The 115,053-nt window shown below is 40.6% G+C and overlaps 1 protein-coding gene across 1 annotated transcript; it reads right to left on the reverse strand.

Annotated features, from left to right (window-relative positions):
* Positions 1–6,515: 6,515 nt before the first annotated feature.
* Positions 6,516–111,442, reverse strand: SNX9 (sorting nexin 9). Its single transcript, XM_087425092.1, has 18 exons — positions 111,309–111,442; positions 70,912–70,998; positions 67,864–67,938; positions 66,498–66,623; positions 45,977–46,136; positions 44,165–44,315; positions 40,237–40,321; positions 38,063–38,188; positions 37,825–37,942; positions 27,823–27,953; positions 23,752–23,855; positions 22,386–22,489; positions 18,911–18,988; positions 15,862–15,938; positions 14,183–14,272; positions 11,957–12,071; positions 10,015–10,106; positions 6,516–8,215 (listed from the first exon to the last, which is right to left on the reverse strand). Exons 1-18 carry the CDS (start codon positions 111,318–111,320, stop codon positions 8,168–8,170), a joined length of 1,779 nt encoding a protein of 592 aa, XP_087281218.1. The 5' UTR covers positions 111,321–111,442; the 3' UTR covers positions 6,516–8,167.
* Positions 111,443–115,053: the final 3,611 nt, after the last annotated feature.

The raw sequence follows: 115,053 nt of genomic DNA on the forward strand, positions 1-115,053 counted from the left end.
ACCACTTCGAGATCAAGAAGGTTTGTAGGAAAAAGAGGGTGTCCCGGCATTCCCCTGGATCACATCTGTTCTCAAGCTCACCTTTATCTCCTGCCAGGTGAGATGTGCCAGGAGCAGCCGGTGTAACCTGGTGGCCAGGTCCTGCGTTTGAATTGGCAGGGCTGACGGGCGATGAAAGCAGAGGGTTTTGAGACACACCGTGCCCTACCCTTCAACACACTGGGATTGTGTCCCATATGGGTTACTTGGGGGGCAGTCCCAAGGGTGGCTGTCCCAGAAAGGTGCTGCCCCCCGGCTGAAGCCGGGAGGTCATGGGCCTGAGCCCCCACCTTACTCTTCTGTAAGTGACTCAAGGGCTTTGGGACATGTCTGTTCTCATCCTGGTATTTTATGGATGAGGAGAGGAGACTGAGGTCCAGAGAGCTCCCAAGACTTGTTCAAGGGGACAGATGTTGGCGTCAGACTTGCAGCCAGAGCCCAGGGCTCCAACTCACAATTCAGATCTCTCTACATTACCTGGAAGGAAGGTCTTCAAACTTTTGATGATTCCTCGTCGCAGGGGTGAACTGAACAGCGCGGATAGAGATTTGCATGTGTAGACGGAATCGGTGCCCGGTTCACAGTTGGTACTAATGTATGTCCCATGAACAGATGATTTGGCAAACTAAACCGTTCTAATAGGGTAAGTTTTTTAAAAATTATAATACAAGCTCATTTTGTTAAAAAAAACTCAGAAAAATGTTATTTTATAATAAATACCACTCATAATCATACCCCCAAAGAACCACTGGGGAAACTCAATCTTAGCCCATGTCCTGCGTCCTGGTCCAAGCGCTGCATTTTCAGCCTTACAGCCTCTCCTGCCGCCCTCTATTCCAGCTACTACCCTGGGCTCTTCTGTTAGATTCTATTGACGATAGCTTTTCATCCTCGTCCACATGCATTTATTGAGCACCTTCTGTATGTACCCAAAACACTTATTGATCCCCAGGCAAATAGCAGTTGTCTGTTTGCTTTAAAGCAGGGTTTCCCAGTTTGGGTACCATTGACCTTCTAGGTGGAGACTTTTTTTATTGTGGGGGCTATTCTGTGCATTGGGGGCTGTTCAGCAGCTTCTCCAGTTTCTACCCACCAGATGACAGTAACGCCCTCAGCAGGTGTCTCCAGACATCGCCATGTCTCCTCGAGGGCAAGATTACCTCTGGCTGAGAACCACTGCTCTAGGGACAACTTGTGGGGCTCTGGGTTCCCCGGGGGCCCAGGCATTTGCCGCAGGTGGCCACTGTGTCCACGCTCACCACCAGACGTCATGACACCATTTTATACCCAGAGGAGAAGAGCCTGACTCTGGCTTGCTGGTAAAGCAATATTATTTTCAGTGAAGTCAGTGGCTTTTCTCCAGAATTAGTGACTTACCACCAGCTCACCCCCTGGGCCTCCCCACCCTGCTCCCCACCCCCTCTGCAGGGCAGCTCCCAGAGGTGAGCCAGATGGGAAGCCCATATCCTTTAAAAAAAAAATAGTGCTTCAAAACTTAGAAGCAGCTGGTCTTGCGTAGCCCAGGTACCCAGATTCAAGTGATACACATCCTGTCTCTCTCTCTCTCCACTGAGTTCTGCCAACCCTAGACTGATTGATTGATTGGACTTTATAATTTTTTTTTCCCTAAGATATGAACATGTATTCCCACCTAAAGACCTTTGACTGTTGACTCAGAAGTTAAACAGTCTTCTCCACAGAAGGTTAACGGCCTTCAGACAACCTCACTCATTATCCTTTGAATTGTCAACAGCATTCAAATAGTCTCCTTGTACAGCACGGTGACTATACTTAACAATACTGTATTATACATTTGAAAGTTGCTAAGAGAGTAGATCTTAAAAGTTCTCACCACACACACACACACAAAATTATAACTATGTGAGGCGATGGATGTGTTCACTAACCTTATCATGGTAGTCATTTTGCATTATATACATATATAAAGTCATTATGTTGTACACTTTAAACTTATACAATGTTATATGTCAATTCTCTCTCAATAAAGTTGGGGGAAAAAGTCTCCTTTCTGCTTTGCTAAAACTTGATCTCTTGGTTCTTTTATATTGTTTGCTCATGGGGTGTGAAAGATTATTCCTCACCCTTTAACCAACTATGCGAGTACATATATTTTTAATGGCTTTATTAGTTTTCTTTTTATTTTGTTTTTAAAAATGTTTTCTTACAAAAGTAACTGCTGAGTCTGGGATGTGATTTTGCCCTATTGACAAGCAAATACGTTAGTCTGTTGCTGTTTCATGGATGCTGGCAGGAGACACGAGACTCCTGAGTCAGAGACAAAGGACTTCATTATCCACAGCACTGTAGGAAGCATGAGCTTCAGCCTCTGGGCATTGGTTTCCCTCTGCCTTGCAAGTCCCTCGGGGGTGACTCGAGGGCCCTGCAGGATGCCTGCACATGCAGTGGGTTGTGTTATAGGAAAGGAACCTGGAGCTTGGGAAACCCACATTTTATAGCAAGCAGTAAGCAAGCCTGCTCTTCTTCCAGAAGACATCATCTCATCCATCAATGATGCTTGCTGCCAACAGTCCTGAGAAAAGCAGTCAGAGCTCCAACTTCTTGGCACAGCCGGCAAAGCCAGGTAGAGTGCAAGACCTGTGGAAAATGTCCCCGCAAAAAGGAACTCAAATTCTCCTTACTTTCCTGGAGAAAAGGATTTTAAATCAAACAGGTTGAAAAAATTAAGACACACATAGGAAAAAAGTACCTTCCTCACTCGGTAGCATTGCCATCAGTACCACTCAGCAATCACTCAAATAGCCATAGTTACTTGAGAGCTTTCGCTACTTCAAATAATAGACATGAATAGCTTGGATTCCCAGCCTTTGTTTGGAGTGTTGGGAAAGCCAGTCTCACAGGCACAGTCTTTAGACTCCCGCACAGCCCCCTAAGAGTGGTCTCAAGCCTGGAACAGTTCCTTACACTGAAATCAAGAGCCCTCAGGCCTGTGCGGGGCATAGCTCTTTATCCGGGAATATCTTACCCTGTTCCAGGCTTGATGGGTACTTCTTTGTTCTGCTTAAGTGTGTCTGCCATAGGGCACCTGGAAATCCTACTGCTCTATCCATTCCTGGAGGGGAGGGGTCCAGGTCCTTTGTCTGCCACATGAGAGGGGCACGTGCAAACCATCTCCCTACATTGGCTGGGGGACCAGACCTGCTGGCCATGGGGGACAGATGCTCATTATTGAAACTGATCTTGTTCTGTCTCTTCTCCATGTGAGTAAAGCGCTGTTCCATCCAGTGCCTGTGAGTCGTGTCTTTCTTGGTGACCCCGACACCTGCACACCCCACAGGGGGTCGACATCCTGGGGCTGCTGCTTCTGGTGGGAGGCAACTGGTGTCACTTGTTGACAACTAGACTGACCTTTTCTTCCACCATGACTTTACCTCTCCTCTCCAAATACTTCTCTAATTTTTACATTGTCAAGATTTGTAAAAATTACAAATTATTCTAAAATTATAGCTCTTCTGTGATATCTAAAGGTTGATACAAATAATTAAAAATCAAAACATCAACGTATCACATAAGAACCATGTATGTGTTTGAACCTATAAAGAATGAAATATACACTGAAAACAATTTGCCACTTGGACAATCTTCCAAGTATCAACATCCAATGGATAATTTTTCACTTTCTTTCAAATTCCCTTTACTTTTCCTGGCTCACAGAGGCCATTGTTTTGAGTATTCCATGTCATCTCCTTTCTTAGATTCCTTTTTCATTTTCCTGGCCCCTTCTTCAGATCAATTTAATCAGAATATATGGGAGGTGGACACTGGGTGTGATGGTTAATTTTAGGTGTTAACTGGATTAGGCCAAAGGATGCCCAGATACTTGGTGGGGGGCCCAGAACAAAAGAACACTCTACAACAGGTCTAGGCTGCCGTGCCAGCTGCTCTGCCACCTGGACCACAGGATCCAGCAGCTCCACTGGTGCTTGAAGCATCAACGGCAGAAAGGGATGCTGTGTGGAGCCTCTGGCAGGCCACTATAGGTGAATCACAGCACAGACCTTGAGGATTTTGGAGAAAAGCCCTGCCATCCTCTTCAGATAACTACTCTCTTTTTGAGAAACAGCTCGTGGCCTGCTATTCAGTAGAGACTGGGCAGTTAACCCTGGGCCACCAAGTTACCATGAGACCTGAGCTGCCCATCATGAACTGGGTGTTATCTGACCCATCAAGCCAGAAAGCTGGGCGCGCACAGCAGCACTCCATCATCAAATGGAAGTGGGAGATACCTCTGGCCCGAGCAGGCCTGAAGGCACAAGTCAGTCACATGAAGCAGCAGCCCAAATGCCCCTGGTCCTCCCCTCCTGCTCCACTATCTTCTCCTCCCAGCCTGTATCTGTGACCTCATGGGCCATAGATCATCCACGATCAGCTGACAGAGGAAGAGCTGACCACCCGAGAGTGGACAGCTGCAGCACCACAGCCCCTCCCTGGGACATCCCTGAAGGACATGGTGAAGAGAAACCCTCCCAGGGGGCAGAACTTCGAGCAGCGCACCTGGTTGTTCACTTTGCTTGGAAAGAGAAATGCCCTGACGTGTGATTATATACCAATTCTTAGGCTGTGGCCAACGGTTTGGCTGGATGGTCACTACTTGGAAAAAACATGACTGGAAAACTGGTGACAAAGAAATTTAGGGAAGAGGTATGTGGACAGACCTCTCTGAATGGGCAAAACCTGTGAAAAGGTTTGTGTCCCATGTGAGTGCTCACCAAAGGGTGACCTCGGCAGAAGAGGATTTTAATAACCAAGTGGGTAGGATGACCTGCTCTGTGGATGCCAGCCAGCCCCTCTCCTCAGCCACCTCTGTCGTTGCCCAATGGGCTCATGAACAAAGTGACCATGGTGGCAGGGATGGAGGTTATGCATGGGCTCAGCACCATGGACTCCACTCAACATGGCTGACCTGGCTGCAGCCTCCACTGAGTGCCCAATCTGCCAGCAGCAGAGACCAGCACTGACCCCCCATATGGCACCGTTCCCCAGGGTGACCAGCCAGCTACCTGGTGGCAGGTCGATTACACTGGACCACTTCCAACAGGGAAGGGGCCGTGTTTTGTTCTTATCAGTATAGACAGGCTGGATAAGAATTTGCCTTCTCTGCATGCAACGCTTCTGCTGGAACTGCTGCCGGGGCCTTACAGAACGCCTTATCCAGTCATGGTATTCCACGCAGCACTGCGTCTGAAGGAGGAACTCACTCCACGGCAAAAGAAGTGCAGCAATGGGCCCATGTTCACTGAATTCACCGGTCTGACCATGTTCCCCACCATCCTGAAGAAGCTGGTTGACAGAATGGTGAAACGGCTTTTTGAAGACTCAATTACAGGGCTGCCTAGGTGGCAATACCTTGCAGGGCTGGGGCAGGGTTTTCTAGGAAGCTGTATATGCTCTGAATCAGTGTCCAATATGGTGCTATTCTCCCATAGCCAAGATTCATGGGTCCAGGAATCAGGGACCTACGTATACTGGTCCTTGATATTACCTATTACCTCTAACAAATTTGCTTCTCGTTCCCATGACCTTATGTTCTGCTGGTCTAGAGGTCTTACTTCCATAGGAAGGAATGCTTCCACCAGGAGACACAATGATTCCACTGAACCGGAAGTTAAGACTGTCACCGGGCCACCTTGGGCTCCTCATGCCTCTGAATCAACAGGCGAAGAAGGAAGTTACTGGCTGCCTGGGGTGACTGATCCTGATTACAAGGGGAAATTAGACTGCTACCCCACAATGGAGGTAAGGAAGAACACGTCTGGATTACAGGAGATCCCTTAGGGCGTCTCTTGGTATTACCATGTCCTGTGATTATGGTCAATGGAAAACTACAACCCAATCCAGGCAGGACTATGAATGGCTGAGACCCTTCAGGAATGAAGGTTAGGGTCACCCCACCAGGTAAAGAAAGAATCAGGACCAGATGAGATGCTTGCTGAAGGCAAAGGAAATATGGGATGGGTAGGGGAAGAAGGTAGTTACAAATACCAGGTACGATGACACAACTAGTTACAGAAATGAGGATTGCCACGACCATTTCCTCCTTATTTTGAGTACCTGCTTGTGTGTGTAAAGCAAATCTTTCTTTCCTCTCTTATTCTCTTATCACGTAACGTAAGATTTTTACACCATAGAACATAAGTAACAGGGCACCAACAAGAGTAAACATCACCCAAGGAAAACACACACACACACACCTGCAGGTTGTTTCTCTCGACAGCCCTAATACACTGGGCATCAGCGTGTTTGTTTCTTACAGCTCTCCAGGTGATGACGATATGCTTCCAGGATTGATAACTCTGACTTAAGAAATTAGAATTAATTCATGTCAGGAGAAATAAATTTTGGGGAAAAATTCATTACCTGGACTGTTCAGCAGCTGGGAACAAGAAGCAATTATCCAAAAAAGAAAAAAAAAAAAATCACACAAAAACACCAAAAAGTGTTTTGAAAAAGTGCTTTGAGAATTTACTGTACATTTTTTTAACAATTTATTTATACGTTGCCTTCTACATGCTCTTACATTTGTGTAAAACATTTATACATATTCTTTACAATTTGTACATATATTAAATGGCTGTATCATAAACACTGTTCTATGAGATTTTACAAAAGAAAAATCAAGTAGGGAAAACTACTTATAAAACATTAACAAAAACCCGTGATATTAAAGAACAAGAAGTTCTCATATTCATCTTCACTTGATTTCCTCTTCTACTTAATTTTTGGTTTCACTTTATTTATGCTGGCCCAAACTTTCCATTTTCTATAAGATAATTATTAGGTCAGAAAACTGAAAGCAGTTGGAGAACGTCGTAAGGCAGCTGTGGAGGATGGACATCTCGTCTGCAGGAGGGAGGCAGTGCGTGTCTGCGAGTGTTCAGAGTCAAGCTGACGGTTTGCAAAGATTCTCTTTTGCTTTACACCATTAACTGAAGTACTAGTGATCAGAAAAATTCTGCCTGAAGTTTAGGATACAGTCCAGAAGAACGTCACTCTGAACTTCTTCTTGAACACAAATGCTCTGGGATTACTGTGCTTTATTCAAGCTGCCGCCCTAACAGCCCCTAAACTTTTCCATTTTACTCAACTGTGTTCTTCGTCTTTTCAGATTATACCGAGCGGCCCGCTAGTCTACAGTCCACATCAAGGGGCACATCATGCTCTTGCAGGCACTTCTCATTACGTCTGACTGCACGGCTGAGGACTGCAAACAGGGTCGAAAGCTCTGGAGCAGCGTTTGTCCCCCAGAGCACTCCTCCCTGAGCACAGGAGTCAGCACACCGGTTCCACCCCCGGGAGCAGCCAGAGCATTTCCAACACATCCCCAACGCTTTCAAGGGATTCTTTCTAGCGTAAAGCATGCCTTAACCATGCTCAGGAAGGAGGCTCCAGGAGAGAAAGCGCTCCTCAGGGAAGACAACACTTCAAGAACATTCCTAAGGAAAGTGAGGGCAGGTGAATCTGATCGTCGGCTTTTGCCAAGCTGTGTCCCCTAAGGGACAGTGAAGCCCACTGAGGTGCACACGAGGGTGCCGGCAGCCCCAGGAGCCCCTCTCTGCTTCCTCTCTTCTGAAAACGTAAGCACTTGAGTCATAAATATGTCAGTGAAAGGCTTGTGGATTTTCCTAAATAGACAGGAATCCCAAAAGACTGAAAAGTTATAAAAATATACAAACATATATATTTTTTACTCTGGCATATTTCATATTTTTAAGAAAGCAATTAGTAATTATCTGACATTGGGTAAGAATTGGAAGATCATGGGTGACTTATAAATTATAATTTTATGTAAAATATCAGTGGGGGAAACCTCTCATTTTCCATTCAAAATTCTGATAACTTAAGTACTTGCCAAAAATAGAGACAATTTCCACTGGTTAATGACGGGTGTGGCAATGAACAAAAGAAGCCCGTCCCTAGAGAACGGATGCATTTAGGCTGGTTAATAAAGGCAGTTGTTGCAACTCTACTTCTTTTTGGTTTTCTTTCTTTCCTTTTTTTTTGTTTTGGATGACAGGGGGAAAAAAATCGAATTGTATTGCCCCAAGTCAGAAAGAAGCACTTCGGAGTTTTCTTCATGTTCCGTTCTGTCCTACATGACCGGGAAGCGGCCGAGGGCCTGCCTCAGCTTCTCTGCAATCTGGTGAAGAAACACAACAATTTTGAGATATTACTCCCATTATGACTTCATAGTATTCTATTATTTCCACCTCTTATGTGTCAAACATTACAAAAATTTCAAATACTTTCACTGGTCTATGCTTCTCGTCTCTTCCGGCAACAACCCAGCTTCCCCTCTGCTGGAGAGGCCTCCTTACACCCCGGGTGGTGTTGCCATTGGCGGTGCCCAGCCTGCAGGAAGCCCCAGCTCCTTCCTAGGCCCAGCCCCTGCCCCTCCACACAGCAGCATTTCCAGACAATTCGCCTTCCCTCCAGTGAGGCTGGAGGGTCGGGTCTCCGTGCTTGCCTAGATTTCCCTGCCATGGTGGACACCTCTGAACTCCTAACACCCAGTTGACTAGCACGGAAACCTGATCACACCCACGGCTACTACACAGCGGGCACACAGTATGCACCCTCTGCATAAGGCTAATGCTGTCCTGCAGTTAGGATTACGGGCCTCTGCTGCCCCCACGGAGACCACACGCTCCTGGAAGACACAGTTGTCTTAGTCATCCCTGAAGCCTGAGCACTGGACTAAGTTCTTAATATACAGGCACTCAATAAGTGTTTGCTCCATGAATAAATATGCAGACTTTAATAATTTAAAGATTACCGTCTGACGAAACTATGTTAGCTCTAACAAAGATAGTCATTAAATACCTGGTTTTCTATTTTGAATTATAATGTAATTGATAATTAAACCTCACTCGGCCTTGAGAATTATTTAACAAATCAATATTATCAGAATTTCAAGAGGTGCCCTTCAATTATTTTCTCACACAGAACAATGTAATCTGCTATTCTAATACACAATGAAAGGCAGCCCTACCGGCACCAGTTAATAATAAAAAAGTGTGCAGTTAGAGAGCACAGGAACCACACACTGGGAGGAAGAAGGCTGCTGAAGGGAATTCTTTCTGTGAGCTCGTCTCTGAAACCAACTGTCTCCAACCCACAATTCACAATATGCATTAAGCACTTCAGTCAGAGCTCCCGTTCAAGAATCTGCTACTGGAGACAGACGTTTTCGGCAGTGTCTAGCCCAAAGGTGACACACGCATGGATGTGAATTGGGGGCTTGCCTACCATTATTCCTGAACACACGTGAGATGATACCACGGAAACAGTGGAACACTTGCGTAAGACACACACAGCAGCCAATACATGGTCAATTATAAAGTCACAGGACCTGTCTTCAGATGCCTGTGTTTCCATTGACATGCTAGATCTGTTTTCTGTACACTCTGGTAAACAACAAAATTACTGTGCAGAGGCATACAAACTTATGTTTTCATTATTGTTTTCTGAATGAAAATATTTAAGGTTTTGCGCTCTCTCTTTTGTTTTCTTTCTGAAATTCCTCTGGGACACTGTGAAACCTCACTGGCGAACAAAGAGGGCCTGTGGTGTCTGTGCGGTGCCAGGCTCCGGCCCCAGCAGAGAGCCTGCTCTCATCCACAGCATCCCTGTGCACACACAGGCTGGGAGGGAGGGCAGGGACCACACAATGAGGGCTTCTTGGGCCTCACAACCAGCACCCAATACCCTTTCTTCTTCAAAAGAAAACCTTTTCTAACCCAGTGTTAACTCAAAAAGGAAAAGGCAGATATAATTAAAAGTGATTTAAAAAAAAACCCTGTTCAATATTTAGCCTCCTTTGGTTTATTACTTAGAATTAAAAAAATACAAACAGATGAACTTTATGCGGTCAGAGTAAGGGACCAGGAAGCCCCTCTGCCATGCGCGCACGAGGGCCCGGGAGGAAGGCCGACTCACCGTCTCATAGAACTGCACTTGCTGATCCAGGTACAGGCGGATGACGCTGTTGTAGTCGTAGATCCGGTTACTGTGGAAGTGATTCATCTCAGCTACAACCAAAACCAAGACATCCGTCAGTCCCCCAAGACGCCCAAGGACACCACCTGGTATCTCTGCTTGGTTAGGCTCCACCACCAACTGGACTTAATCTGGTTGGCAGCAGGCACTGCCAGTTCTCGGCAAATCACTTCATAAAGAGGCTAGAAAAACAACTCGAACAGCTGATGGCAAACACCACTTTCCAGGAGATGGATGATTTTTGTTGATCTGCAAATTAAATACTATGAAATCCAGTACGGATAATCACCCAGATGGGGACTATTGTTTTAACAGAATTGATTGAGTAGGAAACTGACGTGGTGTATTCTCTACACGTGATAGCAGTTCAGAACGTCAAGTCTGTTTACGTAAAGGTGGACCTGGCAGGGCTGCCTGGTGCTCCACGTCCCCTCTCGCACAGCGACCACCTAGGCATGTTTCTCGAGGTGCCTCTGAAAGGCTGAGCAGATGAGGACACGCAGTGGAAGACCCTCTTCAGCCATGGAGCTTTGCAGCCCGAGCACCAGGCCTCAGACCTCAACCTCTTATCAGGCAATAGGATCGAAGCCCATTTTTCAACTGTGCTGAACATATCAATTCAGCAAATGAATCCCTTATTGAAATCTGTCTCTCAGTACCACACCTACCCCATCACCAACTCCAGCGAGGCCTCCCTTATCAGAGCTCCTCATCACCTCTCCACCTGCCTTCTCCCTCATATCCCAGGCCTAGAGAGCCAAATGCTGGCATAAATTCCCACAGAAAGCCTACTGTTCTGAGTTTCATATTAAGTTACCTGAAGTTGTACAAAATTTCTCATTTACCTCAAACGTAAGTTCAAAACCAAATTCCCCATTTCAAACCCTTAAAACTCAAATCTTCAATCAAGTTTCCCCCTTTTCTGTCCCTAGTTGCCTTAGTTCTGGAAATCTTGCACACATTCTTCTCTTTCTCCCCTAATTCCCTAGTCCTCAAGGTTGCTCCTTGGAAAAGCCTGCAAATATGCTTCCTTCTCTTCCCCCTGCACCTCATCTTCTTCAGGTCCTCAAACTCCCAGACTGCAGAAACGCTGGTCTTCCGCTTGGGCTGTCTGACTAACATCTGCCCCATCCATGTAACTATCAAACCCTTCTCCCTTGAGCACTGCTTTTTCTTAATGGCTTCTTAATGCCCCCATCAAGTCTAGACTCTTCTGCCTGGCTTTAAAGGCCCTCCACAATCACCAAAATTTATTCCCCAATAACCTGCAAGTGTGCTTTATTCCCGAAGGCCAGTGACAGAACTGGACCATTATTTTGTGTACTTCTGGTCATATTTTAACACCCCTCCCCTTGCTCCTTTGCCCCTGCACATTCTATCCATCCACCAAAGCAGGAAAAATCCATTCACTGCTCCTATCTACCGGAAAACACTCAAAGATATAAAAATTAATTGATATCTTTTTACTAACAGTCAAACTATGCCAAAAATGCTACGTCCAAACTCCCTTTACACCCTGTGGTCCTGGGGCATGGAGGTTACACACTGCTGAAGGCTGGACTCTGGAATCTAACAGAGCATTACGAAAGGCACTGATATTAGGGGCTAGAAAAGGCATCTCCAATGTCTCTAAGAAATAAAAATGTACAAGTTTAATCAAGCTGTCATTCACAATTATGTCAGGTAAATGTGTGAGAGTAAATAAACATGCAGATTTTCATTAATGCTAGGATCCTGCAAACAAGAGGCTTATGAGGATATTTTAAATCAGCTTTTATTTATTTAACTGCTATTCACAGTTGGCTTTCTCTCCAGTGAGGAAAATAGCAACTTTGCTGGGGGGAAAATTCTCCACCAGCTACACACAAACCTCTGGTCTTACCTTGCAACGCGTAGGACATGGTGCCGACGCGTTTCACCATGTTCTGCTTGTCCTGTGGGGTGATCTTGCTAGTGGCAACCAGTTTATCACTTTCTTTCACTTTTTCTATAGCTCCCTGTGAAATACAAAATGCAATGGTATTAAGAAAACAAAGCTAAAAGGATTAGTCATTCGTTTAAAATATAACAGTGCTACCATGTTCTATTACTGACTCGCTTGTTACTTTTATAACCTGAACAGGAAAATGTCCCCACAAAATAAGAACACAGGAAAGCACCTAAATGTAACTTCCTGTAAGTCACTTGGAAGCAAAAAGGCTGCTATTGAAAAATATCACTCGGCTAAGATTTACAGTTTTACGCGACAACAAAATAGGAAACCAAAGAGCACGCTATTTCTGTATATTTACAAGCCATTCCAGCGTGAGAGTAGGACATAAGAGGAAAGCAGGCGTTGGCAGGTTTGGCAAGTCATCTGAGTAGGGACAGTCTACCGTATGCACAGGGGTCCCCTCTGTCTCTTCTGTTACAGAGTGTTCTATAAGCCGGCGCTTACACGTGCTGATCGCCAGGCTGGAGCTTTATTATGACGTCTGTAAGAAGCAGCAAATCAACTTTAAAGTAATACCTGGATGGAAGTAGTTGTAAAAGCTGCCACCGTCTCCCTCTCCAGGATCATCACATCGCTCATGACTCAGCCGTGTGGAAAGAAAAACTCTCTACTCCTGCGGAAATTAGGCTCCACGCCTAGAACTCTAACTCTGCTGGCATAATTTCCCACAACAAGCTAACTGTTCTGAGGGTTCTTTTAACTGAGATTTTTATTTTCCCCCCAGTTTAACTGAGAGACAACTGACATACAACATTATATTAGTTTAAGGTGTACAACATAATGATTTGACAGGTATATATATTGTGAAATGATTACCACAATAAGTTTTGTTAACATCTATCACCTCACACAGTTACAAACTTTTTTTTCCTCGTGATGAGAATTTTTTGAGACCTGCTGTCCTAACAATTCCACTTCTGGTAATATATCCAAAGGAAACAAAATCACTATCTCAAAGAGCTTGCTACACCCCCATGGGCACTGCCGCATTATTTACAATAGCCAAGATATGGAAACAACCTAAGTGTCCATTGACAGATGAGTGGATAAAGAAAATGTTCTGAGTTTTCTGTTATCTGAAGCTGCACAGACTTTCTTATTTACCTATGCCACCTCTTCACGATACTTCAATTACAAGCCAAATGCTAAAACAGCCACATGTCAGGATTGTTAGGCTCACAGATCAGTCCTTTATCGAGATTTTCCTAACAAATCCGAATACATCACAACATCCTAGAGTACTACAGTTGATAAAATACCCATGAATCTGAGGTTAATATACAGATTTTGAAACAGGGAGAGAAAAATTAACCAGAATCGAAATGTGAGGACACCCTAAACCAATTTTTCATTTAGTTTAAAAATATATATATACTTTTTTTTTTTGGTGATGAAGATTGGCAACCGATGTTAGCTCAGGGCCAATCTTCTTCTTTTTGCCCAAGGAAGACTGTCGCTGAGCTAACATCTGTGCCCATCTTCCTCTATTTTGTACGTGGGATGCTGCCACAGCCTGGCTTGATGAGCAGTGTGTACATCTATGCCTGGGATCTGAACCCGCAAACCCAGGGCCACTGGGCCGGCCCCCTAAAAGTATCTTTCTGATGGGAATTAGATAGTTTCCTTTTTATTAATATAAGCATATAAAATCAATATTGCCCATTTTAATTTTAATTAGGAAACCCTTCGCTAGGCTCAGGAACAGAAAATCTTATTTTGCCTTGACAGGGAAGGATCTTTGAGGACTTGCCCACGCAGCCTACAGGGGTCTCACTGATAAGGGAAAGTATTATTCCTGTTATTGTCTGGAATTTCAAACCCCATCATAATTTTGTTTGATACCTGATCTAATTACATGCATAAAGAAACACTGTTCGTCTTTTTAGTTCCCTCAAAACAATCTTTTTATAGAATAACAGAAATTTAAAAACCACCCATGTAGCTAAACGTGTCATGGGACCTCACTATTGAAACACATCAGCAGTTCCAGCTGACTTCAGAGGGCCTCCCCTCCTGACTCAGGAGTGGGCTGAACGGCGAGGCCGAGCCGGTGGCCAAGCACGTGGGCCCTGACTGACCAGCGTCGTCCTCCGTAAACTTCCACGATCCAGTTACCTTGTGAGCGCCAATGATATCGGGGAAGCAGCCAAGGAAACCCTTGTATTCATGATTACACTCCATCAGGAAATGGAGATCTTTCTTTGGCTATAACAAGACATAAGTTGGTTGTTATTGGCAGAGGAATTCAGACAATCAAGGAAAAGAAAACTGTTAGATCTGAGGACTATGTTAGCCAAACCCACCTCCAAGGGACTACGTTAAGTTATTGAATGTTAAGCATTCAGCCTCGTTTTCCTGTAAGAAAACAGTCCCCAACACTACTATACTCTTGATCACAGGTTGTAAAGAAAATAAAACATCAAATAATTTTTAGGTTGGTTGGTAAAATTAGCTATTTTGAGGTGGCCCAAAATATAACACTGTAAGGAAAAAAGCCTAGTTAATGTAGTGTGTTTACATATAAGCAAATAAGATGTTATAGTTTAATGTCTAAATTTTAGTAGAGAATATAAAAACATTATTAAATCTGGTAATCATTTTAAGTGGTAACTTTAAATTTTTCCATTTTTCCGAGTTATAATTTTTTTTTTTTGGTGAGGAAGATTCGCCCTGAGCTAACATCCATTGCCAATCCTCCTCTTTTTGCTGAGGAAGACTGGCCCTGGGCTAACAGCTGTGCCCACCCTCCCCCACTTTACATGTGGAACGTCTGCCACAGCATGGCTTGATGAGTGGTGCGCAGGTCCGAGCCCAGGGTTGGAACCCGCGAACCCTGGGCCGCCAAAGCGGAGCGCACGAACTTAACCACTACGCCACGGAGCTGGCTTCACTGAGTTATAATTTTTAATAGCTATGTCATGCACAGTTCTAAAAATTGATCTTTTTTTTTTTTTTTATAATTTTATTTATTTATTTTTCCCCCGAAGCCCCAGTAGATAGTTGTATGTCATAGTTGCACATCCTTCTAGTTGCTGTATCTGGGACGCGGTGTCAGCACGGCTGGAGAACCGGTGCGTCAGTGCACACCTGGGATCTGAACCTGGGCCGCCAGCAGTGGAGTGCGCACACTTAACCGCTAAGCCACGGGGCCGGCCCCAAAATTGATCTTTTTTACACGTATCAGGCGGGTGGTTAATGTCCACATGAATGTGCACGCATGTGTGCACATATTTCAAGAAGTCATCTGAAACAATTTTTTTTTCAATTTAGGAATTTGAAACAACTTAGATGGGAACTTATTGTTATTTGTAAAAAGAATTGAAATCGGGCTACTGAAGACTCCAGTAAAAGCCACGTGGCTGTGACAAAGACCTGCTCCACGCCAGGGACCTGAGCGGGGGCTTCCTCCTTATTAGCTGTTGCATCCTGAGATCCTTACGAGGTAGGTGCTACCGTCAAAATTTACCAGATGAGGAAACCAAGGCCCAGAGAGGCTACATAAGAGTCCAGCTGGGGACCTGAGCAATGCCCTTTCCTGTATGTTCTAAGCCCCTGATGGCTAAGAGTGGATCTGAGCCATCAACACTGGAAGGTACTCATTTAGATTTCTTGATGACAAATTTATCCATCACCTTAGCTTAACCTAAGAGACACTGTGACCAAATACACTTTACATAGGGAGAGACAAGAGGACGATATCCGTTTGGAAAGTCTGTCTTAAAACAGGTTTTAAATTGAATATGTGGATTGGCTGGCACAAAGTCTTCAGTGGAATTGCGTGTTCATGTTAATACCTGCTCTGCCACGAGACTGGCAATTTCTTCGTAAGTCTTTCCTGCTTCTGTTATCGCATCATTGAGATCTGTTTCACCTGAAAACCATCACACTTCTGTCAGTGGTTATGTTTTCTTTCCATTTATTCAAAAAATTTATTACAGAAAGTTTAAAACTTGTAAAAAGTAGAGACCAGTACAAAGAGCCCCCATCTACCCACCACCTGGTTTCCCTGTTAACAGCTCAGGGTCAATCTCCTTTCACCTGTACTGTCCACTTCCTACCGCCCCCTTTCACCGGTCACATGACATTTCACCCATAGACTTTACCTAAAAGATAAGAAGTCTTTTAAAAATGAGGACAATACACCAATATCACACCTCAGAAGACAACTGTTCCTAGTATAAATTATCCAGTCAGGAAGCTGGCATCTCGAATCAAGTTGGCTCATTGAATCAGGACGCCAAGAAGGTCCACCTGGCATGAGCCGACGGGTTTTTTAAATCTACAGGCTCCTTCTCCCCTTCTCCCCTTTTTTTCCTGGCAAATTTCTCTTTGGGGGTTGAAGAAGCAGCTCATTTGCCTTGGTACACACCCCCCGGCCCCCGCCCCGTCTGCGTTCTGCTGACTGCATCTCTGTGGTGATGATTTAACACAGTCCTGTCTCCTGTACTTTTTTTTACACTACTCATTAGATCTAGAGGCTTGATCAGATTCAGAGGACATGATGTCCACTTATTTCTATTCTGTGTGATGTTAGAAGCCACAAAGGATCACTGTCAAGATCTTCCATTTTAGTATGGGTTTGCAAAATGCTGCTATTCTACTTCTATCACCCCTCCTCTATTAGCTGAAATACTTCTCTAAAGACAAACTTCCCTTTATCAACTTTTTGGTTACCTTGAGGTATAGTTTGAATAGGAAAAGCAGGTTAAATACTTGATTCCTTCTCTTCACAGTCTTCAGAATGAGTTGATTCCCTACCATCCTCTAAAGGTGACTGAGATTAACATTGTTTAAGCATCACTGCAAGTCTGGATTGAAACACTGACATGCTTCACTCCACAGCAATGATTATTTTCACTAACGTTCAAATCTTCTCCTCACTGGCCAGTGGAAGGCTCTTCAAATTGGCAGCAGAGTTCTTCTGCTAAGCAGGAGCCCTGGTTCATTTTGGGGTGACATGGTGTTTAGAAATCACCAGGTAGGTGATATTAGGGGTGCCTTTTGCTACTGGATTGGATCATTGTTTCTACGCATCGACCAGGATAACAAGTGAATTGTTCTTTAAAAATTCTATGATCTAGCTCTGAATGATTTCTAAGTTTTATAAGTGACTTCAAGTGACAAGAGACTCCAAATCTGGGCACATCTGTTATAACCTAGCAATGAACTCTGAAATTACTGGAAGGATCATTGTTAGGCTTAAAAATCTAAACTTGGAGAAGTTCCATTTCTAGTTAGGATGTGGATGACTGCAAAAGACTGCTGCTCTCATCATAATAAGAAAATACCAAATAAACCAAAAAGTCATACTTTTCCTTAAAGTCACTGAAGCACTGCAGGAATGAAGAAATCCAACGGAATTAATCCAGAAAGAGGGGAGCCCTGCACCCTAGGCAAGCCACTGAGTCTGGGGGCACGGGTGGCTGGGAAAGGGAGCCTTCCATAGGCAGAGGAACTCTGCTGGGACAAGGAGGCACCCACCGAGCTTGTACCAGAAGCACGTGGGCTGGTGTGAGGGAACAGACCTGGAAGGGCCCCAGATGCAGAGCTAGTTCTCCCACAGGGACTTTGCGGACTAAGAGGTGATGGTGGGAAGTGAGGGTGGGGGTGAAGAACAGAGAGGGACCTCAGGGAGGTTTAAGGAAGGCGTGGATTCAGGTGAGCTCTGACATGTAAGGATGCCATGGGGACCAACCAGATGTTTTTCCAGACTCTCCAGAACAAATGCTCTCATCCTGTCAAGATACCACAGAACCACAAAGACGAATGGGCTCTTAGAGACCCACCCAGCTCCTAGCAATGGGTATGGCTCTAGTCTGGGCTCCTCCATCAAGCGCCTGTGGTACCCTGGCCAAGATGCTTATCCTTCCAGGCTTAGGGTCCTCATCTTGAAAATGAGGGAGCCAAACCAATCTTCAAAGTTCCTGTCCAGTCTAAAAGTTCTGATTACAAGACACGTTTCAGACAGGCCAATGAGAAATAGTCATATATGGGGGCCCCAAATCTTAAATTTTGGTGAGACTAATTTCTTGTTCCTGAAAATACTCAGACACTGACATCCAAAGACCTGTCTTCCCTGGGTATCAGGATAAACATTTTAGTGAAATAAGTGTTTGAGTATTTTCAAATACTTTAAAAATTTAAAATTTAAAATTAAAATTAAATTTGAATTAAATTAAATTAAATTAAAAAAAAAATAAACCAATTCTATTGTTTCGGTAAGTGATGAGACACACTCCAATTTAGTAGGTACCACTCACCTGACAAATACTTTTACTTCCTACCTGCTCCATAAGCTTAGCAAACATAAACCAAAATATAAAGGAAAAACAGCTCAAGTGTTTTCACAAGTGTCGTCAATGTAAACGGACAATGAACTCGAAATACCACAGGTAAGACACAGAATATGAGATAAGCTGAAAATAATGAGTTGCGGAGAGACATAAGGCAACATGGATTTGTTACTCAGTCAAAAATTTTTCCTCCCAATGACCTTGACGGGTTCTGGCCTTTATAACAGGAAGACCTGACTTCAGTTTGGCAGAGAGATGAAAGCAAGGGCAGACTGTTACGTATCAGAGCCAGACGTCTTATTAAAACACAAGGGCTATATCTGAGCACAAAGAAACTAGCAAAAAAATATAAATTACAGCAACCCTCCACTTTTCTCAAAAGTAATAAGGGGAGGTTGCGAAAGTCCCGAGTAGAGTAGCCTGGCCACTGTGAGCACCAGTGACAAGGGGTCTTAACTGCAGGGTTACTGTTTGTCTGCAAGAGCCTGAAGAGGGCGGTCGGTCTGGATAAGACACTGAAGGCCCAAAGAATAAACAAACACAGACGTACCTTGATAACCACTAGAACTAAACACTGTTGCTAAACTCTGCAAGGCCTTTCCTATCTTCTGATATTCCTTGGGTAATGCTGAAAGAGAAAAAGGAACAAATTGTTAACGAGGTCTCCAAGCAAACAGAAATGGGTTTCAACTATTTTCTAAAAGTGATTACTTTTATAATAGAAGAAATTTAAAGTGATTTAAAATAGTCTATGTTCTTTAATAAGATGATTGTTTCTTTCAATAACATTTTTTCAATTTTTCATTAATTGATTGTTCAATGAATGGTGGATGCTATTATTATTCACCACCACCACCACTGCCCACATTCTCATTCACTGAATGAAATCAAAGAGAAGTGGAAGCTCATTTAGAAGGTGATTTCTAGTTGACGGAGTACTTTCATATACACCACCTGACTTGATCTTCACAAGAACTCCCTCAACAGATGCAGATATACCATCGCCATTTTGTGGGTTAGGAACACAAGGCTCAGATAGGTAAACTGACTTGCCCAGCGTCACATGGCTATCAATGGTGGATTTGGCACTTGACATTCAAACTACATTGCTTTCCCCACTGTTACGTATGTATGAATGATTACTTACAAAACAAAACAAAATAAAACTGGAAGCAACAAAATGTGGAGAAAAATAGACAATAGGCTTCATATGACCAGGGAGCAGGAATTTTAGTTTTCTTGTCTGTATCATAAGATTAATGAAATGATCTCTAAGGTTCCCACTGGTGCTAAAATTGTAGGAGTCTAGGATCACTGTGGAGAACTTCCTAGAGAAGAGTCTCTGTATCTTAGCCTATTTTCTTTGCATCCGTATATAGTCCTCTTGAACATATCTGTTGCCTTTCAAAAGAAACCATTATTTGCATTTGAAGACTTAGCGCAGTATTAAAGAAGAAAAATAATTCAAATGTTTCTTTAAAAAAATCTAGTCCAGAGAAATGTGAAGTACGGTCTGTAAGCTGCAGTCATTAGGAAACTGTTTTCAAACCATATTAGCTTAGATAATTTTAATAAACTGTTTACCCTTTCGTAACTCAATTTTTGCCTCTATACCAGGATTAAAGATGCTCGCCGTGTGCTTCACCACACCCAGTATGTGCTAGACTTCTCACCTTACAGATTAGGAATTTTAAAAAACTTTTTTTCTGAGAGAAAAGAGGAAAGAAGATAAGTTTGAATCAGGGCCGGCCCCGTGGCTTAGCGGTTAAGTGCGCGTGCTCCGCTACTGGCGGCCCGGGGTTGGGATCCCGGGCGCGCACCGACGCACTGCTTCTCTGGCCATGCTGAGGCCGCGTCCCACATACAGCAACTAGAAGGATGTGCAGCTATGACACACAACTATCTACTGGGGCTTTGGGGGAAAAATAAATAAATAAAAATTAAAAAAAAAAAAAACCAGTTTGAATCAAATTCTAAACAAAGCACTTCAAACTCCCCCTCCTCCCAAAAAGAGTAGCCGTAAGCTGATAGTCTGTATCTCACAGATTTGGTCTTATGGGTTATACAGGACATACGGTGGATTAGATGTCAGGCATAAGGATTTAATTCTTCAAAAGAAATCATAATCCCAGGTTTCTGTGATATCCCTAAAAGATCTGATTGTTAGATTTACACTCATTTAAAATATTTCTAAAAAAAAGGAAAACAGCTTTCAATGAACATACAGATTTAAATGAGTTGTTAGTCTTGCCTCCTAAGAGTTTACAGTTAAAATTATTTTAAAATTAAATTACTATTTTAGTGATGTCACCCTGCGTTCCGTTCGTGAGTTATTCCCTGCGACCAAAGCCTTGAAATGGATTTTGTTTTTTAATGCTGCATTTGTATATACTATTTTTTCAGGCTTAGTTCTGCATTTAGGACACAGCATCATATTTCTTTGCCATGAGAAAAGAGTAACTGTGATTATTCCTGGTGTCGGGCCCTCAAGCGTGAGAGATTGGTACACTACAAGTGACTTTGCTGATATATTATGTGATGGTAGAGGGCCATTCAGCGTAAGACATGGCCTTTTTTCTGCAAAGGGCCAGACAGCAAATATTTCAGGCTTTGTGGGGCCACAGGTTTCTGCTGAAAGCACTCAACTTTACCACTGTAACAGGAAAGTAGCCACAGACAGTACGTAAATAAATGAGCATGGCTGTGTTCCAATAACACTTTATTTACAAAAATAGGCGGCAAGCCAGATCTGGCCAGCAGGCCATGGTTTGCCAACTCCTGATATAAGGCTTCGATTTTGGGTCTGGATTTAATAGATCTTAATATTGCTATTAACTTGGCTTTGCTATTTTAATAATTCATCTACAACTCACTCCATGATTCAGTTTCTTGTTCATTAAAATTATTTTTTGACTTCAAAATTCTAGTTCTTTTCCCTTATTTAGAAGAAAAATACCACCTTTTAAAAAATCTTTACAAAAACAGATAATTAAGCTCCTTCATATGCTGAGTACCACAGTACTGATATATTTTAAAGGTGGGTATGTATTACTTTTACAATTCAAACTAGAAAGCATTTTTATTTTTAAGAAATAACTGACCACAACCAGTATTCCTCTAGGGTATATGAGTTGAAGGCCAGAAAATTCTTCGTGAGCGACTAGCAGTGCCTCTTTTTCCAGAGACTAATGCGGATGATCCACAGCTAGAGCTCAGTCTTCTCTCTGGGACTCAGAAGGCTGTGCTGGCAGCAAGGGCAGGATGGCTGCATGCACAGGGGAGGAACCTCCTGGACTCTAAGGCAGTCGACGGTATCTGTGTGAATCTACCGCAGCAGTGGTCGGCCTCTCTACAGCCTTCTGAGCCTCAGGGGTAAGGGGGCAGCACGCTGTGGCGTGGTCCCCACAGCTGGACCCTGGACTACGTCTCTCCCCTGGGCTACCTGACAACAGAGCTGCACGGTTCCGGGAGCACAGGAAAACATGGTCCAGCAGAATGACAGTCTACAAATGAAGGGGAGGAGGGGACACGAAGTTCTCGAGGACATGGAAACAGCGGGGAAAGCTGGGGCTGCCACTGCCTCTTTCCCCTCAGCCCTACTCCTAGTCTGACCCTCTTATATATTTTCTACTACCAATTGTACTGGGTTTTCCCCAAAATTAGGGCTTTAGTCAAACATACAACATTTTCCCAAATGGATGAAGATTAAAAAGTAAAATTCTAAGATTAAAAATAACCACAAGCACTCTCTAAATATGCAGAAAAGATGAATTTTCCATAGGTTACAAACCCCAAATAACTGGAAATATTTAGGTGAATACGGTGTTTTTTATGAGAGTTCTTGAGCTGGCTTTGTGGAAGCGTTTTCTAGGGTTGAGAAGTGAGGTTCATCACAGAGCTACGGGAGTGACAAGACTCCGGTTCACTACGTGCATTTCTGTCTGAGGGGTGCGGTGCCCCAGTGAGCAAAGGTCATGCAGCTGAGCCTGCACTGCCCCCTCCAAACACCAGAGGACGGCACTTACGTCCTGTGCACCGCTTCCAGTGCTCCTGGCCCACGGTCAGCAGCTCCTTCACACCATCATCCATGGCTTTGGTAAATTTACCCACAGCATCACACTTCTGTTCTCTGTGGGGCAAAAACACAAGAAGACATGTCCTTGACTTTGCTAGCAAACGTCCCAACAGGGGGAGGTGTAAGAGGAGAAAAAATCACTGTGGAGGGGAGACTCACACCAAACATAACCATAGGTGCTTGCTTTCTTGCATTATAACAATGGCCTTTCAACTAATTAGTCATAAAAACAGGCTTGATTCAGGTTTTTAAAGAACTACTTAAAAATCTGCCATTTATATTTTAACTCTGCTTCCTTTCTACCTCAATTCCTTGTGACTTTTAACTAAAATTATTCTACAGTAAATAAAATAATCATTTCTTGAACATCTTATTTAGTGAAATTCGATCACTGAAGGTACCAGTGACTCTATAAAACCACAGTGTGAGCTGCTAATGGTAGCTGTTCGTTCATTCCAGCAAGTACTTTAATGAGTCAGAGAAAATAACCCAGATGCACAAGCATCTAAGTGATACTGAACGTACCAGTTCTTTAAGGACGTAAAAAAGTATTTATGAACCTGAAAAAGTCATCACAATATACTCCTAAATGAAAAAAGCAGATTATAAGACAAAATGCATAGTGTGAGGTCATTTTTATTTAAAAAATTTTTCCTTTTGATACATATATACAGAGGAGGGTTTGGAAGACCATAGACCTAGGCCAACATATTAACACTGATTTTCTCTCTGGGTAGCTGGAAGATTGCAGGGTTTTTTCTTGTCTGTATTTTTGGTAACATGTAGGCAATGATTTTATAAGAAAAAAGCTTCTAAAAAAAAAAAAAACACCCAAGATTTCTTGCTGGTCCTTACATAGAAAAGGAACTACTCCACATTTTCAGCCAAGCCTACATTACAAAAAAGATTACACAATTAAAAACAACAGATTAAAAAAACACAGAAAAGCAGGCGAGACTGCTTCTTTCAAGGCAATGTTCAAAGAAATTTCTGCTTTGTTGAGTATTATGTGGGTGTTAGCTGGCTCTGGGCCACTTTGTTTCGGCATACTTTATTGGAAATAACTACTAACCACTGTGCCAACTATGAAATCACTGACTTCAAGGTAAAAAGGAAGCAGACTTCAATCTGATGTTATGGTTAGAAAGACAGTGCTTTCATGTACAAATGATGCCTTCCTTTCATCTGACTACAAACCCCACTCATTTCATACGCTCCAATCCGACAATCTGAATTCCAGTTGTAGTTGGCCAAAACCTGTACGCAAAGGAGGTGGACACAGTTTGAGAGAAGGAAAGTTTGCCAAAATCTCTTACATTTCTAGTAAGTCCAAGTCAGGTGCCTCTGGTTCCATGGTGGAAAATATCATAACTCCCACCAGCTCATCCTTCTCAGCCTTCCTCTTCCCAGTTTTCCATTCCTGTAAATAGGAACATTATGATATTACAGCGAAGAGCAGAGTCAAACTGGTCTTTCAAAATTCCCCAATAGAATCGGCTCACTGATCATCTTTATTTTTCTCACTTTCAGGAAGCAGCTCCCACGCCATCTCCCTCTGTACCATGGGCCAAATGCCATACATCTCAAACACGATCTCGTACATGAACAGGTCACTGCACAACGGTCCTATGAGCCCAAGTCCTTCAGAGCGAGGTCATTCAGCCACTTTTCTTTTCCCAATGCGTACCAATAGAAACACAGTGAATGTAAACACACCCTATGAAGGTTGACAAAGTGCCTCAAATTTTTAGGTTAACTGCTCTCTAAAAGAAGGTTAAAGCTTTTCTAAAATACAAGATAGGAACCAACATTAGAGCTATTTTTAAAAAACATACTATTGCAAGATACATACGTATACAGAAAAGTGACCAAAGCAAAAACACACAGTGCAATAATGAATTCTCACTAAGTGAATTCCTGTGTAACTACCACCAAGGCCAAGGAAGAGCCAAGAGCTAGCATTCCAGAAGCTCCTCATGCCCCTTCCCAATCGCTACCCCTTCCCTCCCCAACAAAGGTGACCATTGTCCTCTCTTCTATGGTTATCACTTCCTTACCTCTCTTTAGAGTTTGACCGCCTAAGCATGAGTCCCTAAACGACAGGTCTGCTAGTTTTCTGAACTAGCAAAGAACCCTATGCTATGCATTCTTTTGTGTCTGGCTTCTTTTGCTCAACCTGTGCTTAAGAGCTACACCCACATTGTTGTTTTAGCTGTAGTTCACTCATTCCATTGCTGTATAATATTCCACTGTATGACGATTCCCCAATTTACTTATCCATTCTACTACTGGCAGCCACTCCTGGCCCCTGCCAAGTTATGAATAAAGTTGCTCTGTACACGTCTCCTGGTGTAAATGTGTACATATTTCTGTTAGGTATATACCTAGGATGGAAAAGTGTACAGCTTTAGTAGGTAATGCCCAACTGTTTTCCAAACTGGTCTTACCAATTTTCACACCCACCAGCAGTGTGTGAGAGTTCCAGCAGCAACTCATCTCAAGCAGACACTTGATATGGTCAGTCTTTCTAATTTTAGCCATGTTGGTGAGTGTGTAGTGGTATTCACTGTGGTTTTAAGTTGCATTTGCTTGATTACTAATGAGATTAAGTACATTTCTATACATTTGTTGATGATTCAGATACTTTCTTTTGTGAAGTACCAAATCTATTTTTGTACTGGGTTGATTATTTTTCTTATGTATTTGTATGGGTTTTCACATATTCTAAAACCCAGCCCTTTGTTGGTTATATATGTTCACATTTTTAGCTTGTTTTTCACTTTTAATGGCTTCTTTTGATAAACAGAAGTTCTTAATTTTAATGTGGTTCAATTTATCTATCTCTTCCTGTATGGCTAGTTATTTTTGTGTCTTATTTCAGAAATCCTTCCCTACTGTAGGGGTGTGAAGATATTCTCCTATGTTACATTCTAAAAGCTTTATTGTGTTGCCTTTCACATTTACACTTTCAAACCATCTGGAATTGATTTTTTTTTTTTAATTTTATACAATAGAAACTTTCAAACATATACAAAAGTAGAGAGAAAAGTATAATGAACCCCTACAGACTCAGCTTCAACAATTATCAACATTTTGCCAATCTTGTTTTATCTACTCTCCTCCATCCTTTTATTTTTTCTTGCTTATTTTAATAGACATCTCAGACATAATATCCTTTCACCTATAATATCTCATTATATCTCTTTAACATAGAAGGCCATGTTTTAAAAACATAACCACAATACCAATATCAACAGATTATTGTGAGGTAGTGACCAAATTTCCTTTTTCCCCAATGGTGCCATCCAATTGACCCAACATCATTTATTGAGAAGACTGTTCTTCCCCGACTGTACTCAGCACCATCTTTGTCATAAACCAAGTGTCCACTGTATTCTGCTCTACTGGTCTGTTTGTCTATCCTTATTGCCTAGACTATGCTTTTAAAATTACTTTAGCTTTATAAAGAATCTTGATATCCAATTAAGTCTTCCTGCCACTTCCTTCTTTTTCAAGAACATCTTGGCTATTCTTAGCACTTTGATTTTCTACATATGACATTTTTTCTGTGCTTCAATCCATGAAGCAGTATTGGAAAATTTATTTAGGTCTTTTATTTCTCTCAACAACGTTTCATAGTTTTTTACGTAGATATTTTAGTACATTTTCTTATCCTTATTCCTGGGTATTTGATATTTTTGATGCTATTGTAAATGACAGTTTTTTTAGACTTTCCTTTTTGTTTATTGCTCATATATAAATATGCAAAGTCTTGTATCCAGCTATCTTACTAACCACTTATTTCTAAGCATTTTTCTGTAGATTCTCTGGGATATTCTACGTCTATCCATCTATATGAGCTCTACTGACCACAGAATCACAGTTTTTAGTGATTATCTAGTTTTACACTGTCATTTAGCAGAAGAGGAAATTGTGGCCAAGAGATTAAATGCTGTGGCTGAGATCACGGAGGTAGTTAGAAGCAGAACCAAGACTAGAACTCAAGTGCCCTGACTCCAAGTTCTTTCTTTTTTCTGTTATATCAAAACCACCAAAAAAGCCAATGTCTAGACTTACTATTAAACCCTTGTTCAAGCCCCAGTTAGGCAGTAAACCTTGATTGAGTTCCATTAATTTTTTACTACAAAGTAACAACACTGATTTAACAGAACTCGAAGAACCTTGTTTCACTACTGTATGGCTACACGACACACTGTGACTGAATATCACATCTCACCAGAAAAACTAGAGTTTTCTAGAGCAGCCTGCAAGGCTAGATCCATGACACACAAATTCACCAGGAAGTGCTGAAACACCTCAGTGTTTTCTAATTCCCGGCCCAGTTACGCACCACACATTCAAACGAGCCCATCAATCCCAGAAATAGACAGTAATTCAAAATAAGGCCCAAATACTGCAACTATGTTACGTGCATGCATACACCCGTAAACATACACAGAGCCCTAATAGTTACGGTTGTTACTGTAAATGTGTTCACTCTACGAAGGGAAAAGTACTACAAAGAAGTTTAGCAAGTAAATTTCTGCAAGTTCCAACAAGGTATAGAATACTCTATTATCTGATCAAACATGAAAAGGATGTCATGACTTTTTTCTAGGATCATAATATATTTCATATCTGCTGGTGGTACCTGAGCTAACTAATGCTTTTATTCTTTAGACTGTTTCCTAAGATACGTAATACTTGTTGAGAGAAATTATGGAGAAAATATCTTTAGAGAATAAAAAGATAAAATAAAAAGTACAGTAAAAGCTTATTGAGAGAGAAAACTATTTCCAAAGCAGATAATAATCAGATGTCACACAGCCAATTTTTTCTTGATTTTCAAAAGAACAGATGACTATTGGCAGAACGACTACCCACGGGGGCAGACAGAGATCAGCATTTACTCTGGACTCACAACCACAGTTCTAGAACAACAATTTGGCTTTGGGAAGGACGATTCAATTCCGAATCCACTTTTCCTTTCAAAACTCTATTATACTTTAAGGTTAAAACGTGATCATAAGAAATCATTCGCTCAATTTCCCTCACTTCATGCTGATACCCTGCATGGTTTGGGGTTTATCCTATTTTTAAAAGCATCTATGAAAACATTCCTCACCCTATCGTATCCTTCAACCACTCCCCACTCTGGGCCAATCCATTCCTCCCAGTTTATGGGAAACATTCTAGCAAGCAGTTCTTTCACAAATCATGACTAATTTCCTACGGTTGGGATTTAGATTTCAGTCTCTTCATTATCTTTGGAGGAAATGAGAAATAATCAACTAATCAACATAATTTTAACTCCTTTCAGACATAAAATTGGTGTGAATGTGACAATTCTCAATATCCTCTAACATTAACATAATAAAAAGTCTTACCTTTTCATCTCGGAAATTTAGAAATTGCTGGAAAACCTCACTTTCTGAGATGACTGGATGACGACACATTCTGGTCATCCACGCCTGCAGTCTCTCCATGCGCATTTTGATAAATTCTTCTTCAAAGCGACCTGCAAGAGACAGGCCCAGAGTGACGTAGAACTTAATCTAAAATGAATTACTGTTACTACAACTGAAAAGCCGTTTAGATAGCTGCTGCTGGGTACCTGTAGGAAGTTATTTAGTAAAAGGTAAACCATGGTAATTTTTCACTAACCTAAAAACAACCAACACAGGGAATGCTCAAAGACCCACAGGAAAGATACAATAGACTCTTTAGTTTATCAGAATGAAATTCTAATTTAACAAATTAACAAACCTTTTAATTGTGACAGGAATAATCACAGCCTCAAAGTGCTATTTTCTTCAAGTATCTCTAAGGTACTCAACAAACTTAAAAGCAAGTTTATCTCAATATGAAACACTCTCTTCCTCATAAACTAACATTATGCCAGTTCCTGTGTGGCCATATGAAGCACTATGGGCAAGAAAGGGGTGACAGAGTGGAATTTAGTAAGTAATTCTCACAAAGTACATGAAATTTCTATACGTATAAAAATGTGTCCAAACGCAATATCATCTCAGATATACAAATTTAAAATCAGTATCTAGGAAAAGTAACTTAGGGCTATAGTTTTTTCCTCTCTTTTGTTTTTTAAATTACTTGAACTGAAAATAGAAAAAGCAATTTTTCCATGAATGCAATAATGAAAGCAGCTATCCCAGAACTTATGACTACTCTAAAACAGAGCTTAATGGGTGATATTCTGTTTTAAAAGTAGAAAATCAGCTTAGCATACCAAACATCAAAAGAGTACTGAGAATTTTTATAAGCCTACCAAACAAAGTCACTATCAGTTAAAAAAGCCTTCTGGAGATGGAAGTCGAGTAAGGCAATCACCTAATTCTATTCCTGAAAAGCAACTATAAAGCTGAGCAAACCCACCAAACCAGTGCTCTGGAAATCAACCAAAGGCAAACAGCCATCTGAGAAGTGTTTATGTTTGCAAAACTGCTGAACTTCAGGCAAGAACAGGGGAAAACCGTGGTGTTCTGGCCTGGGGCTGCTCCCGTTTCTCCCTGTGCCCCTGCATCTCCCCACCCTCTGCTTGTAGACATGGAGGTTTTGCCAGGGCGAAGCAGGCTGTGAACATCGGCAGCTGCAGCTTCCCTGGTGAGGTAGGAGGCTCTCTTGATCTGGAGCGGTAGGAGATGCCCATGCTCAGTGGTGGTGGCTGTGACAATCCAGAGGCTGGGGAACAGGGAGGGCTAACAGCTCCACTAGCCAAGCTTGCATGGTTGAGCCAAGCATAATCCAGGCTGAGGCTGAGAGCAGAAACAGTGGAGACTACATGGGTCCCAGCCAGCTACACACTGCTGGCCAAGTCGGAGGCTGCACGCACACATAAAGGAGACACAAAAGGGCGCACGAGAAAGTAAAACCCGGGGCTAACTTGAAAATGACCTGAGCTTTGAATGCACTCCCCTCTCCGCATACAGATCCACCAGCAGAGGACAGAAGACTTCCTGGCTTGAGGCAGGCTTACCACCAACCTACAGAGACACAGGGGTGAACCCTGGGAAGCCAAACTTAAAAAGAAAAACAAAAAATAATTGCGCTGCAGGGGAGGTAGATTTCAGAGATTTAGCCCAGGCAAGTTACTTACCAAACAAAAACATAAAGCAGAAACAACAACGACCTTCACAGAGGAAAAATCATAATCCAGAGTTGCTAAAGTATATTCTCTAAAATATCCAGTTTTCAATAAAAAATTAAGAGATATTAAAAAAAAACATCAAGATATGGCCCATACTGAGAGAAAAAAAGCAGTCAATAGACACTGTCTCTAAGTGTCCCCAGATGTTGAATTTAGCAGACAAAAACAAAACAGCAGACCAAGCAGCTTCTATAGATATGTTCAAAGAACTAAAGGAAGCCATGTTTAAAAACTTAAAGAAAAATATGATAAGGAATCAACAAACAGAGATTCTTAGGAAGGAGACATTATAAAAAAAGAATCAGATGGAAATTTTGGATTTGAAAATACAATAAGTGAAAATAAAAATTCACTGTAGGGGCTCAACTGCAGATTCAAGATGACAGAAGAAAGAATGAGTTAATCTGAAGATAAACCAACAGACATTATCTAATCTAAAGAACAGAGAGAAAAAAAACTTAAGTAAAATGAACAGAACTTCAGAATACATCAAGCACACCAACATACTTGCAATGGGAAACCCCAAAGGAGAAAAGAGAAAGAAAGAGAAAAAATATTTAAAGAAATAATGAGGAAAAATTTCCCAAATTTGATGGAAGACTTAATCTATACTTCCAAGAAACTCAATAAATCCCAAGGAGGATAAATATAAAGATATCCACACCAAGATACAGCAGAATCAAACTGCTGAAAGACAAAAATAAAAAGAAAATCTTGAAAGCACCAAGTGAAAAACAACTCATAATTTATGGAGGGGTGTGAATGTATGTATTTGTGTGATCAACAGAATAGACTGACTTGTTATCTGACACAATGGAGGTCAGAAGGCAATGGAAAGAAATTCATCATGCTGAAAGAAAAACTATCAGCCATGAATTCTATAACCAGTAAACCTATCCTTCAAAGACAGGGGCACAATAAAGACATTCCCAGATAAACAAAGAATGGGAGAATTCACTGATAGCAAACGTGCATTACAAGAAATATTAAAGACAGTCCTTTGGGCTAAAAGGATATTACCTCAGGCTAAAAGGAAATTACCCGAATCCACAGGGAGAAATGAAGAGCATCAGGAATATGTGGGTTAATATAAAAGACACTAGAGATATATTTTTTCTCATTTCTTCTCTAAACTTCTTTAAAAGACATAAGAGTGTAGAAAGCAATAATTATCACACTATATTGCTGGATTTGTAACATATATAGATGTAATATATATGATAATAATAGCATAAAAAGAGAGAAGGCAATGGAGTTACATTGAAGAAAAGTTTCTATAATTTTACTGGAATTAAGTTAAGATTAATCTAAAGTGCACTGTGATGTTATAAAAAGATGCATATTATACCTACTAAGGCAACTACTAAGAAAATAACTTTTAAAATTTAACTTTAAAAACAAGAGTTAAAATGGCACATTAGAAAATATTTAACACAAAAGAAAGGCAGTAAAGGAGGAACAGAGGAACAAATAAGACACACAGAAAACAAACAGCAAAATGGCAAATGTAAATCTAACTGGGGCAATAATTATATTAAATAAGAATGGTCTAAAAACTTTAATCAAAATGCAGAGATTGTCAGACTTGATAAAAAAGCAAGATCCAACTATACTGCCAACAAGAGAGATACCTTAGGTTCAAAGACACTAACAGATTAAAAGTAAAAGGATGGGAAAAGACATACCATGCAAATAGTAACTATAAGAGACCTGGAGTGACTATATTAATATCAGACAAAACAGACTTTAACACAGGAAATCTTACTAGAGACAAGGGGGAACATTTCACAATGACAACAGGGTCACTACATCAAGAAGATACAACAATTACAAACTGAATCTATACTTAAGAAGAGACCCTCAAAATACACGAATCAAAAAGTGACAGAACTGAAAGGAGAAATAGTCCAACAAAAATAGTGAAAGATTTCAATGCCTTATTCTCAATAACTGATAGATCTAGAAAGAAAACTGGCAAGGATATAGAAACCTGAACAACACTATCAACCAATTCAGCTTAACTGACAAGATATATAGAGTGCTCCACCCAACTGCTGCAGAATTCATATTTTTTTGAAGCATACATGGACCACTCTCCAAGACAAGCCATATGATAGGCCATAAAAAAGTCTCAATAAATTTAAAAGGATTATAATTATACAGAATATGCTTGTTCTCTGAGCACACCAGAATAAAATTGGAGATCAAACAACAAAAAAATGTGAGAAATGCCCAAATATTTGGAAATTAAACATATTTCCATGGGTGAAAGAACTTACAAGGGAAATCAGAAAATATTTTTAACTGAATGAACACGAAAATGCAACATATTAAAATTTATGAGACAGAGCTAAATCAGTACTTAAGAGGAAATTTCGTAGCATTTAATGCTTGTAACAGAAAAAGAGAAAGGTTTCAAAACAATAATCTAAGTTTCCATGTTAAGAAACTAGAAAAAGAGCAAATTAAATCCAAAGCAAACAGATGGAGAGAAATAATAAAAGAGCAGAAAATAATGAAATAGAAAAGAGAAAAACAAGAGAGAAAATCAAGAAAATAGAGAGGAGACACTAATTATCAAAATCAGGAATGAAGGAGCCAGAATACCACTACAGACCTTAAAAGTATAAAGGAATACTATGAACAATTCTGAACCCACACCCAACAACTTATATGAAATAGATCAACTCCTAGAAAGACCCAAACTCCCAAAGCTCACGGCAGAGGAGAGAGCCTGAGTAGTCGTATATCTATTTAGGAAATTCACACTTAAAGCTTTCCCACAAAGAACACTCGAGGTCCAGATGATTTCAGTGGTGAATTCTATCAAACATTTATGCAAGAAATAATATCAATTCTACATAATCTCTTACAGAATACAGAAAAGGAGGCAATACTTCCAAACTTATTTTATGAAGCCAACATTGCCCTGATGCCAAAAGCAAAGACATTACAAGAAAACTATAGACCAATAACTCTTGTGAACATAGACATAAAAATCATCAACCAAATATCAGCAAACTGAACCCAGTAATACAAAAAAAAGAATAATACATCATGACCAAGGGAGGTTTATCTCAGGAATGCAAGGCTGGTTCAGCATATGAAGAAAAACCATGTGATTACTTCAACAGATGCACAAAATACATCTGACAAAATTCAGCATCCATTCAAGTAGAAAACTTTCAGCAAACCAGGAATAGAAGGGAAGTCCCTTAACTTGATAAAAGGGCATCTACAAAAAACCATACAGCTAACATCCTATCTAACATCCTATTTAATGGTGAAAGACAATGTTCCCTTCCTAAGATTGGGAGCAAGGCAAAGATGTCTGCTCTCACCATTTCTATTCAACATCATACTGGAAGTCTTAGCCAGTTCAATAAGGAAAAAACAGAAACAGAAGGCACATAGACTGGAAAGAATGAAATAAAACCATCTCTATTCCAAGATGACATAATTGTCTACCTAAAAAAATCCCAAAGAATTCACAAGAAGTGAGTTTAGCAAAGTTGCAGATACAAAGTCAATACACAAAAATCAACTGTATCTCTAGATGCAACAAACAATGGAAAACAGAAGTTAAACAACAAATAGTACCATTTACAACAGAACTCCTCCGATGAAATTCTTACACGTAAATCTAACAAAATATGTACAGAATCTGTATGCTGAAAACTACAAAATACTAATTAAAATCAAATATGACATATTCATGCTCTTGGATTTCAATTCTCCCAAATTGATCTATAGAATCAATGCAATTCCAATCAAAATCCCAGCATGATTATTTATAGATATCTACAAATTGACTCAAATTTACATGGAAAGGTAAAAGAAAAAGAATAGCCAAAAACGATTTTGAAAAAGAACCAAGTTCACACTACCTGATTTAAAGACTTACTATAAAGCTACACCAATCAAGACAGCATGGTACTAGTAAAAGGGTGGACACACAAATCAAGAGAACAGAATCTGAGTCCAGAAATAAACCCACACAAACATGTCAATTGATTTTTGACAAACATGCAAAGGAAATTCAACAGAGAAAGGATATTCTCTTTCCAACAGATAGTGCTAGAACCATTGGATACCCAGATGCATAACATAACCTCTACCTTACCATACCTCACATCTTATACAAACATTACTCAAAATGCATCACAGACCTAAAAGTAAAACCTAAAACTACAAAATTTGTAGAAGAAAATATCAAGGTGAACTTGGGTTAACTTGGGTTAAGTTAAGAGGTCTTAGTCACCATACCTACAGCACAATCCAGAAAAGAAAGAATTGATACAATGGACTTCATTAAAATTAAAAGCTTTTGTTATGCAAAAGACACTGTTAACAGAAAGACAAGCCACACCTGGGACAAATTATTTGCAAATCACATTATTTGACAGAGGACTAGTTTCCAGAAAATATAAAGAATTCTCAAAATTCAACAATAAGAAAACAATCTAATAAAAAATAGGCAAAAGATGTAAACAGACACTTCACCAAAGAAAATATATGGATGTGAAATAAATACATGAAAAGTGCTCAACACCATTAGTCATTAGGGAAATGCAAATTAAAACCATGATGAGATACCACCACATACCTATTAGACGTGTTAAAATAAAGAAAAACTGACATTACCAAAAGTGCAAGTAGGATGCAAGTAGGATGTAGAGCCCCTGATACGCTCACCCATTGCTGGTGCGGATCTCAAAATGGTACGGACACTTTGGGTAACAGTTTGGCAATTTTTTAAACATTAAACATATACCTACCATATGACCCAGTCATTCCACTTCTGGGTATTTACCAAAGAGAAATGAAAACTTATGCTCATACAAAAACTTGTATGTAAACGTCTATAGCAGATTTATAATTGCCAAAACCTGGAAACCCAAATGTCCTTCAGTGAGTGAATAAACAAATTGTGATATAGCCATACATTGAAATACTTCTCAGCAATAAAAAGAAACTACTGATATACACAACAAGATGGATGACCTCCAAACACATTATGCTAAGTAAAAGAAGCCAGACTCAAAAGACTACACACCATATGCTTCCATTTATAATGATACTCTAGAAAAGGCAAAATTATAGAGACAAAGAACAGACTAGCGTTGCCATGAGTTAGGACGAGGGGGAGGGGCTAGAGAATTTTGGGAGGTGATGGAACTTTCTGTATCCTGAATATTGTGGTGGTTACAAGACTGCAATGGTAGCTGTCAAAACTCTTAGAAGGAGTGAATTTACTGTATGTAAGTTTAAAAATAAATTTTAAAAAACGCAGCCTGGACTTTCCTTTAGAAATTATGAGTACAAATAAGCACAAGTCTTTTAACAAGAAGAGTCTTATCGACCCACATATCAAAACCTCATAACCTAAAAATGTGGCACTTGAACAGCAAGATGGTCTGGACACCTGCTGTATATTAAAGCACTTCAAATTTTGCGTTTACTAGGAGTAAAGTACTACATAAACTTAAGCTATGCAGAAAAAAAGTCACACCCCTTGGAAAGAAGATGACCCACCTCCTGGACAGAAAAGACCCAGTGAGTCAGCGTGGACCTGGGTTATACTGAATTCCCCATTACAAGCAAGTGAATGAGACCAAGAGTTCACAACCTACTCATTGGTCGAAATTAATTAATTAGTGATTCTTATCCCTCCTGAAAATTTTTCTGACATCACTGGTTTATTTCCAAACTATGACTTCAGATGTTATTTTGTGCTTGGTGAGATTTTCATACCAGGTTCCAGAGAATGAGAAAAAAGGGAGAAGGAGGGATTTCCACTTCCTCATTTTCAACGAGCCTGATTTAGGTTTTCACTTTTTTGAAAGTATGTGAATGTACCAGTTTGGCGCCGGAATAAAACCAGATTCATTCAGCGTTATTTCACAAAGAGCAAAATCTATGAACAAATGAAAAACGTTAGCTCTAAGTGTTCATGGAGTGATTATCAAGTCCACAGAAACGTCATGACGTCATCCACTTGGCATTCCGTTTTCTTTTCTCCGGGATTTCAGTGAGAGGGGAGTTTGTATAAGCACGTCTTGTGGGGACCACGGGCAGGAGGCAAACGAGGAGGGGAAATAAAGCGGCTTCTGTGCTTTCTCGTTTCCTCGGCACACATCCCAGCCAGTGAATCAAAGCCCAACTCTCTTCCGACTGAGGGCTGCTGCTCTCTCGCTTTTCTATCACATCCCCCAGCTTCAGGTCTGAACTTTTTTTTTTAAAGAACAAACCTCAGTACGGGAGGAGACCGTGACTCTATGATGCTTTAAAACGGTGCTGAGTTATCTGACTCAGACAATGCGTTAAAACCTAAAAGATATGAGAAATCCCCACAACCCTAAAACAGCTCATTAATCCATTTATTTGAACACTAGGGAGTGCATATTGGGCTAATCAAGTTGATACAGAAGAGTATAAAATTCAGGAAACAGATTGAAATGTGAAAATATGGAGAAGGGCAGAACTGAAGTTTTCATGGAAAGAAAGCTAAAATTTTTAAAAAGAAAGCTGTGATTTAAAGCAACTTCATGACAGAGGGGAAGGATAGTGAGTATCTGGGCCGGGCATGGGGCTGGGGGTACGGTGACACCTCTGAGGGGAAGGAAGCGGCAGTCGACACCGCCCTGGTGTGGCTTCCACTTACCTGCCCAGCTCCTCGACTGCTCGGGAGGCCCCCATACGAGGCCAGGATGGGTTCATCTACCTGGCCATGCAGCCCCACTCCCCATTCAGCTATGACCATTTGAAATTTTTGAAAAGTTTTCAAAAAAATCAAAATCAAAACAACTTCTCTAAAAACAAAAGCTTCCATCTCAAAAAATTTTAAGGAAACATAAACATAAAACAAAGTAAAGTACAAAGTGAAGTTTTAAGGAGAGTAACTTCCCTCTCCTAAGGTTACTAATTGTAGCTGAAGATGAGTTGGTCCACATCTCATACTGTAAACGGAGCAAGCTTCAGAATCACATTCACATTCCCCTCTCAGCTGCACTGAGCAAAGCCTGGTTAACGTCTCTGAATAGAGAAGGCACACGTGAACTGTCCAGGCCCATGTGACACCTCGCACGCAGGGACAAACTCAACACTGAAAATGTCTTGCATTAGCTCTGCCATCTGGCTGCTTAAAATTCTCAGTCCCTCCCTCAACTAGTGATCTCACCTCGTGCTGAGTGAGGATTCGACCCTCTCCGGCCTCCCTTGACCTCTGAGGAAAGAACCCTTCCTTCCCGGATCCCACGTTTCTTCTCACGGGGGTCAGCCTGTTGATGCCTCTTGCACTTCTCTTAGAGGCCTTTCTAAGAAAGCTCTGAACTTTTAAGACCCACTCTCATCTTTGATCTCTTCCTGTCTATACTCACAAGCTCCATTTATCTGAAATTTTCTAGCTACAAATACTAAAACCCTTTCTAATCTTTAGTAAAGTTCAGCTTCTTTACACACTTATTCCAAGACAAACAGACTGAGTCTTGAGCACTAATATTCCAGGTTCTACACTAGGCCGGAGACAAAAGAAATCAATGACAGTTCTCAAAACTGACACAGAATCGGATTCTACCTGCACATTTACAAGGCACTCTGGTCTCACTGTGGATTAGTTACCAGAAGATGATTTGGGGCAGCCAGGTGGGGGACACATGCCACTTCAAACAAGAAAAGGGAGAGGGTAATGATCAATGATAAATAACAACACTGGAATATCAATAGTCACCCAAATAAGTGAGTAGAAAACTTGGCAGCTGCCTATATTAACCCCCAGAAGCCCTGCGGCTTCTACATCTGATGTTTACACACTTCTAATGAAAATGACACAGCTGGACTGCATACCATGTTTACATCTTTTGGGTCATTTCTGTCTCCATTTTAGCTATTTGGATCATTTCTGTTCTCTCAGGTGTCATTTTTTACATTTAAAATATTCACACATTTCTTCTATAGGAAAGAATGTAGCAATAAAGACACAATGATTTCGCTAGAATTCAAGATATGTATACAAGAACTCTGATAGAAAATTTTATGCAACATTCTTAGGTGTTTAGGTAATGTCCAAATACATGTACGATCGATATTGCTGTATTTAGCCACTGTTTCCAAACTCATGCGTCTTGCTCCTCCAGAGGATGGAAAACGCCATTACTGATTACATTAGGATACTCTGGTGGACCTTCTTCCTTGTCATCCTGAGTTCATTGTCACACACACTCACCTGTGACTTGTTTATCTGGAAGAGAAGGGATTGGAATGGCTGACCCAAACTTGACCAGGAGACGCTCATATAGCCAGTCAAAGTGCTTATACCTGTGGTTTACAGATCGATTAGTGTTCTACAAAATAAGGGAAAGACAAGAACAAGTTACCAATGCCAACTATAGAAAATGAAGAAAAAATCAAATTGTAACTAATGATGCAAGCATGATTTTGTTTTTGATAACTCGGATACTTACAGTAGGTGTTAACTGATATTCAATGTAGCTCTTCAGACCATACATTTTGGAGCCCTTCCTGGGATCTGCTACCACACAGTCAAACGTAGAGGTAGGATAAACCCACATTGGGCCATAATCTCCAACCTACAGAACGTTCCAGGAAGAGTTAATTTTGTTACATGGAAAAATAGTAATACAATTGATGTAAGTCATCAAATGATTCTTTTTAGGACTAGAAGTCCTTTGGAGGGTCATTCTTGCTCCTCTTTGAGAAGTTACATAAATGCTCTCCGTTCCTGTTGAGGTTTTACTTAAAGAACACACTTGCTGGGATGAACCCTTCTGCTCCCCATGTGGGCATCTCAGGCCATGGAGAAGAGATGCCTATTTCCCTCCCCTGTGGGGAGTGCTAAATGAAACACAATTTCTCTCTCTCTAGTCCAGTTGTCTTAGTTCTATGTGATGAAGGGCTAGTTTTAAAATATTGCCAATCTATCCTGGACTGATAGTTTGTGAAATAAAAAATTACATGCTTGGATGTCTCAAAGTCAAATTGCCATCACACTTTCTCAACAATTACTCTCATTTTCTGTGTCCCCAGTCCTAATTCTTTTTAAAGGTGACAGGAGGAAAAAGCGGGTGGGTTCAGAGGTTATTAGTTCAGGATGGTGCCGGGGGCCCAGAGAATTTAATAAGGGACGAAAGAGATCTCTGACAACAAGCCACTATGACTCCCCAAGAGGGAGCCCAGATCCAGAAAACTCTCTGAAAGCTGCAGAGCGGGAATGTTTAAGAGGAGCCTCTGGGGAACTTCCCGCAGTGACTGGGACCACAAGAGGCACCTCTGATCAACGAGGACCCAGTATCCACGGGGTCACATTCTATTAGTGGGTAGGGTTACTGTCTCTGCTTTCTCTTGGTTTTCTGAAGACTAGATTGCTTTCTCAGCTTCCTTTTCCACGGAAGAAGCCCACGCAGGCAGGCCTGCCTATAGGGTACACGGGCCCAGTTCTACGTAAAGCTTGTGGGACAACTCAAACACTGGGGGGTCCTTTAGCTCTGTTCCAACGCTATCAAGCTTGTGACAAAGTCCCCTTTGAGAATCCGAAGGGCCGGGCTATGGGCTCTTAATTCTGTGGAGTTTTAAATTTAATGAAAAGAACAACGATACATGTCTAGTATTTACGAAGAAGTCTGAAGAAAAAGAAAAAAATTAAAACAATCTTCAATCTAACCACTCAGAAGATAATCACCCCAAATTTGCTTTGAAGGAAGAAGGATAAGAGGGGCTCTTGGTCATAGCCCTTCTCTCTGGAAGTTTCTAGGATTCCAAGCTTTTCAAAGATATAGGCATAAGTAATAAAAAAAAAATCCAGTATTATTCTTGCAATTTTATCAAGTTTCCCAGGACCCAGAGATTATCGAATAAGACCAGATGTTTCCTCCTCCTTGTTTGAATCCATGGCGATTACACTCAAGGCTTCCCTCCCATCTTAGAGCTAGAGGGCTAATTCAGTAGGGTCAGAAGATAGCCACAGTTCTCTTTTCCAGAATTTCATCTGGGAATATAGAGCTAGATAATGCTTAGACAGAAAAATCTATCAGCAATCAACATCTTGGTGAAACCAAAGAGCCTGTGTCATGTTATGTGACGATCAAGTTATTCTAAGACAGATAATGTTAATGGTGTCATTAACCCTCAGCTTTTATTTGCTATCTTCTTATCATGAGCTGACAGCTGGTTTTCTGGAAGAAAGACTATTACCAACCAGTGGAAAAGGCACCTTATTCTGACAACACGCATGTACTTTGCCAATGTAGAAACCTAAATATTTGAATTGGGTTTATCAGCTAAATATATAGGGCTGGTAGAAAAATGGCATGTAAAAAATATTTCAAGACACTTTAGAGAAGGAAAATCATTAAAAGAATATATACTATGGGTGCTGTGGGTTCAACACTCATAGTCTGAAAGGTAAAAATAAAGAATATCTACACAATATAATGACAGGCATTAATTTATGCTAATTACCTTTAGTACTCTTAACATGCTAACACATACTGTCAGTTATTTGGAGCATTAAATGTGTTCAAAAATGCTTTCCAAATGACTAATAGCCCTCTTGGCTTTAAGCTATTATAAAGGAGCTTAATTAGACACAAAGCAAACAGACAAAAATGAACAAACTTACAATGATAGGAATTTTCTCTTTGGGTTTTGCTAGTTGCTTGGCCAACAAATACTGTTCCATTCCAGGTTTTGCAAATCCAGGGAATCTAATCATGAAGATAAATGTTTGTGAGTCTTATGTCTTTCCTTATAAGAATTCTACAGCTCTCGTCTACATTTACTCAATACTACAGTTTTAACCTTGTTCTGTCTTTCAGATGTACTAGAACTAGGAAACTGTGGTAAATGAAACCTAACGTAATCAGATTGTTCAATGGCCAATTAGTCATTTAATTAAGCTTTATCTGGTAAGAGACCAGTGTGACTCCAGAAGGCATGATATTTATGGGTACTCTATTTGCTTAACTGGATCTGAAACACTCTTTCACCCCATGAAGAGTGAAGGGCAGACGAGACAAATGTCCCTCCGGTCACAGGAGGGGAAAGTACCCAGCATACCAATGTGAGCTGACCACATGGGGCAATGGCCACACACCGGCATTTTTATACCCAAGTTAAAGCTGCCCTTTAACATACTCCCTCCAGGAGGCCACAATTAAACCAAGGAAGCTGACACTGTTCATTAGTACTTGTGCCATTTTCTTTTGGAATTGCCTTCAGAACCAGTTTCTGAGACACAAAAGAAAACCAGTCTCCTTAGTAAAAAGACCCAAATTATAATAAACCTGGCTACTTCCAGTAATTAAATCTGTATCTAAAGCAAAGTTCTAAATTTGGAGAAAAGCTAGAATAAATGCATAGCCATCCAAAGTGCCACTTTTAAAGAAGAAAAAATTAATTTTGGTTTTAGAATTTTTTTTTAATAATCAGGAAAAAAAACTTCAGAAAGTAAAATACCTAATATAGCAAAAGAAATCTTATTTCTACAAAAAACCAGCTACATCACTTCCAATTTCATTCATATCCCAAGTTCAAGGCCAACGTGATGCTCTCAGGGGCCAGGATCTTTTCCGTCATTCTCGACTGACTTTCCTCCATTCCCTTTTTCCCAGGCATTCTTAAAACACAGCTCATACAGGAGAGAACAAAGAGGAGTCTAGGAGCTGGACAGCCTTGCGTTTGAATTCCAACTCCAACACTTATTGACTATGTGACCTGTAGAGCTTCAGTCTCCTTGTGTAATGAATGGGACCAATATGATCTACCTTTTAAAGTGATAAGTGAATTAAATGAAAAGATTATGTGAAGAGCCTAGTATGTACTCATAAATTAAAATTATTTCTAATTATGCCATTATCTCTTTGAAAGTCTTCCCTATGGCTCAGGTAAAGCTTTCTCAGTGCTTTTTCAACATTCAGAGTATACTTTTGCTGTACAATTTATCACACTTAATCACCATTATCCATTTACACATTACAGCAGACTAGAAGTACCTTAGAGAAAGTATTTATATTTCCAGGACCTAGAGGAGTTATGGGAATATATTAAATGCTTAATGAATTAATGGGCTAACCTGGGATACTTTTATTAAAGAACCTACACTTTCAGTAGAAAGTGCTGATGGAAAAATTTGGGAATTACACACAGTGACAACTCCTTGACTAGACGGTAAGCTTCTGAGTGCAGAAATGATATTTCACAAGTCTTTTGGCAATCTTAGGGACCACAGCAAAACTCTAGGGCCAGCTATGCACTCATTTAATACCCACTGACTGGCAATGCAATTTACTAATTGAGTATTACCAAGATGGATTCTTAACAATGCTCAGGTACACTTAAATTTCTAATCTCCTTTTCTAGTATAAGGTTTATGTTCCATGACTGGAATACAGTGGTCATATAAAATGGATTAACTGCTGAAAAGTATTAATACTTAAAAAAAAATTTTTACAACCGTTATTAATGCGTCATTTATACATTAGTCCAGTTAAATAAAAATACATAGGATTTTAAAAGGCTCCCAGCAGCACAGAGAGAGGAACTCCTCAGAGGTACAAATTAAGACTCCTCTGATATGGTTTCATCCTGGACTGAAACCTCAGAGCAGAAAGAATTCTTAATTAAAGCCAACCTCTTCATTTTAGAGATGAGGAAATTGAGGTTCAAAGAGGTCATCTAACTTCTCCAAGGTCATACAGCAACTGAGAGGCAAGGGCAGAGAGGGGGAGCACGGGAAGGCAGAATCAGAGGCCTGGGCACCAGCCAGAACCTCACTTCCTAGCTATGAAAACTCAGCCGGTCATTTGTCTCAGCGGCTCTGCTTCCTCATTTTCAAAACGGATCTGAGAGAGATGTTATAGTAAAATGGGTTTTAAATATACTTTGCATTTAGGTTTAAAGAAGAACTGAGAGTAATGTATAGACACACTGAGAACTTCAAATCACTATAGACATACTGAGAACTTCAAATCACTACAGACATACTGAGAACTTCAAATTTGACTCTAAGAAACAGGATAGAGTCAATAATGAATAATTAATTTCATTATGCATGCAATTGAGCATGAAAATACATAATGGAAGAAACTGGATGGACAGAGGTAGGAAAAGTGGGTAGCTAAAAGATAACTCATTTACTCACCTGATGCTATTTAAACATACTAAGGAGAACTTGCAGGACTCATTAAACTTATATATATGTAGATATAGACCTAGACCTTGATATCTAGATATCTATCAAACATTATGTTTATTATTTTTTTTCAGACCCTAGGTTAACATTCCTTGTTATCTGCTTTGAATCATAGACTTGGAACACTGAGAAAAAGTATTAAACATAACTGCTGTCAGAAGAGTATTTGAAGATTCTTATGGAAGTCATAAATTGTATCTCCCTCAAGCTACACTGGTGTAAACTACAGACTGATCCAGAACTCTCTATAAGGAATCCTACAGAGCTCTGTCCACATCCAGCCTTTCTTTCACGCTTTCCTTGTAAGCAGCGTATCTACAAGTACTGTTGAAACTTTTTTTTTTTTTTTTTTAAATCTAAGAGAAATCTAAGTGAAACAGTCTTAAACACATTAGCACAGTAGTTGAGAGCATGCGCTCAGAAGACTGAGGGGCTGGACTGGAATCCCGACCAGATCACTTACCACCTGTGTGAGCTTGGGGAGTTACTTAACCTCCTGGGCTCAGCTTTTCCCATAGTAAAACAGAGATTATATGTACCACAAAGGGATGTGAGGGTCACATGAGAAGGCATAGAACTGCCTTGCACAATGCATGGCATATGGTAAATGATCAACACGGACGTCGATAACAAAATGGACTAACACATCAAGGCTTCTCAAGTGGAGCCTGGAGGCCATTAAGGAAGTGGGGCTTATGCACGCACACCACATCCACCACCAGACGTTAACGGAACATTTGAACTTTACCTGACACCAGAGGTTACGTCTGTAGCACTTCCTCATTCCAAGAATGGCCAGTGTGCCTAGATACAACCCAAGGACCCACTGTGGGCTGGTGAGTCCACTCGCCCCACGCCAGAACCCACCACGAGCCGTGCGATGTTAACTCTGTGGGCCTGTGTCCTTTGTCTTTATAAACCTCTGCCTCCTTTGTCTTCCTCGAGGCACATGTGAGTTTCTACTCACGTCTGTGTCTGCTGAATTGCAATTCTCGAGACCCCAAATAAACTTTTGCCTCTTTTGCAGTTTATGCCTCTTATTCGTTGACATTAATAAATAGTAAAACACGTTAGAAAGTTATTATTATTATTATTATTTTTAGCTTTCCTGCGACATCAGCAATAAAACCTTACTATATCATGGATTTGATAAGGTAAAAACAGTACTTGGAAGATCATTAAATAGAACAGATATTTCACGTTAAGATGACAAAAAATTTTTTTAATAAGCTTGCAAGCTAAGATGCAAAAAAAAATGACCAAATCACACCCAAAACTTTGAAAAGAGAAAAAGCCTCTTCGGATCTTGTATCTGCCCCCACAGTGACTGCACGTTTCCCGACTCCTTGACACCCACTTGTTAAGCGGCAGCTTCATGGAAGAGGAGCCCGCACGGCTGCTGCCTCGCTGAGCACCCCCTGCTTCAGCCGACTCCGAGTCCTTGAAGTAGGGAGACGAGGACTTGGGGTCGTCCCAGTCTTCGTCCCAGTCATCATCGTCACCAGTTGCTAGAAGTGCCACAGAAGATGGCCAGTGAAAAAAAACAAAATGAAAATGGAATGACTTAATTTTCTGACAATAACTACCAACTGGGCTAATCAACTAGAAAAAGGGGAAATGGGTGTGGTATCGGAATATAATGTAGACGTGAAGGGTACAGGCTCTGTAGATGGATGGTTTTAAGGCTTGAACTGTAGATTCTGCCTTTTAGTGCAAAAGACAAGTTAGAAACAACTTAACGAGGGCTGTCAGCCCAAGTAACTTCAGATAAATGCAGCCTATAAAAATGCTACACAAGGGAGGCTCCTGGAGGCCTATACACTGATAAATCTAGCTTTATAAACTTGCAAATAAGCAGATCAAATACCCTTTACATGGAGAAGACTGGGGAGGACAAACGGGATGAGAGAGCTCTGAAAAGGAATTGTTTAACACTAACAATAATAAAGGTGGGACAAGGGCAGTGAGGGAAAGATGGAAAGGACAGGATGAGGGTGGTGGAGAGGGGAAAGAGAAAAAAGAGAAAGACAAGGAGTAATTAACCAGCACCCACAGCCTGATATTCTAACAATAATCTCTGTGCCAGATACGGTGCTGCCAGCTGCCCCCACCTCCTTCCTCTTCCCACTGTTCCGTACCCCCATCTCCCGCCTCTGGTGGCCTGAGGTGTGCTTTCACTATCAGGCAGGAAATAGTCCTGGGACCTCCGCCCTAAGAGTGCCACCATGAGAAGCGGAGAGACAAATGCCAAAACAAAAAAGAAAATAGAAAGTATTAGAAGGATCTGGGCCAAGTTTCCCAGGGCCTCCCCAAGTTACTATGGAGACAGACGTCAGCAGTCTGGTCTCAACGCTTCTACCCAGGCCATGCCTCCTGGTCCTGCGACAGTCCAGCTCCTGCCTAGAGCGGGAGCTTGGAACCAGGACCTGTGCCCTTATGGTTCCCGTGCGCAAGTCCCTTGTCATTTAGCACATTTAATTCTTGGCACAATGTGCTCACATAGGGAACGTAAAAAAAAAACAATGGGCAGATCTCTATCTTTTTATTTAATTTCAAAACAGACAGAAATACCCTTTCTAATTCCTGAATTGTTTCCCCTTCTATAAACTCCTCTTCTGCCTCAGTATTTCCATTAATAGCCTGGGAGTCAAACAGGTAGTTACAGAAAAGATAAAGCAGCTAAGTCAGAGGTCATCAACTTCAGGTGATGAACCATGTTTGATCTGTATACACATATTTTTGGCCCAGGATTTAAAAACAAATGTGTGTTAGTTGCTAAGATTTTAAAATGGGAAGATGACACAAAAATTGAGATTTCCAGGTTCTCTCTGGAACTGTGGAGGTCCAGGAACACTAGCTCAGTTTTCCCACAAAGTCTCAATCCACTGGCCAGAGCAGGGCTGCCCTCTTCCGTCTTCTGCAGCCCCAGTGGGCCGCTCTGTTCTTTTGCTTCATGAACCCGGCCCCTGCAAGCATTTGCATTTGTCACCCCTTGATAAATAACTGAGATTGGACTAAAGACTACAATTAACAACTACCTACATTTGGATCCAGAAAAATAAGTTTGCTACTAGTGAACAAGAGCACCTTTGATTAAAATCTATCTGTAGCTCAGAGGCCCTCCTCAATTTAGGGTGGGCTCCATCTCCAGCAGAGCCCTTTTCCTCACCTGGTCCCTGGTAGGCCTGCGGATGACCAAAGGCAGTGTCCCAGTTATTGGAAGTGTTTTTCTGGGCTGCAGCCCCCTCTGGCTTGGCTCCCCAGCCATCCGTGCTGTTCCAGTTTCCAGATTTGGAAGCATTCCAGGCTGACCAGGGGTCACTGCCAACCTGTTGTTAGGGGTGAAAAAAGAGAAAGAATATGTGTGACTTCTAGAAAGCATCACTCAATTCAGGAGGAAGTGCATAATAATTGAATACAATGGGGGTGCTGAAAAAATTGACAGAAATTTACAACACTTTTAAATGTAAATAATAAATTTTTTTAAACATGGAGGAAAGCACCGAAAGCAGCATCAACCTGATCCTACTGACGTTAACACTGCGACACACTCACTTAGGAACTTTCCAGCCAGTAACAAAACTATCAGACACGGCTGCCCCATTCACCTTTCTTCCCTCCCCCGAGTAACCACTTTTCTGAACCTGTATTCAGTCCTGTGTATGTTTTTATATTTCCACTGCATATGTATGCGTTCATAAATAATTGTTTTATATTTTTAACATGGACCCAAACAACATTATACTGTCTCTCTTTGCAAGCTGTCTTTTATTCATTTCACATTATGTTTTTGAGATTATACATGATGATAATGAGGATCTGTTTTATTCAACTTGAATTGCTTTACAGCAATCAGATGTATTTTTGACTTGGTTTTAATTTTTATTTGAAAAAGTAACACGTTTGCAGTTAAAAAGAAAAAAAATTCAAACAGAATAAAAGGATATGCAATTAAAAAAATATGCCTACCACCTTCAGATGCCAGTCACACTTTCAAAGACAACTGCTACTAACCAATTCCTTGTATCCACTTACTCAAACATCCCAGGCAGAGAGGTCCTTTTGGTTTTCAAACATACAAGAGAGCCCAAATTACACTCTCCGCTCTGTACTTCTGTTTTTTCCCCCTTACTAGCCTGAAGCATTCCCCCAGGTACATCAGCCCATGTGGATGCCACCGTTCTCTGACATGGCTCCACAGAATTCCCCTGTACTCACTTCTCATAACTGAGCCAGATATGCGGGCGCTCATCTGTCTCATTTTCAGTATTCTGCTGTCAACAATGCTGCAGCGCACATCCTTGTACACTACTGACATGCCAAGGGTTCTGTCTCCCATAAACGGGGGCTACCACACTCCAACACTATCTTAAAATATTTTTCTCCCATTATTCCAGTAATTTTATAGTTCAATTATTAATATTATAAATAAAATTTTGGGTCAGGTATTACATGGCGCCCAATTCCAGGAGTGCTGCAGTAATAGTACCTGTAGCCACCTCTCACCCCTGCCCCACCCACTGAGGGCACTCACAGTTTTTCATTTTCCTGATTTTTTAAATCTTCGATTTGTCTCGAATTTACGAGACAAATTCAGTATAAGAAATAATATAGGAATCCAGCTTAACTTTTTCCTGTGGCCAGTCTGTTGCCCTAACACCATTTAATGAATAATCCACCTTTCCTCCTCTGATCTGAAATGTCACTTTTATCACGTCCTGGACGTGGCCTATTTCTGGGCTCTCTGTTGTAGCCTAGTAATCTATTTATACGAGTACCGAGCTCCCCTGGAGCCCACTACACAGAAGATCATCGGTACTTTAGTGTAACATCTTCTATCTATTTATTTCTATACATGAACTTTAGCATCAGCTTAATATTTTAAAACCACCCACACTGTCTAATACACCTCTCTAACGTTTTAGAATGCTATGGTCTTTTTTTACTCTTCACTGACAGATGGGGTGGATAACTGCCCACCACACACCAGAAACATCAAAAAAAGAGTCTACATTCTACAAGTGGAAGTAGGATTTCATTCTAACATCTCTTATACCGTCAAGAAAAAAAAATGAAGTTATAGTGATTTTGCTCTATGTCAAATATTAACAGCAGAAAGACATTTCACCCACATGACTGAATTTCTCCAACAGACAGCTGACCAGGTGAGACTCTCCAGCCTCTAGTGGATACTGGAAATGAAGTCGGTCATGCCGAGGGCCTGACAATCACACTCCATTTAAGAGAATCCCTTCTTCCAGTCTTCTTTAAGGGAGGGAGTTTTATTCAGCAATATATACTCTGCGCCCTCCAAACTATGAGGTTTTATTTTTAGAATAAAACTCTGAAAAGTACAAAAATTCTGGACAGTAAGATGATGATAAGTACAGACACCAACTTGTCTAGTGTGATTTCCAGGACTGCTGACTGAGCAGGACCTGCTGTGAAGGGCTGGGCCCTGCCACCCGCCTGGCCCCGAGGAAGGCGTCAAGGATGGCAGGCTGAGGGCGCAGGATGAGCACAGGTGCCTGGTCAGGCTGTCCGCTTGGAATTCTGGCTCCAGCTCTTTCTGGCTGGGTCACCTCAGGTGGGAATTCCAACCCAGGCAGCCTGACTCAATTCAGACAGACTGACAGAAGCTCAATGAAGTCAACTGAAAAGGAACTAGAACGATAGGAAGAGAAAAAGTTCAGCATCGCCATGACAACAAGACTTTAAGTGTTAGCAGACTGGCAAAGAAAGATTTTCATCAATATTGAGGAAAAAATCCAATGTGAACTATTCATAGCGAGTATCCTAAAAAATTAAAACCTATTAGGAAAGAAACACAGAACACAAAAGTTCTCTTTAAAACTTCTTTGTTTATAAATTGCTTGTAGTAATTGCTATTTATTTGGTTATGTTATGATCTTAGCTCTCTACTTAGGTTATGAAATCCTTGTAGGCAAATCTAATAATTCTTTGCTTCTTTCTCTCTCTCTTTTTTTTCTGGAACATTCCCTCTACCGTGTTACAGCCTGATTCCTACTGAGAAATCTTTCAAAACCTGACCAACTGGAAATCCTCTCTCCAGCTTCTATCACTGACTTTTTTCTTTTTTCTTTTTTTGTGAGGAAGATCAGCCCTGAGCTAACAACATCCATATCATCCTCCTCTTTTTGCTGAGGAAGACTGGCCCTGAGCTAACATCTATTGCCAATCCTCCTCCTTTTTTTCCCTTTTTCTCCCCAAAGCCCCAGTAGATAGTTGTATGTCATAGCTGCACATCCTTCTAGTTGCTGTATGTGGGACGCCGCCTCATCATGGCCGGAGAAGTGAAGTGTCAGTGTGCGCCCGGGATCCGAACCCCGGGCCGCCAGTAGTGGAGCGCACGCACTTAACCGCTAAGCCATGGGGCCGGCCTCTATCACTGACTTTTTACTCTCTCTCTCAGATGACCTTTGACTGACCTCCAACATCAGTAACTAATAACCAGCTCACACAGTCTGTCGTGTTCTACCTCTCTCTGAACCCAGCCTTCCCATACTCTAGCCTCTGACTTCTTTGCTTTCAACCCCCAATAACCCTTTTGTCCCTCAACTGCAGACATGTGGTCACACAATAATCCATTCTGCTTCTCTGCTAAGGTTTCAAACTCTGAGGTGCCTCTTCGATACTTTTCTTCCAGTTTTCCCTCCTCTCTCTTTTCTACTGAGCAATGTCTTCATTCTCTTCTTTTCCCTCCCTTTATGGTACCAAACCCCTCCCAACTCTATCAACCACATGTAATTAAAAATCCTTCATTAGATCTCCCGCCCAGGGAATAAATTCCAAGCTCCTTAGTCCATCAGTCAAGATCCTAACTTTTCCTTCCATGACATCCCCATTCTCATTACTTGCCTCTAACCCTCACTCTATGCTTCAACCTTCAGTTTCCCAGGCTTTCCCACGTCCTTGCCTTTGCTCACACTATGCTCTCTACCAGCACGCAAAGCTTTCCTCCTCATCTTCCTAAATTCTGTCAAAGCCCCACCCCACTAAGGGCTCTGGCCTCAGGGCCTGCGTGCTGCCGTTCAGTCACGTCCTCCTACATTCTCCCAGGTTAGTCTTCTGTTAGAAGTATCTGCATATCCATTGGTCACTCCCACTAGCAAGTCATGAGCAGAAGGCCTGTCTTATTTAAAAAACATTTCCTCTAAAAGATCCTCAAAATGCCCTACATAAAGCGGCAAGGACTCAGTGCTTAAATATGACGTTATTGAGCATTTTATGAAATACGTATTATTCTTTGTCAGACATCTAAACTTCATAACATTATCATTAGTTCAGAAAGAAGGAAATCAGATTTTCCTCATGTATATTGACTTGAGTCTTTTTTGGGAAAATATACCCTGCTGCGGTCAATCACAGAATAAGCAATTTTCAGCACATGACAGTACCAGACTCTTAAAACAATAATGCCTTCTAAGTTATATAAAAGCGGTGTCAGCTCACTGTAGAAAAGCTGGAAGATACAGGCAGGCACGGATAGACAGAGAGCTGGACAGATGTGTGATAAGGCAAGAACAGTAAGATGTTGACGGTAGAATCTAGAAAGCAGGTGTAAGATTACTCACTACGAAATGCTTGAAGTTTTAACAAATAGTTAAAAAATCCAACAAATAAAATTGTATATACAACCATTCTGTGCTCTGAATTCCATTAGGATGCATGCAGGGGACACAGAGCAGGGCTGTGTCCATCAGGGTCACCAGTGATTTCCCATTGCCTGTGAACCCGGGGCCTGGCACATAGTAATTACTTAGTAAGTTAAGTATTTGCTAAACGAATATGCTCCCAAAGCATGTTTGTCTGTATCTCTATTAATCTGCCTTGCCCTAGAACTGGCTGATTATGTCCAACTCTCTCCCTAACCCCCACTCCCACTAAATTAAACACTCCTTAAGGCCAGGAGCAATATATTCAAACACATTTGCTGATTTAGCACTCTGGATATACAACCTATCCTATCCTCATAAGACAAATAGAGAAACACATTTACATTAGCTTTATATCATAAGACTTACTTAAATACATCCACTGGAAAGATTTATAGCATAAGGTAAGTTTCTTCAGAAAGCAGACTGGCTTGTACCCGACTGTAGAGCCAGAAAAACCACAGAATGGAGTCAAAATGGCCAGGAGGGGTGGACAGCGCTGAGCCTTCCTGAGACGATAACTGTGGGAAAGCTGTGCGTATTACGTATACGTAACACGGGGGTATAAATATACAAAAGGGGCAAGGGTAAGCAAAATGGTCTATGGGGTGAATTTTAAACCCCTTTATGAAACTGGGGGAATTTGCCTCAAGTAAACCTCACGTGGGTACAGTGGTTAAGAACGCAGGCTCTCAAGCCTGTCTATCCGGGCTTGAATCCCAGCTTTACCACTCACTAGCTGTGTGAACTTGGGCAATTTACTTCATCTCTCTTAGTTCCCACACTTACAAAATGGGTATAATAACAGCAGCTTCCTCATAGGCGTTCTGTAAGGATTAAATGACATAATGCATATAAAGCAGTTAACACCTGGCACACAGAACCATGGCATTCAGGAGAGGTTATCTTAATATATGGGGACTCATCTAGAATATAGAATGAAAAGAATGAAGACCGGCAGTTCTTTTGAGTAAATCCCCATCTGAGTAGTACACCTGTTAGTTTATGCTACACAGGAAAAGATCAGACAGTTAAATTCCTAAATGGTTTCAAGGCCAGGTCACATTCATAGGGAAACTTTTAATTGAAGAGGTGATAACAGGCACTTCAGATATTTTCTATTCTAGCCAAAGATCTGTTTCCTTCAGATACATAAAGAAAAGAGGAAGAAGACAGAAATGGTTCCCCATAAAGTTCAACAGTAACTCCTAATTCTCGGGGCTCGGGGCACAAACATTTTCTGTGTGCCAAATGCTGAGATCTTGCTTTCTTCAAAGCCTAATCCCCAGTGTAACACACTGGCTACAATCATCTGGTTTAATGATCCTTTGGCCGCTGACTTCTTTGCTCTCAATCCCAATAATCCCTTTTGTCCCTCAACTGCAGACGTGGTCACACAATAACCCATGCTGCTCCTCTGCTAGGGGTCAAACTCTGAGGCGCCTCTTCGAGACTTTTCTTCCAGCTCCCTCCTCTCTCCTTTCTACCGAGCAACGTCTTCATCCTCTTCTCCTCCCTCCCTTTATGGTACCAAACCCCTCCTGACTGTCAACCACACGTAACCAAAACCCTTCATTAGACCTCACTGCCCACGGAATAAATTCATCAATCAAGTCTCAGCTAAAAGGTCTCCAAGGTGTAAATCCCAATTATCCTTCCAATTCCTATGACTCCACGTATTGAATGCCTATGTTAGCACGTCCCATGAAGAGCTCCGGCAAGACACTTTACCTGAAACAGTCACCTCGTTTGGGAAAAAATAATTACCTCTCAGGGTTTTAAATGTTTATTTCCTCTGGAATTCAACTTTGAATTTTACCTTATTTATGGAAGGAGAAGGAGAAGGAGAAGATGAAGAAGGTGGTGAGTGGCTGAGACTTTCGACACAACCAAACTGAGCCAAAACATCCACCTTAAAATAAAAAAGGCGCTCAGTAAATGGAGGAAAAAAAAGGGTATAACAAGGCTTTTAACTAAAAACAGCAAATTCATAGCAGGACTAAGTTCACCAGAAAATTCTAGCATGCCACTCATTCAAAACATTACATGCCACAAAGCTCCCATTGTGTAGTAGTGGGTTATCTCCAATGCATTAGTAAATATTCTAAAGACTGTTGTTGTCACAATACAGTATCACTGAAGCACTAAAAATAATTATAAGCCTCACAGAAAGAATGGAACAAATATCATGCAAGCCACACAGCCAATGAAAGAAACTCCAGAGGAAAAACACAGCCAAGCTTTAAAAAATGTTAAGATGTTGAACCTTCTGCTTTCAAAGCCACCAGACATGTGCGAGAGCCCAGCCGAGATGAGCAAAGCCACCCGGTCGATGTGAAGCAACCACGGCGCCGTGATGAGTCCTACCAAGCCCAGCTGACAGCACAGAACAGCCTGGCCAGGCCACGATCTCAGGAGCAAGGTCTTCCATGTGTGTTCCTGAGGGTGACTGGCTCACGAAGCAGCACCGCTGTGAGAACAGATAACTGACACACTCCCATGAAGCCAATCAACAGCCAAACCGGCATCCTTGTTAAGAGGACAACTTGGAAGTCCAATCTCCAGGCTTCATGTCCCAGCTCCACGGCTATCTAGTAGGGAAGTCATTACTGTTAACACTTATATAGTGCTATGAAAATGCACTTTTCAGGTACAACTGTCCTGTGAAGTAAGTGGTGGTATTATTTCCATTTTATAGATGGAGATAAACCTGGTTTTGTTAATCAACTAATACACAAAGAAGACAATCAAGATGGAGCAATTGGGATCCAGTTTACGCTTCCACTTAAAACCTAAAAAAAAAAAAGACAAACTGTATTAAACTGTTTTCAAATCACTAGACATCAGGCAATGAAGGACCTGGTCCCTGCCTGGAGAGACTTTCCAGGCCACGGTCAGGGATGGGAACCACAGAAAGCCCAGAGGTCTCTGTGATTTGAGGAGACAGAGCTGGGAGTCTGGGGCAGAGCACTGGGGAGGAGAGAAGCTACACAGAGAGCTCCAGAGACCTGCAGAGGGGACCCCAGGGCTGAGCTGAGTACTGACCAGCAGATGCACATGAGGAAACCACCACATGCAAGGATGAAGTAGCAACTCCTCACATAGGGCCATTCTCACCAGGCAGAACGGAAAACCTCATGATTCCCACGGCACCAGGTACAGTACTAAAAGGGGTTTTGCCTCAATAGTGAGGCAAAAATATCCCTGGACTAAACATTGCTCTGGTCCCACTTTAAAAAGCTTAGAAATAAGACCCCAAAGGATTAAACTGTTTCTAAGCAACTTAACTGCATGCCAGAATAAGACTCAAAAATATTTGTCAGAATACAAAAATATCCAGCATATATCAAGGTAAAAATCACAATGTCTGGCACCCAATAAAAAAATCACCAGGCATGCAAAGAAGCAGAATAATATGACATATAACAAGAGAAAAATCAATCAATCGAAGCTGACTCAGTAATGACATCGATGATAGAATTAGCAACATTCAAGAGCAAGAAAGCTTTCAAATATCGATGAGATAGAGGAAACACTTTGAATGGGCTTCCAAGGGGTGACAATTTTAAGCATTAAGAAAAAACAACACTCTAGTAGACTGCAACACACTGAATCAATGTAAATCCATGGGTCCATAATAATACTAAAAAAAAAGAAAGATAGGAAAACTCATGTGTCACTATTTGAGGCAGCTATTTAAATAACTTCTTACTTCGAAAACTGGTAATTTCAACCTGGGAAAGAATTAGACATGTATACTGAACTCCAGAAGAAACTGTTTTCCAAGGTAGCTACCTAGTTCCAGTTGAGAAGGAAAGTGCTACTTTACAGAAGAAAGCCAACTCAGAAAACGTGGAAGGAATAACATTATTGCTTCAGGCAAGGATTATCAATTGGTGGTAAATCATTAGGTGAACAGTTAACAGAGTTAAATTAACACCAGACAGATTACTTTCTGGTCACAAGGAGAAAATATAACTATACAATGGAAGCACAAGACTTATCAACCTGACTCAAGGTCATTCTGATCAATAATGGTGGGCTGACCAGATATTATGACTTCTGATCTGATGTAGCATAAATCTATAATATCACCTATGATATTTTCTTGCCCAAAATGTTCAATTTGAATCCTTCAAGCCTTTGGGTACAATTTCCAACTTATAGGATGTACAGAGGATAGAGGAACAACTAAATAATACCACAGGGAACAACCAGACAAATCTAAAAGACAGAAATTCTGCAGGACAATTGGCTAGGTCAGAATAAACAAAAAGAGCAGGGACTGTGTTGGAAAGAAAGGAGACTTACAGGGACACAATGGACATAACCAGATGTAATGCTTGGTCCTATAATGGACACTAGTTCACCAACAAGCTGTAAAGGACACTCCAGGGTCAGAAGGGAAAATTAAAATTGGTCTGGATACTAAGTGAGATGAAAATTCACTGAAAAGGAAAGGATCGTCAACCTTTAAAAAGTTAAGAACAGTATATACTACTACATATGTCTCATATGGGTCTACATGTGAATGAATACCCATGTTCACACAGAGAAAGCAAGATATGCACCAAGGTGTAAATAGTAGTGGATGGTGGGATGTGATGCTTTTCTTCTGCTAGTCTGAATTTTCTAATTTCTACAGTGTGTATGTACTGCTTCTATAACAATAAAGGTTATTATTATTATTTTTTTTGGTGAGGAAGGTTAGTCCTGAGCTAACATCTATTGCCAATCCTCCTCTTTTTGCTGAGGAAGATTGGCCCCAGGCTAACATCTATGCCCATCTTCCTCTACTTTATATATGGGATGCCTGCCACAGCATGGCTTGATGAGCAGTGTGTAGATCCATGCCCAGGATCTGAACCTGAGAACCCTGGGCCACTGAAGTGGAGCATGTGAACTTAACCACTATGCCACCGGGCCGGCCCCAATAAAAGGTTATTTAAAAAAGTTCTTTTTAAGAGCTTCTACAAGACAAACGAAACCACAATCAAGATGAACAGACAACCCACCAGCTGGGAGAGAATATTTGCAAAACATACATCTGACAAGGGGTTGATGTCCATAATATATAAAGAACTCACACAACTGAACAACAAAAAAACAAACAACTTGATCAAAAAATGGGCACAGGAAATGAATAGACACCTCTCCCAAGAAGATATACAGATCGCCAATAGGCACATGAAAAGATATTCAACATCATTAATCATCAGGGAAATGCAAATCAAAACAACACTAAGATATCACCTCACGCCCGTTAGAATGGCTATAATCAGCAAGACAAAAAACAACAAATGTTGGAGAGGATGTGGAGAAACAGGAACCCTCATACACAGCTGGTGGGAATGCAAACTGGTGCAGCCTCTGTGGAAAACGGTATGGAGATTCCTCAAAGAATCAAAAATAGAGATGCCCTATGATCCAGCCATCCCACTACTGGGAATCTATCCAACGAACCTGAAATCAACAATCCAAAGAGGCTTATGCACCCCTATGTTCACTGCAGCATTATTCACTATAGCCAAGAAGTGGAAGCAACCTAAGTGTCCCTCGACTGACGATTGGATCAAGAAAATGTGGTATATATATACAATGGAATACTACTCAGCCATAAAAAAAGACAAAATCGTCCCATTTGCAACAACATGGATGGGCCTGGAGGGTATTATGTTAAATGAAGTAAGCCAGAAAAAGAAAGACAAACACTGTATGATCTCACTCACATGTGGAATATAAACCAACACATGGACAGAGAAAACTGTATTGTGATTACCAGGGGCAATGGGGGTGGGGGGGTGGGCACAAGGGGTGAAGGGAGACATATATATGGTGATGGACAAACAAAAATGTACAACCCAAAATTTCACAATGTTAATAACTATTAAAACATCAATTAAAAAAAAAAGTTCTTTTTAAAGAAAATAAGAACAGCTGACCGTTCTGCAACGGCTGACCACAAAAATGATAGGTTCTGGTTTTGTTATATTTTGCTATTTTGCTGTATTTTGCTTCTTATATGACACCCTTGGGGGATGTGGACCACTAAGAATCATACTCCTACTTCTGACAACAGGCTTCAACCAAAATGCAGTAAGATGTGGGCAAGGGTAACAGCGCTAAGATCTGACTTAATTCATTGGTTTCTCAGTAGGCAGACAAGACATGGTCTAAGAAGAACACTCACTGCACAGACCAGGTGAATAACAACCCTGGGAAAGGCGGGGAGGAGATGGAGAGATGGGCAACAGACACCATTACTTCCCTCCGTGTCCACTTGAACTAGGTCAGACCTCAAAGGGGGATCTAGGTTTGAGAATTAATGAAAAGATAACATATTTCATTAAGGTTGCTTCCTGTCTGGCTTTCTACCAAACCAGCAAACAAGAGTTCAAGGGATATATGAAGGCTCAAAACAGACTGATGAGTGCTCACAGCACCCCCTGCCCCCCTGGCTCCTTACAGAGAACACCCAAAGTTCAACACAGGTCCATATGCATCATTCAGTTGATCAGTCTACCAGGTAAGAGGAGTCCCTAACCATGGGCTCACTACCTTTTTATATCATTATCTTGGGGGAGGGGCCCTGGAAGCATCCGAGGGTCCACGTTATCACACAAGGAAATTCTTGCTGAGCTTCAGTCATATACTTCTCTACATTCTACATGTTACGTCGTCATCTAGCTCATCACATCACACCCCACACTGCCCCCTAATAAATGGTCTCCTGCTTGGAAGGAAAGAAGAAAGGAAAGAATTTTGTAACTAGAAACTTCCAGGGCAAGACTTTGTCCAGGGGTATACAATAAAAATGACTGGAAAGTTACTTGTTCTGTGAAAGCTGAGGTTACTATGGTTTGGTTTTTTTGCAACTCATCTGCATGGCTGAGATGTCAAAGTCTTTATCTGACATTTCTTTTCATCAGACATTTAATAACCATGCGCCAGCTGTGTTAGGAAGTGGGAATAGAAAGCAAATAATGTGATCCTGATGCCTAAGAACATTTTAATCAGTTTCTGACAAAGGTTTAACTCTTTTTCTCAAAAAGGCTCATAGCGGGTATAAAATTCTCTTATGTAAAAAGCCTGACCATTTCAGCTCAAAATGCAGAAGCATTTGTAAAATTTCCTATTTGGTTCTTTGCAGATCTTTTGCTCACAGGACATCATCTAATCCTACAGATGGACCTCTAATGACTTCGGAAAACCACTAACAGAAATATAAAACTTGTACATTCTTTTTAAATGAGGCTAGATCACAAGAACAGATTAAATCCATTTGTAGCCAGTCACGTCAATACCGCCGACCAGGAATTACCCAAATGACTTAAATCCTTTGTTAATTCACATTCTGAACCCAAAGATGTCAATTCCAGGCATTTATTTTTTAAATAAATAAATTTAAAAGAATAAAATTTGCCTTAAAAAATGGGTAATACTTGTGTTAGCTTAGAGAGTTTACTTATTTTATTAGCACAAAGTCTTAAAACTGGTAGCTTTATGAACCAAACAGGATGGTGCTACAAGTAGCAGAAGACAGTGTGCTTCCAGGTAAATGTGTTAATAAAAGTCCATGAGGACTGGGTTTTTACGGACACTCTCCTGATGATGGGCTGTGTGTTTAACAATGCTGACTGGCCCTTCATCAGAGCAGTTTCAAGGTGAAAACAAAACAAATCCTTTGCTCTTGTCATTTCTTTCCAGTTAGACAAAAATAAACACCACCACCACCCTAAACAATACATTTCACCAGCACGTATTTTTGAAAGGGTCCCCAGATGCACGAGCTATCTTACTAAGGCAAGGCTCTGTGGGCACAAAGCAGAGAAGGTTAGCACGGGCCCAACGCAGTTCTGAAGGCAAATGTGGACACATCCTCTAAACAGACGTATACAACCCTCCTTACAAAGCCCTGTAACCAAGTAAAAGGGATTCATGTTGGGGTGGGAATGAGGACAGGGAGACACAGAGAATCTTTTCAGTAAGAATTTTGTAAAGAGGAAATCTCCATAAGCAATTATGAGAAGTCTACAGCATTATAGACCTTATTTGAGATAATGAAATAATAAGCAAACCTAATACCTTTGTGAAGGTGTCTTTTGCTGATTTATTTTTAAATGGCCTAAAAATGGACTTTTTTTTGAGAAATGAGAAAGCAAAATGTAGTTCCAACATAAAATTACTATTGCCTTCCTCATCAATAAAAATTCCTTCATAACAAATATCATTACATTGAAAATCTCTGCAGAAGAAAAACATGTTATATCCCTAAATACCCACCTAACTTCAAGCATTTAATATCTTAACTGTTAAAAAATAAACATCTCAGAGGATGGGGGCTGGCCTGGCGGCAAAGTGGTTGCACATGTTCCACTTTGGCAGCCTGGGGTTCGCTGGTCTGGATCCTGCGCCATGCTGAGGTGGCGTTCCACGCAGAAGAACGAGAAGGACCTACAGCTAGGATATACAACTATGTACTGGGGCTTTGGGAAGAAAAAAGAAAAAGAGGAAGATTGGCAATAGATGTTAGCTCAGGGCCAGTCTTCCTCAAAAAATAAAATTAAAAAAAAAAATCTCGGAGGATTTTCTGTAAGAGAATTTAATATTTTTGGTTGGGTAACCCAGCAGTGGTAGAACGGTGGGCTGGTGACAGCTCCTAGTTCTACAGCCAATGTGGAGAATACATACCTCCTTTTGACAGAGATTCAGGCTGAAATCCATAAATCTCATAACATTTTGCATTGTAAAATATCTTTTGGGCCAGCCCCGTGGCTTAGCGGTTAAGTGTGCGCGCTCCACTACTGGCAGCCTGGGTTCGGATCCCGGGTGCGCACCGACGCACCGCTGCTCCGGCCATGCTGAGGCCACGTCCCACATACAGCAACTAGAAGGATGTGCAACTATGACATGCAACTATCTACTGGGGCTTTGGGGAGAAAAAAGGAGGAGGATTGGCAACAGATGTTAGCTCAGAGCCGGTCTTCCTCAGCAAAAAAAGAGGAAGATTAGCATGGATGTTAGCTCAGGGCTGATCTTCCTCACAAAAAAAAAAAAAAACCTTTTGATGTATTTATGACTAGACAAAAAATTATTCAAACATGTACACAGCTTTCTATTATGGTGCAAAGCCTCTTACAGGTTCTGGGAATAGAAAAAATTAAGACAAAATCTCTGCTTCTCACCAAGCTTCTAAGTTTACAAATAAGTAGTATCTGTGATAAGAGTCACACATTGCTAAGAGAATGGAGAGGAAGGAAAAGGGAGAAGGAAAAAAACCAAAAAAGGCTTCAAAAGGACATAGTATTTGAGCTGAACCTTTGATGATAGGCACGTTAAGTGAGCATAAGTGAGGCCATCTTGTTACACTAAATGGCCCCAGCCCCTCCTCTGTGTGACGACTCACTGCTCTGCACGTACTCTAAAACATTCACACACTCTCCTTATTTATGGCCCCTGCTCACGTATGTACTCCCCAACAGCTTGATAAATTAAAAACTTTGTTCTGTGAGCTTCTCTCCAGGGACACGCTGACCACAGGTGGGGAAACACACCTACAAGGTATCCATCACAGCTGAGAGAAGAATGGAACAATGTGAGGTCTGGAGCCCGTCAAACCTGGAGACCAACCCCTGGACCCCCTCCTTACTGCCCATTTTCCCCATATAACTGCCTCAAGATTCTGTAATCTTGGAAGATGGTTTTTCGAGACATTAATCTGCCATCTTCCTGATTATGCTGGCTAATCAAATTAAAACTCCCTTTCTCAATCCCTAACTTGTGAATAATTGGCTCAGATCGCGGCAAACAGAGTGAGCCCATTGCTTGGTAACAGGCAGGTTTTCAAAGATGGAAGGAGTCACTCTGTCATTCTTGGAAGAGAGAGCAAAAGATACAAAGTGGAGGTAGGACACCATGGGGGATAACTGGAGAACAGCCAGTTTGGCTGCAGCCTAATACATACGCAAGGTAAGGCATATGGTGAGGAATCACAGAAATACAATTGAGGCCAGAAAAGTAACTGGTCCCACCTCAAATTCAGAAGAATTTCTTCTAAAATTTCCCTTCCATGCATTGTTCAGTGTCTTGACTGCGTAATTCTAACTGATAGGAGGACGACTACCTCCTTGGACAGCTTTCTCTTGACATTTTCTCTCTTTCTCTCACACAAATGATACTTGTTTCAGGAGGCAATGGGGGAGCCCCTAAAGTCTCTTGAGCAAAGAACTGCCATACTTAATGTCTTATTTTAGAGGCAGCGGCATAGAAGATACTAAAACAAACAATTATTAAACCCTACTAAGCACCAAGTACTCTTCTAACACTTGAGCACTATTTTTCCATTTACTCTTTCCAACAGTTCTGTGAGGTTTTACAGATGAGGAAACTGAGGCACACAGAAGCTAAGTGGCTTCCTTTGAGTCACACAGAAAGTACGAAGTCTGAGATTCAAACCAAGGGGTCTCCTTACACATCTAAAGGATGCACAACTCTCTATCAGTAACTATGGCTCAGAGTGGCACTCAGTTAGCGTTTTAAAGTGGAATGAAAAGAGGGCATAGAAATAAGTAACATTTCAGAGAAAGAGAAACGGGAAGGTTGGGAAGAGAAACGGGAAGGTTGGGAAGAGAAACGAGCTTTGTGGGGAAATATGAGTGATTCTGCTCATGCTGAGTTTGAGACACAGGAGATAGGCAGATAGGGCTGTTTAGCAAGAAGCTGGAAAGTGGGCAAACTGAAGAGAAAATTCAAGATTGGAGGAGAGGCATATGAGGGAATCATCTATATGGTTATGGAGGGCAGAAGAGGGAGAGGCTGGAACAAAAAAGCTAAGTGGATGGAGAACATCTTGTGGAGAAAGTAGAGGGGAGAAAAGGAAAGTATTTATTAAATGTCTCCCACGTGTCCAACACCACTTTATACAGGTGGCCTAATCCTCCAACAATTCAGGAAGCAGGTATTATACCAAAGCCACAACTCCTGTGTAGGGGAGCCAGACGGTCAAACTTAGGTCTAACCCCAAAGCTCATATGCTCCACTACACCAAGCTGCCTGGGGGAGGAGGTGGGATGGGATGAGAAATTGTGAAACAGAAAAACAGAGATATTCAAGGGGAACTGGGACACACTGTGATAAAAAGCAACAAGAACTTTAACAAAAAGAGAAGCAGTTTATTTCAAGTATGTACATCTTTCCGGTGTTTAAAGTAGATAGAAAATCAGTCTTTCAAGTCAAAAACCTTCAGATAAAACATCTAATTTTATAGAACTTTTAATGTTTAATCCCCATTATTCTTCTTTAAAAAGTACAACCAAAAATTCCCCATTAATTTCTCAAAAGTTCTCCAAAGAGGCTGTCATCGAACAGTTTTTTTTTTTTACAGATCTATACTGAGAACCTTTCTAGAATGAAGGCAATGATATAATTTAAACACTAATAACTGGGTGAAAAACAAGACTAGGACAACTATTAACAACACATGTCTTTTAATGACTTCTGAGATTCATTTTCATCAGCTGGTTAATTCATTCTAGTGGCACAGCCATGAATATGAAATACTCTTGAAACTGTAAAATACCATGTAAATAAGTAATAATGAAACTAATATTAACCACTAAAAACTACTCGGTCTTCTAAAAGTACTGCAGTAGCTGTCCTTATCCAACCTGAAATCTATATTAGAACAAGAAGACAATGAGATTTTGATTCAGTTCTTGGGTAGCCTTCAATGAGTATTCTACAAAATTTGAATCTGTCGTGCATGTATACATAAACACAAGAAAGATAACATTACCCATACTGATGTGCCTTAAAAAAAAATCATACACCCATAACCGTACATCTAAAGCTGCCCTCATTCTTCTAAAAGAAGCACAGCTTCCCACTGGGTGCCTGGTCTGTAGTCCACCGGGCCAGTCCCCCACATGACAGACACAGAACAATGCTGCACTAAACCTGCTGCCCCGATGTCTGTGTTCTGAGAGTGGATGCGCAGGATAAACTCAGAAGTGCTGGGTCAGAGAGCAGGTACATTTTAAATATTAACACATATTATCACACTGTCCTCCAAAAGAGCTTCATCAATTTATCCTTTCACCAGCTTTGTATCAGAATGCCTATTTGACCACGCCCTTCCTCACACTAGGTATGAAAACATTTTAATTCTCTGCTAATTTGACAGAAGAATCTCAAAATGAGCATTTTTCCTACGTTTATTGGCTATTTGTACTTCTTTTGCAAGGAAAAATCTGTGCACGCCCTTTAACCATTTCTTTTCCTGAGTTGTTCATCTTTTTCCTATAGATTTGCAAGTTTTTTGTATATTAACAGAATTAGCCTATTATCTGTGGCATGACAGAAATATTTTTCCTAGTTGAATATTATTTTTTGACTTAAATGTATCAATTCTTTCCTTAATGGCTGCTAGACATTATGTCATGCTTAGAAAGGCATTCCATATTCCAAAGGTATTAAAAAAGTCTATATTCTCTCCAAGTACTTAAAAAAATAATTTTATAATTTTCCAAATTAAATTGTTCCAATACATTTAAAAAATAATGCATTATATTCCTTTGACATTTACAATTCTAGTCTATAACACAGCCAAGCTACTGGACTATGTTTTTACAGACAAAGGTTCCCTCATATACCATCAAAGGAAGGAAAAGATATAAACGGTCCCTGTAATGACCGTATCAACGTTTATCTACCTCTACAATAGGCAGATAGTGTAGATTACTCAGTCAGAATCTAGAACCAGAAGGCACTCCAAGCAACCTGAAATTACGAGTTTTACGAAAAACAAAAGGAAGTGCTATTTTACATATTAAGACATAAATTTATGAACTAATTACTCTGAAATGCAGTGCAGATTAAAAATACAAAGTTGAGGAAGGCTCAGATAAATTAAAAAGTAGCAGGCTCAAAATAAATTATTCCAGGAGATCTGCAGATGGATATACCCTTTTAGAGAGATCTTTTTTAAAAGATATGATTTAAAAGAAAGATACAACAGTCAGAAAGTTGGACAACCAGTAGCTGAATGTGGGGCTTTAACTTGCCTGTATAGAAAGAAAGCCGAATTTAAAATTACTGATGCTGAGAAGAGTCGACAGATACTGGCTTGGAAGTTTGCAGCATACTAAGCTGACAAGAGATGGAAGCCTAAGAGGGGTACGCTCTGCAGTGCCTGATGGGGAAGAGACGAGCCAGCTCCTCTGACATACTTGCCCTCAAAACAAAACTGTCCTCTGGGAGAGGACACAATGCCAGGGCCATCAGAAAATCCCAAGAGGTATATCCTTGGAATAAAAATAATATTTTCTGATTGACATTCAGTAAATGAAAGAATGGGCAAACCTCATAGCAAAAATTTTAAAAGCTATCAATAATGGTTGTCTGGTTTCTTATTCCTGACATCTTTCATACTATTTATAAAATAAACCACAATTTTGGCCTATTTAATTTGTTTTCATATCCCAAATAACCAAGAGCATGGATGGCTGTTAGAAATATTTTTACCTGATTTAAATTAAATTCAAATGCTCAAATTCATTAATTATGGTTATACTTTCTGTATTGTGTTACTTATAGTTTCAGTTCACTTTTTTTTTTTTTTAATTTTTATTTATTTATTTTTCCCCCAAAGCCCCAGTAGATAGTTGTATGTCATAGTTGCACGTCCTTCTAGTTGCTGTATGTGGGACGCGGCCTCAGCATGGCCGGAGAAGCGGTGTGTCGGTGCACGCCCGGGATCCGAGCCCGGGATCCGAACCCGGGCCGCCAGCAGCGGAGCGCATGCACTTAACAGCTAAGCCACGGGGCCGGCCCATCAGTTCACTTTTGCTTTGCTTTCAAAATCTGATTAGATTTACTGTTAGATCAGATTACCAACTTAAAAAAAAAAAAGTTGGTTATATTATCTTCCAAATAACCTGAAAGAAAAAAAATTCAGACTTACACTAACCAGTTTATATTACTACATTTAAATACCGAGGAATGTCCTTCATAAGAGAACAAGACTGGAGCCTGATTCTGGACTTGTGTTCACCAACGACAGCACTTCAGCCTCTCCTGAGATAACGGTTGAAGTAGGTCCCTGAATTAAGATGAATATTTCCATCTTTTGTTTCTTTCACTTATTCTATGATCATCTCATTATAATTCCCTTTTATTAAAATGCTGCCTTTTACCTAATGCAAACCGATTTCGCTATGTTTTTGTATAACTCAGTAAACCTCAGCTGGCTTGACTTAGCCCGCAGGGCACATCTGGCAATATCTGGAGACTTCTTTGGTCATTACAACTGAAGGAGGTGCTGCTGGCATCGAGTGAACAGAGGCCAGGGATGCTGCTAAACGTCCCAGTGAGGAAGTACCAGTCCCCAAATGCTAACAGTGCTCCGGCTGAGAACCACTGTAAAACTGCAGTAAGGTCTAGCTAGGATTTCTTCAAATCCTGTCATGAGTAATCTTTAACTGACCAACGTTCTCAGGTAGTGTAGAGTAACAAAACATAGGAAAATGCGGAAAATGCTCAACCATGGTGATCACTTTGCCTCTGAATCTGAAATATCTGGGCCAGACTAATTTGTAGCTCAGGTTGTCTACAAAAAGCTATTGTAACACATATAAAACCTGCAGTTAATATATGGTAAACAGCACTTTGATAAACTCTCTTGGCAGATTAAGATACAGACATGCTATAGGCAAATAATTATAAGTGATATGATTATTAGATTTCACATAATTTAAAATTTTTTATGTAGTTAAAAAATTATCAAGAAATAACATCCCCTAAAGCCCATTCATTTTTTAAGATGTAGGTAGCAATAACATTTTTTTTTTTCTTTTGGTGAGGAAGAGTGTCCCTGAGCTAACATTCCTTGCCGATCTTCTTGTTTTTTTTTGTGTGTGTGTGTGAGGAAGATCAGCCCTGAGCTAACATCCATGCCAATCCTCCTCTTTTTTTGCTGAGGAAGACTGGCCCTGGGCTAATATCCGTGCCCATCTTCCTCCACTTTATATGGGACACCACCACAGCATGGCCTGACAAGCGGTGCATTGGTGTGTGCCTGGGATCCGAACCCAGGCCACCAGCAGTGGAGCACGTGCACTTAACCGCTATGCCATGGGGCTGGCCCCCAATCTTCCTCTTTTTGCTGAGGAAGATCAGCCCTGAGCTAACATTTGTCCCCATCTTCCTCTATTTTTTTTTTTTTGTATATGGGACACCGCCACAGCATGGTTTGATGAGCAGTGTGCAGGTCTGAGCCTGGGATCTGAACCTGCAAACGCTGGGCCACCGAAGTAGAGCATGTGAACTTAACCACTGTGCCACTAGGCTGGCCCCAGCAATAACATTTTGACATCCATCTTCTCAACTTTCTTGTTGTCGCTCACTTTGGATAATCATCTAGCGATAACTGAACTAGGCAGTCACCTAAACTGGTCAAATTTTCACTAAAATTAATGTAAATTTCAGTGTATTTTTCTCAAACTATCCCACTCTTCTAAGTTTTCTAGAAGCAATACAGTAATACTACCAAGCGCTGAGTGCCAGATTTACAGCCACTTGTACGTGCAGTGCACCTGCAAGATGAGGGGGCGATAGCTGAGAACGTAATAACACGCCAAGGTCAGAGAAATCATTTCCTGTTCCAGCCAGAGCTTTGACACTGACCATCCCAGCAACAGGAATTTTCTTTTCTTTCCACACCCTCACTTGAAAGAGTATTTGCAACTGACAGGGTTTGTGTTCATATCACGTCAGACTTTTAAAAGCAACTCCGGACAAACACCCTGCCTTCGCTCTTACAATCAACTTTAAAAACAGTCTTTAGCAGCCTTAACAGGTGAGTTCTTTGTTAATACCCAACAGAAATGCCACACAAACGCCTAACAGCTCCTTTGTTTGTGCCTTCAGCAAATGGCAACAGCTATAACACATCACAGGCTTCCACAAATGGGCCCTGCTCTCAGCCGGCCGTGTACAGCAGGACGATGCAAGACTCACCTGGTTACTGCTGTTGGCGGCTGGTGAATTGGCTGGAGCCGTACTTGCTGAGAGAGAATCGAGGAAGGCTTGGTCAGCCACTGAATCTCCACAGGAAAACTGATCTTTTCCATCACTGGGCAAGATCTGAATAGTAGAAAGAACCACAGTTATTTTCATAGATTAGAGTTATTACAGAGATCGAGTCCCTGGAGGCAAGCAAGAACTGCCATCTATTATGGAAAAGAGGTTTATATTAAAAGGTAAGTAAGCCCAAGAACATCTGTATTAACTATTCCTTTCTATAAGTATGCAGAATTCTAGACAACACAATTAATGCCAGTGTCCACATAAATCCTCAGATCTTTCTCATTCCTGTCAATGTTTAGAATCCTGAACGCGTAATGCACAGAGGTAAAACACGACATAAACAGAAGACATGTGGACCAAGCTCAGGGGCCTGTGACCCCTCTGAAGTCGTATGGAATCTGCTGGGGTGTGTGCAGGTGCATGTATTCCGAGAGGATGGTCTAAAGAGTTCATCAGATTCTCCAGAGGGTCCAAAACTCCCCACCCCAACTCCCAATCAGGAAGAACAGATAGACAGCCTTCCCATTCTGTAGGCAGTGCCCAGGCATTCCTCTCTACTGGAGGGGAACCCTTATTCTTGATCGCACTCTATTTTACTCACAGGGCACCACGCAACCTTACTGTCTGTCACTTGAGATGAGAGGCAAGCTCACCAAGTACTCAGTACTCAGTTCTAAGTGGCCCACAGACAACCAGCAGGGGGTGCCAGGAGGTTGACTCAGAAGAGGGTTTGTCAGCTGAGTGAATGTGACCCAGGCAGGGAGCCTCCTTCCGGGTGTTGTGACACCATCCTTGGCATCTATTTCAATAGAGCTTAAACCAGGCATGGCTCACAGCCGCTCATTCAAGACCCTTCTGTCTATGGGAACAGAAGGAACTGACAGATATGTCCTAAATTAGCACAGGGAGAAGAAAGTCACTTCAAAAAATCTATTTAAACTTTGTGAATCAATTCTACAATAAACAGTATTGTAGGCAGCAGTTATTATACAATATAAGCAAAGAAAAATAGATACTTTTATTCAGAATTATTACAAGTTGTTATCCTTGGAAGGAACATAATCTAAATATCTGAAGTCACTCTTTGGAGCTTGGTTCTATAGGTAATATTTTTATTTGTTCTACTTCAATTTATTTTCCGCTTTTTATATAATTAGCATGTTTTACTTTTAAAATGGAAATTTTTTAAATTAAAAATAAAGTAGCTATCTTCCAATCTGTCCTTTAAGTTGGTAACTCATAAAAAGGTGTTTTATTAAAGACCAGGTTTAATTAATAAATGACAGTACGTTCTTACTTCAACATAGTCTGTGGGAACCAGCCCTCGTTCTCCTTTGTTGTTTCTTCCTTCCAACCATCCTCCACCAACATCCTAATAAAGTTAAAAAAAAAAAAAAATAAAGAAAAAAGATTACAGTGGGAATTTTCTGTAGAAATTTTGCTTTGGGAATTGTTATACATGAAAAAGTAATTAACATAAATTAGCATTTTATTCCTACAGAGCTAACACTGATCAAAATTTTAAATTCTTAAGACTCTTCTTTACTCAAGAAAAGGATATAATCTAAAAACAAGAAAAATCAAACTTCAACAAGCAATCAAAGATTGAAGGATAGCCTATTAATATAACACCATCATTTTGTAATTCCTTTCTATTTACTGGTCTGTGGTAGATTACAAAATGGTTTGCGGCTCCAATTGTCAAGAAATAGAATGACACCCCCTACCTCTAGAATCTGCGTTGTCCCTTGTGACCTCTGTCCAAAAGAAGGAGGTAAAAATAATATGGGGCGAGTTCAGAGCCCGGCCTCAAGAGGCTTTGCACACTTCAGCTCACTCTTTTTTCCAAAAGAGCTGCTATGTGAATAAATTTAGGTTGCTAGATGATGACAGAGTCGAGGCCCAGCCTCCCTGTGGGCCCATCCAAAGCCAGTCAACCCCTAGGAGGAGAACTGCTAGACGCATGAGCGAGCCCAGGTCAGGAGAACCATCCAGCTGACTTGTAGATTGCTGAGCAACAACAAATGGTTGTTTGTTTAAGCCACTAAGCTTTGGGATTGCCTGTTATTCAGGAAAAGCTAACCAATCTATGATTCCTTAGCTCTTCTGGATAAGTAATATTAATAAACTAAATAGTAAAGTACGCTACACCAGGATTCCCATTTTTCAATCAATTATAATTATAGCAAAGTCCAACATTTTCCCCTTAAAATAGTAAGAGTTAAGTTCATAAATCATGCCCTAATTAGTTAATAATTACCTGAATCTAGATCACACATTCTTTTTTTTTTTTTTTTTAATTTTTTATTTATTTATTTTTCCCTCAAAGCCCCAGGAGATAGTTGTATGTCATAGTTGCACATTCTTCTAGTTGCTGTATGTGGGACGCGGCCTCAGCATGGCCAGAGAAGTGGTGCGTCGGTGTGCGCCCGGGATCCAAACCCAGGCCGCCTGCATCGGAGCGCACGCACTTAACTGCTAAGCCACGGGGCCGGCCCCACACATTCTTTTTAAAAATCACTTTAAGCCACAACTTTGTCCATTTTTGTCTACAACAGCAACTTAAAGACAATACTAGTTTACCAAGAAATGAAGAACACTTCACTAAAAAAAAAATTAGATGGTTAGATAAAAGAATCTTTAATCTCTCCTCTGATTAAAAATAGAACCTAGTTACTTACATACACGTAGCATATTATCTAAAACTATATATACTTTTTCTACCCAGTAATTCTTCTTTGTATCTAAGACATATAAAATAGGTTTTTAAAATACTATCAAGGGGCCGGCCTGGTGGTGCAAGTGGTTAAGTGCGCGAGCTCTGCTGCAGCGGTCCAGGGTTCGGAGGTTCGGATCCCGGGCGTGCACCAACGCACCGCTTGTCAAGCCATGCTGTGGCGGGGTCCCATATAAAGTGGAGGAAGATGGGCACGGATGTTAGCCCAGGGCCAATCTTCCCCAGCAAAAAATGAGGAGGATTGGCATTGGATGTTAGCTCAGGGCTGATCTTCCCCCCCCCCCCCCCCCGCAAAAAAATACTATCAATATTAAGAAGCCACCATCTTGGTCATTCCTCCTCCTTCCTTCATCTTTGTGCTGCTACAGTCCTCCCTCCCTCCCACCTGGCGGAACACATCTGCATCTCCTCCTCCTTTTCCCAGAGTCTCCTTGGCCTTCCCAGCACCTTTCTTCATGTGCTTACTCTCAACGATGTCTAGGGTGTTGGCTTATCTCCAGCCTTCATCTCTAGCTCTGTAGGTAGTTCCATTTTTAAACTCATGCAAAACTATAGGGCAGGGTTGATTATTTACTATTCTTTACATTCAACAATTTATCTAAAAATAAACTCACTTAATCTTTCCGAAGAAGCTCTTCTTCCTGACTTACATACTTTAATAAAGTCACCATTCTCTCAGGTGCAGAGGCCAAAAACCTCAGTGATCCCTGACTCTTCTCGCCACCAGCATCTAATCAAGCACCAAGTCCTCTGGGTCTGACTCGTCAAGCTTCCTGCACCCATCTTCTTTTGACTCCTATTGCTACTATCCAAAGTCATGGCCCTAGACTCCAGCCACACCAATTTATTCTATACACCTCTGCTAGATTAATTTCCTTGAAGTGCAACAATATCAACAATAAACACCAAGCCAAACCCTTAAATGTATCCACTACCAAATGAAGTCCAAAGTCTAGAGCCTGGCCCACAGTCCTGTCTGAGTTGGCTCCAAGAGTCAGTTTTCTTAGCCTGTCTCCTACTGTCTCCTACATGCTCTGTCCCTATGCTCCTGGGACGCTTGTTTACATGAAGTGTTCCCCAGCAGAGCAGAAAAAGCAGAGGCCTAGGCGCCAAACAGATGTGGCTGTGAATTCTTGTTTTGCCACCTATAAGCAGAATGATCTTGGGCAAGTTACTCGACCTCTAAGTCTCATTACCTTTCTTTGTAAAACAGAGATTAAAAACACCTACCTCATAGAGTTCATCTAAAGACATTAAAGAATGTATGCACAGTACTGAGCCAAACGCCTGGCTCATAGGCTGTCAATAAAGGGCTCCTGGGACTTCTAAGAAACACTGACCACTTTCTAATCTCTACACCTTCGATCCGGCTGGGATCTGTCTGGGATGTCTCTTTCCATTTCCGTCTGATGGAACCCCATCCAGCTATCTGTACGGTACTGAACTTTCCTCAATGTTTATATAATAGATTCTTACTTTACCATCAATACTCCATAAGCAACAGGAAAAAAATTCATGTGGGTTTGAATGATCAACTTATTAAAAATATAAAATCTTCAAAATAAGTCCCGAGGGGACAGTCAGATTTCTATGTAATAGTTCTCTTACCGGATTTGTAATTGTGATAATTTCTCCTTCATTAACTGTCAGTTCATTATTTCCAGGTTCAGCAGCAAAATCATACATAACCCGAGCCTATTGGGAGTGGAGAGGAAAAGAGGAAGTTACAAATGTAAACTTAACAATAAAAAACCCAAACAACCTTTACAGTTCACTTTGTGAATGTGCTGGTATGAACAAACACTTCACGACAGTGGCTGTGGTTGTTTTGGAAGAAAGGAAGACATATTACCAAAATGATTCATCAGCCCTGTTGTGAGGAAGAATAACACCAACGGTGAGAGCCCCTGCTCTGTTCTGGAAGCAGGGAAGGTTTCTGATAGCTGCCCACATTGTATTTAGAGATTAGCCCCCAAAAAGTACTCAGAACACACCCATTTCATCAAGTTGGGAGAATAGCATGCCCTTCCTTTTAGGAGGTAAGAAGTGGAAATACAGATACTGTTCATTCTGGGAACACTCACACTTGAGGACTGAAGAGATACACATACAGACATACAAATATGTACACATATATCAGATTCACGTTTTTAGATTAATCCCTTGCAATTAAAATTCTCACTACTCTTTATCTAGAGCCACTGGGATGGAATGTTGATAATGTGGTATCCCTAGGCAACTAAAGTTAGAAATTTAAGATTTGGGTAGCAAGATATATTTACATTCTTCTACCATAATTCTTCCCACTATGCAATGACTCTCAGAGGGCTGTGCATACTGGTCAGGTAACCTGAACAGCTATGATTTTCAAACTCTTCCTGCAATGAAATCTTAATTTCATATAAAACAGATTAAAGGGAAGCTGTCTGTGATGTGAGGGGGAGCTGTTCTTTCAGCCTCTTCCTCAAGAGGACCCTTGAGGCATCAACCCAGAAATATGGATTCCTTGGAATATTGCCATTTAGAAGTATTCCAAGAGAGAGAACCACTGTTGTAAAAAATATATTTTATACATGCTTTTATAATATATAATAAATATGTAAAAATATGTATGTTTTCAATCCATTTCAAATTCTAAGTAATTGCCTTTCAGGGACTGTCATGTAGAAGGAAGTCCATCTTATAAACTGGGGATCCCACACACCCAGGAAACACATGATTTGTTTTAAAAGGAATTGTTTGTCCTAAGGGGCAAACTCAAGTTCACCTACAGGGCCAAACAAGACTAATGGAATTGCATTCACTTAACAAACATTTACAGAATACCTACCATGTGGCAAGAACTGTGCTAGGCCCTTTCGCTCAACAGTGCTTTCTCCACACGTGCTTAATGATGCCTGAAATCCTTATCACGAGGATTAAGGATTCACATGTAGTGACAAAAGATTAGGAAAAAAAATTTATTTTGAAATACATCAAAAATAAGAAGATGAACTGATGAATGAATATGTGATAAAGCAGGGATAGTAAAATGTTATAGACTCTAGAAGGTGGGTTCATAGTGTTCGGTGGAAAATGATTTCAACTCTGCCACATGTTTGAAATTTTTCATAATAAAATGTTGGAAAGAAACCAACGGTAGTGTGCAGCCTGTCGGTCAAGAAACAGCCTCAGCTCCTTCACTTCTGTCCACTGAGGGGCGGGAAGGGGACTGAAAGCAAGACAGCAGGTGGGGTGAGAAGTCTCCAGGCGTTACAGTTCTCCTCGGGTCATTACAAAGGACAGCGCAACCGTGCTGAGGCCTTTTTCTCATGCCCCTGCAAAAGCAGATAGAATTCTGCTTGTCACGTTGTGGAGTATTTTTTAAAACCACGTCACAGCAACCTCAACCCCTTGCGCACTGAGGGCAGACATGAGACAAATGTGTGAGGAGAGTCCCTGAGCCAGGACACAACCGCGGGACCGCCAGCTTCCTGGGGAGGGGCCCGGGGTGCTGACAAGAGCTGGAAGAGGAACCTGCTGCTTTGTTACTGTTCCTTAAGAATCCCGGTTAACAGGATTAACAGCTAAATCCAACTAATCCCCAAATATAGAATACCGAAGCTTCTAGTTTACTAAAATTACAACTCGGTGAAACAGCATATGAAACAAGTCAAAAATAAAAAAATGGAAACTCCCTTACATATTTACATATTACTGAACATTTACTCATGGAAAAATGTACACAAACATCATAGGTTTATTTAAAACGTTGATCTAAGACTTTTTTTAACCTAGAGATGCTTCTTAAAAATTAGAACTGAGAATAATTTTGGAGAACAAAAAGATTTAAAAAGCACATCCCCAAATGAGCATAACATGTTGACAGAAAAAAAAAAACAGACCATTTGGCCCAGAGGAGCAATTATTCTTCTAAAGCTTAGGTAAGACTGGAAACCACTCTCTACTTCTTTTCTCTTCCCCATCCTTGCGTTTGGCTTCCACCTGCCTTCCTACCTTCTCTCCTCATCACTCCCTTTTTTTCTCTTCTCCACCACTGACAGTATCCAAACAGATAAAGATACTGCCCTCGACCCCAAATGCCCATCAGTCTTCTTATTTTTAATGTGGCCTTTGAAAGAAAAGGCCCATTTTTCTACACTGCTTTTTTCCAGTGTTAGCTGTACTTTTAGAAATGACTCAAGTATCTTCAAGAGCTAAATTTCCACACAGTTCCTGGTCAGTAGATAACTTCATACTGTATATTGAATACATACTGTCAACCGCAATCTCTTCAACAGCAATTTCAAAAAGCATTACAGATAAGGTGAAAGGCTAGTAGACAGCAATCTTACACAAAAGTTCCATTATCTAGATACAGTAAAATAAACATTGGCAGATTCAAAGCTCTCCAACTAAATGCTCTAGGCACTGAAGTACTAAGTGTGTCCCCACACACCTGTCTGATGTGTGCATAATCCATCATCCGTAACACAGATTTCCTTTTGGGAGAAGAGAGGAGTATAAAAATATTCATTCTTTCTGACCCATGTGGTAAACATCTGTTATTTTGTCTGCCCCATATCCCTTCCTTCTGGAAACTGTTCCTGCCTGACTCCAAATGACTGGTGAGCATATAACCCAAACAGGGGTAATCAGAACTCTCCCAGGAACTGATATGGATGCTGGGGAGGGTGCATCTTTTTCTCTGATACTGTTGCCAATGGCTAACTAGCTGAGGCAGGGAGCAAGTCTGAAAAGTGATGAGGTGTGGAATGACAAAGAGAACTGCATCCTGATGAGATCACCTGAAGGACAAGCCTGAAGCTATTTCTCCCCTTGCAGACTTTTCAGTCACGTGAGCCAATGTCTCTTTTGTGCTTATGCTAATGTGATTTCGGATTCTGTCACTTGCAAGCAAGAGAGTACAAGTCAATACAAACCAATAATCTGAAACTGAAGAATTTATTAAGGAAACATTCTAAACAAAGGAAATGCTGGACGTAAGAAGTACATTGCTGTATTTCCTATTTTACAAACAAAACACTAGAACCTTTTAAAAATGAACAATAATAGAGAATTAAACTAAATAGCTCAAAATAGCAAAAAAACCTGACAGCAAAAAAGTTCATACGGGGGTTGGAATGCAGAAGACAAGCTCCCATTCTTAAGCATCTCCTTCTTTAGCTTCACATAAAGCACAACTAAATCTTGGGGAAAAGCAGTAAATCTTCACCAGTGTGGCTCTCTCATCTTTAAAACAGACATGCTCAATTAAAAAGTAAGTAAAATATGTAAACCTTCAGAAATTCAAGGGACTGAAGGATCTCTTATTAATTTGACACCCTTGAGAACTGAAGTTCTGCACGTAGGTGATATTTCAATATAACTAGTTTACCTTTTTAAATGGCAAGCTTGTTTTACTTAAGCACACTCATTTGACTTTTTATAAAATCTTACATGTTAATTCCTTCCTGGTATCTTGCCTTTACCTAACTAGCAAAATCATCAGAAGAAACAGAACTAACTCTAATACAACCTGAGAGCATTATTATCCTATTACTATATGTAGATGTATTTGTCCTTATTCTAAGTGGTTAAGGCTTAAATGCTTTTCAGTTTATATCAATCTGCAATTTCAACAGCCTTTGTTAACTCCTGGCCTATGCTTGTTCAGTTGTTATTTTGAATAAAATATAGAAACTTAAATCATCCCTGTGAAATTTCATCTTGTTAGAGTCAGCCCATTGCTCCAACTTATTACGAGTTTTCTGAATTCTGAAGCCATCGTCCAATTATCCCTGATCCTTTGCTGCTGAGTCCTCAGAAAGCCCAATAAGCGTGTTCTCCATAGTTCCACCTGTGTCATTTGTACACTGTTAAAATATGGCAGGGCCAAGGTCCAAGACAGCTGCACACAATAAGAAACTCTTTCCTGAGCCAGCCCTGACAGCCTAGTGGTTCAAGTTCAGCACTCTCATCACTTTGGCAGCCCAGGTTCAGTTCCCAGGCACAGACCTATACCACTCGTCTGTCAGTAGCCATGCTGTGGCGGTGGCTCACACAGAAGAACCGGAAGAACTTACAACTATACACAACTATGTACTGGGGCTTTGTGGTGGTGGTGGGGGGGCAGGGAAGAAGAAAAAAGGAGGCAGACTGGCAACAGATGTTAGCTTAGCATGAATCTTCCTCTGCAAAAAAGAAAAAGAAAGAAAGAAAGAAAGACTCTTTCCAAGGGGTATGGATCAATTAATTATCACGTTTTGGGTATGGTGCTCTTAAAATTCCCAAAGAAGGAAATAAAGTTAGTCTGTTTCCTTAAATGTTAACAAGGAATGTTTAATAATCTATTCAAGAGTATAGTCACGACAACAGAGTTCTGTCAAGGTTGTATTTTAACAGTTGTTCTAGTAAAAGATCTTTTTCCAATAGAAGAAATTTCTACAAAGAATTGGTAGCAGCCACTGAGAATGGCTGAAAATTTAATTTTTCTTATGCAAAATTTTCAAGAATAAATTACCAGTAATATTGATATGTTCTTTACAAATGTTTTTCCTAAAATGGGTTTATATCTGTTATCCTGAAACACGACATACTTAGAGAAATTTTTTAACTGGTGGTCAATTAGACAAGCAGTTTGAGAAATTTCCAAGACAAACAGAAATTCATTGAGTGTAGGAATATAAATTTCCAAGAAACATTTAGAATAATCTTAAATTTAAGTGCAATGAAGGGCAATTATACAATCCCAAGGGGAGAAAAAGTTCTGAATAGTTAGAATAAATAATCAAACTGTACCATCCACTTCCACATTACTCCTCCCTCCCTCCATTTCACTCACGCAGAACAGTTCTGGAAAGTGCTTGGACCAAGGAAATCCTCCTAAGTGAGGCCATGTTATAACCAAACTGCTAGAGATTGGGATGATTTTGAGACTTTCTACCCGAACTCACCCAGATCAAAGCTTCTTTACGTAGTGTATGTAAGAATAATTTGACAAAGACATTTTATTGGTTATTTAATGTGGTGGCATCAAACTGGCCATATCACAAATAATATCACTATTACCAAGTAATGTGCCAAAACAGACACTTCTGACACCCACATGTGACTGCCTGTTCTGCCCATTGCTTCATAATTAAATATACATACAACACACACACATGAAAGTTTAACTGGATTTTTTATTTCTAAGGCCATGTCAAAATGGCTGCATCATACTAACACTTTGATGTGGATGCTTTAAATTGGGGTTGGTTTTTCTTTTTCTGTAAAGGCCAGATAGTAAGCATTTTAAGGTTTGCAGGCCATACAGTCTATCTCTACTGTTGCAGTACAAAAGCCACCATAGACAATATGTAAACAAATGAGTGTGACTGTGTTCCAGTAAAACTTTATTTACAAAAAACATGTGGCAGGTCAGATTTTGCCCACAGGCCATAATTTGCTGACCCCTATGAGATGGCTGGGAACAAAGTTATTATACAAAAATCATTAATATAACAAAACATGAGTAATAAAGGAAAGAATCTTTGCAATTCATATCACAAAAAATTAATCTTTCTCACACATAAAGAGCTTCTGGAATTGAAGAAAAAGACCAGTAACTCAACAGAAAAATGGCAGAGGAACAAAGAGTTCATTGAAAAATATAAATGGCCCTGAAACACGTGAAAAAAGTTGCTCAATTTGACACATAAAAAAAGACAAACTAATCTGGTAGAAGTTACCAGATTTCCCTCCATCAGGGATTGTCTCATTTAAACCTCTACCAGCAATACATATGAAAGTAATGGTTCTCTACAACTTTACAAACAGAATAAATTACCCAACTTTTGGATTTTTGCCAACCTAGTGAGAAATGCTACCCTAATATGGTTTTAAAGATACATTTACTCTTTGACCCAGAAACCTCATTTTGGGAATCCATTCTCCAGATGTACCTGTGCACATGTGTACAAGGTTCTTTACTGCAGCACTGTTTGCAATATAAAGACTGTAAACAACCCTAGTGTCTACTAATAGGGAATTGGTTAAATAAACCATGGTATATCATCACATGGGAATATTATGAGACAATAAAAAAAGACAACAGTCTATATGCGCTGCCATGGAACGAATATATCATCAATTGAGAAAAGCAAGCTGCAAAATAGGGCGTATAGTATGCAACATTTTTCAAAGGTAGAAGAACATTTATATTTGCCAATATTTCCATGAAAAAGCACTAGATAAATAAATAATTTCTATACTGGTTACCTATAGAGATGGGAGAGGAGGAAAATGAGTGGATAAGAACAGAAGTGAGAGTGAAATTTCTCAGTATATTTCTTTTCATATCATTTTAACTGTGTACATGTATCACTTGCCCAAGAATTCTAAATTAAAAGGAGGAGAGAAAGACGCCATTTACAGCAGCACCAGAAGATAAAATATCTAGGAATAAACTAAAGAGATGTGTAAGACCTGTCTGGGAAAAGCTTTACAATGTTCCTGAAAGACACAGAAAATTGGAAAAACTGAGGGTATGGTAGTTTGTTTGCAAAAATGACCACAATAAATCTTCCCATGTCTGTAGGAATTCACCCCTTTGCAGTGTGACTTTGCCACTCCTCTCATTAAGAAGTAAAGGCTGTTTTTCTTCCTCTTGACTCTGGACTTGTTCATGTGCTTGCCTTGGCCAACAGAATAAGAACAAATGTGATACAAGCAAAGACATGAAAAACACTTGCCCATTGGGGCTTGCTCTCTCTCACCACTGAGACCACCTCTGTGACCAGTGAACCAGCCTGGATTAGCCTCTGCAGATGAGAGACCACCATCCTAGCTGTACAAGGTGAGACCCCAACATGTGAGTGAGGCCACCCAGGGCCATCCAACCTCAGTGGGGCTTTCCAGACCACAAGAACCACCCACAGACAACCCACAGAACTATAAGAAAGAATAGGTATTTGTTGTTTTAAGTCACTCAGTTTGAGGTAGTTTGTTATGCAACAAAAACTAACTCATATCAAGAACCTCCCCATGTTTTTAGATGGAAAGCCCCAATATCATCAAGGTAGCAACTTTCCCTTCTTTGATTCTAATAAAAATATGAACAGGATTATTTTTTCTGAAACAGGACAAACTGATCTTAAAATTCATTTGGACACATAAAGAAACAAGAACAGCTAAAAACATTTTTTTTAACCAAAAACAAGCAAAGATTAGAAAAGTAGCAAGTCCACAACTAGTCCCCAAAACATAGAAACGTAGTAGTACGATAAAGGTGGCATTAGATTGTTTTAGAATAAATAAGTAGCTATCCGGAAAAAAAACAAAGTGAATCCCTACCTCACCCCTTATACCAAAATAAATTCTAAAACAGATCAAAGATTTACATTAAAAACAAAAAGAAACCACATAGCTAGTATCCAGACTAGAATCTCCAAATAGCATTTTTCATTAAAAGGAATGAGATTTATTTAGAGAAACAGTTGATTCCAGCTTTCAGAGAAAAAAACAAGAACAAAACCCATACAGAACATACAAGATGGGCCTGGAACATCTTTAAGTACGAGATATCAAAGAAACTAGCAAAATCTTCTATGGCTATGTCAAAAGGACACAGGCTCCAACCTGCAGAGGAGCTTGCTGTCCAAATATGAGCATCAATAAGGATAAGGACTGCAAACATCAAACGTGTTTAAATCCATGAGTTCAAAATGATAAAACTAATTGATCACCATTATATGATACTAGGCAGCCAATTCATTTTGAAAACTGGTAAATAAAGGTGAAAAAAATCAGACATTTATTCTGCCTCTCCTTTACAAACTGTACCACTACTTAATCAAGCAGTAGATAAGAAGTGTCTCTTTCTAAAAACATTCCAGCTAATGCAAAACGGTGCAACTACTATGGAAAATAGTATAGAGATTTCTTAAAATGTTAAAAATAGAACTATCATATGATCCAGTAATTCTACTTCTGGGTATTTATCCAAAAGACTTGAAATCAGGGTCTCAAAAAGATATTAGCACTCCTACGTTCACTGCAGCATTATTCACAATAGCCAATACATGGAAACAACCTAAATGTCCTTTGATAGATGAACGGATAAAGAAAACGTGGTTTATACATACAATGGAATATTATTCAGCCTTAAAGAAGGAAATTCTGAGATATGCAAAAACGTAGATGAATCTTGAGGACAGCTAATAAATGAAAAAGGAATAACAGAATTAGAACATCATTTTTCAATCCCTAATAATTTAATGCATCTAAGCAAAGTGTATCCAAAAGACAACCAGAAATTATTTGCTTTCTGATGGAATACAATGCCAGTTAGGAACTATACTTGAAAAGAAAACAGAATTTGAATCTTATTCACTCTCTAGATCCTAGTACCAATTTACTGGAAATACAGAGGAATACATTAAACCACGCAATGAAGATGCAGTAAGAAAATCCAGATGTAGGAAATTACAGAACCCATTTTCTCTAATAGACAAATCCCAAAGACAAAAAACAAGCCCGGGTGTGGAGGGGAGAAAAAAGGGAACCTATAAATTTAGAGATTTAGAAGATCGATCACGATTGCAATATATAGACTTTATTTGGATTGTGAGTCGAACAAAATGCAAAAAAGATTATGATATTTGAGACAATTGGAAATCTGAATATTTAAGGGCTATGTGATATTTTAAAGTGTTCAATTTTTAGGCATCAAAATGATATTATGGTTATATTTTTAAAGGACTCCCCATCTTTAGAAATATACACTAAAATATTTACTGATGAAGTGATAAAATATCTGGCATTTCTTAAAAATAATGCTAGAGCAGGAGAAGTTGATGAGGTCTAGACAAAACAAGATGAGTCGACAGTTGCTGAATTTGGGTAATGGGTACACAGGCTTCATTATACTATTCTACTTTTGAATATGTTTGACATTCTCCAGAATAAAAAGGTTTTTAAGGAAACTATAAAAAGTACCAAAGGAAATCTTAGGAGAGAATTTTTTAAATAATCTTGCAGTGGAGTAGGACGTCAAATATGAAACAAAATCCTTAAGTCCTTAAAAGGGAGAGATGGTGAAATTTCTCTTCACCCAAAATAAAACATACCTGCCTTGCCTGGCAAAAGCCAATATAAACAAGATAAAAAATAAATGACAAACTGGGAAAAATATTTGCAATTCATATCATACACTAAAGGTTGGTTCTCCTACTCTATATAGGGTTACTACAAATCAGTCAAAAAAAAAAGAAAAGAAAAAATGGCTCTTAAAAATGTAAAACCTCACTTATAAAACTAAACAAATATTATTTTCACCTATCAGGCTGACAAAAAAACAAAAGCAAAACTCTGATAACAACATTGTGTCGGCAAAGGCGTAGGCTCAGGGAAACAGGTATACTCACATGGCGCCCATGGAAGTGAGAGGCAATTGGGTAATGCCTATCCAAATTACAAACACACATACTCTCTTACTCAGAAATTCCACTTCTAGGAATTCATACTCTAGAAATACTCAGACACTTGCAAAATGACATACATACGTAAGACATTATTCATTACAGCAGTTTACAATAGCAGAAGACCAGAGAAAGCCTACAAGAAGGGACTGCCTATGCATTGTAAAGAAGGGTACCTTCGTAAAACGGAATACCATGCACCCCAGCAAAAAAGAGTGAGCATTTGCTTATTTTGGGGATGTGGAATTATTTCTAATGTATATGGATTAAACGAGAAAATAACACAAAGTACACCATTTGTGTACACAAAAGGAAAATGCATTTGCTTGTATATGCATAGACTATCTGTGCAAGGATAGAGAAGAACTTGATAACACTCAGAGGAGAGAAGACAGCTGGCTGAGGGAAGGGAGGGATAGACGGATAAGAGTGGAATTTTCAGTGTTATCCCTTTTGTGTCTTTTTAGTGTTGTTTTTCTTTTTAACATGAACCTATTGTCTAGTCAAAACAATTAAAAATTGAAAGCACTGTCCTGTATCTCTACCTAGGAGGCTCAGAATCCTGCTGAAAATAGCACAATCTACTAGACAATGCTTCCCTGGTTATAACAAAGCACAAAATGCTCCCAAGTGTAACTCAAAAGATGACGGGAAGGCAAACAGCATCTGTCTTTAAGGCTACACATTCCTGGGGTTCTCATTCTGAGTCCTGTTATTTTCACTGTACATAAATATCTACATAAATGCACTTTCACAGCAACAACAAAAGCAGTATAACGAAGTTAAAAAACGAGAGTTAAAAATGCTGCTCTTCTTCTGCCAAAGGGCACAAATGCTAACAGATTTGAAAGTACCCTTCAAAACGTTATGTGTTTGCATAAACACAATGAACCAATTTGAACCAGAGTACAAACACTCTTCTAGGTTCATGATTTATTTAATCTTAGGACTCGTCCTATCGGCATATCTACCTTGTTCTTCATCTCAGCTGCAAGGTTACTAACCACTGTTCAACCTCCAGGGCAAAGCACATGAAAACTCACTTAGCTGTAGCTAAGAAAATAACCTCACCTCCACCCCAAATTAAAACAGCTCATTGTTTTTCCTGATTGTAAAACGGCGTGTGCATTGTAGGAAAAAAAATACAGAAAAGTTTAAAAACAAACAGTACCCCAAATCCCAAACCCCAGAGACAAATGATAGAAAACGTATACACTCCCAGTAACCGTGTCCCCTCCCCAGCACTGTGTATGACAGTTCTTCATCCCTCCTCCTCCGCCCCCCAGGAGGGGGAGGAAATGTCCTTACTGGTAACATAGCGATTATGAGCTGGCTCTGGAGCTGGGCCACACGGGTTCAGGTCCTTACTCTACCGTGTCATTAGCCTTGGAAACTTGGCTGAATTCCTTAAAGTTTCTGTCTCAAATTCCTCAAGAATAAGATAAGGATAACTGCATGTGCCTCGTGACACAAATGATAAATGAAGTAATCATTATAAAGCGCTTAGAACAGTAACTGGCACACGGGACCCAGTCAATGTTAGCTACCACGACCTTCGGGTTTTTTGACCATTATATATACATTCTGCATGTGCTAAAAATTGTTGCACAACTGTCCTCTTTCCAGCCCACTGAAAGTTCTGGAACTAGCCTTGGGGTTCAAGGGAAAGAGCTGAGTGCCATCTTACTTATTCCCACAAAAGGTGGTGAAGCCTGTTATGTCACCAGATCGTGTGAGAATCAGGCCCACCTGAGGGGGGTCAACCACCACCGCCTCACTCCAGCCCCGCGTGTTGTATGTGTACTCAGGTAGGGATGATCCAGCAATGCTGATGATGGTCCAACAGGGAATCCCTCAACCCCAATCATTTGAGAAAATATTAGAATAATAATATTCAATGAGACCAATTTGAAAATAAACTGGCAAAATCTCTATAAACAATAACTTGACAAAAAAACATAATTGGGAGGATATTCCCAAAAGCAACAAAAAACTAAATACAAAGCAGAAGAGACAACCAAAAGCAAGAACCTTAGTGAAGAAAGCCGTAACAATATATCACACCGTGTTCCTGTGAACAAAGGTTTAACATCATAAAGATGCCTGTCTTTAAACATAGTGCAGTTTCATCCAAAATCCCAAAGGGCTTTTTGGGGAGAAATGAAGAATGAACTTGTCCCAAAAGTACTCTGCTCATTTAAAAAGGGGCACATATAACATGACTTGAGAAATACAGAATGACAACACTTTATTTTTAGTACTTTAAGGCCACAAACAAAAATCAACAGCCAGGGACCATATGTTAAAGATTTCCAACATTTTCATACAGCTCTTTAATACAAACTCAGCATAGTTTCCAAAATGGCACAAACGACCTTGAAATATTTATTTTCCGCAAGAGGCTGAAAACTTTCTTCAGATTAAAGTGCCTTGTAAAATAAATTCCTGTTTTAGCTATTAGTCCCTTTTGTCTTATGCCAATGATCACCAGCAAGTACTATTTAGCCCTTTACCACACTGACTACTTTGTACTGAGTACTCCAACAACTCCATTTAGAAAAACACACATTATCTCATACAAGTTAAGAGAAATAGTCCTCACAAAGGAAACCTATCAAAATATTCTATTAAACTCAGTGCCTTAAGCTCCTCACATGGACTGAAATTTCCCCTAAATCCACATTTCTCCAACAACACAAAGATTCTCAGAGGGCTCGCTTGTGTGCTGGGGAAAGGTACATGAAACGGCATCCAAGCTGTAGTGCAGTCTTCATTGCTATTTGGAGACTTTGTGAATAAACTGTGAAACACTGATTATACGCAAAGATGGCAAAAAACAAACTTGTGCCCTAGAACTTCAGTATCATTTTCCTAGTACAAGCTGAATCAACTGAGGGCCTTATAACGAGAAAACTAAAAGGCAGAACTAAAGAGGCTACAGTACAGACCAAATAAAATAAAAAGAGAAGAGAAAAACTAGTACATTAAATAAATAAGTGGGTCCGGCCCCGTGGCGTATCCGTTAAGTGTGCACGCTCTGCTGCAGCGGCCGGGGTTTGGATCCCGGGCGCACACCAACGCCTGCTTGTCAGTCCATGCTGTGGCGGCGTCCCACATAAAGTGGAGGAAGATGGGCCCGGATGTTAGCTCAGGGCCAGTCTTCCTCAGCAAAAAGAGGAGGATTGGCATGGATGTTAGCTCAGGGCTGATCTTCCTCACACACACAGACACTAAATAAATAAATAAATATATTTAAAAAAATAATAAATAAATGATACATCAAAATCAAGTAGTTAAAACAATTAAATTAATCAAAAGCAAATAGAAAGCCACAATGGAGTACCTGGTATCAGACTTGCCCTCATACCATACACAGCTAGAAAACTGGACAAAATACATGAAACAACCGTTTCCAGACACTGGGCAACAGGGCAGCACAGGAGAGTGAACTCTGAGAGAAGGGACACACATGAGGTGAGCCCTGTGATGGCTCCAGCTTTCTGCCTGGAGGCATTTTCTGACCCAGGTGCTGGGAGAAGAATCCAAGCAGAAAGCCCAGAGCAGAAGCACAGGTTCTGCTAAGCTGAAGAGACAGAGACCAGAATCTCAGGTGGCTAAGGCAGCTGGAATCCGAGGACAGACTATGGGAAAGGAGCTACTCAGAGAAAAAGCTCCAGAAACCTGCACAGAGGTCTCCTTGAGTCTGCAGATGGATACTAAACTTCACACAACAGGGTAAACTCTTTAAGGACAAGCAAAGAAGTGTAGGCTGAAACAATTCTCAGAGGTCAGGCAGAGCTGAGGACATCAGAGTTCTGACTAGCCAGTGTGGAGAAACTTCACTGAACACACCCAAAGCACTCACGGTAGAGATCCCAATAGGGCTGGGCCGGGCTAAATGCACCTTAGGATAAGGCTACTCTAGACCCACCCTAACACAACTTACAAATAAGCCTTGAAAGAACTGAACTTAATCGCCTACCAAAACAAACTTTAACACCCTTTAAAGGAAGACAATAAAATCCAGGCACTAACAACATGCCAGCACAATGTCTAGTATCCAATAAAAAATTAATAGACAAGCCAAGAAACAGAAAAATGTAACCCAGGACAAAAACATCAGCCAACAGAAACAGACCAAGAAATGACAGACATAATCAAATTGGCAGACACTTTAGAACAGCTAATATAAATATGTTCATGGACTTGAAGGAACATATGATCATAATAAGGAGAAAAAAGGATGTTATAAAAAAGAACCAACTGGGATGACTAGAGCTGTAAAATACAATTTTGGAAATGAAAAAACTTACTGGATGTCGGACTTAGATGATTAGACACTCCAGAAGAAATGGTCAACGAACTTGAAGAAGTAGCAGGAGAAACTATTAGCAGAAATAAAGGAGGCTGAAAAAAATGGGCAGAGCCTTAGTGACCTGTGGGACAGTAACAAGCAGTCTCACACACATGGATTTGGAATCCCAGAAGCGTGGGGAGGTGGAACAGAAAAAAAATTTTTGAAGAAGTAGTGGCAAAAATTTTCCAATTTCATGAAAACTATAACCACAGATCCAAGAAGCTGAATAAATCTCACAAAGAAAAAACAAAACAAAACACAAAGAGACATCATGATCAAATTGCAGAACATCAGCAACAAAGAGAAAAATCTTAAAAGCAGCCAAAGGGAAAAAATCAGATACATGACATACAAAGAAACAAAGAATGACTGAAGACATCTCATCAGAAACAATACAAGTCAAAAATCCATCTTTAAAGTGCTGAAAAATAACAAAAACTATCAACCTAGAATTCTATATCCAGTAAAAACATCCTTCAAAAATAATGGTGACATAAAGACATTTTCAGACAAACAAAAGCTGAGATAATTTGTCCCCAGCAAACCGACACTACAAGGAATGTTAAAGGAAGCTCTTTAACTAGGAGGAAAATACTAGAGGAAAACTTGAATCTACATGAAAGAAAGAAAAGCATCAGAAATGATAACACGTGGGCCATATGAAAAAAAAATTCATTGTTTAATTTCCCTAAAAGATAATTGATTTAAAAAGATAATTCACTTTTAAAACAAGAATAACAACAGTATTGTGGGGTTCATAAAATTGAGAAATAAAATGTACAACAAAAATAGCACAAAGGACAGGAAGGAAATATGGAAGTATACTGTTACAGAGTTCTTACACGTGAAGTGCTATAATATTGTTTGAAGTTACAATATGTTAAGATACCAATGCATACTGTGAACCTTAAGGGTAGGGGGGATGGGGGGAGGAAGGAGAAACATGTATGTATGTACGTACAGTAGTCCCCCCTTATCCATGGCGGATATGTTCCAAGACCCCCAGTGGATGTCTGAAACCATGGACAGTACCGAGTCCTATATATACTGTTTTTTCCTATACATACATACTTACGATAAAATTTAATTTATAAATTAGGCACAGTAAGAGAGGCACAATAATAATAAAATAGAACAATTATAATAATATACTGTAATAAAAGTTACTGTAGATCTTAGCAACCTCAGCATTTGATTTTTTTCTTAAGTCGAGAACTTTCACCTTTTCACTTAAAGGAAGTATTTTATGGCTTCTCTTTGGCATATCCGGATTGCCAGCATCACTCGTCTTGTGCGTTGTGGCCATTATTAAGTAAAATAAAGGTTACCTGAACACCAGCACTGAGATACCACAACAGTCGATCTGATAATCGAGATGGCTACTAAGTGACTAATGGGCAGGGAGTATATATAGCATGGATACACTGAACAAAGGGATGATTCACGTCCTGGGCAGGATGGAGTAGGACCACAAGAGAGTTCATCATGCTACTCAGAACAGCACACAAGTTAAAACTTATGAATTGTTTATTTCTGGAATTTTCCATTTAATATTTTCAAACCACAGTTGACCACAGGTAACAGAAACCATGGAAAGTGAAACCGACAATAAGGCGGGACTACTGTATGGCTAATAAGCCAATGATGAAGACAAAAAGGAACACTATTAAATAATCTAAAATAAGGCAGGAAAAGAAAAAAATGGGACAAAGGATAAATGGGGCAAATAAAAAACAAACAGCAAGATGGTACACTTGAACCAAATCAAATCAATAATTATATTAATTGTAAATAGTCTAAACATAAAAAAGCAAGACCCTGACTATATGCTATCTATAAGAAATGCACTTTAGGTATAAAGAGACAAAAGTCTTAAAAATAAAAGAATGAAAAAGCCAGAAAGCTGAAAACAGATGGCAGTACTGCTGCTGGGGCTCTAGCTTACATTAGGATACAGGCTAGGGCAGCAGAAGGAAGTGGATGCAGTTTTTTCATGAGGACTCAATCACTCTGCCAGCTGGCTGGTGACTGCATCAAATAACATGCCTAATAGGACCAAGGTTCAGGATCTCTGAACACCTGTATGACTTGACTCTGCATGTGTATGGAAGAACCAGGAAGGCAGGTAGATGTCACTCCAAAACAGCTACACAAAAGACAGGAAAGAGTGAGCAGTGAGGAGGGAAGGAGGATACCAGGGCCCTTTTTTCCTGAAGATAACTGGTCCTGGAAAAAGGCCAATTTAACAAAACATACTTTAGAAAGTAGACAAAAATTTCATAATAAATAAATAATGAGCCAATTTCAACTTCAGAAAAAAATGGAACATCAGATACTGGATTTACCCTCCAACTTTCAACAACTTAAACACTGAACAAAATCTATGAAACAACAGTTTTCACGCAACAGACAACAGGCAGCACAGGGCATGATCCTTTGGAGAGGGGAAAAACGAGATGAGCCCAAGAATTGCCACAGCTCACTGCAGGCCACAGCGCAGGGAGGGGACACCCGGGCAAAGCCTGTCAATCTCTCTGCACCGAGCACTTGAAGATGGGAGGCTGGGGGAGGCCAGTAAGGCAAGAGTCCCCTGGGTAGGGAGAGGAAAGAGCTGCACAGAGACTCCCCTGGAGATCTGCAGAGGGACCTCCCTCTTGGTCTCCAACTGAGAACTGATCAGCACACCTTGCAGGAAAAGTGCCCAAGGGCAAAGGAAGAACCACCAGAAGGAGTGGGCAGAACAACCTCCGGAGTTCACCCAGAGCGGGTGTTCCCACTAGACACGGTGGGATAACCCTGTGATATACGGGGCCTGAGTAGATTCCTGAGCCAGGTACCCCCTCAGGAGTGGCGAGAAAACAGCCTGACACTAAAGGCCAATCGGACCTCACCTTCAAAACTGAAAAGCAAGCATCAAAAGGATCAACCTGTTTCCAAGTAACTTAACTGCATCCCAGAAAACAGCTCAAGAATGTTTTGAAAAATACACAACTATCCAGCCCCCAAAAAAGTCAAGTTCACTATGTCTGACATCCAAGCAAAAATTACCAGGCAGGAAAAGAGACCCCCAATGAGGAGAGAAGGAATCAGTGGAAACTGACCCAGAAATGTCTACTAATTCCATCATCTGTGACAAGGTTAACATTAAACATTTAGTTACTTATAACTGGTACAAATTAAAAATTAAATATTAATTTTAAATTAAACATTGATATAGCAATTAAAAAGACCAATGTAAATCTATAGTGATGCACAAAGAACTCTTAAGATATATATTTTGAATGATAAAAGTGTGTCACAGAACAACAGTATGATCCTGTTTATTAAAATTATGTTCACGCGAGCCAGCCCTGATGGCCTAGCAGTTAAAGTTCGGTGTGCTCCACCTTAGCGGCCAGGGTTCAGTTCCCGGGTGCGGAACCACACCGCTCGTCTGTCAGTAGCCATGCTGTGGTGGCGGCTCACAGAGAAGAACCAGAAGAACTTATAACTATACACAACTATGTACTGGGGCTCTGGGGAGCAAAAGAAGAAAAAAGGGGGAAGATTGGCAACAGATGTTAGCTTAGGGGGAACATTCCCCTGCAAAAAAAAATTATGTGTATGCTTGTGTGTAAATATTTTAGAAACATCTGGAAGGATGCATATACAACAATTAAAAATTACCCGATGAGAGTCAAGGAAAGTAAAGAGGGCTTTAATGTTCTACTGTACATACCTCAAAGTTTGTTTTTTTTCCTTTACCCATGAGCCTATGTGAGCATGTGTGCTATTTGGGTCATTTAAAACAAATGTATTCACTCAAAAGATATATACATAATGCATACCAAGGTAACTAAAGCTGGGTGCTAACTCTTAAGCAACCGTGTAGTATTTGTTCAACAAAAATCTACTCAGTAACTATAATATGAAGTACAAGTTACTTAGAAACAATTTTTGCTTAGTAACATTAGGTTGCTTATATATGTTATTTTTCCAAATCATAAAGGGAAATTATTTAATATCTAAATAGTATCATGAATTCATGATTACTGGTAAAATGATGAGATTGAACAATAGAAAATTAATCAAAAATTTTATAAATAGTACTATATCATATTATTATGTGACTCTGGCATTATTATATGACACTTGCAGCCCTGGTTAACCAGAAAGCCGTTATGATTGCAAACTCGGGTTTCGTACAGTCTACTATAATGTAATGTTGTGGTAAAGAAGTCAGAAGTCAGAGAAATTAGGGCAATATGTGGCAAGAGTCAAAAAGGACTGTGAATTCTGAGAATCATGACCTAATATGCAGCAGTTTTTGATGTTTTGTAATTCAAATATTTCATTAATTCAAACTAAATTCCACTTCAATTAGTTCAAACTATTCTGGTTTTAGAGTATTTGTAAGATTCAGACATAGTTTTTAGAATAGCTGAAATAAAACAAAATGAACGGTTGGCAGGAATGTAAAACGGTGCAGCCACTGTGGAAAACAGTTTGGCAGTTCCTCAACAAGTTACACACAGAATTACCATAATGTACAGTGTACCAGCAATTCCACAAGCAGGTATCTATCCAAAAGAATTGAAAGCAGGGACTCAAACAGACATTTGTACACCAATGGTCACAGCAGCATTATTCACAATAGCCAAAAGGTGGAATCAGCTCAAGTGGCCATCAACAGATGAACAAACAAAATACATTAGAATATTAGTCAGCCATAAAAAGGAATGAAAGTCTGACACATGCCAAGACACGGATGACCTTAGAAAATATTATGCTAAGTGAAATAGGCCAGATAGAAAAAAGACAAATATTGCCTGATTCCCCTTATATGAGGTACTTACAATAGGCAAATCCACAGAGACAGAAAGCAGAAGTTACCATGGGCTAGGGGGAGCGAATGCTGAGTTATTGTTTAATAACAATACAGAGTTTCTATTTGGGATGATGAAAAAGTTCTAGAAATAGAGGTGATGATTAGACAACACTGTGAATGTATTTAATATTACTGAATTGTACATTTAAAAAACGGCTAAAATGGTAAATTTTGTGTTATGTATATTTTACCACAATTTTTAAAAGAACATACAAAAATAAATAAAAATGCACAATTGTGGGGAAGAAAAAAAAGAATGGGGCCCTAATTGCACCTCTTCCTTCTATGGAATTAGCCTTATGTAGCTGACAGCTGACACACTCAAACATGGTCACGGCCACCAGCAGCCAGCAGGCCGGTGGGTTGAAAAGTCCAAGTAACAAGGACACGCTCTCAAAAGTGGTCTGCCAGGGGCCTTAAAAGAAAGGTAGCATACTGTAAATACAGTCACCGAGCATTATAAAACACATGAGGTTAACACTAAAAAACCACTTTCAAATTTCTGCTTTAGGGCACTTTTGGGGGTTACAGGTAAGCACATGACCTTGGCTCTAACTTCAAAAAAACCAAAAAGGAAAGAAAGCAAGGAGAGGCCGTGAGAAAACTCCCTCAGCAAACCATGAAGATAATCCGCCACCAACCCACCCAGCTCAGCCAGCGAGCCTTTCTAACTACTCCATGATTTTAAACTTTTCTGCTCTCTCCTTCCCATTAGCATTCAAACCACTCATGTCTATTACATCTTTAAAAAGAGAAAGATCCTCCCTCAACCCCAAATATTGCTTTGATCCATGCTCTCTCTTACTCTAAGAAATTTACATTTTAAGAAAAGCTGTCCACACTTGCTGTGTCTGCTTCGTCTGCTACTCTCTCTTGGACCCACGCAGTCGAGCTCTGCCCACGTCACAGCACTGGGATGGCTCTGGCTAGCAACCCCACGGACCCTGCTGGGCCATCAGCTCATTTCACCTCTTGGCACTGCCGTCCACTTCTTGCAACACTCTCTTCCCTTGGCTTGGCCACACCTGCCCTCTTCTGCTTTGCTTCCTCCCTGTCTCCTCTCCTCTCCCAGGCTTCCTTTTGGAGATCAGCCACCCTTCTAAATGTTCATATCCCCAGGCTCCTGTCCTCTTCTTACTCGATATGCTCTCCATGGATGATATCCACCCTGACAACCTCACTTGCCATCTTTATACTGATGAGTCCCAAGTCCGTACACCCCTTCCCTCTTTCTTCAGCTGACCAAATCCTCTCCATCCTTCAGGGCCCAGCTTAGATTTCATTTGCAGGAAGCATTCTGTGACCCCCAAATCTGTTCTGTGCCTCCCCTGCGGACTGCCTTTGGGCCTGCACTATACTTCCCCGTCATCGTATTTACACTGTCTTAGTTTTGCTTCTTTGCTTGTGGTGCATTCTCTACTAAACTCTAAGTTCCTTCTCCATCTTGTTCAGCACTGTACCTGACAAAGCAGTCACTCAAATAGATGTTAAACGAATGAATGATTAATCCGTTCACCACACAGCACGGTATCTACTACCTAACAGGTGTTTAGATGTTCAAGCTAACGAAATCCCTGCCATTTCCAAATCAATTTTATCTTGCTATTTCAGTTTTGAAATTATAGAAAGTGCTGTTTTCTTAAGATGAAGAACTTCATTTTGTCTAGGTTCACTGCCCCAGCTAAAAGAACTAAAAACCAATACTTTAACAGGCAATCATAAATCTCTTAGGTTTATAAACTAAACTTTGTTTTGAAAAGGCCAATGCTTATCCCAAACATTTCTTATACTTTTCCTACATCCCCACCATGATTTGAGTAAGAATTTTCCCCCAATATCCTAGGTTTTTCTGCTTAAAGCCATCAGAGGCAATTTTAAAATTCTGCATTCTCACGGGACGCTATGTGTCTGCTGAAGCTGACGCCTGGATAGCAGAGTGAAGCTAGCTGGTGGATATGTATTCATTTTCTCAAGAAATATGTAACAGGCAGTCGCTACTGACAGGCCCGTTCCAGGTGGACACACTGGTGAAAAGCATAACAAGATGTCTGTTTATCTTCTCTCAGAAGCGTTTGTTTTAGAGGAGGAAACAGCTGCTCAACACGCAAGGTGATTTCAGGTGGCAGTAGGTGCGATTCAAGAAATTAGTTAGTGATGTGACAGAGTAACAGGCTGGTGGAGGGCTACTTTAAATAAGGTGGCTGGGAAGGTCACTCTGAGGAGGTGTCATTTAGCTGAGACCTGAAGAATGAGGAGCTAGCTTGTGAAGAGCAGGGACTGGGGGAGGATGGAGGCCAGGCACGGCAGGAGGGACAGCAATCGCAAAGGCCCAGATAAAGTGCTGGGAAAAGCTAAGTGTAAAAACACACATCAGAGGTCAAATAATACCTAGGTACACTTACAAAAAGAGTTTTTTAAATTAACACCTTATTTTTAGCAGGGCTTCCCTGCTGTGTCTCTGCCAATAAACTAGCATTCAGGAGAAAAAAGGGGATGTTATTCATTTAACCCATGAATAAAATATACTGAAAAATAAGTCACAGGAATCAAGCACTACTAAAACCAGAAGAGAAGATGTGTAATATATTATGTAGGCTCCCCCAACATTCCTGGGCCCACAGCAGAAATTACTCATCTATCAGCATAGTTTGTACATGGCTTCAGTCCTTCTCAGCAATGCCCTCCTGGCAGCTCCTGCTTGCCATCTCTGTCCTGAAGCTCAATGATCAAAACGGATGAAATTAAAAAAAAAATTTTTTTTAGTTAGAAAACTCCCAAAGAACATACGCCTAACCATTTTTCAAGGTCCTTCGTTTGTAAGGATCACACATTTTCCTGGTTTCATAAAAAGATTACCCTGAAAGTATAATTCTTGAAGAAAGTCTTTTCTTAATGACTCAGGGTCTCCATCATAACATGAGTTATTGTAGAAGGTAAAAGACACTGGATATTTATTTTCTAGGCCTCAGCTTTCACATGCGAAAAATGATGGGGTTAGACTACATGACCTGCAAGTCCCTTTGGGCCTATTTACATTAAGTTAAATATCTTACATTAATGTATTTAAAGAACACTATATACTTCAGTGAAATGTACAGATCTTTAAAATTAAACTACTCAAAATGACGCTTCTCCTTAAGGTCATCTACATAAATACACACACAACTGGGTTACATGAGGAATATGGGTGTCTGCTTTAAACCGATCCTTGGAGGAAGGCCAGCAGTCTTAACTATGATTTATTTTTAACAGCGGTTCCTCTTTAGGGCGATTTCTCTTCTAGATTCATACAGCTGATATAAAACTCACCACAGAACTACAGCTGGATTTAACTTATCACAAGTGTAAGGTTAAAAATACAGTAAAATAAGACTGCCAAAGAGAATTAAGTCACAAAATAAAATACAATTTGAGTAGCTAACAAAGTTTATTGTACCAAAAATGGAAGAATGAATCATACATGGTCAAATGGAGAGATTTAGACTAAACAGCAACCAAGAGAGGGGAAAAGATTACAGAATGAGGGATTCATCGCATGTGAAGACTGAGAAGACAGAGAAGCTCCTTGGTGCGGGCCTAACTACACACCTTCCACCAGGCAGGAAATGCACCTCTGCCAGATTTTCACCAACATCCTCTCTTCCTCTTCAGTTGATCCTTCCTGCCAACTAAGAAACACTACAAAAAGGGAAAACCAAGCAGATGAGGAAAAGGGAAGTGGGACTAACTAACGTCTCTGGGCATGAGGCACTTCACCTATGTCTGTATTATTTTCAAAACAACCCTGGGATGGTGGAATTACTGTTTTGCAGGAGAAACAGCAGCTCACACCAGTAACATACATCAAGGAACCTGGCTTGAGGCAGAATGACCAACAAATGAAGAACCGAATTTTCACCCAGTTCTTTGCCCTATGCCTTCTGTGATGTCAGTTACCCTGGAGTCGATCATACCCCAGCCCCTTAACTGATCTTCCTGCCACGACCTTTCCTCTCCTCCAGTCAACTCCAGCACACCGCTGCTGGAGGCTCTCTTGACAAAACAGGTATCATGTCCCAGGTCAAAACTTCTAATGATTCCCTCTTACCTAGGATCAGGTTCAGACTGATTTCCATGGCAAGATCCTCCATAATCTAACCCCACCCCAAAAATCTAACCTTATCTCCCACTCCACACCACCAAACCCCCTCCCAGATCACTCTCTTCTCCCACCCAGTAAGACGCCATCGGAAACAAGACTGTAGAGTGCTCACAATATTCACGCCCTCCTCTTCTCTCTTTACTGGATCCCCCCCTATTCTATTCTGTTCAGGTTTCATCCCTCCCTCTTGTGAGTCAGGACAGGCAACCCCATGTCAAGTTCTAGGGACAGATCTAGGCCTGATGAGCCTAGGCCAGAGTTTCTCACAGAGGCACAATTCACATTTGGGCAGGGAGAGGACAATTTTTTTATTCTTTATTTTGAGACTATCCTACACATTATAAGAAGTTTAACATCCCCACAAAGGAAATGATAGGCTCTGGCATAATTACAGATGAGGAACCATAGCCCAGAGTGATTAATTTGCCTACGATCACAGAGCTAGAAAGCAGAGAAGCTGGGATTGCAACCCAGGACCGTCCAATGGTAGAGCCTGGCCCTTTCCAGGACACCAGGTGGCTCCCGGCTCTTACTCAAAAAATCGTCTACTGAATATCTACTACTGATCACTCCATGAGGATATGAAAACAGCAAGGAAGAGCCACTGCCCTCAAAGGCTAATAGGAAAAGAGAAAGAGCTACAATAGAATGTGGTGTGATAAAGAGAACCCACCAGGAGAACAGAAGCACAGTGGGCAGAGAACTTGTCTGTGGGCAGGGAAGGTGTTAGCAGAAACGGAACAAACCAGAGAAAGCAGGGGAGAGGGTATTCTGAGCCTTAAGGATTTGGTTATTATCTTTCATTTTCTCATTGAATATGGCCTTGTATAGCCGTTTTTTCAAACACTAAAACCACAAGGGCCTCAGGGACAGAGGCTACGTCTGTCTTGACGTCTTTTATATCCTCTATGGTAAACCTAGTTACTTTAGCTGCAAATTATAATAAGCACTGAACATAGGCTAAATTGAAATGCCAAGAAAGATTCTGTCCCATCACCACCAGCAGAATACATATTTTTCATAGAATTAAGTCTCCTCCTACTTCTAGGGTAGAAGGAAAAGACTACCACAGGAACTGTAATTATTCAACTCCTCATCCTTGTAAGATCCTATAAATTTAAAGAGCTATCATACCATTTTCTTTTGTAATATAGAAAATGATACCAACCACATTACTTTAGTAAACTGCATTTTGTTATTTTTTAGATAATTGTCTAAAATCCATTTTCACTGAAAATGTTACAAAAGCACTTCTGATAATTGTTTAAATCACAATACAGCACGAGGATATCGATTTACTAAAGGCAGCTGATCAAGTTAAAATAGTGAAGAACGAATACTGAATTCATCACCATCATCAACTCTCCTCAAAGCCTGAGGGGCCCACGAGAACCAGACTCTAACCTAAGCAATCCCAGAGAACCAGCCACAAATCGCAGCAATATGACTCATTAATAGGTAAGTACCATACAGCCAGTACTGCACGTGACCAATTTACCTGGTTTATCGACCTCTCTGAGCTCTGTATAAAACATGTGGCATTTTGAACTCTTCATTTAGCAGGCTCCTCCCTAACATCCAGGGGCAATTTTGATCCCATCAGTTGAATCATATGCTTACCAAGATGGTTCATAAACCTGTTTATGTCAGCTGTACTTATTGTTGTAGCTAGGCAATTGAATTACTACACAAGCTAACGAAACGAGTGTGAAAAAAGAGTAATTGTTTCTAAGAAAATTAAGTTGAATGTTTTGAGGAGCCTTGATAAAAAATAAGTTGCTAGACAGTTTACTGTCAAAGTAAGTGTAGTTGAGACAACAGTTAAGACAAATGGGAAATAATTTTTAAAAATCTAGGATTCTGTATTCACAATGCTTTAAAATTGTTTTTAAATTCTCTCAGCTCTTTAAAAGAAACTAAAAATGGAAACCATAGGCAATGCATTATATTATACAAGATGGATCACGTAGAACTCCAATCAGAGGAACATACTCAAAGACAAGACCTTGGCTTTCTATCAAAGGACTGGTGAATAAATGTACATTTATGTATTTTAAGTTAAAATAAGATTAGTATTTCCTTTTCAATCTTCATTTTCATCAACCTTTTAACTAACTACAGTTAATGTATGGAGGGGAAAGGTCAGGCCATGTCTTTGTCACCTCTGATGTAACAGATGCATACATAATCCCATTCTCCTCAACTCTAGTTCTAAGCATCCTCCCACTGCTGGTGCCACGTAACCTGTACAGAAAGGCTTAGAAGGGCCTTGTCTGCTAAGGATTTTGTTAAGTGCAGTGGGATGACAAGAGGAAAACAACACACACATCCTAAAACCTTTGGGGATGTCAGCTGTAGCCACACTACCGATGGCAAAATTTGTTTTAAATGACCACCAGCAGATTCATACAAATGCCAATCAATAATAGTTTTAAGTGTCATCATCTGAGCATCTAGCTAAACTAGATGGCACTGTCCTTACCTTAATGCATATCAAGCCACATAAATAGAGCAAACTACTAACTTATGAACATGTTTACAGTGCATACCATCAGACTGGATATTTCAGGATATTAAGGATTTATTCTTAATTTTTAAGTATGATCACAGGAATTATTATGTGTTCTTAAAGAGTCTTATTTTCAGAGGTATATACAGTAATATTTATCACAAAATATGTCGGAAATTTGCTTCAAAATAACAAAGGAAGGGAAAAATGGGGGAGGAAAGTTAAAGGAAATAAACTTGGCCAGGAGTTGTTAATTGCTGGGGCTGGTGAGGGTACATGGGGGGGTTCACCGTATATTCTACTTTTGTCTATGTATGGAATTTTTATAAATAAAAAGTTAAAATAAAGAATATTGAACCATGCCAAACTGTTTAGATAATATCTTAAAAACTCACAGACATGGAGTTTTTAAGCACAAATAATATGAAATTTCAGTAATATATTTTATACCAAAAACAACAAATCACTTAATGGAACCAGGAGAAGAAGATGCACTGAATCTCAAAATCTTAAGCCAGGTTGATGCCATTTCTTCTAAGCCCCTGAGAACATTCTGACCCAATTCTCAGTGTTCCAGATGCTTTCTTACACTACTGTTCTCAAAACTGCTGAGGCTTCAGAAAGTCTACACAAGAAACTGCTTTAGCAAGCAGTGATTCCAATTAGAAGAGGAATGTAGTTGGCTGTAATTGGTTATAAATATTTTTATATACACTTAAAATCTGCCAGTCTAGAAACATTTTACTTACTGTCTGGGCGAACATCAGTCAACAGGATGATGACAGCCAAACCCACTATTTTATAGCCCAAAGGGGCAAATGGTCTGTGGGTGTATACTCTTATTTTCAGTATATCCAGGAGACATGATCTGAAAATTTCTATCAGGTAGAACCTAGAATTCAGTATGTTAGAGATTTTTAAAATTTCATTTAAAAATTATTTTCAACTGACTTGACTGGGATATTCCTCACATAGAAAAGGATAACCGCTCATCCTTTTGTAGCTCTCACTGACTGGCTTTAATGGAGCACAGGATTCTCCTAGTGTGACTTTAATTAGGTACAATCAATTAAGCTTCAAGAAGGGATGAAATAAGACTCAAGTTCAATATGAAAATGAACCAAGTATTAACTCCCCAAAGTTAGCTTTGTCCAATAAAGGCAAGCTCAATTCTTTAAAAAAAGAAAAGAAAGAAAAAAGTCAGTCGTTTTAGGTCTGGTGAAACCTAGTGGTTTCGAATCTAATTCAGAACCAACGCCAAGCCCTCATCACCCCCCACAACTCTATGACCTGGGGGACCATGCTATTCTTCCTGTGGGCTCCCCTCCAGCTCCGCTCTCCTCCCCACACTGCCATCCAGGCATGCTCCCACCTGAGGGCAACGCTATTTTCTTAGAGATAAAAATGGCAAGCTCCTTCCCTTCCTTCAGGTCTTGAGAGTCACCTTCCCAGAGAAGCTTCCTTGGCCACCCCATCTAACATTGTGTGAGCGCATGCACGCACACACACACACTATCTGTAAACACACACCCACAACTGTGACCTGTTCTCTCCTCCTTCCCAGCTGTATTTTTCTCCTTACCTTATTCTTCTCCTTAAGACCTTGTTTACTGCCATTGCCTCCAGTAGAATGCAAGGTCCATGAAAGCAGGGATTTTCACCTGAGTACAGGGATTTTTAGATTATTTTCTTTAATGCTGTGTTCCTAATGCTTCAGCAGTTTCTGTCCCATAGTAAAGGCCCAATAATTTACTGAAGGAACAAAATAACATGATGATCTACTGCTGTAGAGGATCCAATGAGATCCGCTCTCTGTGAACTTAGTAAACGGATCTGCTAATCACAGGCAGTGGGATCACATCAGAGATTTTCTAGGAATGTCAATGTGCTTTTGAATCTCATTTATTCTTTTCTCGTCTATGCCTCCAACATTCTGCCTTGTTTTTATCTTGTTTTGATGTATGAAAGGTAATTTACCAGAATTAACAAGGCACACTGAAGCAATGGCAAAAAGAATCAAACTCAAATTGCCAGATACCCAGATAATGGGAAACTGGGTTCACAAAGTTTTGGATAAATAAGCAGACAGAAAAGTTCATCACCTCCACAAGAGTAACTTGAAATCAGAAAAACTTGTTTCAGCTCCCTGAATACAGTTAAGGTAGACCCTAGATCTTGGGGTCTTAGAGATCCTAGTTTATAGTTTATTTTTATAATAATATGAATAACACCACTCAACCATAACAACTATCCCTTGCTATAAGCCAGACGCTTTGGTAAGCCCTTTACATAAAGTTTTACTTAATTCTTCAGATAACTTGGTAGAGAGAATATTTTTGAAACGTTGTTTTTTCATCTTTAGGGCTTTTTTTTCCCTTATCTTTTCTCCCTCTCCCCAACCCAAACCACCAGTGCCCAAGTGCCCACGCCTCAGGAGAGGCATATGACGCGGCAGAACAATCCAGTCTTCCTGGCTGTGGGTCTCAAAGCCCTGAGCACAGAGAGAACTCTGGGCTTAGATGGAAAACATCTGTAAGAAATACTGCAAAGGAGAGACAAAGCCAGGCCTGTTTCTCCCACCCCCTCCTCCACCCTCAAAGCCTGGAAAAGATGATCTGGGCTGGGGAAAAGACAGTGGGGAGGACAGAGCAGAGTCTGGAGACAATGGTGAGACCTGGCGAGAAGAACCCTCACCCCTGGAGCCAGAACCCCAATGAAACAACAAATCGACAGCTCTTGTTGCATTAGGACAGAAGGTGTCTAAGTGCTGCAGAGTAGGGTCCCACCAGAGAGAGCACAGCAACAGCAAGGAAGTGGTGGAGGGAACCAGCACACTGAGGGGTGCAGACTACAAGAGCAGGCAACACCTCTGTGCAGAGAGTGACTGAGGGCAAGACGGGGTGCGCCTCCAAGGCATGATGGAAACATCCCCGCCCTCAAATTACACCTAACCCTGGGCAAGAGGAGTCCTGTGAAATAGATTATAGTTCCACCTCTCAGTAGGATGGGGACATAATTTGTTGTAAATTATTACAGAGAAATAAAGTTCTATTTTTTTGCCCACCCGGATTGTGCAATGGAATTCACATCCAAGTTCATATTTACTTGTATTTACAGATGAGGAAACTGAAGCATTAAGTAACTTGCTAAAGTAATGTGGCTGGATTTGATTGGGATTTGAACCCAGACTCCCAATCTCCATGCTATACCACCACTATTACATTGAAATAAACCTCATAATCACATAGAACTGATTTTATTCATTCACTGCATCCCTAATAGAAGACACAACAAAATTTCTCTTCTAAATGTAAAACTCAAGGGAAATCAAACACTAATAAGGGAAACCGGCTTTTGAGTTATAGCTACCTTGAATCATAGAAGAATGCCAACGACCTCAAAATTAATTCATTACACGCATACGTTGCCCCACAAACAACCGTAATTATACAAAAGTACAATTCATTAGAAATACTTAATGCCAAAAAGGTACTATGAAGTCCTTAGTAGTTTTAAATGTATCCATATTTTATTAATAACATAATCTACATACATTTTAAAAATAGTTGCAAATGTGAAGAAGATACACAGTCTGTAACAATGTTTTTGCTCATTTAGATTTAAAGATCTCTGAAGCTCACCAGCTGGGAATCCTTAATCTAGAATAAACTCTGGATGTTTCCAAGCAGGCACATAAAACACTCCAAACATTTTAACTAAACCGCTAACCTGGAAATCAAAAGGAGCAGATCTGTTTTAACTGTTCCAAGACACGATGTCCACGGCCACAGGGATTTAGAACGAGCCACGCCATAGAGACAGACTCTCTGCAGAGCACGTGTTCACTGGTCCCCGAAAGTGGCCTAGTGTGACTAGTCCCAGAAAAAATTTTAGATCACAATAGGGAGACTGGAAATGCACGCCTTCTTTGAAATGTACTTTCTGTCCTGCAAGGGCAGTCAATACAATGAAGAACTCATTAAAAAGAGACCTCAAACTGCATGTATCCTCATATTTGACACTACTCTCTACTCAAGTAGAGAAATGAACCTCTTCTACATTATGACTAACGTATGTCAAAGCATTTGACTAATATTTATTTTTATATAAAATTTGCAAACTGTGGCCTCTTTATTGACAAATTCATTTTTACTCTTAAGCTTCCAATGACAGTGAATGCAGGAAAATAAATTAGAGGCTCCAAATTTATGTGACTCCAAATCCTGTACCATCACTGTACACTGAATATACTTCTACCACAGCAGCTAAAACTTAAGACATTAAAGTATCTGCTTCCCCCATTAGATGACAAATTCTTTGAGAGTAGGAAAATGTGCATACATTGTTCTCTTACAGTATTTATAAGTTCTGGAGAGAGACTGTTGAATGAAAAAAAAACACGCTTTTAATTTTTTGACTTTTGGTAGCACACTTACCATTTCCTGTAAATATCCCTTGATATTTATGCATGATAATAATCTAATGTTAACCACAGCCAGTGAAAATTAAATGTACTCCTTCTATAACTAATAGCCTATGTTGTTTAAGGATCCCACAAAAAGACTCCGAATGATGTAAATGCAATATTTCACAATATTTTCCTGCACCTTCTTATTTAGACACACGTTAATTCTTACTGATAGTGCAAAGGCAAGTTATGTGAACAGAGACAGTCAATCACAAGGCTACTTTCTAAAGCGCACCCTTGCCTCCATGCATATACGAGTCCTAAACCAATCAATTTAATTATTCAAAGGGAGGTTTCTCTACTTTGGGGCTCTCCTCATTCTTTTCTCCGGCTCTTAGAGTCATTCTTTTCTCCGGCTCTTACCTTCAGGTCACTATTCTTTCTTTATTTGGGCCTAATCTGCTCTTTTACTATCCCTTTAATTTTCAATTATATTCTATTTTTAGAAATTATATTTGGTCCTATTTTACTCCTTCGAGGCATCTAAGTGGGCAAACAGGAAGGTTCAATCTGATGAAATTCCAAGTCATCAAAATTAAGTATAGGTGCACACCACACAAATAAGATAAAAACTGGATTTATACAAATATCATAGATTATCTGAATTATAATTTAAAAACAAGATTCTTTTACATAGCAATCTCCCCGTAATGAACTAAAAATTATCATTATACAACCACTTGAGGAACATAGGATACAAAGCAAATAAATCTGGACTGATTACTGTGAATCACCATATACAAAATTGTAGGCACGTTTTCTGGCTAACCAGCCCCAGTCACCTTGCCACCATAATAATCAGAGACCCTAACAGCATTAAGCCATTGTGCACACAATACAAATGACCAATCAATACAACACTGAAAAGTTACTGAAAACCACAAGTTGATGAGAAACTAAACAGCTTTTCTTTGAGGATACTTTCCCAGTCTCTTGATTTTCAGCATCACTTGAACCCAGTTAGATAGAACAGTCCATTAAGCAATGAAGCGACACTGAGTGCCCAGAGCGTGCTAGTGCGGCCCACCCATCTTATGGTCCACAGATGTGGCGATGAACCCAGGTTCTCACTTCTTTCCCCATCTTCCCCAACAGCGGTTCTCAAAGCATAGTCCCCAGACCAGCAGCATCGCCTGGGAACTGGCAGAAACACATGTTCTGGGCCCCAACTCCTGAATCAGGAACTCGGGGAGTAGAATCCAGCACTTTGTGATGTAACAAACGTCCCAGATGGGGGCTGTGATGCTGCCAGGGTACCATCGCACTACCATCAATGCCTAAAACTCAGGAAACATGAGTATCACTCATAAAACATGGACGTACTTCAGTAAGAGTCCAATTTCTCTTAGCTGGAAGCTTATTACCAATGCCATCATCTTTCTTTACAGCAGAGAGTTCTAAAAAGTCAGAGAAGAGGGGAGTTTGGGGGAAAATATTTAATACCCGCATTTTAGAGAACCACCACCTATCACTTTTATAACACAAACTACAGGAAGAGCATGAGATGTGTTGACTCACCAAAAAGGGAACGGGTTTTAAAATATTATAGATATAGTAGTAAAGACCAGAACCAGAAGTAGCTACAAATACCAGAATTTAAAAAAATCATCGCCATATTTTTTAGTACCATCTTGGCTTTAAATGACTAAGAGGGATCAATCTAATCTAACTACAGATCTTAGTCTAAAGGCTACTGACTTTCTAGGTTTTGTGGTTGTAAGGACATTGAATATGCTTTACCTACTGGTAACAGCAGTCACAAGACAAAGTGAGTTTGACACATCAACAAAAGGGCTGTAAAATCTTAAATTCGGCTCTTGACTCTAGAATCTCATGAATGCAGGGAGAGTACGGAAGTGATGAACACTGCTCCCGACCCATAAAGGATTAGCTGCTCTGCTTCCCCTAAGCTCCCGAGGGAATGGGTGCAGAGAGGCAGGTAAAACTACCAATGTATTTATAAAGCAGCAATTTTTAAGAACTTCAGGTCCAGTGCCGGTTGTTCAGTAAGTTCTGATTTAACGTTTAAAAGTTAAAAAACATACTTGTTCTCCTTGGGAAGAAGTAAGAAAATACGGTACTGAAGGAAGTAAAATAAATTTTTATGTTTCCATTTGTAACCCTGAATGCATTAGCATTTTTCTATTCAAGTCCCACTTATTATTTATAAGCATTAATTAAAAACATGTTTTTTCATCTTAGTATAATTCAAAACAAGTTAACAAAAGGTGGATAAGTTTGGGAATCTGCTTTAGAGGCCTGGTTAATGACAATAAGTTTTTAAATTTAAAAAAAAAAGAACTTGTTTTCTTCCTTATTATAAAGGCAGTAAATATTCATTACTCAAAATCTTGAGAATACAAAACAGACTAAAAGACAAAAAAGAAGTTCCTCAGTGCAGCCATCAGAGATAGCCAACTACTATTAACATACACATCTACCTTTTCAAGCCCTCTTCTGTGAATTTGCATTGGAAAAATCCGTTTAAACTGGCACTTAACTGGTACACTTTAAAATAGCTCGTTATGGGCCGGCTCCGTGGCTTAGCGGTTAAGTGTGCGCGCTCTGATGCTGGCGGCCCGGGTTCGGATCCCGGGAGCGCCCCGAGGCACCACTTCTCCGTCCAACGTGAGGCCGAGTCCCACGTACAGCAACTAGAAGGATGTGAACCTATGACATACAACTATCTACTGGGGCTTTGGGGGGAAAAACTGAATAAATAAAATCTTTAAAATAGCTCGTTAGTTTTTGAATGTCAACTCTCTCAGGTAAGGATCTAGATCTTACCCTCCTCACTTCTGGCATAAGAGAGGCACACAGGAGCTACTGGAACGTCTGCCGAACTAAATATCTGGATCCTACAAGACAAAGTCTGGACTTGCAGACTGTCAGGATATACTATGTAAGTATTTTTAAGGTGACTGAAGTGATAGAACAAGGGTTAAAATTCACTCAATGAATGAAAGAAACAAGACATTTCCAGACTCAGCTCCTTTGAAAACCTTGCTGGCTCGAGAAGCTACAGCAACAGCCCCGACTGTGCCCTACAGAAAGCCTGCACTTCTCTAGGACACTACAACTTTGGTCACGTGCTCTCTGAGGGCAAGGGCAAGGCCTCTCAGACTGACATCCCAGGTGGACCAGAGGCCCTGGCACTGAGCTCATCCAGAGTTCAAATGAAGGAGTCAGTGAGCAATCATGGTAACAGTTCCCAGAATAAAGCTGCATTTTTCACCCTCGTTAATTTATCCCTAAAGATATATATCTCTTTGACCTAATGAACAACCATAAACAGGTGACTTTTGAATCCTGTCTCTGCAGGTAATAATACTATACGATTCCATTTTCAGATACTAAAAATAGCTTAGAAGAACTGAGTCACACTGAGTAAAATCCTCAAGCACTGTATTTACAATGCCTAAAAATGAGTAAGATGGGCTAAATCGATCATGTGTTTTTAATGGTTGAGGGGCGGGGCGAAATACCAATTGCAAAGGGAAATACCCAAAGTGTTATTTTGATTGCTTGACTTAAGGTTTGGTTTCAGCTAAAACGCTTATCAACTTTGCTTTTCCACCTTTTTCCCGCCCAAAACAGAGTAACACCCTGTGTGCACATATTCCATGCCTTCACTTTACAGGCTGTGAGAAAGACGCTCTGACTTGGATTTAGTTCCAGCAGGCACGGCAGGCTGACACCCTGAACCCCCACCAGACCGAAACACTGAAGTGCTGAATACAATATTAGAAGCAAAAGACACACACAAAAATAAACACATTACTGAGTCAGCACAAAAGGAAAGGATCTAGAGAGGTCACAGAGAAAGTGGAAGCAGAAACCCTGGGAGAAAAGCGTGCTGAGACAGGATTCCACCCCAGGACTCTCCTCCAAACCCTGGAGACCCTGAGTTTGGGTCTGTGCTCTGAAGGCTGTCCTGGGGGAGGGCAGGTGGTAAGGGATAAAGACTCCTGGATTAAGCTAGAAGCTGGAACCCCAAAAGGATCTCAACATAAAGGGTAGAAGCAAAGAACCTGTTGTGCAAAAAGGAACAGCAAGGAAATTTGTCTTATCATCAACCAAGAGCAGGGGAATAAAGGAACTTTTCTGAGATCTGAGATCCATCTTTACGCCAGCCAGTATGGCTGGAAAAACACCGAGTCAGGAATTAAAGTCACAGTGACCCCAAGGACACAGTGTCCCTAGGAGACTGGCACAGCAGAGACAAATTCTCTCTGGAAGAACATAACTTCAATTTAGGTCAAAATTCCCTCAGATGAAGTTCCAAGGAAAATGAGCAACTCACAGAAAAAATAAATAAAATCACAAAACACACAAGAAAACAAGGCACCATGAGTGAGAACAAGCAGAAACAGCTGCCTTAGACTTCAGACATTAGAATCAACAGACACAAATTATAAATGTTTAATAAGCTTAAGAGAAGCTTAAAAATATGAGGAAAGAATGAGAGACTATAAAGAATGACCAAGCAGATTTGAAAGAGAACCAAATATAATTTCTAAAAAACAGAATATAACTGAAAATGTAAGGTATAGTAAAAGAGCAGATTAGGCCCAACTAAAGAAAGAATAGTGAAGGAAAGAGCCAAAGAACTTACCCAGAATGCAGCACAAAGAAACGTGACAGGTGGAGAGTCAGGAGGTGGGAAGTGTATTGGACCTCTTCATGATAAGGAGAGTTCCAGAAAGAGAGGAGGAGGAAGAGGCAACATTCATGAAAGAATAATCGCTGGGAATTTTCTACCACTGCACTCCCCACCACGGAGGCCATTAGCCACATGCAGCTATTTAAATTAAAATTAAAACAGTTCCTCAGTCACACTAACCACACTGCAAGTTCTCATCAGCCACGTGTGGCAGGTGACTGCCATATGGGACTGCACAGATGGAGAACATTTCCATCATCACGGAAAGTTCTAGTGAAGCACACTGTTCTAGAACTACTCAAACATCCATCCTCAGACCCAAAAGACCCAATAAATCCTAAGCTGTGTGAATAAAATCCACACGTGGACACTGCAATGAAACTGCAAAATACTAAAGACACAGAGAAGGTCTTAAAAACAGGGAAGGGGCAGAGTCAGACCATCTATAAAGGACAATGTTAGATGGCTAACTTCTTAGCAGTAACTCTGAAAACCGGTAGAAAACAAGGGAAAAACACCTTCAAATACGCCAAGAGAAAATACTGTCAACCTAGAACTCTGCACCTAGGAAACTATCTTTTAAGAACAGAGCAAAATACATTTTCACACACAAGAGATTTACCAACAAGTCTTCCCTAATGGAAATTCCAAAGAATTCACTTTAGGCAGAAGAAAAATCATCCCAGAAAGGAGGACTGAAATGTCAGAAGGAATAGTAAGCAAAGATACGGTAAAATGTGATTAAATCTAAATAAACACAAACTGTACAAAAAATTAAAATAATGTCTAATTTGTGGTAGAAAAGATAGAATTAAAATACTAGGCAATAACTGACTATATTGGGAGAGATGACTGGAATTAAGTATCGAAAGGTTTTCGTAATTCAGGAGGAGGGTAATGCTAGTGAGTAATTTCAGACTTTAACTTAGAAATGGTAACATACATGCTTATGGTAACCACTGAAAAAAAGTGACATATAAGACAAACTTTCCAAAAAGTTGAGAGGGGAAAAAGAAGTAAGAGAAGGGGGGAAAAATCCTCAATCAATCTATAAGATGGTAGCCAGCAATCCAAACACATCAGTAAACACAAATAAAAGCGACACAACTTTCTAGCCACAAAGACTGCCAGACTAGATAAAAAGGTAAAATTCAGCTCCAGGCTTCTATATACCAGGCAAACATTTACCAAAAGAAAGCTAGTGAAACCACATTCACTTTAGACAAAATCTTCTTTGAGAAAAAATGCACTATAAAGAGGGTCCCTTCATAATGATAAAAAGTTCAATTGACCTGGAAGATAATACGAATTCTAAACTTAGAGAGATTTTTAAAATTCACAATTTTAACATCTGCATCAAGTAGACAAAAGATCAGTTAGATACACCAGATCAAGCAGAGTTATAAGGATACAGATATGAACAGCATAATTAATAAGTTCAATGTAGAGGACATATATAGAACACACACACATCGAATAGGGAACATATATATTCTTTCTCTGCATAGGTGGAACATTTCTGACTATAGCCTAGGTACAAAGTTAGCCTCAACAAATTTTCAGGTATAGTATGAGTTATCAGTCAGATTCCTTGATCACAATGCAATTAAGTTAAAAATCATTCACAAAAAGAAATAGGAAAACTCTATACTTTTGGAAGTCAAACACACTTCTAATAACTCATGGGTTAAAGATAACTCTTTTTAAAGTCTCAGAAGTATGAGGTTTGTTCGAATTACCTTAACACATAAGAACCAATTTCTCACGTAATCATTAGTAAAACTGAACTACAATATTTAAAAACCATTGCTAATCCCTAAACTGTAGATGTGTATTTTCCATGGTGCATGTATACTTAAAAAAAAAAAAAAAGTTTACTGAAACTCACAATTGAAAGAAGGAAAGCTTACTGTTGAAGATAAAGTTTTAACAGTCACTTATCTCACTGGAATATCTTTTTGTTCTTTTAAATTGGAGGAGGAGGAACCACGACAAGAAAATTCAACACTCATCTGTGTAATATCAGTTTATCAAGAGCCTTGTCTGTGTCAGTCACCGAGGCTACAAAGGTGAGCAAACACACACAGTCCCAGCCTCCGGGGGTGACAGCACCCTAAAGGAGACAGCCACTGGTCAGAGAAACAAAGGTAAGATGGCAGTAAGGGAGATCAGGAAAGCCTTCCAGAGGAAGTGACGTTTTGAGCTTAGACATAATGTGTAAAACAGAGGTACCTGGGGGAAGAGGCCAGCATTCCAGAAAAGAAACGAACAGCACACAAAGTTACGAAGTGTTAGGTGGGCAAAGTAAAGCTATAATTTAATTTTCAGATAGTCAACATAAAAACAGGGCACAATAAAAAACTTCAAAACTTCTATGCTTCTAATCTATTCTTTCCTTAATAAAAAATTCATTGACCTTTTTACTGCCCGAGAGGTTTTCTACGACTATACAAATACTGTCCAGATATTCTATTTAAGACACTTAAAAAATATTACTGTTATACAAAACTGAATGGTTAGCATTTTCCATTCTGTTTAATTAAAAAAAAACTATCAAAACCAGCTTTAATCCTTAAGGCCCTTTAGAAAGATATTTCTGTTAATTCCTTCAAATAAAGAGGTTTTTGCTCAGGACAGACTATACAAAGTATGCTGTCTAAACTGTTCTCACTAATGTATATCATGCAACAGTATTTTCCTACCAGTATTTTCAACATTCCACACCCACTTAATTCAACCAGACAAGCACTGTAACACAAACATACAACTTCAGATGTTGGAGCTGGAACCAAAAGTTAAAAAAAAAAAAAAAAAAGCAACAGTGACTCCTAGAATCCTGTTATAATGATTACACCTAAAAGTGACTATGTAAGCACAAAAGGATCCAAATTAGTTACCACAGGTCAAGTATGACATGGAAATGACAGCCAAATTATATAGCTATAGATTAACTCCCACTGACTATTTTCTTCATGTACCTTTTGATATATATGGGCAAAAAAAAGAATTTCTTTCCCAAGACTTAATAAAACAATTTACTCCTAAATTCACCATACGACTGTGTTGAAATAACCTCGAGGATTCTAGTAGAAGTCAAGACTTGACACACTCCCATGAGCCTTTTGCTGTATTTGATAAACGAGATAAGACTGGACTCAGAGTGGCGGAGACACTCACATCTGAATTCAGTATTCTCCTGAGTAACGATTAGAAACAAAGAACAGATAATCCCTTTAAAATGTGCAGTTACTGATTAACCTTCTTTGGCAGTGAAGAATTGCCAATTCAAGTTTTTCTTCTAAAAGATCCTTTCTTTCTGTTGTGAATGTACGAGTGGAGTTTTTAAAAAATCATGATAGTTCAAAGATAACTGCATCTTCAGGAAAATAAGTAAGGACAATAAATAAGAAAATTACATCTGAAGAGAACGGAAGCATTCTCTAGTAAATTCAAAGGGAAACCCAACACCACCTAAAATAACCAGATATTGTATTTATTTCTCATCACTTGAGGCAAGAGCCTGACTGCCATATAAGTCTTCAATTTTATAAAAAGTTAGACCTTATTACTTACTAAAAGTACATTCCCCCCATCTACCTAATTAAAGAAAGGAAAGAAAAATACCCAAACTACGCAGATGTCAGTAAGGGCAGGGGGTAAGGTGGGGTGGGGACAACTTGACTCTCTGGGAACAATTAAACTGAGACCTTTGGTTTGACACAAGACTCACCAGGAACTAGGAAAACCAGAAAACTGAGGAAGGGTCCTTAAAATGCTTCTTTGCTCTGCCCTTTTTTTTTTTTAAGACTGGAAGTGGTTTGTTATAATGTAAACATGGAAATGAGTACCATGTGGAGTAGTGATTAGAAAAGGGAAAGAAACTAAGTCAGAATTCCCGGACTTGCCTTCAGAGTAGTGTAGATAACAACGGAGGAAGCGCTGACACGGGCTTTTAAAGCTTGTGTTTAGTGAGGACACGTGCAATTCAAGTTCAGTGCAAGAGCCACTATCCTTTTCAATTTTAAGAAAAAATGAAGTTCAGGTTTAATTATCAAATAAAATGTGCATTGTGCACATCCGCAGTAGTTGCTAAGCTGGGTCCCACTTACGGGACAGTACATGTAATATGCATGAGTAGATCAGAGTGCAAAATACCACAACAATGACCACCACAGAATAGATATCTACCACAAACAGCTTTTATGGTTGCAAAATGAGTGTAAAACAGCACGTGTAATTGGTCATTTCTGGCATGTTGGGCAACAAACCTCAAAATCAAATTTCCTTAGAAATCCTTGGCTGAAGTTTTGTTTTTCAAAACATCAACACAAAATTATATATGTTAAAAAGGCAGCAAATTCTACCACATCTAATAAAACCAAGGAAGAGCATAGCCAATAATACACTAACAAGGTGATTATTTCAGTAACAGAAAGCAACAGGTTCCCTGGAGAAGAATCTCCCATTTTTTCCAAATCAACACTGCACACCTAGACAGATCCAGAGTACAAAATTTAATAGAGTGAAATGGTATCAGATGATCTAATCTTTCAAAGGCATTTCAAATTTATCACTTTCCTAAGTTATCTCTACTAAAAACACAAACCCAACATTCAAAAAAATTTACGATTTTCACCAACCCAAAAGCTTAGAGATTTCAAAAATGAGTATGGAAGAAGGTGATGTTTACAAGGTGACATTACAAAAACTATTTGCAGAAGTCACTCCATTCCTCAAACCACATCCCCAGCTCCCTGGAGGGTCTCCCACTTCTAGTCCTCACTCAGTGACTGTGGCTTTCCCTAACAGTGACTGTTTTACATCAAAAACTAAAGAAAACGCTCGAGGAAAGGGCGAGGGGGCGCGTGGCTCCTGCAGACCCAGGTAGCAAAAGCGACCGCTAACTGCACGCACAATCCCCCGAAAAAAGCAAACCACCACTCCTGGCCAATTACAAGCGCGAGTCAAAGTTCCACCACGTAATTCGGGCCTGCGCCTTTTTTTTGGGGCAAACACGTTACTGAAAGCGCAGTCATTTCCCCCTCTGTGGTTTATTCATGCTGGAAATACCAGTCAAACTGAAAAGGGAGCAAAACAAAAGGAAATAAAACTAGAAAAATGAAGGAAGTGGAAGCGCGGGGCGTTCAACCGGCGTCCGTGCTCCGGGGCCTGCACGGAAAATGCCCAGTCCTCGCGGGCGGGGGTCGGGCCCCCAAACCGGCCCGGGGGGCTGGGGTCCCACCCTCTGGGGGGGAGGGGACGCTCCCGTCCGCGGCGGCCGGACGTGCGGGGCGGCGGGGAGCGGACGCCGCTCGGGATGGACCCGGATACTCCGGGGTCAGCGCGGCTCCCTCCCGCCGGGCCGCAGCCCACGCGCCGCCGCAAACTTTGCAGACGGCGCCGCGCGCGCCCGGCTCCCGCCCCGCGCCCCCGCGCGCGGCCCCCCAACGCCCGAGCCCCGCGGGGCCCGAGCCGCCGGGCGCTGCGTGCGCCGCGAGCGGCCCTCAGCCTCCCCGCCGCGCGCCGGCCCGAGCGGGGCCTGCGCCGCGCGCCCCTCACCTTGGTGGCCATGGCGGGCGGCTCCCCGGCCCGGACGGCCGGCTCGTCTCCCGCGCCGCGGCTGCAGCCCGCGGCGGGCGGGCGCGAGGGCGGCGGCGGCTACGGCTGGGCCCCGGCGCGGCGGCGGCGGCGGCGGCGGCTCCGCCTCGGCCCCGAGTCTCGGCGCTCGGCGACTCGAGCCGCCGCCCGCTCCTCCAGTTCCTGAACCTCCCCGGCTGCGCGGCCCCCGCCCCTGCCGGCCGAGCCGCCCATGGACCGCGGCGTGCGCGGCGCGGCCGGCGGAAGCGCGCCCGGTGCCCTCGGCCGGCCCGGCCTCCTCGCCCACTTTCCGCCCCCGCCCCGAGCCTCCGCCCCGCGCCGCGCCGCCGCCGCCGCCGGGCGCCCTTTGTCCCAGCGCCTCCCCGAGGGGCGGCCGGGCCGGGGTCGGCGCCCGGGGCACGGCTGCCGCGGGGACGGCCCGGGGGCGTGGGGACACGCTGCGGGGAGCGCCCTGCCGGGACTCGCCCCCACGGCCGCGCTCGGCGGGAAGCTGGCGTGCGTGATGCACGAGGGTGCGATCCTAACCAGCGCACGTCCCCCGGGCCGCGCACGGGTCCCCGACGGGCATCTTTGTCCCGGGTCGGGAGCGCTAAATGAACAGCCGGGACGGAGCGGAGCACTGACTTTCCGGTCCGACTGCCCCTTCCAGGAGGTTCTGCCTCCAGCCTGGAGTGACCGCGGGCTGGGATCCCGGCTGGAACGTCTGGGCCCCGACGCCTGGGGATTTCAGTCTGAGATGTCCGCTTAACCTCCTTCTGGACGCCTGATAAATCTCAAAGCCCCAGGGCCCCAGAGGTTTGGAGGAGACACAACGGGTTTCCAGAAGTGGAAATGAGAGGTCTACCATTTTCCTTTTTTGTTTTTTTTTTTTTTGGTCAAAATGTCTTCAAAGTTGGATGTATGCGTTTTATTAGTAACTGAATGACTTAAATGGAGCAGCAAGATTTTCACTCAAGTACAAAAAACATGGCTGGAAGATATATCTTAGTATATGTGCTACCGAGGCGAGCAGAGAGATATGTCGTGTTAGCCTAGTACATTGTTTTTATTACCAGGGATAGATATCTAGCAAATCAAATCAACTTTATTAGACTAGGAAAGTGGTAACTGTATTTAGAGTTAATGTCAAATTTGTGTCCGCTCGAAAATACTCCATTCGACCTCCAGAGACTTCACTAGTTACATTCAACAATGGGGTTTAAAATGGATATGGTGCCTCAGAATTTTCTGTGAATTTTTGTGTTTGCTTAGCTCATAGCTAAAGCTGTAGTCATCATAACATTTATAAATAGCTGTCTTTCTGAGTAAAAGGACAGTTGGAGACTAATGTTCATTGACAGCCTACTTGCTATATATGAGGCTTTTCCATGCCTTCATCTCATTTAATCCTTTTAAGAAACCTTTGAGAAAGTCATTATTGTCCACTATTTACAGATGTGAAGAAATCAAGGCTCACTTAAATAACTTGGCTGATTCGGTAATACTTCAATACAACATTGAAGATGACCATAACCTTGGACCTAGCAGCTCTTCTAGGAATTTATTCTGCTGTCAGACTTGCATAAGAGCGCAAAGATGTTCAGTAAAGCATTGTTCTGTAATACCCCAAACAGAAAGCAACCACTATGTTTATTAATAGGACTGTTTCAATAAATATGGTACATCCGTACAAATGAAATACTAGGAAGCCCATTAAAAAATGGTAATATTTTTAAAAGTGTTAACAAAGGTAAGAACGTTATGTCTAGTACGTTTGTGTAAAAAATATAAAAATATGCCTGGAAAATTCCTGAAAAGAGTCACCAGATGCTATTGTCAGGATTTTTGAATATGTATTACTTTAACTATTTTAAAAAATGAGTTTACATTTTAACAAACGAATATCTTGACACACACTAGTATGTGGAAAAGCCAGGATGTGAACTCAAGTAATACTATAAGTAGTGGGTTTTCCATATTCTTTTAAGTTGGAAAGCTGGACACAGCTCCCTGCAGCAGGTCAACAATGCATGATTGATAGGAAGGTACAAAGTCAGAGTCGCTCCTGTGACCTGTGCCTTTCTGCACGCTCAGTTGACAAGTTCTGGGCAGCCAATCACCCTTTGCCCCTGGCCCCAAGAGAGCAAGAAGACCAGGTTCAAGCTTTTCCTACTTGAACAATTTCTGTAGCCCGGGTTCCATTTTTAGAAGCAACCGTGGAGACACCAAACTCAGGATGACCACTGCAAATCCATATAAATAGTTAAATAGAAGTGAAATCATTACCTATAGTATTGAAGGAGTAAAAACCCCGTGGCATTGTTTATAGAGCCCAGAGAGTAGTCACTGACAATCCTCAGGTGAGCCTGATCCCCAGCTCCATCTCATGCCCTCCTCTCAGCTCTGCTTCCGCCACACTGGCCTCTCACTGCCTCCTGTCTCCTGAACATCACACTGCCTTCCGTGCAGAGGACCAAGACTGGCTTGTGGGGTGCGTCACCTGTGCAGTCACGCAAAGCCTCGTTCTTAAGTGGACCCCGCGCTTGCTTTAATGCTCTGCTCTCACCATCATTAAATGCTTAATGGTTTTGAACCAGGGGCCTCCCATTTTCGTTTTGCACTGGGACTCACAAATTACGTTGCTTATGTTGTTCCTTTGTCTGAAATACCCAACACCCACCAACCATCCACTCACCCCCCCACCACACCCACACACCAGCTAATCTCCCTCTCATCCTTCAGAGCTCCCCTGAACTGTCACAGAAGTTACAATTCCTCAGGGAAATCTTCCCTGCTCCCAGTCTAAGTCAAGTTTATTGATATAAGGTCTCAGAGTACTGGTTTCCTTGCCTTTGGAAACTTCTCTCAGTTTGCTATTCATTGGAGCAACCGTCTGCCTGCCTGCCCCATCAGACTGTAAGTAAGTTAAGGAGAGGAGGCTCTGAACCCCTGTCTCGCACCTGCTCCTGGCACCACACCTAGCTCAGGGTAAGCCACCACTAATCCTTTGTGAAATGAATGAATAAATGAATGAACAAGAGGAGTTGCAAATCACAAACTAAGCAATATGGCATTTGCCTGAGTCTACTTTTAAGCAACTCATAGGATTCTGTGGAACACGTCTGAAAACCACTGTCTATCATTATCTAAGTTAATGTGAAATGCTGCAAGTTTTATTACTCAATAATATCCTGTTTTTTAAAAAATATTCTTTGGAAATGTTATTCCCTTATGATAACATTTTATGAAATAATGTTGATTTTGACTGGAAAATTGAAAATAAAATTGCTAAATTTAGCAGTATTTACTGGAGATGTAGTGCCCAATTCATTATTAAAAAAGGCAATATGGGGCCAGCCCAGTGGTGTAGTGGTAAAGTTTGCACACTCTGCTTCGGCAGCCCAGGGTTCTTGAGTTCAGATTCCAGGCGCGGACCTACACACTGCTCATCAAGCCACACTGTGGCGGCGTCCCACATACAAAATAGAGGAAGATTGGCACAGATGTTAGCTCAGGGACAATCTTCCTCAAGCAAAAAGTGGAAGATTGGCAACATATTTTAGCTCGGGGCCAATCTTCCTCAACAACAACAACAACAAAATTCAATAAGTGAAGATTTTAATTATGTTTAAGATCTCTGTAGCGTGACCACATTGACGTGCACATCTCATATGTACTTTATATTTGTTGGTTGGTGTTTGTTTGTCTTGGAAGTAACTACCAAGTA

The sequence above is a fragment of the Ceratotherium simum genome, chromosome 38 (assembly GCF_057802395.1).
Source record: "Ceratotherium simum simum isolate JZ-2026a chromosome 38, ASM5780239v1, whole genome shotgun sequence".
Taxonomy (NCBI): Eukaryota; Metazoa; Chordata; class Mammalia; order Perissodactyla; family Rhinocerotidae; genus Ceratotherium; species Ceratotherium simum.

Excerpts from the sequence above, each read along its gene's own strand:
- SNX9 (XM_087425092.1), bottom strand. Across the intron at positions 66,624-67,863 it reads TTCCCACAGACTATGTTGAA|ATCTTGCCCAGTGATGGAAA; the intron begins GTAAGAACGTAC and ends TCTACTATTCAG. Across the intron at positions 8,216-10,014 it reads AAGTGCAGTTCTATGAGACG|ATTGCAGAGAAGCTGAGGCA; the intron begins GTGAGTCGGCCT and ends TTTCTTCACCAG.